The sequence below is a fragment of the Sinohyriopsis cumingii genome, unplaced genomic scaffold (assembly GCF_028554795.1).
Source record: "Sinohyriopsis cumingii isolate HCF-2022 unplaced genomic scaffold, ASM2855479v2 utg000695l, whole genome shotgun sequence".
Taxonomy (NCBI): domain Eukaryota; kingdom Metazoa; phylum Mollusca; class Bivalvia; order Unionida; family Unionidae; genus Sinohyriopsis; species Sinohyriopsis cumingii.
In genome coordinates, this window is record NW_028315924.1 from 5,256,725 (window position 1) to 5,400,903 (window position 144,179).

A 144,179-nucleotide genomic window follows, 5' to 3' on the forward strand; every position below is an offset into this window, starting at 1 on the left:
CATTTCATTGGCTATACTTATTTTCTTACCGCGTTCGCTTCGAATTGACTTGAGTAGCTATTCAGACAGTGACGCGAATGTCCATGCTTTACTGGGTCTATCCTATAGGCGATTTATATAAAAAAATATTTTTAAAAATTAAACTAATGCACGAACAATCGTACCATTGGCGATCCCATGGAAATTGTGTCCGTCTTATTGCAAAATACATCAACATTTAATTTAACCGTGCAGATCGCTAGAACAAACCTCTGATAATATACATTTTGAAAAGTGTTGTGTGACACGGATCGCCATTGTCGCTTGGTGTCTGCTTTCTTGTTCGAAAAGAGATCGTTTCGTCTTGACTATAAAAATCTAATTTGACTAAGTTTTACGTACTACTTGAACTCACACATTTACGTTGTAGGTGTAAGCCGTCGTTCTCAGTTTTCTGGAAGTTCGTTTTTGCGTTTCTCAGATGTGATACTATTTTTTATGGACCGAACGAAATTTCTTTTGGCGTGAATCAGGACTCGTGGTTTTGTGGCATAATTGGAGAGCATTGATTAAAGCTCAGTTATGTCGTCTTCGAAATCGCTGACACGGATTTGAACTAAAACTTCAGGTTTTGTGTGAGGCGATACGGTACATCATTGCTTTCTACTTCCTCAATGAAATCGTTTCATCTTATTGCAAAATTACATTTGACTAGGTTTCATACGCAGCAGGTCCATGTATATAAGGAGAGTGTCTTAGCGTCAGAGTATTCATTCCGCTCTCAAACGATCAAGAAGATGGAAGAGTCAGCACAGATCGACCTGCTGGTCAAATATTTGCTAAAAGTCATACGAAAGCATAATTCACATGCGAAAGTGGCAACAAAACTTACTCTTTTGGTCGTTGATTTGATGAGAGTCATACGAAAGTGTGTAAGTGCTAATGAAGTTTGCTATATCTGCAAAGGTAAATGGGTATTTGTCTCTAGAATACATGCTTTCGTCTAAGAAAGAGAGACAAAAGTCAAGATACCTAATATCGTTGTCAGGAGAAAGGACACTGGAATTCAGAGTGCCCTACGAGAAAAGAGAAGAAACAAAAACAAGACGAAACAGAGAAGAGGGATTCAGAAGAAGAAGAAATTGAAGATGATGAAGAACTTGTGCCAGTAAAAACATGGAAATGGAAAAATTGACAATGTGAGCCGATGCGTTGGCCCTGATGTGAAATTTCATACTACCTTCTAAAAGAGAATAGACCAGAAAGAAAACGTAAGTGTCTCTTGGTCTTGACATTGTATAATAAGGATGGCGTGTTTTGTTTTTACTCACACTTTATGACATTGTGCTCTTTCACCTCTCTCTATCCCTCTGGATCATGTTTTAGTTAGAATTGAAATGGAAGGATGTTTTCCTTCACGCACGCTCTTTAGGCATGCAAGCCCGTAAACAATAGTCAGTCTATTCGTCCATCATTTTGTGTCTTGATGTTTCCTAAATCACACACTGATGCCATAAAATAACGGGTTAAATGGGTTTTGTAGTGTTGGGAGTGGGGGTGGGTGGGGTGTAGGTGTTTGGCAGAGTTGGTCATTGCAGGTGAGGGCTTAGGTGCTTTCAAAAAACTTTTTCTTCTTCACTCTGTGTTGATGGAATATAATGGGTTATTTTCTTCACTCTCTGTTGATAGTATATATATATAAAGGGTTATTTCTTCACTGCGTGTGGATAGTGTATAATGGTTTTCTTCTTCTTCCCTCTGTGGTGTGCGTGTGTGTGTGTGTGTGTGTGTGTGTGTGTGTGTGTTCGCGTACGTTGTGTAGATCGCATATTTGGTTGTTTTTCTTCTTCTTCCTCCCGCGAGTGGATAGTATATTTGCGGTTTGTATGCGTAAGCGACGTTGTGTGGATAGTATATTTGGGGTTTGTATGCGTTCGCGTACGTTTGTGTGGATAGTTTATTTGGGGTTTGTATTATCTCCCTTCTGTGTTGATACTGTATTTGGGGTTTGTATGCGTTCGCGTACGTTTGTGTGGATAGTTTATTTGGGGTTTGTATTATCTCCCTTCTGTGTTGATAGTATATTTGGGGTTTGTTTTTTCCTCTTCCCTCTGTGTGTGTGTGTGTGTGTGTGTGTGTGTGTGTGTGTGTGTGTGTGTGTGTGTGTGTGTTCGCGTACGTTGTGTAGATCGTATATTTGGTTGTTTTTTCTTCTTCCTCCCGAGTGTGGATAGCATATTTGGAGTTTGTATGCGTTAGCGACGTTGTGTGGATAGTATATTTTGGGTTTGTATGCGTTCGCGTACGTTTGTGTGGATAGTTTATTTGGGGTTTGTATTATCTCCTTCTGTGTTGATAGTATATTTGGGGTTTGGATGCGTTCGCGTACGTTTGTGTGGATAGTTTATTTGGGGTTTGTATTATCTCCCTTCTGTGTTGATAGTATGTTTCGGGTTTGTATGCGTTCGCGTACGTTTGTGTGGATAGTTTATTTGGGGTTTGTATTATCTCCCTTCTGTGTTTATAGTATATTTGGGGTTTGTATGCGTTCGCGTACGTTTGTGTGGATAGTTTATTTGGGGTTTGTATCATCTCCCTTCTGTGTTGATAGTATATTTGGGGTTTGTTTTTTCCTCTTCCCTCTGTGTGTGTGTGTGTGTATGTGTGTGTGTTCGCGTACGTTGTGTAGATCGTATATTTGGTTGTTTTTTTTTTTCCTCCCGAGTGTGGATAGTATATTTTGGGGTTTGTTTTTTCCTCTTCCCTCTGTGTGTGTGTGTGTGTGTGTGTGTGTGTGAGTCTGCGCGCGTATGTTGTGTGTGTGTGTGTGTGTGTTTGTTTGTTCGCGTACGTTGTGTAGATCGTATATTTGGTTGTTTTTTTTTTTTCCTCCCGAGTGTCGATAGTATATTTTGGGGTTTGTTTTTTCCTCTTCCCTCTGTTTGTGTGTGTGTGTGTGTGTGTGTGTGTGTGTGTGTGTGTGTGTGTGTGTGAGTCTGCGCGCGTATGTTGTGTGTGTGTGTGTGTGTGTGTGTGTGTGTATTGTTCTCTGTTTGTCCCTATAAAACTCACTTTATCCCTATCAGATACACCCTACCTACCTACCTACAGTAGCGCGTATTCAGGTCAGCCACTTGCAACACTGTTGCCATTTATCCCCTAGTGTTCAGTACAGTGACGTCACTGACGCTGGAAATTTTGAGACTATAAATATCGACTTGGGGATTTCCACATTTTGTAGCTATACATATATACTAGAATTCATAAATAGGAACGTCACTCAAGCTGAGGCTATAAAAAGATAGTGGGATTTTCCAAAGGAAAAACGCACAAGTTGGAGCTATAAATAGATAGTGGGATTTCATAGGAATTTCAGCTGATTATAGATACATAGGCATTTATCCACGATCGTCACACAAGTTGATATTGTAAGTAGTTACTAATTTTATCCATTTTAGTCTAAACCATTGTAACTTAATTTTCGGGGATATATTTATTTTCCTTTAAATTCTGGGACAATTTCGTCATTTTAACGTTACTTTTAGTCACATCCATTTTGTCGTTGAGCATTTCCTTGATTATAGCTATTTATAGCATCATTACAATTATGCAAATTTTTGAACACCCCAGCAAGATTTCAGGTCTTCGTAATGCTTTATATATAAATCCCACGCTTGTACTAGTGTATGTATGCTTCTGTCTCTGTTGTGTTTGACCCTCTACCATCATTGTCCCTAGATAGTCCCACCATGTTCAATTCCCCTTGACGCTATACAGATCCACCATGTTCAATTTCCATATGTTAAATTCCCTTGAGGCTATATCCCCCAGGGGTTTCAGTAATGTTAAATTTCCCATTGTCCCTAGACAGTCCCACGATCTATTCCCCATGTTAAATTCCCATTGTCCCTAGACAGACCCACACTATAGTCCCCTGTTCCATTCCCCTTGTCCCTAGACAAGCCCAAACTCTATTCCTCATGTTAATTTCCCTTGTCCCTATACAAGCCCAAACTCTATGTTAAATTCCCATTGTCCCTAGAGTGACCCACGATTTTTCTCCATGTTAAATTTCCATTGTCCCTAGAGTGACCCAGGGGTGTTTTTAATGCTAAGTCACATTGTCCCTAGGGTGACCCCATTTACTACTATCAAGTCTCAGGGGATAGAAGACCATTATATCAATACCCAAACTTCAAAACGCCCATTAGTGCACTACTATATATAATATAAGTAAATTGCAACCTAAGCGTAAACTCTTTCTCTACATATACCCTCACTGAAAAATCTATTTTATTGTAGGGAAATACGATGTCTGCATGTGTACATTTCAAAAACAGCTATCTCCGACCATATTAAGCTATATTTAGTCTACAGTTTACGATTAGTAACAATCACGGCATCCAATAGATCTGAATGAATGAGCTTCTTACAAAGGATGCAAATTATCATATATCTTACTGGATCAGTTCTTAATTTTCATATAATTCAAGATTTTTTCTCTTCATCCACCCCGTTTGCTTGCGGGGAAATTCCTTCCTTTCACACTTGTGGAAATACAGCTACAACAGTTATTATTGTTGCAAAGACAATTAATATATGTACCGTTTATGAAGAAATATACTGCATATTTGCAATTCTTAGCAAATTCAAGCAGCTGTGAACTGATAGAGGATAAGCCAGCAAAATGTAAACAACGAAATAACTAGTTAATAGTAATATTCCGTACATATCTCAAACCTTTCTTTGCTACTCACTTGACAGGATATAATTGACTTGAAGAAGAACAAAATGGCAACCTCCATTGCATTGTATCGCATTGTCACACTCTGCATATTTTTATGTAAAAGCTAAATGTGCATGCCAAATATAATGCTTTCTGCATCTTGTTTAGTCTTTATGGAAAACAATACTTATAATGCAATATTTTACTTCTATATTAGTGCCATGTAATTTGCAATATGAACTTGCCTATTTTATCTCTTATAAATACCCTTACTGCAAAACAAGTGGTGCCTGTACATTCCATTGACATTTTCTTTAAGTAAACAACATAGTATGCTCCACATATGAGATCGATATGTCCTTTATCCGCGTTAATACTTAGAAAACGTTTGTCAGTGGCTGTGCCAAAGGATATGTATTGTGCGTCTAGTGCAGTAGAGTAGTTGTAGTTTGTGCTTGCACTTTCTGCTTTCACTGATGCAGCTGGCTATCCCCGAACCTCCAGTGTTGAAACGGGGAGCCTAGTGTGTAAGTCTCCACCTGCCAGTACATAGCCTTTCAACCGACAAGACTCACGCAATGCCTCTTTATGGCAACAAACGGTATTTGTGCATCATTCGACTCTAGGCTGAACAGAATGGGATCTCGGCGTAGCAGTGGGCCCAGATCTCTGACATCCAGGACAGCAGAAGAGTGCGGCAGCATCCGGGGTAAACGAACAACCTTTTTTAGGACAACATTGTTCACCCTGGAAAGAACGGGGTCTTGAAAAGGTGACCTAATCATTGCCAGTCCTACGTTGTCTGGTCAGTTTACCACGACTGTCAGATCATCCTCCAATGCGGTCGAAACGCAGAGCCGAACAGTACCAAGAGGCTTCTCATAGAAGCATGGAGTGTCCGTACTCTCATGGATAGAGCCATGGGGGCAAGACCCCAAAGACAAACTTACCTCATTGCCAGAGAACTGGAACGATACAATATCGACTTGGCAGCACTCAGAGGGAACTGAGTTGCTGGGAAAGGATCGCTGACGGAGATAGCAGGTGGGTACACATTTTCCAGGAAAGAAAAAGCAGAAGAAGAGGACAAGATCCATAGAGTGGGACTTGTCACTAAAACAAGCCTACTGAGACACCTCTTGGAACTACCAACTTTAATAAACGAGAGATTCATGAAATTCCGCCTCCCTTTGAGGGCAAACGCTTCCTGACACTCGTAAGTGCCTAACCCCCAACCATTACATGACCTGATGAAACCAAGGAGCAGTTCTATGCCGACTTGGACTCTATCCTCACCTCTGTTTCAGCCAATGACACGCTGGTCCTATGTCATCACTAAGCAAAGGGACATCGGAGATGTGCTCATCACTAGAGCTACGCGCGGAGCAGAATGCTGAACTGACCACAGTCTTGTCAGAATTAGGCTTAACGTACATATCATATATCACCATCACAAGCGTGTCAACAATGGGAGATCTGTTTTCAACAAAAGCATGCTACAGCACCGGAGTACAAGCAGGAGTTCTAAATCAAGCTTGGCAACAAGCTGTCTTCCAAACGCCAACAGACTGGAATCCTAACTGACAAAATGAACCCAGTTCAAAGAGATGGTGATGGAAACAGTTAAGTCAGTCCTGGGTCGTAGGACAAGAGTTTACAAAGACTGGGGGCCTCAAGGTCATGATTGAAGAAAATAACAAAGCATACTCTGAGTGGCAGAAAGGCCATAACCCTATCTCCAAAAGAGACATGTTCAAGCATCGGCAGGCAAAGGCTCAACGGAAACTCCGATAAAATGCAGGATCGATGGCGGGAAAACAAGGCTGAGTAAATCCAACAATATGATGATATGAAGAACTCCAAAACGTTCTTTAGTGCCATTAAAACTGTTTATGATCCATCCAGATCATATCGGAATCCTGCAGAAAAAAAGACATTCGGACGCCCACCAAGAGTACGATCTATAAATCTGTCGGTCACACCTCCCTGCTCTACGGATGTGAAAACTTGACCATATACCGCATGCACGTGAAGACGCTCTAGCAGTTCCACGTGCGTTCACTACGGTCAATGATGTACATTTGATGGCAAGACAGGGTGTCCAGCTTAGAAGTCTTCATTAGGGCCGGTGAAAGCCCAGCTCAGATGGTATAGCCACATCATTCGAATTCACTAGACCAGAATGCAGAGACAGTTCTTCTATGGCGAGCTCAAGCAGGGAAAGCAGAAACGAGGGTGTCTTAGAAAAAAGTACTAAGACAACCTTAAGAGTTTCCTGAAATGGTGTGGAATCCATCCTAGTGAGCCGGAAGCCTCGGGCATGGACTGGTTTAACTGGCGCACGTTCATCGCAAAGGGTCTCGAACAAGTAGAGGAGCCAAGAGATAAAAACGGCACAGCGTCACCGTGGGCTGCACAACTAGCGTCATCATTGGACACTATGGACAACCGTACAAAACGACTTAGAAAACATACCCAAAAAGCTTCATTATACTTCATTTTTCATTATTATCACAGTGAATTATTGAACAATATGTGGTGCATTTGTCAGGGTGAATGATATTAATTTCTGATTAACAGGACTGACAAGGTGCTTGGTATTCTAGGGTGACCTCTAACGTAGGCACTCTGAAGATAACGCCCTTTTAGGAAATAGAGTGACCATCGTTAGTATGATATCTGCTAAAAAAAAAATCAGGAAATATTAAAGCTAAAACATTTAATAACAAATATTCCACAATAAATTCAGACACTTAAGATCATTATATACCTGAGTTATAGTAAATCCATTAAATATTTTTATATCATATTAAATGTTATATTTAAAGTTAAACACAACCATCGTAAACGTTAATTGTATCCCCTTTTCTGAGAAAACACATCTTATGAATTTGAAGGAATTAGAGGGTTCACTACCTGATCTTTATACTACTGATATAATAATCCATACTGAAACAAAACTCAAGAGTTTGACAATACACCCGTAATCCCCCCACCCCCGTTATTTCTTTTTATCAGAAAACAACAGTCATGTCACCAATTCTGCTTGATTCGTTTATACTGTGAAGCAAACTAGACATAGCACCGGGCAGGATTTTATGGTTGACAAGTATAAAAAGGGATTGGAAATGGATATCACACAAATGAGATCTGATTAATCACTTAATTCGCATGAGTAGTATATAGGGGCACTAGAGCGACAATGGGAATTAGCATTACAGACCCCCCCCCCCCCGGGCAAATATAGCGACAATGGAAATTTAACATGAAGAAAAATCGTGGGCCACTCTAGCGACAAGGGGAATTGAACATGGGGGGGGGGGAAATAAAGTGTGGGTCTATCTAGGGACAAGGGGGAATTGAACATGGGATTTTTTTTTTTTTTTAATTTTTTTTTTTAAAAAGGGGTAGGCAATGGAAAGTCATTCTCTTTTCGAGAAATGTGGGTGGCCCTGAAAAGGGCCTTTGGTTTTTCTTCTTCTGCTTCTAATTTCTTCTTTTTCTCCACCAACTTCTTATTTTCTCTCCTACACTCTTTCTCTTCTTTTTTTTCTCCTCCTCTTCTTTCTTCTCCTCCTCTTCTTTCTTCCTCTTCTCATTTTCTTCTTCTTTTTCAATTTTTTCGTTCCATTTTCTTATCCTTATCCTTTCTTCTTCATCCTCCTTCTCCTCCTTTATCTCTTTCATGACACCACTTATTATGTCCTTTACTTTTCTTAAGTTATTAATCTCCATCTTTACTCGATGGGGACTATAGGAATAGTGGTCTTCATTGAGTCTCACTAACATCTGCTCCATCATTCCTAAATTGTCCAAAACGTCTTGTAATTTTTGCATTTTGTCACGGTGGTTCGAAGTCATCTTCTTTGTAGAATGGTTTGAACGACGAATACTGTGGGTTCTTATACGAAAAGCGCGGACGTGAAGGAAAACATCCCCCTAAAACATAAAATTGATCTTACCTAGATCATCACCAAACAACGCGCGGACGTGAAGGAAAACATCCCCTACTTTTCTCATTTCATATGATCTACTATCCACATACGTGAACCATCAATGAACAATCCCCAAATCTAATATTTACACACACAAATCATTAAAATCAAATCCATAATCTACTATCCACACAATCCTACTTGAGCTTTTACAGAACCCTAACTATATTCTCGACATACGCTAAGAAACAATGAACCAACCCATAATCTACTATTCACACAAACATACCTGAGCTCTTACAAACACGAACACACAAACACATACCCTCACACTAAAAAGAGTCAGTGTTTATATTCACACTACTCTACCTTCACACATTGGCAAATTGATTGTCATTTCTTTTCTAGAGTATTGGGTAGCCCTGAAAAGCGTTGTTGGTTTATTTTTTGAACTCCAGATGCACCTATCTAATGATGGCACCTTCCTGGCCTGGCGCCACACACGCATCTTCTTCCCCAGTCTCCTTTTACCTTTCGTCTTGGAAGTGCAGAGGCGGGATATGTGGGTTCAAAATCCCAATTTTCTGTCTCTGGGATTCTGAAATGTCCTCTCTCCTCATCTTTGTTTCTTCTCTCCTCCTCTTCTTTTCTTCTTCTTTCCTCCTCCTCCTCTTTCATTCTTGCTTCTTCGACAATGCCCTCCGCGGCCAGTTCATTTAGTATGCGCCTGGCATATTCCAGGTGCATCTGGAGTTCTAGCAGTTTCACAATTCTGGTATTCAATTTATAGTGAAAGAGCGGACGTGAAGGAAAACATCCCCCCTAAAAACATAAAATTGATCTTACCTAGATCATGACCAAAAAAACAAACAACACGCGGACCTAAAAGAAACACTCACTCACTTTTTTATACTACCCATTCCTATTCTAAAATTTTTTTTCATTAATCACTTCAATAGACTATCCACATACGCAAAGCAATCCAACCCAAATCTACTCTCCCCACACCTCAAACACCAAAAACAAACATCATCTTAATCTACTATCCACACCAACGTACGTTAGCACTTACAAACACACAATCTTATACACAAATACATACCCTCACACTATAAAAAAAAGAGTTAGTGTTTATATTCACACTACTCTACCTACACACATTGGCAAATGGATCGTTATTTCTTTTCTAGAGTATTGGGGTAGCCCTGAAAAGAGCTGTTTTCTTTTTGTTTGCTATGGCAATCTTTTACTTTCTAAGAATGCGATGTCCTCTGAGGAGAGACTTTCTGGCGATAGGTCTGCTTCTTCGGAAAGAGAAGAACTCTTTGGTGTCGATACGACAATCGACAAAGCCTCTGTCAGGTTCAGGTTGCTGCTGCTGCTGTTGTTTTTGTTGTTGTTGCTGCTGTCTCTGAAGTCTGTACTTCTCTGTCCATTCTTCTTTCTCCCTGTTCACTTCTTCTCTGAAGAGCTCTTCTATCAGGTCTTCAGCGAATTTTAGCATTCTCAAATTCTCTGTCTCTTCTGGTTTCGGTATCAGACTGTGTCTGACCCTATGAAAATTCACGTAGGCTTCGTTTAGCTTAGCTAGTTTGGAGCACATCTTCGTAGGAGGATGAGTCGACAATGGATGGTTAGACTGGAAACTTCCCCGGTTCTTAAAGTCAAAGCGCGGACGTGAAGGAAAACATCCCTCTACGGTTTTCGAGCCGCAACGTTCAATGAGTGTCATGAGAGGGATAGTAAGAAGTCAAAGAGCATGAATCAAACATTCTTACAACCAAACAAAAGACAAAGGCCTTTTTTCAAAACACAACATTTTTTATTCAAAATTACTTAACACTAACCAACAACTCTAACATTTTTTTAACACTAATCCAACATTATAACATCAAACATTTTTTTCAAATCACAAACATTTTTTTCAATTCACACTCTACTTTAAACAGGGCTGACAACGTTGTGAATGAAATTGTGATCTCCACTGTTGGAAGTCATTAGGCCATTGATGGACACTACGTTTCCTAGCTTGAGACAAAAGATAAGCATAATGGTCACAAAACCATCGATCTACTTTCACATCGTTTCTTGAAGAAGAACGAGGATCAAAATGAGTCACTAAATGTTCTCAGGAATAACCCAGGCTGCGATGATGCAGAAAATACACACAGTACTGTCCACACACCAAGGAATCTGTGCCTTGTAATTTCACATTATTGAATCGGGTGGTTTGAGCATTTCTTCTCATAAAGTCGATGATATCGTCTTCCAAAGGGGGCAATCCGTACGAATCAAAATATTCCACACATCCTTCTTGAGGAAAGTAAACGGCTACCCAGTGGGTTCCTGGGAGATGACTCTCGTCCGTGTTGATCACATAAGCTTGATGGTCTTGAGGTTTGCGATGAGGGAGTTCATCTTTAGCACAGACGACAGGATTCCAAGAAGCCGTATACGAACCGTGGTTCAAAAGGTAATAAAGTTCCCAGGCAACCATTTGTGTGTGGTTTTTTTCTTCTTCTTCACAGGTAATAATAAGTCATCAATTCGATCCTGACTTTTTGCTTGAAAATGTCTGACGAATAACAGTTTCTTCGTTTCGTCTCCTCACTCTGATTCAGGAGAGCTTCGATACGATGGATCTCCTGAGTGGTTAATGGTGGACAAGAATGTTCACGCAAGTCTTTATACCATTGGTGCAACACGTCTTCGTCCGAGATGAGACTCCAAGCTTCGTCCAGATACTCGTCCAATTTTTCTTCTTGACTCAACATCAGGCATTTATCGTGTTGAATTTGACTGGGATGATCGTTTTGACATCCATAACACTCTTTCTTGATCAATTCCGTCATTTTTTTCCACCAAGTGTTTGGCAAAACAGGAGACTAAATGGGCTTCTTGTTCTGGCCATCTCGACTTCATCATGACAACTTCTTCGTCTTTGTCTTGGGATTTTCCTTCCACGGTCTCCTCACATTCCATCTCCAAAGTTTCTCCACTAGGTAAAGAGGGATAACAGTCTTCCATGGTTTCTAGTAATCTAGAATAACTTCTCTCAAACTGTTGATTTCTATGGTATTATCGAATTCGGCATACAGGATGACGTTCACTGTCTCTGGCAGAGGATTTGCAAACTGAAGTTCCATACGAATCTGGCCGAATTTTATAGGGTGGAAATGTCCCTCGTCGCTGCCTTGGTCTGGAGTGAAATCAAAAGCCCACAAAGCATAACCTCCTGCGTAATCCTCGTACGTAATGCCGTGACTGGTGTTGGTTCCTAACTGTCCCGTGGCTTCGTACAGGGACAAGTACGATCTCAAGTAATTGTTCTGGGCAAAGTTATTTTCGAAAGGTCGGGTACACAAGGTCTTGCCATCGCGACTGACTTCAATCTTGGACACGTTGAAGTGATGAAAGTTGAAAGGATTTTTAGCGATAGCTCCGTTGAAGGCTGTATTCTCGACGATACCAAGGATCAAACGTTTGGGTAACTGTCCTTGGAACAGATGATCTTCGATCATGGATCGCTGTCCCCTAGGAATGGTGAAGGTTTTCACTTCCACGCGTCGGATCGGATACTTGGCGGTCGTTCTGCTCAACGTCTGACTGATGTCGTTACCCACTTTAGGTAACACTTCCACACGGCGTACGTAGAGTCTGGCTTCTTGGATTTTGGTTTTGTAATTATCGTCAGTTAATGCCAATAAATGGAAAGCGGTACTGCTACGATTCAGTCTCAGGCGGACATCCACCCCGTTCAGCAAATACTTTTCTTGCAACCACATGTCCAAATGCAAACGATCCATCAGTTCTAAACTATGACTTTCATCAATTTTCTTTCTTCGTTCTACAAATCCCTCATTGTGGTCTTTCTTTGTATCAGTTTCGAATGTTTCAAACTCGTTAGCATCGTCAGCTTCCCATACCAAACAGGCATTCAGATGAGTGTCCTTGGCGTCTATTCCGTACGTCAAGAGATTTTCCAGGTACGCTCGATAAGGGTAAGTATCCATGCTGCTACTGACTAGTTTGTTATTCAAGTACAAGTCCACTCCACTGAACAAGGAATGCATGAAATTTTTGACGGGAGCTACTGCTTCATCGTCTATATCACCTCCATTCTTATCTACAACTTTGACTTTCAGGTACAAGTAACTGCTATTCAGATCGATGTAATCTTCGGGCTGTCCTTTGATTTCAAACTCGATGGGAGCGGAATCCGTCAAAGAGGAGATGGGATGAAATTCTACCCACTGGGATTCTTGCATGGTCATCATGGTGGGTGGCATGGCAAACAGATGCAGTTCCGACTTGGAACAGGCGCAAGACTCTCGGTGCATCATTTTTTTTCTCTTTCTCAATAATCGATAACGTCTAAGTCTCGAACGGTTCTTCTTTTCTTGGCCTTTCTCGCTTGAAGTCTGGTGAAAGGGTATTTTCTTCGTCGTCTCTTTCTGCCTTGTCCTTGCTGAATGCCTGATTCGGTAGCGTGCAGGGCATTTATAGGTGTGTCTCGTCGGCCCAAAAGGTCTTTGCCCGTTTGCAGCAAGACATTTTTGCCTGCCCTCATGAAGGCTTCTTTAGGGTTTTGTTTGTCGATGATGACATTTTGGAGAAATTCTTTGCCTTGCGTCAGTGCCGCATCTTTCAAGGCGTGCAATCCGCGTGTCACCATCGGTTTCAACACTGGGGCCACCGAACGAAAAGCCGATTTTAACATATCTCTTAAACCGTGTCCTCGCTGTCGTGCAACCCCTCGGTACACTGGATACATGACTTACGAGTCGTGAGAAAACCGTTTTCGAAAATGGAGTTTCACCGTGACTTTTCCTTTGGTGAATGGAATATTTTGTCCCAAATCTCCTTTTATAGCAATGTTGACCGTGTCCAAATAAGACTTACTGACAGGTAAATAGTGAGGATGGACAAATTCGCGGTGAACGTGGTAAGTGTTTCCACCTTCCTCGTCAGCGTTCGTGGCAGAATCCACTTTGAAAGGAATGACACGCAGTAACGGTACAGAGGTGTGTCCCACCACGTTGTACTCCACCACATCGGAGTACACAAACATCAAATTCAGTCCTTGGTTCATTTCTACCGGGGCACGAAATAACTTGCTAAAAGACTCGTTGTCGTAAACGATGGGTAATTCGTTTTTCTTGATCATGGCCATTCTCATGTCCATGTCTCCGCCCAACATGTCAAACAATTCAGAACAAAATAAAATGGACAGGATTTTACTCCCGTCAAATTTCATCAAGAAGCGACGAGCTGTTTTGTGGTATTCCAGGGTGACACTTTTTTGACACTCTCCAAAGCTTTCAGAAAAACGACATCAAACCTGGAGGTAATGGTGCTGACCAAATGTTGACCGCTAAAATAATAGCCTGGGGGAATGAACAAGTGATAGATGGTGCCATGGGTATCCAAGTACTGTTGCATTTGCCCGTCATAAACTTCCACATCAAAAAAAATTTGATTGGGAAGGGCATTCAGGACTTGGGTTGGGTGAATGATTTCCACTAAAGCCACTTCCCAATGGGCTTCGTGATCTAAGGGGATGGCCTGAGGTAATTTGGCCGTGTAACAGCACAACGTGTTGTGGGGAAACACCTCCATGGAACTGTCACTGGGTAAGGTTAAGTAAAATTGGTTTGGGTGACTCATAATTCCAGAGTTCTGTGGCTGTCCGAGGGGTTAGTGGACGTCAGAGGCGCCCAAAATGAGGTTCTGATTGTGGTTGTTGTTGTTGGAGTGGTGACTGGCACTGGCACTGGACACAAGGTTCCCGTGGTTCCCGTTCGAAGAGAATTTCAGGGAGGGATTGGGAAGCAGGTAACCGATGCAACTGCTCAATAAAATGGTCCACAATTGTTTGTCTCCTTGTTGCAAACTCAAATTGGCAATGGCTGCACCGATGACACAATACACCACGAAGATTTGGCAGAAAAAGACGATTTGCGTTTTAGGCACACATTCTCCGCACCACACCCACAAAGGATGTTTTTGTAAATCTTGCACAGAAGAACTAGGTGAAGGAGGAGTGGTCGACGTAGCTGCGTCTGTGTGAAAGGGCATGATGGTAACTTCTTTTTATAGTCGATGACTTGCGAAGCGTCGATCCAAGAATCAAAACTGGGTGGATATCCTTTCCAATGTACTTTGACTTCTTTGACACGTCGTTTGCCCACTTTCCGGGTTCTGCGTTCGAGAATGCTTTCGATGTCGTACACGTCGTCTTCTTTTTTGGTGACACGTTGTAACTCGGGCAAATAAAACGTTCCTTTGAGCACTTCTCCGTTCATGTCTTCTAATTTATAGACGGTAGAATGACGGCCATGCACTCGTCCAGTGACACGAAACAATTCGGTCGTCCAGTTAGGTAAGTAACCTTTGTCGAAAGTGCGTTTGGTTTTGCCAATGCGCACCCAATCTCCTACGGCCAACTCTCCACTTTTCTTGGGGACAGCCCTCGTCGGGGACGTACCAAACAGGCGCTCAAACATGGGCACTTCGTTGTCGGGAGTCACTTCTTGCGGGGCACGTCCGATGCTTCGATGGTAAGATTGGTTGTACGTTTGCACCAGGTGCGGTAAGATGTCGATGTACTTCAGAGTGTGGTGATGCGTAAAATATTTCCACATGCGTTCTTTCAAAGTGCGTTGAAAACGTTCCACGATGCTGGCTTTGGTTTCGGGATTCTCGGTGGTAAAAAAATGAATGTCACGTTTCTTTAATTCTTTTTGGAAAGCTTGGTTCAGAAATTCGGTGCCTTTGTCCGTTTGCCATCGAAGAGGGTGACGACCTCTTTGTTTCAACACCCGTTGCAGGGCTCGCACTAACTCGCTGCTCGATTTGGAAGTCAAGGGCACGACCCAGGCAAATTTGGAAAAGACGTCGATGACACAAAACAAATATTTGTAGCCACGATTGTAGCTGGCCAAATGAGAGACATCGGCTAAATCGGCTTGCCATTGATGATCGATGCCTTCCACTCGGGTGCGACTTCTGGAAAACTTGCGTCGAATGGGTTTGTGTAAAGTGTAGGTAGCTTGTTCTTGTAACCATCGTTGCACTTGAGGTAAACGGAGACTTTTCAGTCGAGTTTTGGCAGCACGATACAATTTTTGAACTCCTGCGTAACCTGCAGGATGCGAGGGATCGTAGTAAATGTTGGCTAAGACTTTTTCCATTTTATTTCTTTTTTGTGTTGGTTGCTTGGTGTGTTAATAAGGCACCCACTCTTGGAGGATGCTACTCTTTTTCTCTTGGGGTACTTTCTTGGATTGCAATGCTTTGCGTGTGCGACCGGCAATAGGTGTTGAAGAGGAGGATGTCTGAGCGGGGGATATCGGTTCTTGTTTCACTTCTGTCTTCACTTCTGTCTTCACTTTCTTTTTCTCTTGTGACGAAGAAGGGGTGGCCATCATCTTTTTAATCCATCCAATTCTGGAGGTAGGTGTTGTTGCTAACTTGCGTACTTTTTCTGGTGGAGTTTGAAACCCTTCTTCTTCTTCTTTTCCTTTTTCTGTCTTGGTCACTGGTACTGTTGGTACTGGTACTGGTACTGGTGATGGTGCTGGACCTTTCATCAAGGTCTTAAAATCTTTCAGAGTGGGTAGACTGTTTCGTCTAAAGCTTTTTTTGAAAGAGTTGCAGTCGTTGCAAAAGTTGACCGTGCTTTTGCGATTTTTCTGTTTCGGACAAATCTTGGCGATCCATCAAGGACTGCAATTCGTGTTGTAACTGGGACATCTCGCTCAAATGGGGATTGGGAGGTAAATGCGGGGTACGTTGTTCTTGCCACCGACGGTATTCCATCCATCGTTTGTAAGGCACTAAAGCTAGTTTTCGTCCTTCCATGGGGTTGTCAGGGGTCGATTCTGAGATCTTGGGACTTCCGAAGGCCTTTTTATCTTGCTCCCACCAGTCCTCCCAACATGGTTCCCAAGACTCCTTTCAGTAAGGGGCCTAACAAGAAGGGTAAAATGCGTCCACGTTGGACTAACATCTTCTTCTTTTGACGAATGGGAATTTTCTTTTGAACCATTTGGCGAAGAACGTGACGATGTTTACCTAAGCATTGTTTCTGGTGTTTGGACAAAGGGATCGTGCCTTTCAAGACGTTCAAACAACATTCGCACACGGTATCGATGACCTCTTTGGAGGCTGATTGAATGAGTTTTTTTCGTAGAGGTGAAGAAGCTTTGGACAGGACAGATAACATGTCCCCATGTTTGACTAAACGAGGAGGCAGTCCTTTCCTTTTCTTTCCTTGGGGTTTTCTAGAGGGTGACATCTTTGAGTCTTCAGGAACACCAAAAAACACTGATACCCTACTTGGTCACACACCTTTTTTATACTGGAACGCGTCGCCACTGATTGTCTTTACGTCGTATCAGTTTGAGGACAGGCATGACACGTCGTGCAGGGGTACGCAACGGACTAAATTGAGCCAGTTCTTGCTTGGACAAATCCAGTAAACTTTGTAACATGCCCGATCTTTCTTGGACTTTGATTTTGGGAGAAGGTACTTTGTGAGCAGCAGCCACTGCCACTAAATTGGAGGGTCCTGCCACTGGGGAAGTTCTTTTTGGGGTCATCAACGGAGAAGTTCTTGGTGTGATCAACGTCTCCAAGTACTCTTCAGTTCTTGGTGTGATCAATGGAGGATGGATGAACGTGAGGCTGCCGGTGACCGTGTCACCGCCGTGGCAGGTCGTGGTTTGCGAGTGTAAAGTTGCGTCCTGGCCGAAGTGCCTCTCTTGCGACTAGTTTTCTTTTGTGCACATTTCTTTTTCTGGGGACTTTTTCTCTGTTTCTTTTTCTGGGGGCTTCTTTTCTTTTTCCGGGGTGGTGTCTGGTCAGAGGAGGGTCCCGCCACTGGAGAAGTTGTTCTTCTTGATGACCTGGTCTTTTTCTTCTTCTTCTTGGAGCTTCGTTTGACTTTTTTCTTGGGGAGAACTTTGGGGGCATTAGGATCCCATCTTAAGAGAGAGCGAATGATGACCCCTCCTAGAGTACCGCTCCCTCCAGGTTTCAAAATGATTTGTTTTTTGGTTTGAGTGTCGATGCGGGGATCGGCCAGTTGGACCAAAGCGACTTTGTTTCGATCGAAAAAGCGTTTGGTTTGATGAGGAATCTGAATGATTCCTTGGAGTAATTGACGTGCCGTCACCGTGAACCATCGTAAGACTTCTTTGAGACTAGCTTCTAAGACACGAGCTCGTATTTGTGGATTTTTTTCTCGACTGATGCCATACAAGGCACGAATCAATTTGACGGGAAGATGCGACTGAAGGGACGTCATGTTCTCACTGTGTGAGACAGACGAAAAGGGTCTGATGTTTTATAGATTTTTTTATGTGGATGAAATTAAGTCGAGGACGGAGACGTGTACAGCACAGGCCCTCCGTCTTGGCACCAGTGGTGAAACAAGTGGGTACGAAATCGCAAATCTTCGGGGGTCGTAGGTTTCAAATCGACGAGTAAATAGGCGTGTGGCGTTTGAGTGGCATCGTCGTACGCCTGAGTCAGCCAAGGCGTCCCTAACTGTTTGGCTAAGACTTGCACTTGCGATTTATCTCGAGGGCTTTTAAACAAGACCACGTAATGCGCATTGAGACTGATGGTGCGATGGGCTTTACTTTGTTGAAACAAATTTTGGGTGATGTAAACGACACTGGCATTACGGTGATGCCCTTTGCGCGTGAACCACAGTTTAATTTTTTCTTCGTCTTCTCCTAACATGTCGTCGAAAATAACCAAATGGGTTTGACGGGAGTCAGAGACGATGCCGTCGTCTTCTTTAGGAATGCCTTCCACAAACACGATGGAATCGCCTTGACTTTCTCGCAAGAGGCTGTACGCCGATTGCCACTCTTTGTAACACCACACGATCCGCTGAGGTGGCCGATCGATCAGATGATGTTTATGTTCGATCAAACGTTTGACGAATTCGGTTTTGCCTGAACCGCTAGGTCCAGCAATGAGCATGGTAAAGGGATGGCGAAGATACAAAGCCTCCCAACTGGCACGATCTAAGTTTGTTCGTCGATGACTTTGACAGTAGAGGAAGAGGGAGCAGAGACAGCAGAGGTAGCCATAGTGTGAGAAATGTCACTTGTGACACGAAAACAAACAAGACGAGAGTTTATATACTTTTTTCAGAACACGTTTATTGAATGTTTCAAACATGAATACGAAAGACAAAAATACATAAAAGCCAAAGGCTTAAGTACAAGAATAAAAGGCACATGATAACCATTAACGTGGAATAAACACAAGTGTCTCTACAACAACATGTTTTGGGTAATGTTCTAACCAGTTCTATAGTAGGGGGTAAGGTCACACAAGTGTCCTCCTGAAAGGGTCTTTCAGGCCTGTCCACGACAGTCCCGTCCTGGGTGACGGGTTCTTCTGGCACCGTCACTAACACGGGTTGAAAAGTAACGTTTTTCCTTGAACAACTCTCGTGCATACTGGGCCAGTTCTTGGGTCCAAGCCTCAAAATCCCATTCTTTCCAGGCACGGACATCTGTCCAATGGGGATGTAAGTCACAAGCTACACACACATCGTCATACACGTCTTGGGTAGCTAAAAGTTGACGAATCTTTTTTTCCCGTAGAGGTCGAGAAGTATCCAGATGAAAACGTAAAGCTTTGAGCAAAAGGAGTTTTTCGTGACCATTTAAGGCCATGGGGGATGTAGTGAGTACTGATCGTAAAGAGTCCACAAAGAATCGGCTGTTAAACGAAATCCCAGAAAACAAGTCACTAAGACACACACCACTTGCCGACCCCAATTGAATGGATACAGTTCTCGTAATAATCGATGGTAATGATCCACGGTTTGAATATGGTCACTGAGTTCCTTCCACGGAATCTGTTGGATTACATGTGATAAAAACCTCGGCATGACAGCCTGTCTTTATATTCTCTTTTTTTCGGATGCAATACACGTACTTTCTAGCCAGACATCTTCGTCCTCCAGTAGGAAATTTAAATGCTCCAAACTGTAACCTAAACTTCAAACTTCGTTTAGGAGTTTCCTCTTCCGTTAAGTAGATTCCACGTAAAATATGTTTGTAATCCTTTAATTTGTCTTCCTCAATGCGTTGCACTAGCTGAATCTCGAAGTAACCAAAATTATGAAAATGTCGATCATTGGCGATCTCAAAATTTTGAACAATGTCTGACCACTGAAACAATTTCTGACGAATCAGTTCTTTTATACCATTCAGGTACCAGTGGTTAAAGATCTGGTGACGTAACGGATGCAATTGTTCTTTACGTTTGACTTGTATTTTGACCAGCTCTCGGTAAATCCTTTCTCTCAACTCCTCAGGCAAGCCCAAAATGTTCTCATGTAAAGTATCCATAAGTATATACACTGTTTTTGGAATCCTTGGGTGGTGGCCAATAGCCTCGTTTACCTTTGTGCCTGATGTAATATCCACTCATAATCAGTCTTCTTATACTTTGAAACAGAGCATAATTTAAAAACGGTTCAATAGCTTTGAGTTTGCGTTTCACTTGTATTTTGATCAGTTCTCGGTAAATGCGTTCTCTCAACTCCACAGGCAAAGCACGAATGTTCTCGTGTAAAGTATCCATGAACAGAGTATGGTAAGTTACTTCAATGTCTCGGTCCCACTAAGGGTAAGTAATGACAATTCGGTGACCATCGAGCATGTTTTACGTAGGCCGAATCTTGCGGTTCCCAGTAATGAAGTGACACACCGCAACTGAAGCACTTGACTTTATCTCCTTCGCCCAAGTAGAAAAATCCGGCTCTGGCTAATTCTTCGGGGGTCGGTCCTCCCAGATACTTAGGCCATTTTCCTTTGAACGATTGAAGACGATTTTCAAAGTCGCAGTATTCCGACAAACGCACAGGAAACGAATATTCGTCTTTCACAGGTTCGTTTCGATGAGGGTTGGGTGACATGAACAGGAGTTTGCTCAGGGCTGGATGACATCCGTAGGGGGGTAGACGTGAAGGTGAACATTCCCCTTTAAAACGAAACCCAGTAAAATGTCCAAGAGGACGAGCGGCATCGCTTTCGCATCCCTCAGGTTGGACACGCACAGCATCCCTTTCCATAATAGGGGTAGTGACACTAAAGTTCCCATGATGCTTTACGGCATCGCTAAGGTCACAACGTACAGCATCGTACCCATCGCAAGGCTCACAATCGCATTCCACTTCAGAAGCCTCACACTTGAATTGTGCCTTTCTAAACAACTTGTTTTGTGTTTCTCTGAAAGTATTCATCTTGTTCGCTCGGTCTTGGTAGTCCCAATGAACTATCGATCTTGACCATAGCACCTTTTTATAGTAGTCGCAATGCAGTTTCCAGCTTGTGCATCTTTACTTTTTTACGTTTTTTATGCCTTGTTTTGGAAGGTATCGTCTCTAAGGTACCGTCATAATTGTACCGTAGTGTGATGGGTGGAAAGGCCATAGAAAGGTAAGGGCAGTGCGGAGACCATCGAGTATGTTCCGGAATAGCTGAATCTTTATAGATACATAGATCCATTCGTAACTTCAGTCCGCAAGCGAAACACTGTACCTCGTATCCCAATCCTGAACCAGGTCCCAAGTAGACAAATCCTGTTCTAGCTAAAACATGCGAAGAAGGTAATCCTTCCCTATCCGTAGGCCATTTCTGAAACGTGTCCAATCGACGGGCACAATCACAATAGTCAGGTAAGAAGACTGGAAAATGGTAGGGTTTGAACTTGGAGTTCTCATCGGGTTTCTCACTCGATTCTTGCTGTGGCGAAGTCATCTTTCTGGTGGGTAACTATCCTCTTACAACCAATGTTTTATACCAACGTGTCCATACGGCAAAGTAAACTGGTTGGGTAGTCGCACTCGCTTCTGGTACACGATTTGATAGACTTTTTCCAAGGGTCGACTGACGATGTGATGAGTGGGTAAACGTACAATCTTGTTCGGTTGATAGGTGGTCACTTTAAAGTTTCCATCCTCTCCCGATTGCAAGGCTTCTTTCAATACCCCAAAGTTGACCACACGACTGGTACGATAATTCATAGTCAGTCCTTTCACTTTGCACGTCGTGTGCACTTCTCCTTGTTTGTCCCGGTATTCGTAGCCGTAATTTTTGGGACCGCCACTGATGAAACTTAGAATCTTGTCGTCGGGATGCTAGTCTGTCCAGGCTCCTAAACGGTCTCCTTCGATGTTAGGGTGCTGTTGACTCAAGTGATGGATGTAAATGCAACTGTCTGTGTCAAAGTACAGGACGCGTTCTCCTAACAGTTCTAAAGCTTCGTACAATTTTCAGCGAGCATGGGCTGTCACGTAAGCCGCAATGATGACATTTCGAAAAGGGTCGTCTTGTACAAAGTCCAGATCTTCTTCGTAATTGACCAAGATCAAATCCTCGCGAACGACGTCCACTTGTTTCATGTATTTGGTTTTGTCGTGAATCATCTGGAAGTAGCGGGAAGGTTCTGTCAAATATTCCGTCTTGGGTAAACACGGTCGTTGTGCCATTTTGCCCCACAAGCAATTTAACATCACTTTGGCAAACGATCGCCTGCCTTCGTTTTTCGATGTGGTCTAAAGAGATGCCTTCTTGTTCATAGTATTTCTCTTTGAATTGTATTTGGTCTTCGGGAGTGTGACACCAGGACGGATAGCCGCTGGCTTCTTGCTTCAGTTTCAAAAAGGCATCCACGTAGTCGGCGAAAATGTCTTTCTGACTGGGGTCACCCTTTTGGTATTGTTGTGTCTTGGGAAAGTGGCAAATTTCGTACACTTCTAACAGTTGGTATCCGATGTCCAGAGCTTTGAACAATTCTACGCTGACCCAGGTTCCCGTCAAGGCACGTTCTTCCTGGATGTGATGGCAAGGCTGGTCTTGGTTGCACGTTTCGGCACAAGTACGGCACAAAGGAAACATCAGTTTGCCTTGGCAATGGTGAGGTAAGACGGGATGGTATAGGTTCGTGGGAGGCAAAACTTTACACTTGATCAAGCCTGCGTATTGTCGAATGTTTTTCAGGTCGATGTGTTCCGTCAGCAATTGTGGGTTCCCTACAGGAAAGCGACAATATTTGCACACGTAGGGATACAGCGAACACACGTCCAAGTATTTGATTTCATCTCCTTTCTCTTCGTCGGCTTGGTACAGCAAACAGGTGGCATTGGTCCTATCTCCGTACAAACTATCCATGAACTGGTAACTTTCCACGAGGCTTTTAAACTCGGGATCGGTTTTCATACGGTGATCGTACTCGTGTTCCCACATTTCCACCACTTGGTATCCTTGCTGTTCCAACTTTAGGCGCCGCTGACATGTGTCCTGGTACAAGTCTTCCATGGTTCGTTGTAAAAACTGATTTTTAGTGCTACGATCAGGGTAACAGACGGGACATCCGTGAAATAAGCAACCGTTAAACTCGTACACGATCTTGGGGTTTTCTAAGTCCCAGCCATCAACCGAATACGTTCCGATGGTCTTTTCACCCCCTCCGTTGCGAGCATGCTGAATCCACTTGTCTTCCTTGTCGCACAAGTAATGTAACCAAGGTAGGGCTTTGACCGAGTATTGACGTTTGACAAAGTTGGTCGTTTGAGGGCTGATGACAGCCACGGTGTTTTCAGGCATGAATCGTTGTCGATACACTAAGGAACACGCTTTGGCAATGGTGCAAGCTTCTTTCAAAGGATCGACCCCTCCGTGTTCCATGAACAGTTCTCGAAATTTTCCACAGCAACGCTGTAAACTGTCCACGTCGGAACGACAATACTTTAGCATTTCTTCCTGAAAGTCGAAAGGGTCCGAGGCGTGAGCCTGGTACCAAGCGTAGAAAGCTTCTCGTTGTTCGGTACTCATTTTGTCGGGGATCGTAATAGTGAGCCTCAGGTAAATGGGGTAGAACGGCGTGTTGATTGGCTTCCGTATTGAAAAAGTGTGGAAAGTACCCTTTAGCCATTTCTGTCATTCCAAACGTTTTAGGCATTCGACTCAAAGGCATGGCCAAGTAACTCATCGAATCTTTAAACTGCACTTGTCTCACTTGCATGAAAATGATTTTGACTCTGTTCAAAGTCACTTTAGGACGTTCGGTGCCATGTTCCGTATAGTACCTTAAAAGAAACTGTCCATCGTATCCGGAGAAATTGTGAGCCATCACTGTGGCATGGCGATGACAATCTCCGTAACGTTCGATGTCCTCTTGGCTCCATGTCTTGTCGATGGGGTCTAAGACCCATTGGGCAAAATCGTCTAGCGTCTTTGGTCCTCGAAAGATTTTTTCACGCCCTCCAGGAATTTTGCTGCAGTGAGGGCAATAACTGAAGATAGGTTCTTGAATACACTTCTCGCACGCTCGACGAGCCACGCAGAAATTAGGAATGTGAATGCCAGTCTCTTGCATGCATTCGAAATGGAAAAAGATGAAATTGCCTTTCTTCTTGTGACCGTCATCTTCCTCTTGTTGGGGTTGGTATTTTTGCACGTAGCATTGATGTTCCAAGTCCACGATGTGGTGACAAATGTGACATTTTTTCTTTCCTGAACATACGTGTGCCTTGGCAGCATTGGTACATATGCCTTGTCCACAGGTAGGGCACAATCTCAGGAGTTGACAAGCACCTTTCTGCTATGAACCTTGCGTCTTCAGATGTTGTTGGTAACAGGTAGGGCTGACAAACGTGCGCAGACAAGTTGAACAAGGCACTGGTCCTTCGCTCAGACAGGGTGAAGAGGCCAAACATCCTGAGCATTTCAATCCACAATGCTTGTGTTGCTCTCGATTATTATAACCATGGTCACATTTGTCACAGTAATAACTGTATCCCAGGAATCCGGTGATACTGGTAATGGTATCGAAATGTTCATCGTGATAATAGACATGAATGTATTTTCCGTCCTTAAAGTCTTGGCCTCGAAACAACAGAGGTCCGCGAACTTCTTGAGGGTGCACTTTCAAGGTGTATCGTGGAGCTAGGGCATCTTGCAATTTTTGCATCTCAGGAATGCCACAGGGTGTGTCTTTGGACAGTCCGGCTTGTTGTAATAGGAGTTCTGCTTCGTTTCGCTGTTTGGCTCGATCGGATCGTTGAATAGTTTTCCAGGCTCGTTTCCATTCTGTCATGTCGTTCTTGTTGGCATAGGTTCGTCCCACCACGATGGCTACAGCTAAACACATCTGGTCTTGAGGATTGTGAATTTGGACAAGGATACGCTTAATGCTACGAATATCGTTCACCAATAACATCTTTTTGCGTCCGGTCCCTTGAGGAGGAGAGACGTGGGTCATGTCCAGTGTGGCTTTTCCATCGGTGATGTCAAACTGGTCATTTGATTGTTGCACGTGTTGAATCTTGTCCATGACTTTGGAAGCGGTCAATTCTGCAGGGGTGCTAAACTCGATCCAAACAGGGGATTTCAAACCGTCGTGTTGTATGGAAAGTCTCAAGCGATCGTCTTCTTTGGGTTGACATTGTCGCTTGAGTGCGGTGAGCAAAGAATCCCACACTCCAGTGATGAACCCTTCTGCTTTCTCTAACGGTACTTCAGCCTTGAAATCTTTAAACTTCACCGTGTATTTGTAAGCCGTGGTTCTAAATTTTCTAGAGGAGTGCTTTTCGGTCTCTCGAATGGAATAGTATTTTTCAGGGTTGGCTAAGGGTGGTGAACTTGGTTTAGAGGGTTCGGATTCTGGTTCACTCATGTCCTCTTCAAAATCACTGGCATGAATTTGTGCCAAGACTTCAGCTCTGGTACGAGGCGATAGATCACGTTTCTGCCTCTTACTTTCTTCTTCTTCTTTCTTCTCGAATGAATAGGATCGTTTCATCTTGAGTGAAAAACGTCAAATGACTCAAGTGTAAACACCATAGACTAATTTATAGTCACGGCAGACCAACGTATATAAAAGGGTGTGTGTCTTGTCCTTTCACTATTCATTTCACTCTCAAGCCGAGCACAACGATGGAAGAGACTAGCCAAATCGAACGTTTCGTCAGAGCTTTGCGAGGGGTCATTAGAAAATTCTCTTCAGACCAGCCCACGGACTACTCTCCTTCCTTTCGAGATAAAAGTCAAGATACTTGCTATATCTGTCAGAAGAAAGGGCATTGGTCTTCAGAGTGTCCAGACCGTCAAAAAAGAAAAAAAAACAGGGGCTAAAAAAGACAAAAGTCAAGATACCTGTTATTATTGTCAAGAAAAAGGACATTGGTCTCCAGATTGCCCAAAAAAGAAACAAGAGGAGTCAGAAGAAAAGAGGAATTCTTCAGAAGAAGAGAGGGATTCTTCGGAAGAAGAGAGGGATTTTTCAGAGGAAGAAAGCAGACAGGTGAAGAAAAAGAAACAGGAGAAGAAAAGAAGAAGGGAAGAAAGTGAGGAGGAAGAAGAGGAAAAGAGTGTGACGGTGAAGAAATTTAAAAAACAGAGACACTAAACAAGGAGACAGAAGAAGTCTATGAACTTTTTATTAAAGTGTTGTGTTGTGAATTGTGAATTGGATTGTAACAATGGATAAAAGAATAAATTAATGATATAAGGTAAGTGTCTTTGAGTTTTGATTTTAAAATAAGAAGCTACACTCACGCACTCATACAAAGACACGTACTATGGGGGTAAAATGAGTTTTTTTTTTTTTAGTTATTGGCAGTTGAAATTGTATTTCTTTTCGAGAAATGTGGGTGGCCCTGAAAAGGGCCTTTTTATTTTGGTGCAGGGGTGAGTTCAAGCAATCAACTTTAACTGCCTTAAGCCTTTGCCACGGCCAAGGCCTACTTCTGGACTGCGTAATGTTGATGATTGGGTTGAAATCACTAAGGGTGGTACGGTAGGCTTAGTCACAGGGTTAACGTGTTTAGCTCTGGAAGGTCGTATTCTCTTCGGTCGTAATAAAGAACTCTGATACATTTGTTTCAGACTTCTTAACTCCGCTAAAATGTCCAACAGTACCGTAACGGTTTGATTTTCACCCTCTTGTTTCTTTGCTGCTACTTCTTCTTGCTGTTGTTGTTGTTGTTTTTTTTCTTACCTCTTCTTCTTGCTGCTGCTGCTGTAGGAGAAAAGCTTGTTCCGCTTCCTTTTGTCGTTGTATAAATTTCTCCAATTCTTCTTTCTGTCTCTGTCTAAAATTCTCCACTTGCGGTAATGAAGAAGGTAACGAAGGTTCCGGAACAAATTCTTGCGAGGTAAGAAAATCCACAAAATCCCAATTCACCTCTTCTGAAAGTAAGTCCGGGTTCCCTTGGGCAATTTCCCCTGCTGGTGCACCCCAATGGATCGTTTTCTGAGTTTCCGTCATGTTGAATCACTGTCGCATAGATTGACTGTACACAAGCGCTAGCGAATCTATGTAGACCACGTGACGTCACAGACTGCTCTCTTCGGATTGGATGCGGGCTGACTGAATTTTGTAACACGTGTTCGGATTGGTGAATGAACTCAATCCGTTTCAATCCTTCCTCTACCTATAAATAAGCTCAGTTCACTGCATTGATTCACCTGTTCTCGTCGCTTCAAGATGTGGACCACAGTCGAATCATCCACCCTTGTTTCTTCAATGATGTTTAGGACGGACATGCTCATGTATGTCAGGTCCAAGTGGACCGTTGTCGACAAGTCAGACACCAGTCTGTGGATACGAAGAGTGTACGTAGAAAGACAAGGTTGCCTCAAGAAGACACTGATTTATGGCCCTCGAGTAAGACGCAGCTTGAGGACAAGAAGATGCCGCAGATGCCCTTTATGTTAATGGATACATTAACATAAACCCAAAGGCCCTTTTCAGGGCCACCCACATTTCTGGAAAAGAGAATGACTTTCCATTGCGTACCCCTTTGTTTAGATTTTTTTTAAAAAGACAAAATGCCATGTTCAATTCCCCCTTGTCCCTAGACAGACCCACACTTTATTTCCCCCCATGTTCAATTCCCTTTGTCGCTAGAGTCGCCCACGATTTTTTTCTCCATGTTAAATTCCCTTGTCGCTATATTTGCCCACGATTTTTCTCCATGTTAAATTTCCATTGTCGCTATATTTGCCCGGGGGGGGGGTCTGTAATGCTAATTCCCATTGTCGCTCTAGTGCCCCTATATACTACTCGCATGCCTTGGAAGCTTTATCGCCGTATTGAGAAAACATCAGAATGTCCAGAAATGAAAGAAAAAAAACTCCTATACAGACATGAAATTAACACAGTGTTAGCTATATAGTTTCTAGATGGATGGGGTGCAGAATAAAAATCGGCATTCCTTTTGTCACAGCTCAAACTATTTGTTTAAATCCTACTTTGTCTAAATTACTGAGTGTTGATCATTTATCTGCCATGGTAACATGTACTGTACGGGCAATAGTTCCAAAGTAATCCAGAAGAAAACATTCTTGATATAACACAATCAAAATTGAATGTGACTCGATCTCCAAGGTCCCCACCCAACTCTTTTTATCTGGAATGCCCTTAATCATTACATATCACAAGACTATAAATGTTGTATGATAATTAAGTTGCAAGTCTGCTTTTATCATAAACAACTTCTTATTATGCAAAAGAATTATTTTATGAATTAACATTTAAAAAAAAAATAGAATGCTGATTATTGCTTTTTAATTTGTATTAATAGTTTCATTTTTTAACTTGACCAATCTAAGAACAGCTATATTATACCCTACCAAATTAATCAAAACCAATGTTTATATGTTGGAATGTTTTCTCAAACCGTAAATGCGAAGTCATCTAGAGATGACAAATGATCGTTCCCGAGCCCGTGTACCAATGTTTGTTGAAACACCTTGAATTTTTTTACGTATGCCGATTATGATTCAAACGCCTTGAAAATGTTTTACATGTGTGCCAACTTTGGTTCAAACATCTTGAAATGCTGAACATGTGTAAAAACTTTGGTTGAAACACCTTGAAGCACTGGACATGTATACCAACTTTAGTTCAAGCACCTTGAAATGTTTGATATGTGTACCAACCTTGCTTCAAACACCTTGAACTATTGACACGTCTACCAACTTTGGTTGAAAGACCTTGAAATGCTTGACATGTGTACTAAGTTTTGTTGAAACGCCTTGAAATGCTGGCCATGTATACCAATTGTGTTTGAAACACCTTGAAATATTGGGCATGTGTACCAACTTTAGTTCAAACACATTGAAATGTTTGACATGTGTTCCAGATTGGGATGAAACAGTTTGAAGTGCTCTACATGTGTGCCATATTTTGTTTGCTCCGAAAATGAAAATGTTTCTCGATGGACATTGTCATTGCTATATCCCCCATGTTACAAAACAAAGGAAATAAAAGTGTTAAAAGCCTACTGCAATTGAAAGCCAAAGTTATGACCTTTGGCCTTAAACCCAAACTTGTAGAGGCTTCATTATCAAATGTAACTAAGATTTTGCAAAAATTGTGTTTTTTTATTTGCTAGTTTTCAAGTATACGCAAACAGTTGGTGTGTGATCCGAACCTAGATAGATGTCTAGTCATTAATCCTGCTTAGAAATAGCCACAATGTACCAGGAGATAAAATTTTAATTGTTAAAGTTGAAACTCAAATTATGTCATAAGGATATGCTGCGTACGAACGCTGACGCGCCTATATACTGAATGGTATACTGAACGTGTGTAACCACCCGGCACTCTTCTGATTGGATGAGAGACTCCCTTCTCTGACTGAATTTTGTAACTCCATTTGAATTGGTGGAACATTTCAATCCGTTTCGATCGCGTCAAAGACTATATATACATGTGCCGTATCCTTTTGTTCTACTATTCTGAACACCAATCAAGATGTATAGAATGTTGGCTAGAGTAGAGGCATCCATACTCGTTTCGGAGATGATATTTAACCCTGAGTATCTGATATATGCCGACTCATCATGGGTCTTTACGAGAATCACATAAACGTCAATAAGGGAGAGAAAAATGTGTGGGGAGAGAAGGTTGTCTCAATAGGGTCTTGCAATATTGACCCCCTATACGAAGTTTAAGAAGAAGGAGAAGACTGACGAGATGCCACTTATGTTAACTCTTTCGGGTTAATACACCCCAACGGCCCTTACCAGGGTTACCTACATCTCTAGGAAAGAGGAACTATTCAAGCATTGTCATTTGTGTTTGTCTATTTTGTGCATGTGTTTGTTTATCTATGTCTATATTGTTGGCAACGACAACTAAAACTTACAACCCCTTATCATTACTATACGTGTTTGTCCCCATAAATATCTTTGTCGCTATGTTAGGCGCCTATATAATATGATATGAACCCAAAAATGTTCTCCGCATGTTCACCTATGGACGCCTATATAGTTATGATATGTCCCCCAAGTACCCCATACAACTACTATCATCATGATAAACATTATCATCCCTTATTCTCTACACTGAATATGCATAGGTATTATGTTGTTGTTGTTGTTGTTGTTGTTGTTGTAGGGTTTAACGCCATTTTTCAGCACTTGATAGGCTATACATGGCGGCCAGTATTAATGGTGGAGGAAGAATCCGGGAAAACACAGGAAAGAACCACCGACCCTCGAGAAGCTACTGGCAAGTTTTCTCACATACCCACATTGGCTGAATCCGAGACTCGAACCTACGCAGACAGAGGTGAGATGGCAGTGATCCGTAACGGAGAGCGCTTTAGACCACTCGGCCACTCGGGGCCCCCATAGGTATTATGTAAGTAATGTTTGAAAGCTTCTGCAAAATAAACAGGGGTTTTTCCCAAGCTAACACTACTTTATAAAACAGTTTTGGCTGAGGTGTATATTGCAATGCTTCGCACACCCCCTCTTTGTTTTACCCCCTACCGAGTTTTAAAAGAAAGGCATATAGAACATACAAAAACTCACAAATCTGAGACATTTTATTCATCAAGTTATAACTTCTAACCTGATTGTCACGAGGGAATCCAGAACACTTTCAAATTGTTAGCGTTTCCAATGAAACTCAAGTTCCCGAAATTACACGGTCGCCATATTTGTATATAACTCACCGTCTTAAATAATCACAATAATTCCTCTAATTTTAGAGCTAATCTCTTTCAATACATGAGCAGCAGATAGGGTGAACAGACCAATGCTCGAAAAACGTCCAAATGTCGAAAATAAGCCTTCTTTCAAATGATCGACAAAAAGAAAAGCGTCGACAGATTTTAAAAAGCGTCGACACTTTGCTGAGAAAATCTCTTCGGAATTTGTCTAATTAATATTACTCCATTGTCGTTGGTGATTTTTTCTAGTTTATTATGTACGCGCTTTACCCAATTACGTCTTAATTGATGTCCCCACCCTCTCTGCTGCTATTAATTTATCCAAATATTTTATCAAGTCCAATACGATATCTTGTTCTAGGATCGTGCAAATTTATTGTTATAAATCCATGCGGAGTAGCTTGCGCTCGTGAAAAGAAATTTCTGAATTTAATTATATCCATGTCACCGCTGCACCAAGTTTGATGAAAATTTCGCAACGTATGTGTATCAACTCCATTAAACACAACTAAAATATTACAGTTATCTCTGATCACTTTTGGTGTTTGTGTATATCGTTGAGTAACATAAATGACATCAGTGTTTTTATGTCTACCTCGAGAAAATATTCTAGCTGGGTTTATTTGTCTATCCAGCATCACATCGTCTTATACAACCAAATTATTAATAAATCCGTCTATGGAATCTACTGATGGTGCTTCATCAATATCGGTTGTAAACTTGATAACATCGTCATCCAGTAATCGCGCGTTTTCATTAAAATCCTTGAGCACATCATAACATCGTTGATCATCAACTGACGGGGTTACCAAATAGAATTTATCCCAGTTTAACCATCACATTATAAGATTAAGTAACAACTATGTCTTTCCACTTCCAGATGGTTCTATTATTACCATTCTGATGGAATTCGGTATCACAGGATGGTTCTGGACAGGTTCTCGTTTTCTTTTCACTGAGAAATCAATTATATCCATGCTGTATAAAATATCTATGGATTTATATTTAGTGAAGTGCAGGACGCGTACCCCGACGGATACACTAACAACTATTACCACAAAAATGATAGATCAGCGGTTACGGGTAAGTGTACGCGGTGTGGTACAAAGAAATTCAAATTTATCTCAAACCAAAACCAAAACCAAAGACAAAACCAAAGCCAAAGTCAAAGCCAAAGTCAAGTATAAAAAAAGCAACGCGGAGGTGATATTGCAGCAAAATTAGGAAAATTACCGGGAACTCCGTGGGCCAAATACCCAGGAGAAAAACATCTATCAGGATATAATTATTGCGGTCCTGGTACTCGACTCGATATCAGGCTTGATAACCAGGATCAACCAAAACCAGGCCTGGAACCAATAAACACTACTGATAAAGCATGTCATGCTCATGATGTTGCGTATAAAAGCAATGATCTACAACATAGGCATATTGCAGATGTGAAATTAATTCATGCGCTAAATTCTATAAAAAATAAAAATATCAAAGAAAAATTAGCTAATTGGTTAGTAAGATCTGCGATGAAAGGTAAATTAGCACTAGGCGTTGGTGATATATAAAATGGAATCGATTTATTATTCCCCAAATGGATACTGGAAAGGTAAAGCAGCAATTAGTAAACTTGCTGATGCAGCAGCGGTTAAACATTCTACTGCTAAAGCGTAGTTATCCAAACAGGCAATATGGCAAATTTACCTACCACCACCTAAGCAAATTGACTTTGCACATTTCGATTTAGTGTTCCTAATGAAGTTCAGCAAGCTGATATTCTGTTTTTACCACATCATACTGTACGTAGAAAAACGTACAAATACGTGGTAACCGTTGTTGATGTTGCAAGTAGATATAAAGATTCAGAACCGCTATCAACGAAAACAGCATCTGAGTTAACCGATGCTTTTAAGAGAATTGATCAACGAGGTGGTCTGCGATGGCCACAGCTACTACAGGTTGATCCTGGCAAGGAATTTCTTGGTCCAGTATCATCGCTGATGAAACAACATATTACCAAATTACGACGAGGACATACTGCAGTTCATCGTGATCATGCATTTGTTGAACGATTTAATCGAACACTCGCTGAGCGGTTATTTGGATATCAATACGCTAAGGAATTTATTCAGGATACGAGATCTCGTGAATGGGTTGCAAGATTGCCAAGTGTGATAGCAGCCTTAAATAATGAGATCACTCGAACGACCAACATGAAACTTGTTAATGCAATTACCAAAAAAAAAAATACACCTACACAACGACGTGATCTTTCAGCACAGCCAGTTTAGGTAATATCACTGTCATGTATTTATATGAGCCCGGTGAGCTTGAAGGTGGTAAAAAATGAGCGACTGATCCTATTTGAAGTGTTACCACACACAATATATCCACCGTGAAAAGTCCTCAGGTAGACCCGCAATCTACAGGCTGGATTCAACTGCTCCTCGACGTGGATTTGTACATGAACAATTACAAGTAATTCCCGAGGGTACACAATTACCACCGCGATCATTTAATTAGCATCAGCACCTCTACGTCGATTACATTCAAGACAGGTCAACATGATATTTTCTCGTGCATGACCAAGATTGTTATTTTTTCTGTCTACGGTAAATTGTCTTGGATCATGTTTCAGATACCGCCATACAATTACAACTTGCACAATGATGATTTTGTTGCTGTTTCAACGTGCTAATATATTCAATATCAAGATCAAAATCGCGATTGTTCTTTTTGTCACATTGTTTATAACCAGCTAATGTTTTTCTTATTATATCATTGTCAATATCATCACTAATCACTGACGAGTCCATGACGATTCGTCTCAGTTGAGATATTTTTCTAACTCGAGACACTGCAAGATAAACTAAGTTCGACCATTCGATGTGATCATCGACGATCCAAACAACTGTATCAGTAATAGTTAATCCCTGAGATGAATGAATCAGCATTGCGTACCCAAGCGTCCACCTGGATTTATCAGCCCGTAGAGCATCTTCAACAATATCAACATCAACTGCGACAATATCATTCAGCACAAGATTCTGTTTCCTTGACTCTGTCAAGTGTCCTGGTATATCAACGTCAATATTTTGCCGTCGTGTATCTGCTGGTCGATAACATAACGGAACTGGCAATGTTGGATATTTTTCTTTATGCAACTGAAACAACTCTCGTTGAAGTGTATCACAAACTATCTTTCTACTTGCAACTATCAGATCATTCGGTCTCCATGAGCGCAAAAAGTCGTTCATGGGTGTTTCGGAAATTATTCCACGCATTACTTCACACTGAATTTTATTCGGTTGTAGTCTGATTAACTTTTTAAACCGTTTTAAATCTGCATCAAGTGCTCTATGATCATCATTCATTTCTTCGTAATAATCGACAAAGTTCTTTAGCCATCCATGTGGAGATGGTCCAACAAACGGTGGTGGTTGACCATGATCGCCGCACATTATTACAGCAGTATTTCTTGTTAACAACCAGTCTAGAAATGTTTTTAATGTTTTAACGGCACCGTGCATATTTCATCCCAAATGATGATCCTTGGAATGTATTTCTCACCCATCCTTAAAGATGTCCATGTATCATCCTTCCATCGGAAGAAGCTGTGATAAGTACATGATTGTACTCCTTGTTGTTTCATTTCTTGCGCGAGTCTATGTGTTGGTGTCAGCACGATCATATCTGATTTCTGAAATAGTTCGATAGCTTGAGTGGTTTTACCAGAATCACCCGGTCCGTTTATGTATATCGTTTTATATCTAGCTATTGGATCATATACAGATGGTAACAACGAAGTTGTCGATGATCTATTTGATCGCTGATTTTTATAATAATCATCTTTGATCGTAACATCTGCTGATTCTGTATAATCAAGTATATTTTCTTTCTTTATTCTCCATGAACCCCACGGTGCATTATCGTCCGTAAAATCATCCAACAACGTTCCATATTTCTTATTGACATAAAACTAATCCGTTGCAACCCTAACATCGGTATGAGGAAATGTATTTATCATATATAGCAAATTTATGCTCACGTAGCCCAACATCGATGATCTTAAATGCGTATACTGAGGCGATTCTCCATCCATATAGCTTACAATCGTACCTAATCGTGTTTCATTTGATAAATAAACATCTTCGTGGTTTATAAATATATTTCTCGCTGCTGCATCAGCAACTATAAAATCATATTCGGTATCATCCAGTATTAATCCTGCATGACGTTGTTGATGATCATATGCTCCACCCTGAGTAAATTTTCCTATGATTTTTCTTCCAAGATCTTTTGTTGTTTTATCGCTATTATTTAGTTTAATCTCGAGGATTCTAGGAGCTTCTTTGATGATATCATCCTTGAAAGCATCAGGTCATTTTTCTCTAAATTCTTTAATGACCTCATCGAGACTGATATTTTGCCTCGCTGGTAACCAAACCTCGGTTTGTTTCTTATCTGATATAATTGCCTCACTAACCACCAACGATAACAATATCGCACAATCAAGCATATATCGTAATAACACTATTGGTGCCCAGCGTTTTTCTCAGAAATGTCTACCAAACCAAACATTACATATCGTATGAAGATCCATAGCAAACTCGAAAGATTCAACACAAGCAAATCCAGTTAGATCAAAATACGGTAAATTCCATTTATCGATACTCGCGTCATTTCATGTGTTGGATGACCGAACCTTGCCAAATACTTAGAACAATCTCCGTATCCGAGAAAACGTCCTGGATAACACGCAACTATATCAATAAATATCATATCGTTGTAATTATATTTGGTATTCCACAATCCGCCGTGGCCATACTCGACACAACTTGATTGTATATCCGAAAGAAATTAATTTCGGGTTGGTTTCCACGATTTTGTTTCTCTAGCAACATCAGCTGCAACAGATGGAACAGTAAAACAATTGCTGAGCAACTCATCAATATTTTCTGAATACTTTTGAGCAAGATTTTTCATTTCTTCATGGAGGGATTCTTTACGATATATTTCACCGTTAGGTCGAACAAATTGATCATATTTATCATCATCTGAGTTCTTAAATAACCACACTGAAACAGGATCGTTTTTACTTATTTTGTTAATAAAATCAAACATGTTATCATCATAAAATTTAACAGTTCGATTTCGTGGAAATTTTGTTACTGCGCTAGTCCATGCATGCGCGTTATGATCAATAATTTCGATCGAAGCTCCTTTTGATTTATATTTTGATTCATACAAAATCTATCCTGTTATCGTCGCTACGGTTATTGGGAATTTTACTTTTTTTTCTAACTCAGTGACATCTTTGATAGACGCCCCGGTATCTTTAACTATTTCTCCCCACGTGTTTATTATTTTACGTCCTTCATCTGTTAAACCATTTCCTCGGGCCGCGTTTGTAAAATGTTCTATTACTCGTTCAGCTACATAGTTTATTTTTGAAAAGTTCATCGGCGCCAGTTTATCAACGCTAGGTTTCTCATTTATCACATATATTCCATAAATAACTGCTGTTACAGGATACGCTCGCTCATAATGCGGTTTGTCAATACCGTTCAATAGACCTGGTTTAGAATTTCTACTTAGTATGACAGTTTTTTTATTACCGTGGACAGGATCATATTTGTCACGGATAATCCAGTTATCTGTTTCTGCAAGTATGACAAATTTTATTCTGAAAGATAACTTCTATCATCGAGCTGTTTAATAAAAGCTGCTGTTCTTTTTTCATTCATCATAGCATCGATGATTCCATCAACACCTTTGGCCTTGACTTTGTCATTGCGAATAATCTTGAACGTTGACCAGACATGAAATGCACCATCTTCGTGAAATTATTTCTTGGCGTCGTGAATTTTATTGATCAAACCTTTATTTTTCCAATCAACCAATATCGTATCGGCACGTCAGGAGATATCCTTTCGAGGTTGAATTTACTTGTTTTCCAAGACTTGATTCGGGATAATCTCTCAAACTCATCCATATTATATTTCAGACAAGTATTTAAATAAAAAATATTATATATACAATGTCTGAACAGAACAAGTGCAAATGGTCGATGATCGGATCATTAACTCGTTGTAATAAATCATAGAGGAAGGCATTCTGCGGGATTCACTTGCAGTCCGTTCGCAGCGGAAGCTTAGGACCAAAACCATGTCTGCGATGTGGTGCTGGAGTACGAGGAAAAAGACAGTCGTGTCCGTGTTATGGTGGTAAACTATACAGAGAGCTTAAAAGATAATATTATAAAAAAAATAATGACCCTGACAGAGTCAATGACAACGCTATAAAATCCGTGGAGATTATCTAACTAATTTTTTAGAAAAATTATGATTTAAACAAATGATATTATTGTGTAATGGAGCAAAATGAATTTGTCCCACATCCTATAATAACAAACTACGAATCAAATATTGATGGCATGATCAGACATTGTCAGAAGAAAATACCAGTTGGTTATATTATTAATACTGGTTATCTGTTGTTTACTGTTGGGAAGAAACCTTATCTCCGTCATCGATTTGTGTATGAATGTCACAAGGGGTTGATCAAAGACGGTCTTGTGTTCAATCATATTGACGGGAATCCTCAAAATAATAATTTATCCAACCTTCAAGCTGTCACCCAGGTTAGGATAATACACATGATAATACTGGGAAATGTAAAACAACCGGAAAGAGGGTTGTAAAATCTACAAACACAGAAACTGGAGAAGAAATTATATTTCAATCAATAAATTCTGCTGCGAAATATTTTAATATTAATCCGCCTTTAGTACAATATATGTCGTGTAAAATATAACCAAATCCACTTTTTCCAGTAAATATAAACAGGAAATCACCTTCCAATATTGTTAATGAGATAAATTATCATCCCTATCAAGTAATTACCTCAAATTATATTTATTAACCATTTATTTAACCATGTATCCCTCTCTGTCAGAAATCCTCACTCTTATACTACTTATTTTTTGACTCAAGCGAAAGGGAGATTACTTCTGTATGTATATATTTATCCGTAGATTTCAGATTCTTATGGTCGTAATTGGTCAATTAACTATCTACGTCGTAATTAATATCAATAATTATACTCGTAGAAGGATATTTATGGTTTTAGCTTGCAAAATGAAAAAATAAACGTATTTCCCATCGTACAATATAGCAATACAATACAATATGTAAAAAGGTTTGATAATGCAGTGGTAGGAGATGTATATATATATATATATATATATATATATATATATATATATATATATATATATATATATATATATAGATAGATAGATAGATAGATATTAAGACTTGATTTTATCAAGGCAGAACACGTTGTCAGTGCAAATATTTACAATCTATTACAAGAAATCTAGGCAGAACACGCTGTTAGTGAAGATATTTACAATCTATTCAGAAACCGCTGTTTTAATACAGAAATATTTACAATCTATTCAGAAACCGCTGTTTTAATGCAGATATATGTATAACTTACAATCTATTCAGAAACCGTAGCTATATAATAATTTCTGAAACGCATATTGTTAGATGATTCGATAGCTCGGTTGATAACGTATCGGACCGTGACACTCGTGGCCCGGCAATCGAATCCCATGGCTGACAACTGTCGGTGGTTTACGCATATTTGTGATTTTCATAATTAATTGGGTGCTCCACTTGAAGCCTCGAAACTCAAAAGATAAAAAGACACCCACCTACCACGTCACTGGTGGTAGATACATGCACATACACGGGCTGATTATTGGGGGTGGGTGTCAAAATCTGTTGAGTGTAGAGAAGGCCCCCCGTATATGTTGTGCCGTCATTCATTGATTGTATATATTTCATGTCATTCATTCATTGTATATGTTTCATGTCATTCATTCATTGTAAATATTTCATGTCATTCATTCATTGTATATGTTGTGCTGTCCTTAATTAAGATTATATGTTGTGTGTATCTTCTAAACTTGCTAAAATAGAGTTGTAAGCTAGGAGTTATGGGGATTTGTGTTTGTCCTTGTAAATATGTAAATACTACTTGTTGTGTTCCGTGTATCCTTTAAACTTGCTAGAATACGGTGGTAAGCTAGGAGTTTAATGGGGATTATATGTTGTGCTGTCTTCGCCAAACGCACCCTCTTGAGCCTCTAGACCGTTGTTTGACGGGTTGGGGCTCTCATAGGGGTAGTGTTTCGTGTGCCCGTTGAACTTGGTAGAATCCGGTGGCAAGCTACGAGTTCTAGGTTGTACTGTCCTTGTAAATATGTAAATACTATATGTTGTTCTGTGTCCCTCCTGAACTTGGTAAAAGACTCATGTGGGGATATATTTTTTCTTTAATATATATATATATATATATATATATATATATATATATATATATATATATATATATATATATATATATATATATATATATATATATATATATATATATATATACATGTCTACCGCGTCTGTGTGATCATTATTATGTCTGAGAATAAACTCCGGTGGTTATTTTTTTCCATGCATCAAGTGTTTTAGGAAAGTTATCGTTGATAAGATCCTTGAGTGATTTTGTCAAGTCGTCGGTGGCAAATCCTGGTAGTATAAAATTTAAAAATCCACTTCATTTATCTTATAATGATCAAGAGAAGTTTGTTTGGTACTTTTGCCCGTCTTAAGCGGAAGAATGCTTTCATTTGTAACATCATTAAAATATCGGTTAACGTATTTAAGATCTAATATAATTTGATTCAGATGTTGTATTGTTTCAATAATTTTTCTTTTTCAGATCGTTATTAGGATACTCCAGGATATAATTTGTAAACAACTGTGTTAATGTTGTTTATGTATTTGTAAACTCAGCTTTAATTTCGTCGGATATAATCCTGACATATTTTTCACCAACATTTGTGGTTGAAGCTGTCACATCAACAACAACAAAATGAGGAAATGGTGTAATAAGTTTTCCACCAGCAGCAGCAACAGAATCTCTCCATGCTGGATATTGACGAGAAAATCGATATCCTGGAACCATTATAAGTTTTGCTTCGTCGGTGAGAAATTCACTTAACTTCGGTTCTGATGATCGATGATACTCTAGCGGAATTTCAGGTCAACCTAGTACGGATCTTATCGTGGACTGATAAATATCAACGGAATAATCAAGTGAATGTATCCCAACCGGAGAAGATAGCGTCGGCTCATGAACGTTAATTGATATTTTTGCTTCTTTTCCGGTTATTGGTTTTATTCTACGCGCAAAATCTTCATTGATTTGTTCAATCTCATAACTACCAGTTGGTATTCCAACAACAACCCTGTCAGGTGTTCCATCGGGTTTATTCTTATTAGCAAATACAAGCGAATTATTTGCTTGTGTACCATTAAATGATTTCGATCTGATATTTGACCAGCTATGGTATACTCGAAATTGCGCTAGTGCAATTTCATTTGCGCGAATCGCAGTTGGAAAATTGATTGTAAATTCAAGATTAATCGAGCTTACCGAGATCATCGGGGTCTTGTGCGAGGTTGTGTTCGTCACGATCTGCTTCAGTAATTCCGTCATTATTAATGCTCGTACCTTTAACAGCATTGTTATATATTTTAATCATCTCTTAAAACTCAAAATCAGATATAATTCCATCATGTAATCGGATAACTTTTCATTCGTGCAAGTACATATATTTTTGCAATGATATTAAGCACACCTGCAATCGTTGTTGTAGCTGAAATACAAATGGTTACAGCTACTGGTGCCATCATTGTCATTGTTGATAATATCACACCGGTTCCAGCAACAACAGCGGATAGTGAATAAACGATCACGTCGACGATAACTAGTCGTCGTCGATATTTCTTTACTTTTACCATGCATTGTTTGACTCATCTTTCAACGTTGCCTGCCATTCACTCGCTTGATTGTGCCTAAATTTTTGAACGTCGATTGAGGTACTCATTATGTTTTATACAGTAACCAATTGACGTGTTTCAGCTACAAATTCTAGACACCACCTGTAAGATGTTGCGGTTAATTTCTTATCAGCTGCTTCCAGAATAAAAATTTCTTCGCTTCCGCTATTTAATACAACAGATACAACCCCGGAAAACTTATCAGTTGAATGACTCCATGGATACGTTGTAAATATTTCAAATTTTGCAGCATTGAACACAGACAACCTGTACACGCCAGTGACTGTTGAGGTATATTTGATAGTTGTATTTTGCTACGACCATGTTGCGAATCCCGATGATACTGTGTATGCTATGTTGGTAATATGCCCGGGAGTAACCCCGCCGGGAATGTTAATCAAACTGGTTTTTTTAACGATCTCTGGAATCCCTGCTACGATGTCTTGCTGTGTTTGCTTGATCGTGTCGATGTTCGTCTTGATATTAACGAGTTTTACGTCAACGACCAACGGATTACCAAAAAATGCCTCTGCGGTTTCATTAATTTTTCTAAAGTTTCTACAGAGATTTGTGAACGCGTTTGCATGAACATCATACTCGGCCTGCAACGTGGATAGTTTACCATCTACGGTGTTGTAGTTGACGTCGACGTATCTTTTTGTTGCTGCGTCTTCGTCGGATGTTGGATCTCTTACAACTACTATCTTATTCCCGTTCATGCTGAGTTCACCCGTCATTGTGTCACCGGTATTTTTCACGCGATTAGCAACACTTGCTGTAATTTGATCTCTAAAGGTTGTAAACGATATACTTGAATCTCTGATTTTTCCGCTGTCAGTAAACACGGGGATATTATCAGTGACCGCACCGACTACTCGTCGAATTATATCATTCCATTTGATATTGCTGGTTTTTAGTTTGCCATATCGATCCTGAAAATTAACAACCTCATCCGGGTCAATTCCAGCCAGGTTCATAATATCAGCGAGTTCATCTTTAGTCGCGTACTTCGACAGATCAGTGTCATCGGACTTTTTCTTAACGCGTGAAGAACATCTTCTTCCGTAAATATCAACCATTATATAAGATCTAAGATCTGTTTAAAACGAATCGATTGCTTGCATAATCATGAACGACTTTATGTGGAGGTTTGGATGATTTTGATATAGCGTTAAGTACATTAATTACTTCACGGCCGTATATTGGCGGATCTATCATTGTTTGTGTGGGTAGCGTTGAATACCAAACTTGCGCGTGAAGTGGTGCAACAGATTTGATAAACTGACGCGGTGGAGCTAACGCGTATGAATCAAAATAAACGATTCCACGTGGATCAACCGCGTATGATACCCAATGAGTACCGGGTCCTGAATTCGAGTCGAGATTAATAATACCTGTTTCGAATTCATTCGGTTGTTTCGGTAATAGATCTCGCATAAAAACACCTCTGAAGTTTTTTTTATTTTTAATCGTTTAGCAGCATCAAGTAAATCATAATTTGATGCTGGAGCATCTAACGATGTGATCCTGGAAGCCCCAGACCTCTTCCCCAAAGAGAAACCGGTAATCTTAGGCCGTGTCCCTTTTTATGCACCCCTTTCCTGTTGCTTTCCTTAGAGCCATTCCGGCAGCTGTTCCAACAGCACCTAATGCAGCTGCTTTTGCTACGGCTGGAGCGGCAGCAGCTATTATCGCTGGAATAGCCGCGAGAAATGGAAAAATACCACCGGTTTTAATTGAGTCCTTAATCGCACCCGCAGAGAGATTAAGTTTGACGCCTGTTTTTGATTGTTTTGCGTCGTTGAAATGTTTAAGTTGACGTTCTGATAATGATAGTTTATTTTGACCACCTGTGATCTGATCTCGATTTAGTGATATTTTCATTCCGCAATTTTTTGCTGAATTTGATTGAAGGTTTTTAATCTGACCAGGAGTCAGACTGACACTAACGTGATGATATGGCATTTTATGATAAATACTTGCCACGCTCCAAAAATGATTAAACATTTTCCACTGGTGCATCAACGACTCTCATTCGACCACTGCCACCTTCAAGCAACATGGCTTTGTCACTAAGTATAACCGCGATCGCCCTATAATTAACACCACCTGTATTTAATGTTGCTTTAAGATGTATATCAACGACAGATTGTTTTGATAGATCAAGATGCTCCAGTGAAAAAAAAAAATCGGATACAAAGTTCTGAAATCATATTGTGATATTTGCAACCCAGTATCTACATTTTGAATGACATGAAACGATGACATACACCTCCTGTATGATTTTGTTCATAATTTAGTTGTAATTTCTCTGTTGGTTCTTGTTGTCCATTTATCAGTAAAGAAATATCTGTGATACCTAGTTTATCAAATATGATATGAGTATGTTGTTGATTACCTAAACGATTGTGGTTCTGAAACGCATTAAAAATATGCCGTGGTGTAGAAACACCTTGTTGTGATGATATATGCCATTTAAACTGACCGTTAAGGTCAGTTTGCATACTATCTGTGCTTGTTGTTAACCATAACAACAAGGATTTACCATCTGTGTCCATGAAAGAAATCAATTTTTGTTCTTCTGCGATCGTTGGAGTCATTACCGGCATCCACAGTGAAAGTTTCGATAATACTACTTTACCAGCATCACCAGCAGTTCTCCATAGAGCATCGTTATCATCACCCTTTCTTACAAGAACAACCGTGTGTCTAGCTCCAAAAATAACTTTTCTAACATTTTTACAAAATCCAAAAATATGCGATAGTGAAATTGTACATGAAAAACGTCTATTGGCTCCTAGCAACATATTTTTACGCGTTGTAAATCCCAAGTTGAAATCTGGATTAGAACCATGAACCACCGGCGCCACATCAGCATCATCGGCAGCGGCAGTGTGTTTTTTCGGTCATCTTATATTATACGGATCGCTTTCAAGGTGACCAGAATTATTTTTCACAAACATCATTGTGGGACCTGCTGATCTTGTATAATCATCAGAATATCTTGCTAGACCAATTATTGTTGTAGCAACGTCGACATTATTCTGAATTGGTTCAATATTTGTTCCATCGATCATATATGTGGCGCTATCAAATAATGCCATGATCCCGTTGTTGACAAAACCAACTTTACTTCATTTGCGTAATTAGCATTGTTTGTTATTATAATTGTACCTTCTACCTCAATAAAAGCCGCAGCGGGTAGAAAATATCTACTTGTGTCATGAACTTGTAGTTCAATTCTTCCTCCACGTTCATCTGGTGTTCGTGCGTCATAAGAATAAAACTGATAATCACGTACTGATCCATTTTTAATGACAAGTGCTTCTATATCAAATGCTTCGTCGGATACGCGCTTGAACATTTTATTATAATTATTTCCGTCTAACACGTTGATTCCACTTCGGGAAGTCCCACTTCGGGAAGTTCCACTTCCTGATATCAAACTTGTAATATTATTCCTTGGTTCACCGATTCCTTGATCTGCTAACGCTGCCAATTTTTGATTTGGAGCTTGATTTATTATTTTACTTACGTCTGCGGACATAATTTCAGTACTTGGTAATTTTACTGGTTGTGATCTTCGTCGCATTAATCATACTAGTCTATCTTTGATCGCCGAGAACACCCTACTAGCAACATTGACAATTGCACCAGGAGTTTTTTCACCAACACTATCAATAGCTTTCATCGATAATTGTTTTGCAACTGGTGCTACTTTTGGAGCTATCCTTGTAAATAATCCCCGTACATCATCACCAAGTCCATCTCTGTAAATAGCTCTGTAGATTGGTAATCGTGAGTTTACCGCTCTGACCTGTACGGATTTAAGATGATTATTGTGTACTATCTTCTTATTTTATTTGCCATTTATCTAACAACTAGTCACTGTGATCATCAACAAGTTCATCGATAAGTTTTCGGTAAACGCCGATATCCATGATATCACCTTGAAATAATCGCCGACAAATATCAGCTGCTTCATTGGTTATTTCTTCGACAAACCCTTTTCTAAATCTTGCAATCAATTCTAAGTTTTCTTCTACTGGTTCGGGTTCAGGTACAAGTTCTTTACTCACGTCGGCGACTTCAATACAAAGTTCTCCAATATTTTCAAGTATTTCTTCATCGACAGGTGGAGGCTGAGCCGCAGCTATATCAGTTGGAATATCTCGTAAACTCTTTTTTGCATGTTTGGTTCTTTTTGCTATTTTTTCAGTATGCGCTGCAGTTTGTTCTAATACTGGAAAAATACCCTTTTCCTCTTCTCATCTTCCTCCGTAATATCTCCCCATATAGTTTTTTTTCAACAACCGCTGCAACTTTGTTAGTAGCTGCAGTGACGAGTTTAAATAGTTTTATGTGTCTTCTTCGTACTCAACTTGTGATTGTAGCTGCGCTTGCAAGTTTTTCTAAATGAGCCTCTGACAGGAAGAAATATTTTGATTGCTTCTCGTGCTATCCTTGCAGTATGAGATTCCGGATGCACCATTATTTTAATATAACATAATGATTTAATTATAGCAGCAGAGAGGGTGGGGACCTCAATTAAGACGTAATTGCGTAAAGCGCGTACATAATAAACTAGAAAAAAATCATCAACGACAATTGAGTAATATAATTAGACAAATTCCGGAGAGATTTTCTCAGTAAAGTGTCGACGCTTTTTTAAATCAGTCGACGCTTTTCTTTTTATTTTGATAATTTGTAGAAAGGCTTATTTTCGACATTTGGACGTTTTTCGACCATTGGTCTGTTCTTCCTCTCTGCTCCTACAATCATACAAGCGTTCCTCCTTTATGTTTATTCAATTTGATTTAGAAGTATTAAAAATAGACAAGACAAAAATTTGGCGCAGACGACACAGTTTCTGCTGAAATTATCTTTCTAAGAAACCAGTAAAGAACAGTGAGTAGTTTGACTGCTTGTTTAGATTGAGAACTCAAGCAGAAGGTGGGGGGTGAGTGAACCGACCTCGTAAAACCAGATCCGAGACTTGTACCCACCGCCATAAAAATGTTGAGATCGTTTTTGGAAACGATTTGTATCCACCGCAGACGCATGTGGGGTGATGTCCACGGTACAAAAATGATGGGGGAGGGGTAGGTGAAGGTGAATGAAAGGGGGCAATCCTCCTCCATGTGTTTTATAAAATAACTTACGTATAATTAATGTGCTGACGCGTGAGATGCATTTATATCATAGTGTTAATACTAGTTATGAGTGATTCTGAGCTAACCATGGAATCTTGTACAGCTAAAGTAGCCCGTCAACAAATAGAGGCAATTAAGAAATATCTCCCCGTCTGTGATTCTGTTAAACAGCAGTTACAACAACGTCAGGAAGCTTAAGTGGAATTTACAGAAGATACAGAGCGGCTATTTAAACCAGTTGCTGAAGCAACCAACACAATTGTTACAGCAACGGATTCAACACAAAACGTTCTTGAGACATTACTTGCTGACATTAGTGTTTGTATTCAACCCACTCAACCACTATTTCATCAACCTCCTCAGTCAATGCCCGAAGTGTATCCACCGTCAGCACCAAAAGTTAAGATTAACATGATAGAAAATTAACTGCAGAAGATGTTGCAATTATGAGGGATAAAGACCATATAATTGATATTGCCGCGTTTGGATACGGTTGTAGAGATAAATATGTAAAACCCGAATATGTTTATTCTCTAAAGTCTGCCGACTGGGTCAGAAATGTATATCGCGTTTCTTTTAATAATCAAAAAATCAGATCTAAGGAAGATATTAATGATTTTGGGACCTGTAAACAAGCAGTAGAAGAATATGATGTAAGGACACGACATGACAAGGGAAAAGCAGGAAGAAATGAAGGGTAAATTTAAAAAAGCAGCAGAAAAAGGAGAAAATGAGGCGTTCAAACTAGATCTGAAATAAGGAAGGAGAAATATGATTCTTCAAGGGCGTTCCAGCACCGCGCTCTGGAACCACATCCACATGCGCATCACGAATCGTCACCTGAAGAAAAGGTAGGAGATGGTCTAACCCGTGATGTGCTTGCACATCGTGGTCGTAAAAAAACAAGGTGGTAATGTAATCCCTAAATCGCAGGAGGTTCACTATAAACTTTGTGCCAATAACGTCCTCGCTGATGTTGATCGATCGAAATTATGATTGGTGGAAGATGAGTCGACAATAATTTCAGCGAAATCATTAATGAAGCAGTTGCGATTTGTCATTGTTTATTTACAGGTGATGTCATGGACAGACGCGTCTATCGGGCACTTATTGGTGAGATTATTAATGATCACTACAGTGATTGACGTCGACACAATTAGGGCGGTGATAACAAAATAATATGATCATACACAATGTCCAACGTGGGCCCGTAATGCCAGGGGGATAAATTCACGATTACCAACATATAAAGTTATCTACGGAGATTGATAATTGTTTTTCAGGGTCTATTCAGAACGGTGGACATAAAATCGATGCCGATGGCAAAACAACTAGGAATGAAAGCCGTCGAAGATGTTCGTGACAAGGCTATTGGTGCTGTTGGTGATGTTGCTAGTAAAGCATTCTCAGCTGTCATGGACAGACTCGCAAGATTAATATGACGACAACCGCAGCCAGTAAAATTGACCAGCACCTAGGTGATGACAGCAAGTGTCAATAAAAAAATAGATTAAGCTGCAAATGAACTACTAAAAGAATTAGCTGGCATGCCGTCGTCCAGTGACCTTCAAATGACAAAACAACAAGCTGATGAGAGAGAAATTGGATATGGAATTGGAGATCAAGTTGGTTTTGTTAACAATGGTGTTATGGTGTTATGGTGTTATTTAACAGAGCCACATACGTGACTGATGGAAAAAAATATTGAATCATGTCTGAAAACATTTGACGTTGCCACGACGATACTGGGTCTGGCAAGTCATTAGAATGATTATTCATGTTCCGCTGACCCGTCAATGATGTTCACCAAAGATGCCACTGATCACCCCGAAACACATAACTTAACAATGAACGCTGCTGGAAATATAGTCGAATCAATGAATATAAATTTCAACCAGGGATTCTCAGCACGTCGATCAGTGGTAAACGACAAAGGATTTTCCCGTGCATTTCCACTACCACATCTTTGGATTTTGCAGAAATTTTAGAAAAGTCATTTTCGGTACCAAACACAAAGCTGTACTTGTTCGAAATGTCACTCACAACAATGCGATCTGCCGTCCCGATACGGTTGACGCTGGTAAAGTAAGGCTGACAAAACTTTCGTTATGGATGCCAACAATGACACTCGCTGACAGAAGAACAACGGCTGCTCTCTTTTATGACAGCGGCGACAAATCATCGTTGTCATGGTTGACGATGACAGATACAGTATTACAAGCAATATTACTGGTTTATTCACATGGCAGATAGCATCAGAGCAGGGTATTTCAGCACCACGAAATATATTCATAGCGCTTCCGGATATCACCCGAGTAAATTCACAAACGTGAAACCAAATGGTGTTTGATACGCTCGGGGTTAGTGAATTTTCTTTGAGTGTCATATGTCTTCGTTAGCAGATGACACGGGTAGCAGTAAAATACACAAACGACACTTCTGTCGTCGAGAAATTGTTGGATAATCGTTTTCCAGTCTCATCTGTAGTTGCTCATTTTGCCCAAAATAATAATTCATGGCGTGCATGGCCAAGGGACTTTCCAGGGGGATATACAGCGTTCATGTATTGAATGTGGACACGATGACCTCTGGGACACAAAATACAATCCCGATGATGTAATTTATGTTGATATGTTAATTTGTTATCCTGCTAGTTTCTTGGAAAGTGCGAATGTTAGCCGTGTTTAAAGCGATTTGGTCATCCGACGCACGAAATGACACTAGTTCAATAAACGGTCCGCTGCCGGTGAATTTCATTGATTTAACTGGATTTGTTGAGATTGGATCCTTTGCGTTATCCAAGAATATTCATCCGGTTATTCCTGATTGGTATGGTCGTCATTTTAATAAATCAAATCCAGAGATAAATCTACTAGACTGCCGCTCACAAAATAAACGCGGTTGGGTTCCAATAGTATTATTGAGATTCATTCTTGACAAGTGGATACTGACATCACTGTCAATGAGTGAAGCAATAAATTCGTATAGACCACAAAAAAGAGTCTGGTTGCCAAAACCAGAAAGCAATGATAAGGAAGATATATCGCTTGCAATGAATATGTGCCGAAAATATCATTGACAAACTTACACACGGAGCCTCATCTGATAACAAGCGACGTTAAGCAAGGTTAATCATGGACTAAGCAGATCCTGATTTTATAATTGCTGATACGGCCAAAAACGGTGTGTTAGCCACCAGGGAAAATACAAACCTACTATATGGAAATAAGATATGTACTATTATCAGTTACCGTGATGTTGGTTCTCCGCAGATGATTCATTTGAGATCTCCGATGCATGTATATGTGTCAGTAGTCCTCTCCTTGATGATCAACCGATTTCCAAGTGATGCCACAGATACATTTTTAATCAGAAAATTATAAATAGTACTTTAAGATAATATTCCGGCAGGAAAAGCTAAATGGGGTTACTGGAGAATACAGAATGAACAAATACTTAATTATTATGAATTTCAGATTATAAACCCCTTCCATAGTATTACTGAGGTGGACTGCAACACAGTCCGTTATCACAGCCGTCATCGGCACCATCAGTTCATGATCCTATTTCGCGACAAAAAACAATTTACCTCAGTGACACTGGTAGTTCTGATGGGAATTCCCTATATAATAGTTTTAATGCCTACGTATAGGCTTTTAGAGAGATAAAAGAGATGTGTATGTCAATGCCAATACTGTTCACAACTTCTGACGATGACATGGTGATAAATGAACTGCAGAGCGAATGGGAGATAAATATATTTCAAAAATCATCATGTGGGACGAAATATGCATTTGCCCCAAGGAAATATTAATAAAGTCTCTATATTGGCTATCGACCAAATCACCGGCGATTATCATCAGTGGAGATCAAGGAAAACCTCCTTCATTTGCAGGACGATCTTCTCACAGCTAGCTAAAAATATGTCGAGTAATGAAAGGAAATGTTTGAAGACCACACGGCCGAGAACGAATCATTAAATCGCTAAAAGTAATGATGAGACTTAAATCCGAGAGGATTCAATGTGAAATAATGTGCAATGTAATTCCAAAAACGTCCATTGGCGATTTCTGGAACTTATGGCGCCATAATGATCTAATAGCTGCATCCAGGAAAATAGTTCGTGATTCACATCAGTCTCAATTATATAAGCGCCATAAGGAAGTATTTCCTAAACGTCAAGTTCCTCTATGTTATCGCCCAGTGGATACTCGTCTTCAGAATATTCTCGTTGATATTCCAGGTTCGGCGTCCCAGCAAAAGCCTGTTTTTAATGATATTGTTTATGTTCCCATTGATGGTTTATAATCAACCTCAGGATGTACCCGGCGTGCCTATTAAAGGGACTTCATTTCGCCGCGTGCCAGTTCGTAGGACTGTAGCCTCCGGCACGGTATGGAAAAAAATGTCTGGCTATCAATAAGATGACAAAAAAATCCAAACATAAAACAAATAAATAAACGCGATTTTGATCTTGATTCTCGATTCATCATGAGTTCAAACAACGACAAATTATCACTGCGCGCTTTGTAGCACAATAATGTATGGTCATATTTTCCTAATAACCCACGACAAGTTAACGGGGACAGAATCGATAGTAGTTTGAATGTAACCGAAGCCGAGGATCTAGTGCCCTTCTGTAGCGAATCCATACTGGAGCAGCAGGGAAGATTAACAGACCATTTTTTCCAAGCAAAATAAACGCTCCTACGAGAACTTTCTCCGTAGAAGCCCCAGAAATCAAAAATAAAGCCTTCCACGAGGATTAATTTTCGCACGATTCAGACTCGATGCATCTGGTGTGTATACCGAATGTGTCATAAAAATATAATACCCAATGCAGGAATAAACGAGGCGGGATATTATTTTGTGTCATTATTTTTTGTTGTCACTAGTGGCTGCTTTTTTCATGAATAAATTTGATCAAGACCGATACGATACCGACTACGTGGATCATGAAGATTTATCGTGATGAAACCATGCGGCGTTGACTGAGCGCGGTTGAACACATTTTTGAATTTATTTATATCCATGTCACCGTTGCACCATGTCTGATGGATATTTCTCAACGTGTGTGTATCTACGCCGTTAAACACAGATAAAATATTGCAATTGTCCCTGATCACCTTTGGAATCTGCGTGTATCTTTGTGTCACGTAAATAACATCGGTATTCTTGTGTCTGCCACGCGAGAATATTCTGGCCGGGTTGGTCTGCTTTTCCAGCATAACATCGTCGAACACAACAAGATTATTAGTATCACCGTCCAAATTATCTACGGATGGAGCTTCGTTGATATCTGTGATGAATTCGATCGTGCCCTCATCGGTATTGTCGCTAAATTCCTTTAAAATTTGATAACAACGCTGATCGTCCACGGATGGTGCAACTAAATATAACTTATCCCATTTCAGCCATCTCATAATCAAATTCAGCAATAATTGCGTTTTACCTGATCCCGATGGACCAATGATTATCATTCTAACCGAATTCGGTAATGCTGCATGATGCTTCACTTGCTGGCGTCGTTTCGTGGCTGAAAAATCAATTACATTCATGTTACTAAAATACATGGATCTATATTGTGTTAAGTGTCGCACGCACACAGCTACGATAAATCCAACCGAAATCGTCACACGCAACAACAGAAACGCAATCGCAGGAGAATGCGAAGTTTGCAAGACACGCAAATTTAGATTTGTAAAAAAAAAAGTAGAACCGGAGGAGATATCGCAGCCTCCATGAAAAATCTACCTGGGTTACCCTGGGCAAAATATCCCGGAGAGAAGCATCTACCTGGATATAATTATTGCGGACCAGGAACAAGGCTCGATATCAGACTCGACAATAATAAACAACCAAAGCAAGGCGAAAATCCGATAAACGCCATCGATGGAGCTTGTTACTACCACGACCTCGCGTATTACAGCGGAGATTTACAGCAAAGGCATCTTGCTGATATTAAGCTAATTCACGCATTAAACGCGATTCCTAATAAAAATTTTAAAGAGAAATTAGCATCCTGGCTGATCAAAGGCACGATGAAAGGCAAATTAGTATTCGGCGCTGGTAAATAATATGGAACAGATATATCATTCTCCGCGAGGATTCTGGCGAGGAAAATCAGCAATTACCAAACTTGCCAAGGCCGCATCGGTAAAAAAATCCATCGCTGAATCGTGGTTATCAAAACAGGCAATTTGGCAAATATATCTCCCTCCGCCTAAAAAAATACCATACGCGAGTTTTACTGTCAGTGTTCCCAATGAGGTCCATCAAGCGGATCTGATGTTTCTTCCTCACGATACCGTCGACGGAGTCACATACAAATACGTCCTGACCATCGTCGATATCGCCAGCAGGTATAAAGAAGCAGAGCCATTATCGAATAAAACAGCAACGGAAATTGCTAAGGCATTTAACGAAATTTATTCCCGATCCCCATTAACATGGCCGAATCTTCTCCAGGTTGATCCAGGTCGAGAATTTCTTGGCGCGGTTACTTCATTAATGAAAAAGAACAACGTCAAAATCCGTCGTGGTATCGTAGGTGTTCATCGCAATCAAGCTATCGTCGAAAGATTCAACAAAACGCTCGCAGAACGATTATTCGGATATCAATACGCGCGTGAATTTATTCAGGATAATCGATCTCACGATTGGGTATCAAGATTGCCTCACGTAATCAGCGCGCTAAATAACGAGACAACTCGAACAATATCAATGAAACCCGCGATTGCAATCACAAAATCGAATATACCACTAAAGCGAGATTCCACAATTCAGCCTGTACTAGGTAGCGTCACAGTCAGGTATTTGTATAAGGAAGGTGAAGCCGAAGGAGGAAGAAAAAGAGCAACCGACCCAACCTGGAGTGTCACAACACACAAAATATCTGCCGTAACAAGATCGTCAGGAAGACCGGCAATTTACATTTTAGATTCACTAGCGCCACAACGCGGATTTACCAAAGAAGAATTACAGATAGTACCCGAAGATACTCAATTACCGCCAGCGTCACTAATGTAGTTTACTCGAATTCGTCCTAGCTGAGATAATTTTCTTACTCTCGACACGGCCAAATATACCAAATTTGACCAGGATATTCTATCATCGACGATCCAAACTTGACCATCTACGGTCAATCCCTGCGATGAATGTATCGTTGTTGCGTAACCTAATTTCCATGGCGATTTTTCTGCATTTAACACATCATTAACAAGATTAATATCAACAAAGATAATATCATTCAGGGCTAGGTTTTTTTCCTCTCCGCATGGTAGAGTAACGCTGATATTTTGTCGTCGAGTATTAGCGGGCCTATAGCACAACGGTACCTGTAATGTTGGAAATTTCTAACAATGTAACTTGAATAACATTTCCTGAATAATATCACGAATAATTTTCCTACCAGCGACAATCAAATGATCAGGACGCCACAAATTTAGAAAATCGTTCATCGGAGTTTCATCGATTATTCTTCTCATGACGTCACATTGAATCTTATTCGGTTGTAATCGAATTAATTTTTTGAATTCGGTCAACAAAATATCCGTCGATCTGTGATCAGCGTCAATTTCCTCATAATAATCAACGAAGCTTCTAAGCCATTCGTGAGGCGATTCACCATCAATCGGATTAGGTTGGCCATGATCGCCGCACATTATTACGGCGGTATTTTTTCCCCCCAGCCAAGCTAATATCGATTTTAATATATCTAAATTCTCTGTACAAATCTCGTCGAAGATTATAATCTTGTTGATATATTTATCTCCCATTCGCACCGAGTCCCATGATCCACCGCTGTACTTGAAATAGCTATGGTATGTGCAAGAATTAACGCCACGTTGCTTTATTTCTCGTGCTAATCTATGTGTCGGAGTTAATACAATCATATCGGAGTTCGCAAATAAATTTATCACTCGCGTTGTTTTACCGCTGCCGCCGGGTCCATTTAGGTAAACGAATTTGCATCGTGAAATTGGATCGAACGCAGATGCGGCTTTGGAAAAATCCTCAAATCTACCTCGGTGGAATTCATCGCAATCTTCAACGTCAGCGTCCTCACAATAATCTAGAAAATCCTCGTTTTTATTCTCCAAGTTCCCCATGAGCTACCGTCGGTAATAAAATTTTCCAACTTGTCCTGATATTTTTTATCGATATAAAACGAATCCGTCGCGACCCTTACTGCGATATCGGAAAATTTGTTTATCATCGAGAGCAAATTTATACTCACATAGGCGAGCATCGATGATCGCAAATGCGTATATTGCGCTGATTCTCCATCAAGATAACTAATCACGGTACCTAACTTTGCTCCATCAATGATAATATTTTCCCTGTTGCAAAATATTCCTCGTGATACCGTATCGGCGATTATAAAATCCATCTCAGCATCGTTGATAAACAATCTAGCGTGTCGATGCTTATGATCAACGGATCCACCTTGAGTAAATTTGCCAATTATTTTTCTTCCTATATCTTTCGCGTTATCACAGTCCGTCGGCAACCACACATCTGTTTGTTTTCTATACGATATAATCGCCTCACTCACTGTCAACGACACTAACATCGACGAATCTAGCATATACCTCAACAACACCATAGGAACCCAACGACGCTGAGAGAAATGCCTGCCAAACCAAATATAACAAATTTTATGCAGATTTTCAGCAAGTTCGAACGACGTAACACAAGCGAATCCGGTCATGATAAAATTAGGCAACGGTCCGTTAATTGCTACCCTTGTCATTTCGCTGGTAGGATGGCCGAATTTAGCAAAATACTCGGCACAATTGCCATATCCAAGAAAACTTCCAGGATAACACGCGCTCATGTCAACGGAGATCATATCTTCGAAATCGTACCTGGTATTCCACAATCCGCCATGGCCATACTCGATACAGCTACGTTGAATATCAGCAAGATATTCGTTTCTTGTAGGCCTCCACGAGTTTTTCTCTCTAGCGGCATGAGCGGCCACAGACGAAATTGTAAAACAATTCGTTAGCAATTGATCGGGATTCGACGAATATTTCACCGCGAGTTTTTTCATTGATTCATGTAATATTTCGTTCCTGTAAATGTCGCCACATGGCAGGATAAATTGATCATATCTTTCCTCGCTCGAAAATAACCATATCGATATTGGATCCGATACACTTAATTTTTTAATAAATCTGAACATGTCATCGGAATTATTATTCTCCGTAGAAAATTCCGCAGAATTCTCCACAGGATAAAATTTGACCACATGATCCCGCGGAAATATCATTACCGAATGCGACCACGCATGAGAATTATGGTCGATAATCTCGATTGGCGCTCCTCGGGATCTATACGGCGACGAGTATAATATTTCTCCCGATAACGTTTTCACCGTGATTGGAAATTTCAGTTTTTTACTCAACGCAGCCACGTCGTCCACCGATGCACCATCAGCGACGGTCTTCGCCCACGCATTAATTTTATCCAGCCTAGATTGAGTTAAACCAGATCCACGTCGAGCGTTTTTCCTGTGTTCGATTACGCGCTCAGCCACGCAATTTATCATCGATGATTCTTTCATCGCAGGTAGGTTTTTTATATCCGGATTGTTATTTAGCCGATAAATACCATAAACAACAGCGCTGGCCGGATACGACCTAGCATAATAAGGGCCATCGATTCCCAATAACAATCCTGGTTTAGAATTTTTATCGAGAATAACGTTTCTCTTGCCGCCAAGCACCGGATCTCGCTTATCACGAATAATCCAAGTATCATCAGGCATTTGTGCGATAAATTTTATTCCAAAAATAAGACGCTATTCGGGGTGTTCGGTTTTTATGTGCTCGATTATTTTCTTAGCTCGCTCCAAGTTCATCGTAGCATCGATGGAATTTGTTTTCCAGGTCGACCAAGTGTGAACCGCTCCATCGTCGAAAAATTCTTTCTTGGCTCGATCAAACTCAGGAATTATATATTCTGCCTCATCAAGATCAAAAGCATCCATGATTATATTTTAGACAAATATCTAAATTAATAATGCATTGCAAATGGCTATTAATCGGTTCAACAAATAACTGTGACAAATCCTGCAGAGGTGATTATTGCGGAGCTCATATACATGCGATTCGGCGTGGTAGTAAAGGACCACAGCGATGCCTGGTTTGTCAAGTTGGCACGCGAGGGAAAACTCGATTGTGTCTGGCGTGTGGAGGGAAAAATTATCGGGAATTGCGGCGATATTATGAAAAAAAAATCCTTGTCCGTGATAACATGCGAAGAAGATTATATTAATCGATTTCAAGCTAATAACGATTTAGACAAAAGGAATATCTTATATGAATCCAAAATCAGCGATTCCAGAATCAATAATTCCAGAGAAAATGATTTCCGAGTTTAAAACTCATCCTACGATTACCGGATACGAGTCGTCACCGGATGGTACCATTAGGAATACTAAAACAAGAAATCAAATCGGCAACGTTGATAAATTTGGTTATCTCAAATTTACGGTCAACAAAAACAAAAAACGAAGATGCGCGGGTTATTTATGTCATAGGTTCGTATACGAGTGTTTTCACGGACCAATAAAAATCGGTCTTGTTATCGACCACATCGACGGAAATAAAGTTAACAACAAACTATCAAATCTTCGGGCGGTAACTCCAAGTGAAAATTCTAAATTTGGTAACGGCGGCGGACGACCAGCCAAGGCAGTTAAATCGATAAATCGAGAAACAAGCGAGGAAATCATATTCACATCGATGAATGCCGCTGCAAGATATTTTAGTATTCATCCAGCATCGGTGCAACGTGCGGCAGAAAAAATGATCAGCGCAGCATTTTCCTACAAATTCGGCGTATGGATCGAATTTTACTATATTCCGATAATTTCAGATTCGGAAATTTAATTAAATACTACAAAATTATTATATGAACGAGGAAAACGTAAACAATATCATCGAAGCCATCGAGGATTTAAAAAATAAAAACGTAAATTTATCTTCGGATTTGGACGCAGATAAAATCCGGTCCGAATTTGAGACGATCGTCCAGGGGAAACTCGAATATAGATACACGCTACCATCCGAATACAAGTTTATAAAGAAAATCCAGATTGCGATGTATCAATCGCTTGCGTCTGTCAGCGATGATCAAATCGAGGATTTCGTTAAATTATCGACGCTGGCAGAAAAAGTAAGGTCGAGTTTATCAGACAAATATGAGTCAAGAAAAATTACTAGCTCACGTGTTAGGCAGCTAAAAAAGCTAGTCGATGAAAGTAAAATTAGAATCGAAGATTCTTAAAAATAACGAAATTGTTCAATTTTATTGATTTTGACTACCAACTACCCCGTCAGAAACAAGAAAAATTGATATTATATTTTACAAAATACAAGAAAAATGTACAATTTTCTTCATTTTGACTACCAACTACCCCGTCAGAAATAAGAAAATTCTAACTTTGTCAAATTATTTTTATTTTTCATAAATAAAATTTATTTCTTAAGAATATTATTTTCACTGAAGATTTATTTTTTTTACTAAATATAACGAAATTGCTCAATTTTATCAATTTTGACTACCAACTACCCCGTCAAAATCAAAGAAAAATACACAAATTACTTGATTTTGACTACCAACTACCCCGTCAAAATTAAGTAATTTGTATATTTTTCTTTGATTTTCACTACCAACTACCCCATCAAAATCAAGTAATTTGTGTATTTTTCTTGATTTTAGTAAAAAAAATAAATCTTCAATAAAAATAATATTCTTAATAAATAAAATTTATTTATAAAAAATAAAAATAATTTGACAAAGTTAGAATTTTCTTTATTTTGACTACCAACTACCCCGTCAAAATCAAGTAATTTGTGTATTTTTCTTGTATTTTGTAAAATAAATATCAATTTTTTCTTATTTTTGACGGGGTAGTTGGTAGTCAAAATCGCGTATTTTGTAAAAAAAATATTATTTTTCCCGGTTTTTATTTATTTTTTTGGTCATTTTTCTCTGGTGGACAGATTTGAAAATCTTGAGAATGAAAATCGAAGATTTTTAAGATTCTAATTTTACGATCTCACAAGTAAATTTATACTAAGTGTTTCTCCGCGTATATCAAGTAAATTTCCATTTTGATCCGTCAGCTTGAAATTTATCTTCGACAATAGTCGATTGTGACATCGCAAGTAAAACGGATTCACGGGCTCTTTTATTATCAAAAATCCCGGAGAGGCGCTAGGTGAAAACGAATATAAGATAAATCCCTGCTGCACCTGTTCTGACGTAGACGCATCTGCGTTGTAGCTACCTTCAACAACGTCCGCGTGAAGATTAATCGCGATAACCTCCGTTATATTGACGGTACCCGGCGAGATATGTCGTCCCTGCCCGGTTGGATCATTATTGTGTTTGAGAATCGTTTCTAATTGTATTTTTTTAGTCCACGCGGCATGTAATTTCGGAAATAACTCATCGATGGTATCAGTAACGGATTTTCTCATTTTATCAACGTCATAATCAGGAAATTTGAAATTTGGTAGCGTTTCCTCGGTTAATCCAAATACGGTCATACATTTTTGTTTTTCTCCTGAATTGTTGATCAACTTGAAGCTGCTAATAGGAAGAACATAACCGGCAATTGATATATCATCAATTATCGCCCGAATGAACATATCGTGATAAGATTCAATATCATACGCGAGTTGATTTAAAATCTTCACATGTTCGATAATTTGGCTGCATGAGCCTGATTCATTTAAGATACACTCATGAAATGATTTTCGTAGTAAATTTAATTGCAATTTATGTTCTTGATTAAATTCGTCGATGGTTCTTTTTATCAAGATGCCGTCTATGGGGGCTATTATTCTGTTAATGTTGGTAGCGTCGAAGATTTCGAAATTTGGGGGAATTTTAGGAAGAGGCAACCACGAGAGAATTCTTTCGTCCCTGAAAGTAAAAGCGAACATTACCAGGTTAAATTTGTAGCTGTTCATGAGATTGATGGCATTGTGGATCAGAGGCTTGTGTCTGATAGTTCCGTACCATCCTTCATCGGTAATAAAATCAGATTTTATTGGCTCCGGTAGCTCTGGAGGAGCTTCTTCGTGCCAACCTGGAATAATAAAATCAGATTTTCTGGTTTTACCGGAGGTGCGATTTCGGGCCAACCTAGGACTGTCCTAATCGATGACTGGTAAATATCGACGACATATGGCGATTTTACTTCGATGATCGATGACAGCGTTGGTTCGTGCGCGGATATTTTTATTCCCGGTTCAGCATCGCCGGTTATATTCGATATTCTACCGGTAAGTTCCTTGTTAATTTGCTCAATTTCGTAACTGCCTGTTGGTATGCCAAGGACGATCCAATCGGGAGTTCCATCGGGACGGTTTTTATTGGCAAAAACAAGCGAATTATTCGATAATAATCTACCGAATGATTTCGATCTAATATTGGGCCAGCTGTTATAGACGCGTAACTGTGACAGCGCAATTTCTTTGATGCTAATTGGTATTGGAAAATCGATACTAAATTCTGGCCTGGTTGAGCTTGCCGATATCAGCGTTGTCATCGCCGGTGTTGTGTTTGTCACGATTTGAGTTAGTTCGGACATTATTGATATTTATTTGTTCAATCTCAGAGTAGATATTTATCATCATGGAAAATTCGAGATCAGATATAACTCCGTCGTTGAGACTCTCAGAAAGCATCGATGATAATTTCGAATACGCCTCGTTGACCTGGGATAATTTACTCGTGTACAGGAATAATTTTTCACTCGTGCATGAGGATATTTTTTTGCGATAATATTGAGAACACCCGCGATTGTTGTTGTCGACGAGATTATTATCGTTGCTATGATCGGCGCGATTGTTGTCACCGCGGATAAGATTATCCCTGCACCGGCGATAATTGCGCTTACCGCGTACACGGCAACATCGATGGTAACTAATCTACCCTGATATTTTTTTATTTTTGTTTGATATTCATCGAGGAGTTTTTTTAACGAATCCTGCCATGAACGCGCCTGATTGTATCGGTAATCCGATGCGGTCATTTATTGATTAGGTTATCTAACCAATTGCGTGTACTCCGGATAAATATTCGAAAATTACAAGATATTCAACTGGTCCCGTCACGGATCTGTCTGGCGGTTCTAGTGTGAATGTTTCCGTGTATTTTTCGTATATCGGAAGAATTAAAAATCCGGGATGAAAATCATGGAAGTCACGAAATCTGGTTTTTACTTTGAATCTTATCCCGGAGATAAAATATATTCGATATACACCAATAATCGGCAAGATAAAGCTAAATGTGTTATTCTCGGGTGTCCATATATCTCTTTGTATTTTTAACACAAATGGTACATGACAACTAATATTTTTTGTTTCTACCTCCGATGGTATAATAATACGCGCTAATTTTTCAAGATTCATTGACGATATTTTTGTGTTAATATCGTTAATTTTTGTAGCTGCGTCGAGAAGTTTCGCACTTAAATCTCGAATTTCTCCGTCGTACAACGATATATCTATCTTTTGACACGCCAAATCACGTATCATGGAAATTTCCTCGTTAATTTTGGTAATATCCTCGTTGATTTTTCTTGTTTTCTCGTCAAGGTAATGGTGCGATGTTTTATCGTTTTTCTGACTCATTACGGTTTTTATTTCGGTAATATCAGCGAAAATGTTAGTAATGTCCTTGCTGATTTTTCCTACCTTTTCGCTGAGATCATCGTGCGATGCTTGATCAGCTTTTTTCTTTGCTAGCTCGTGTGCGGCGGAGGAATTATCGCTGAATGTTTTTATATCATCCTCAAATTGTTTACTAAATTTAGCTAAGGTATCGTCGAGTTTTTTAAGGTCGTTATTTAGCCTGTTAAGTCTTTTTGTCACTCTGTCCTGAAGATCGTCGTGTAATGTTTTATCAGCCTTCAGGTACAACGTTGCTGATAATTCGTTATCTCTGCGTTCCACATCTGCGATATCAGCCTTCAGGGGTAACTTCGCTACAAAATCGGCGATATCAGCGATGGATTTTGATACCGACTCTGATAGGCGAGTAAGTTGATCAATACGATCGTTATATTCGTCCCGCCTGATTATATCGGTTATTTTGACGTTACTTGTTTGTAATCTTCCTTCTTTGTTCTGAAAAATAGCAACTTCGCCAGGATCTACTTCTGACAGCGATAGAAGATTATTAATATCATCCCTTGTGGCGAACTTTGATAGATCGACGTCAGCTACTTCCTTCTTCCTGTAGAGGAATCTTCCGTAAATATCAACCATGATACTTATTTGCGGCATATTCAAATACGATTCTATGATACGGACCGGATGATTTTGAAATTGCATCGAGGACGTTAATTGATTCAGGGCCGCATATCGGTGGATCCATTAACGTCTGCGTCGGAAGTGTAGAATACCAAATTGGAATATTTAACTTTGACACGTAATTGATAAATTCGTTTGGTGGCGCTAGTCCGTACGAGTCAAAATAAACAACTTCACGAGGATTAATCGCGTAGGCAACCCAATGTGTGCCAGGGCCAGTATTTGAATCGAGATTTATTATTCCTGTCTCGGTGGAATTTGGTTTTTCTGGTAGTTGATCCCGCATAAATACGCCTCTGAAAAATTTTATTTTTGTATTCTTTGCTTCGCTGGATAGATCTAAATTTGAGGCTGGTAGGCTAATTTTAGACCTGATCCGTACGGGGGGCGTGCTAATCTCAGGCCGGATCCGTACGGGGGGCGTCTTAGATAAAGGCCGTTCCCCTTTTTTTTACCGTATCGCCCTCCTACTTTTTCTAGTATTTTTTTACCTGCATATCCAGCCGCTGCTGATGCTAGACCGGTTGCTATCGACGGAGCAATTGCGGCTAATAATCCGGGAATAGCAGCTAGTAGAGGGAAAAATCCGCCCGTTTTGACCATATCTTTGATGGCACCTATACTAAGATTTACATGAACGCCGGAATTTGCTGATTTGGCTTTGGTAAAACGTCCATGTTGATTCTTAGTTAGCGATAGTTTGTTAGGCCCGCCCTGAATTTGATCATTTTTCAGGGTTAATTTCACACCGCATCGCTTTGCTATCGCTGACTGGAGTTTTTTCATCTGACCCGGGGTCAGAGTTACGCTGACGTGTTCGTATGGCATATTAATATCGTTTTAATCTAAATTTAGAAAATCTCGATTTTCAACCTTCGATGTTACATTTTCTCGACAGGTGCGTCGATGACTCTCATTCTGCCACTGATGCCTTCCAAAATCATTGTTCTATCGCTGAGAATTACCGCGATCGCTCTTGTTGCTCCACCTGTGTTAATCCTGGCTTTGAAATGGATATCGACGACGGATTGTTTTACCAAATCAAGATGCTCCAGGGAAAAGTAATAGATAGGATAAAGTGTATTAAAATCCAGCTGTGATATTTGAAATCCGGTATCGATATTTTGATCGCGACCCATAAAACTTAGCAAGCGATGATACGCGCGAGCCGTCGAATAGTTGGCAAAATTAATTGATATTTCCTCGGATGGTTCTTGCTGCCCGTTTATCCTCAGTGATACATTTGTTGCATCGAATCTATCGAATATCATGTGACTGTGAGTTTGATCGTATCTGTTTGCGTTTTGAAGAACCACAAAGATGTGTCTGGGCGCCGAGACGCCTTGTTGTGACGCAATTCGCCAGGTAAATATTCCGTTGATATTAACGTCGATAGAGTCGGTTGTTGTTGTTAGCCAAGACATGACAGATTTACCACCTTGATTCATGAATGACAATAATTTTTCTTCCGCAATTATCGATGGAACTATCGCTGGCATCCACAAAGTAAATTTAGTTAGTAACACCTTACCTTGATCAACAACACCAGGGTCTCTCCAGATGGCTCTGTCATTGCCTGTGTCGTCTCGAACGAAGGAAATTGTGTGTTTTGCTCCGTAAATAACTTTCCTGAAATGTCTGCAAAATCCAAAAATGTGAGATAGCGGGATTGCACAGGAGAATCTTCGATCATCGCCAATTAACATTTTTTCCCGCGTAGCAAATCCAAGGTTGTAATTAGGATTTGTATTAATCATCACAGGTGCAGTGTCGGCGTCAGCATTATTAGCGTGATTTCTCGGTCTACCGATGTTATACTGGATATGATCAGCGTTATTAGAATTATCTTTGGCGAACATCATGCTAGGGCCAGCCGATCTGATAAAATCATCCGAGTATCTGGCTAGACCTATTATCGTCGTTGCAACATCAGCGTTACCCGTGATTGATTCAATTTCTCTTCCATCGATCATGTAAGTGACGCTCTTGAATAACGCCATAATACCGTTATTGACAAATCCGACTTTAGTATTTGCTGCATAAGCGGTATTATTTTGTCTTAAAAGTTCGCCAGTAAATTCGATATATGCCTCAGATGGAAGAAAATATCTTGTTGTATCGTGAACTTGAATTTCAACGCGATTAGGTGCATTTGGTATCACTGCGTCGTACGAGTAATACTGGAAATCACGCACGGAGGTGTCCTTGCCTACAGGTTCGTCCATGTCGAATACCTCATTTGACACTTGTGCGAACATTATTATTAAGAATTATCATCTAAAACGAAGACTACTACCCGATATGAAACTTGTATTTGCAACTTCCTGTGCTAGATCATTTATTTTTTTATTTGCTGCGTCGTTTATAGCTTTACTGACATCAGCGGGCATTTCGCTGGTGCTAGGTAATTTGACAGGCTGATTTTTTTTACGAATTAAGTTTGATATTTTGCTTTTGACAACATCGAAACCTTTACTGGCCAAATTACCAACGCCAGAAATAACAGTCTCGCCGATCTTTCCTATTGCTTTTGACGCCATTTGCTTAGCTGTGGGTCCAATTTTAGGTACCACTCTTGTGACGAAACTTTTAACGATGTCGCCTAATCCGTTGCCGTGGATGTATTTTTTATACTGGCAATCGAGAATTAACCACGCGGACCTGTCTAGGCCTGCGTTGATGCTTGTGAACGATCATGTTATCTAAATGTGATTGTTTTAATCGATGAGTTCATCGACGAGCTCTTTGTAAATGTAGGAATTAATAACACCGCCGCGAAATAATCGCTGACAGATATCGGAGGCTTCGTTGATTATTTCGGAGGAATTGATTCCGGCTCACTTTCCTCCTATTAATAATTCGAGGCGAGATACGTCGTTGACAACGCTGTCAGGACAAATGGTATATCCGCTTCCTGTTTTAGGTTCTGGCGATGAATCACCAAACAACGATGTCAATACGTCTTCCTCCTCTTCCTCTTCTTCTGGTTCTTTTATTTTTTCTAGAAAATTTTTGTAACCCGGATCATCAAGATTGACGGTTTTTTTCTTTGAAGCAAAATATACCGCAGGGATCCAATCATCTTCGGTATATTTACCAAGGCTTCTCGGAGCTAAATATCTATCTCTTTCTTCGAAACCAGATTTGGCAACGTAGATTAGATTATCCTCGTTTTTAAAATTACGTATAGCATCATCGGTAAAATGTATATAAGGCATAGTTCCTTCGATGTTTTTCCCTTTCTTGGGAGAAAAATACGAAGATGTATCGATAGATTTTATTTTTGGTATTGCCCCTAATTCCAGAGGTTGAATTTCTTTTCGTTGTTTCTTCGACGATTTTGTTAAAGATGCTTCCCTAATATACGAATGTCTTGCGCGTGCAATTTCCAAGAATTTAGAATAAATAGGATCAGATTTCTTCGCCTGGGATAAATTAAATCTAGCTCGGAATTACATATTATACAAACTTCTCGTGATCTATTTTTTTGTAATCCTTCGGATGTTAAATAAACTTGCTTGCTGTTAAAAGAATCTTCCGCGAACATACCAAACATATAAATATCATCACTACCAAAGTTCACAAAATCGTCAAATTGTTTTTTCATCGCATTCCAACCGCTAATGGTAAAATTTTCCATTAATTTCTCGCGAGGACTTTTCTTCTTACTTTCTTCTTCTTCTTCTTCTTCTACTTCTTCTTCTTCTTCTTCTTCTTCTTCTTCTTCTACTTCTTCTACTTGCTGTGGTTGTCCTTGCTGCGCTTGTATTAGCCGGTCTGGTAATATTCGAGTTTGTTCCTCAATATCTCTCAACACAGGGAGAATTCCGCGTTTTCTGATATCCGGATCTTTCACGTCACCAAGTAAGACTCGCTCGGTTGATTCGGTAACTGGTTCAATAATTTCGACGATAATTCAGTAAATCCCTGCTCTGCGTCTTCGTGTTCACGAACTTTTTTCTTGAATAATTCTTTCGTGGGAATAAGTTTTTTTATTGCCGCTAATTGTTCTCGCGCTATTCTAGCAGAATGCGGTTCTCCAATTACGCTGGTTCTCGGACTCATATTATTTTTAATTATATCATTTTAATGTGACGTAACATGAACCAAAGCATCCCAACCATGCAACAAAAAATAATAACACAAAATAATTATTCCGCCTCGTTTATTTTCTGCCTCGGATATTATATTTTATGACACATTCGGTATACCCACCAGATGCACCGAGTCTGAAATGCGCGAAAATTAGCTCTCGTGGAAGGCTTTATTTTTGAATTCCGAGGCTTCTACGGAGAAAGTTCGCGTAGGAGCGTTTATTTTGCTTGGAAAAAATGGTCTGTTCATCTTCCCTGCTGCTATACTGGTGATAATTCAGTATTTCATGAATTATATGTAATCGTTCACGGACAAATCCACATTGAGGAGCCTTCTCTATCCTGTAGATTGCAAGCCTACGCGTAGATCTTATAACGATTGAACGTTTATTTGTGGTTTCACACAAGATATGATAAGTTGGTCTTTTTTACCACCCTTAAGTTCCCCAGATTCATATAAATACCTATCTGTCACGTTGATACTCAACAATGGTTTCTTCAAGTAACTTGCCTGCGAGTCGCGTCGCTTAGTATTAATGTGTTTCTTTGCGATTGCATCGATGGGTTTCGTAGCAATTCAGCGCACGACTTCGTTGTTTAACGAGACTAATACGCTTGGCATCCTCGCAAACCATTCACGAGATCTTACTGAAATCTTATATATCCACTGGCCATGATTTGTAATTAAATCGTTGTTGTAATAATTATAATGAGTGATTCTGGGCTTACTATGGAATCGCATGCGTTTAAACTAGCTCAACAACTACTAGAGGCAATTAAGAAATATATTCCAATCCGTGATTTTGTCAAACAGCAGCTACAACAACGTCAGAAAGCTCATGTGGTATTCTCAGAAGGTACGGGACAGTTATTTAAACCAATTGTCAAACCAACCTAAATTTTGTCACAGCAACTCAGGCAACACAACAGGATCTTGAGACATTACCTGCTGATATTGCTGGTCATCTTCACCCCCCCCCCGCCCCATCAACCCAGCAGCCACAATCTGAAGTTCAAAACACCTCACCAACCATTTGAAATACCACCAAAAGTTAGAACTAATATAATAAATAAATTTACTGCGGAATGTATTGTCACTATCAGGCATCCAAAGAAACTATTTGATATTGCCACGTTTGGATATAGTCGTAGAGATTAATATGTAAAACCCGATTATATTTACAGTCGAAAATCAAAGCAGTATATCGCGTTACTCAGCAAGTCAGAAGAGACGACAACGACTTTGAAATCTTTAATCGACAGTAGAGGAATATGTTGCAAGATTAGAAGAAGAAAGGGAATGAAAACGTGAAGAAATAAGCGTCAACTTGAAAAATTGAAAGAAGAAATCCGAAAAACGGGTACAAAAAACTAGAGCTGAAAAAAAGGAAAAAGGAAAAGGTACGTCGAAGGCGTCCAACAGAGCAAAGAATAACCAGTGAGGGGCTAACCAGTTGTGTGCAAACACATCGTGGTCGTAAAAAACAAGGTGTTAATGTGATCGCTGAATCGCCGGTGATTCGTGATAAACTTTGTCCAAATAACGTCCTCGCTGATGTTGATGGTTAACACATTTTGATTGGTGGAAGACGAGCTGATAAGAATTCCCACGAAATCATCAAAGAAGCAGCTGCTATATGTCAACGTTTATTTACCGATGACGTCATGGACATTAATGTCTATCGGGCACTACTCAATGAAATTACCCTCGATCACTAAAGCGATATATCATATCAATCGGTGAGAACAAAATAACAAGATTATACACAATGCCCTACGTGGACTTGGAAACCTCGCGGTGATAAATTTACGATTACCAGTATATAAAATTATCTAAAGGATGGGATTGGTGATGTTGTTCACGGTTTATTTAGTAGGACAGCCCACAAAGCGATCTCGATTGCAAAAAATTAGGTATGAAAGCTATCGAAGTTGTTCTTGATAAAGGAATTGGCACAATTGGAGATGTTGCTTGTAAAGCATTCTCACCTGTCAAGGTCAGACTCGCAGGATTAGTACGACGAAAAGCGCAGCTAGTATAACTAGTTGGCGTTCCGTCACTGTCAAAACATCAAGCCTCCAAGAGAGAAAAAGTATAACCGCAAGCTTGATAGCGGGACGTGGTTTCACTTGGACGTCGTTTTAAGCATCAACTAATATATAATACGTTCAAGCTTGTATCTGATCCTGTATTTGATAGGGACTCGCCAGTCCTCAAAGATGAATCAGTGCATGATTATGAGTATTATTCTTATGAAGCGCGTGTACCTGACGCACGTGGACGAATCGAGGTACAAGTACAAGATACAAGTATATATTTCCTGCCCGCTGCAGCATTCTTTGGGGTCGAAGGAAAACTTCTGAAAGTAGATGATGGAGCATATGGAAAACGAAATCTAGTTTGTTTTGTTAACAACGGTGTTTTGTCGTTGTTTAACAGTGCCAAGTACAATATTAATGGAAAGAACATTGAATCATGTTTCAAAAATGTTGACATTGCCACGAAGATACTGGGTTTGGCAAGACATTTTGATGGTTATGCACGGTCTGCTGGTCCGTCAGTGATATTTGGCAAATATACCACTGATCACCCCAAGAACCGAATCATAACAAAGAACTCCCTAATGATGCAGTCGGATGGATGAATGAAACTTTCAACCAGGGATTCGTAGCACATCGATCAATGTTAAACGGCGACGAAGAATTTTCATGTGTAATTCCACTATCACATTTTTGGATTTAGCAGGAATGTCAGACCGGTTATCTTTGATGCAAAGCACACAGTTGTACTAGTTGGAAAAGTCATCTACAACGATTCGATATGGTACCCAGACAGGGTTGATGATGGTAAAGTGAGACTGACAAAACCATCGTCTTGGTTGCCAACAATGACACCTTCACCTGTTTACATATATTCATAGCTTTTCAGGAAAACGCCCGAGTAGATTCACAACAACGAAACCCAATTGTATTTGATACTGTCGGGGTTAGTGAAGTTTCTCTTGGAATAAATGCATATCTAGAACCATCCTAAGAAGTGTTACTGAATTTTAAAAACAATCATGTTGCACATGCCTACCATCCGTTGATGACATTCATGGGGCGTGATCAGAATGTTGATTCTAGTTTGCAGAAATCCCAGCGACATTACACATCATTACATCTGATCTATTATTTCTCACTGGAACACTTGGACTTGTGAGACAATCATTCGTCGACATACACTTTAGAGCTCGTGTAGTGCGACCAGCTGGTGGCTACAGAACAATCGCTATTGTACTCTCAGACAAAACAATGTTGCTCGAAGGTGTTGGTTGCCGAATGAGAGTCATTGATGCACCAGCGGAAAATATGTAATTAAATCATTCATGATAATATAATGTCATATCATCACGTCAATGTTACTCTGACACATGGTTAGATTAAAAACCTGCAATCAACATTAAAAAGAATAATTATCGAGCAAAAATATCTCTGAAGTCAAGAGCATTGCAAGGCCCAAATGAATTATCGTTGACTGAAAGTTATCTCAAACAGTACAATGACGCAAAGAAATCGAAGACTGGCGTGTGACTTGTCCAATTTTGATTTACTTGATGCTTCTCGGCGATTAAACATCAACAACTACAGAGGTGTTTTCATGCGTGAGCAGTTATCTAGCAACCAATAATTAATCTAGTTTGGCATTCTTGTCCAGGTACTCGCTGGGTTACATAAGTAGTTGATCGACGTGGTGTTGTTTATTTTGACTCGTAGGGATTGGCGCTACCGAGAGAAGTTTTAAAATAAAGTATATTAGTCGGTGATATACCAGTTTGGTAGTCGACATTACCAACATAAATATTCACGGATCCATCTACATGCGGTTCAGAAGTGCTTGCTGTTCCTAATGATGTGTCATCAGCGCCCCAGCATAAAGTCGTGCATGGGTACACAAGTAGTCGATTTAAACAGGTTCATAATTTGTAATGATAGATACACGTAAGTGCGCCCCGGCGACATTGATTTATCCGCGTACGTGGCACGAGATGAACTTGTTGATCTTATGAGTCTAACAGGGGTTGACAGGGATGAGGTTGTTGTTTTTCAGGATCAGCAAGGACGGTGAAAGACGAACAATATCAAGTGGGCTGATATTATCCTGCAAGTTTCGGGTTCGGCCACGGAAAACAGCATGGTATTTACTGATGGCGGACGAATCAAAGACAAGTTGGACAGTCAGATCGATTCACATTGAAATCAATAAACATTTTGCTAAAATCAGCGATTCAATGATCGGTTTACTCATCGTGATTGGAAATATAATTTCTGGTTTTGGAGAATCGAAATTAGCGGATGACGCTGCAACGAAGAAATACGTGGACGACATATTAGTCAGCGTTAAAACTTCAATCGAAACTATTAACAAACGCCAGCAGAAATATCAAGATCAGTTAATGGATTCGATGAGAAGATAAGCAAGTTAGAAACAGAACCAAATAATATACAGATCAGTTTTAACAATATTGATCAAGAGCTCAGTAGAGTATCAGCAGTAGCTATTGGACTTAGAAGGAGACTGGACACTATGAGTCGTGATGAAACGATGAAGGACATAAGATAATTAGTCTGGATACTAAAATAAATGAAGTAAAAGAAAAGACTACATTTATACCAATTTATACATCTTTACTAAAGGTTCCAATTTTGAGACTTACCATAATAGCAAAGTGGAATTAACCAAGAGTTATTAAAGAATATCATTCGCATATATTTGTTATGAAAAGGCTGAACATTATGATAAAATATTTAAAAATAATCAGGGTATGCCAGGATTTCAAGTATATTTCATGTTTAATGGTTATGGGGTGACAATACGATCCCTACACAACTCTCTCCTTTTCAGATTAGATAAGAAAACAATTCGATAAGATGTTGTATAGGACAGCAGCATGTTTCACAACGACATATGAGAAAGTTTATTGTTTTTGTGGAGATAATTTCATAATAAACTTGATCGAGCCACACCAGGTCGCGCACAAGTAAACCAGTGGGCAGTCATTTTAAACAGGTTGATATTTTATAATATTAAATATTTACAAAAGATATTTAACCGCAAGGGTCCTAGTGATATTTTTTGACCTCGTATGTGACACGAGATGAAGTTGCTGGTCTTTCGCGTCTCGCCGGGGTTGACCAGGATGAGGTTGTTGTTGTTATCAGGATCGGCATGGGCAGCTAAAGGCGAGCAATATTACGTGAGTTGATATTATCCTGCAAGTTTCAGGTGCGTCAAACGATAACATCGTGGCATTTACTGATGATGGAAAAATCAAGGACTGAGTCGTATCAATCGGAGCGACCATAAGAGTGATCTTTAAACGTATTGCTAAAACCGACAATATAATGACCGGTGAACTCAGCATGAACGAAAATAGAATTGCTAATTTGAGATAACCAGAATCGGACTATGACGCTGCTACGAATAAATACACGGACAACAGCGATATCGTGATAAGGACCTCGTTAATAAGAGTCAGTGCTGGATTAGCCAGGTTCTGATCTGAGTATGATAATCATATAGCCGCGTTTGGGGATTTTCGCCGAAACATAAATAGACTCGCCGCTAATTTCTTTGGAAATCCAAGAGTCGTCAACATAAAGCTCCTGACATCGCCGACAAAATTAAAAAGATTGAAGCAGGTGTAATTAATTCATCATTATTCAGCAACACGCAATGCACTGTGGGGTTTTGATCAGCAACATGGTCACAACAAAATAACACCATTAAACATACCGCTGCGGTCACCGGGATGTACAGGCTCTCTGTGTTTAGCGCAGCAAAATTTAGGATATTTACAACATATTCAAGGCGTCTTTCCACCGACAGATTTTCTTGAACCTCGTCAGTTTGTTGCTGTAGAGTTTGACGCCATTTTCAGCACAAGATAGACCACACATGGCGGTCAGTATAAATGGTGGAGGACGAACCCTAGAAATCTCCGGAAATAACCACCGACCCACGAGAAGCTAATGGCTAGCTTTTTCACATACCCACATTGGCCGAACACGAGACTAGAACCACCGAAGACAGGTGAGATGGAAATGATCCGTAACGGTGAATTTTTAGACCACTCGGCCACTCCGAACCGCGCCAGTCGTATAAAATCAAAATACTGAGGAAATATTCATACTGGATCCGGAAGATTAAAAGTTAAGCTCAGTGACATACTGGTGGCATCTGAAATTCGTCACGTGAACATTTGTTTACTTAGTCGCACGACAATAAATTCCACACAATCTTACAGATATAATCAAGCATGTGCGCGGCAGGCATCGCTGGAAAAAACCTACGAAAATATAACCAAAAATAAAACAAATACCGCAGACTTATCATCGTCATCGACAATGTTGTATATGTGGTGTCCTCACTGGTCTCTGGAATAACGACGTTAATCGGCACATTATCAGCGAAGTGCGTGAATGGAATAACTGTCACTGTTGCTGTTAATATTATCTACATGTTAAAAAAATGCATCAACACGCATAAATAGTGCACTAGGCGACGCATCCATGTATAAATATACCATCAATAACGTCAACGGGGTTAAACGACGGTGCAATATCAGACAGTAAATTGACTGCCATTGGAGATATTTATTAGCAGTTTCACGCGACAATGTCGCCAACGCCACATTTAGAAACCAAAATGTTATAATGATGACGTAGAAATAACTACACGTGAGATGTTGGTAACTCTGAAACAAATTATCTCTAATATAACGCCGCCGACGACCACAATGACATCAGCGACGTCAAAGCAGTTGAAATTCGATATTAGTTTCCCAACTCCGATTAAAGAAGCCTAATGATAGGCAATTTGAGATCGTACTGGCACTATTACGACTTTATTATAGTTGGCCAAATACCAGAGAAAAATCATTTGGCAAATTATCCGTCAACAACTCACCTGTATTATCGTATAAAACCAAGTTGGAAGGTCGCCAGCTAGTCCCAGTCTGGAAAGACGTTGGTTTTTCAACAGTATCAAATGAAATCGATCAAATCAATGATGAACTTCAGCGGAGAATCAAATCAATCATGGGAAAATAATCAAACATTTTGCGCTGGATTAATTTGATATATCTATATTTTGCCGCTAGTGTATATCTACCCTCTTCTCGTCGCTGCTGTATCATTTCAAAGTCGTCGTGGATTTTTTCAACATCAAGTCTAACGGCGAGTCCATCTTGTTGTAACTGCTCAATCTTTGAGATAATCGAGTTAATATATGCTTGGTTCATTATACAGTAAATGTATTTCTTTAATAAAAAGATACCCCACCACCTCGTGCTAAACCAAAGATTTTATCCAGACAAGTTTGATATCGCGCTGTTGGCTCGTATAAAATAATTATAATGAATCCATGTTGAGTTATCTGAGTACGTGCAATGTCGCCGAGACAACACGTCTGATGGATATTTCGAAGTGTATGTGCATCAATACCGTCGAAGATAACCAAAAACTTACAGTTATCTCTAATCACTTTGGTGATCTGAGTGTACCGCTGTGTAAAGTAAAATATATCTTTGCTTTATGTCTGCCTCGTGACAGTATTATGGCTGGGCTTGTTTGTTTGTCAAGCATGACATCATCGTAAACCACAAGATTATTGACGTCGCCATCAAGATCTTCGACGGTCGGTGCATCATTGATGTCAGTGATAAATTTGAGAACGTCTCCGTCGCCGTCGTTGTTGTTTTCTAAACCTTTTGCTGTTTCATTGAATTCCTTAATAACATTATAGCACGGATGGCGATATTAAATAAATGTGTCCCATTTGAGCCATCTCATTATCAGGTTGAGCAACAAATGAGGTTTACCAGACCCAGAAGACCAATGACAATGGCACGAATAGAATTTGGTAACGCTGGATCATGCTTGACCTGTGCTTGTTCGCGTATCGCTGAAAGGTCAATCACGTTCATATTGTATAAATATAGTATTATTTATAATCATGAGTTTATACTGTGTTCGATGTAAGACGTGCATGGATACAACTACGCTGAGAGCATTAACGACGAAAAATAACAGGCGAGCACTTGCAGGTAAGTGTGCAAAGTGCGGCAGAAGAAAACATAAGTTTGTGAGTGCCAACGAACGACCAATGGTGGCCAAGGTTGCTGACGGTGACATTGCTGCTGCACTCATATAATTACCTGGAACCCGATAGGAAATGTAACCAGGGGGAAAACATTTTCCAGGATATAATTATTGTGGTCCTGGAACCCGACTTTATTTAGACTTGAGGGAAAAAAAATCATCCAAAACCAGACGAATGTTCAGTAAATGCAATTGATCAGGCGTGCTATAAACATGATATCGCATATGAAAATAAAGATCTGCAGCAACGACATATCGAGGACTTATAGTTGATTCACACGCTGAAGTCGATACAAAAATCATACGAGAATCACTTGCTAACTGGTTGATAAGATCGGCAATGAGCGGTAAACTAGTGGTGGGAGCAGGCAATTATCGGGCATTTATAATAATGGGGTCGATTTATTATAGTCCAAGAGGATACTGGAAGTGTACAACAGTAATTAGCAAACTAGCCGGTGCAACAGATGTATCCCGTCGTGTTGCCGCAGACTGGTTGGCCCGAAAAGCAATACGACAAATTTATCTCCAACGTCCTAAAACGATTCAGCATGGATAGTTTCATGACTGCACTCTCAACGAAGTTCATCAGGCAGATATCTGGTTTTACCACATGACGTCACTGGCACATCCCGTAAACAGCGTACAAACAAATATGCGCTGACGGTCGTCGACGATGGAAGCAGATATAAAGAAGCGGAACTGCTATCAACTAAAACAGCAACTGACGTCGCAGTCGCGTTTGAACTAATTTATTCGCGTGGCTTGCTGTGAAGGCCAAAGTTGTTACAGGTTGATTCTGGCAAAGAATTTCTCGGTGCTGTAACATTGCTGATGCAACAAGATAACGTTGAAATCAGACATGGACATATTGAGTTACATCATGATTAGGATAATCATATTGCCTTTCATCACAAGACATTTTAGGGTGTCAAGTTAGTCCTAATTGAAAATTTTGCTGATTTTATGCCCAATAATATCTCTGCTATAGTGGTCATATTGAAATCCTTGTTATCACTACATTTCCTGAACAGATGGTCATTGCAGTGGGATTTCCACCAGAATTTTGAGGATGTCCCTTTAGTCCTAAAGTGGAAAAAAGAGTGGTCATCTTTCATTACAACTATATCTTCAGAATGCATTGTCACATAAACATCAGGTTGTCATAAACAAAATACTGATTATGATGTCTAGTTCATCCCAAATTAAAAGGTGCTGATCTATTGTCCAGTATGCCTACCATAGTTGATCTAATTTTATTCTTCTTGCACATGAGATGACTAAAACTGTTGTCCAAAATTGAAGAGTAGCTATCTGCAAAGAGGTCAATTGCGATTGGTGCATAATTAGAGTCTTCAAAAGCAGTATCTTTCTTTAATATAAGTGAATCTCAATTTTAAAAGGTTGTATGTTGTTGACATTGTTCAGCTAGTAAGAAGTACATGGAACAAGAATGTTTTTCAAGATGTCAACTGTGGCCTTCTTAGGGCAAGATATTAAAAGTGCCTTTTGAAAATGTAGTGAATCAATATAATGGTTTGTTTGGAAAGTCTTTCTTCCGTACTTATGAATGTTATGCATATTTAATTGATATTGTGTGCTTGACTTTAGTCCATGATTGTGGATATATTTCTATGTGTACCTGACTTTTGTCATGTTTGAAAGTTATAAATAAGTTGTTTACTGATATCTGAGTTCATAGTCTGGCCTTAGTTACAAACTTAGAATGTTCTGACAGTGAAAACAATATCCTGGGTATTTTATTATGTCTTAGATCAAATGAAATTAGTAAAGAAGAATGAAGTAAACACAATTATTCATTCTTCTTTGATATTCAGTCTGTGGAATCATTTGCTAATGTGATTGGATACAGTTTGAGAGGAATCATTTATTTAAATTATTCATTGAAAGTACAAAGTTCTCATTGACGTTTTGGGTGAAAACACAACTCTAAAATTATTGTGAATTTATTCAAAGACATTCTGGATTATATCACTGTTATGTATATTAAATTTGTATTGCTTATTGGCTTTCTTAATAATTATATGTTATGTAGATCTATATTTTTTACCTGACCATGTCCAAAAGCAATGTTCATGGTTTACATGACCAGTGTAATTAATTTTGTAAACAACAGTATACATAGCTAAATATTACTCTATGATTGTTGATTATATATTCAGATTATTATTAATGGCAAAGATATTTACCTAAATTTGAGTTAAAGATACAGTCTTATTTCAGACATTAGAAACTTCTAGAATTTATGTTTCCATGAAGCTGACAGAGTATTTTCAGAAAATGGTAGTTGCATATATGCCAGCCATTATGCCTTTCATGTAATCATTACACTTTTTCACCTAATTATGTTTTATGCTTGCCTGTATATTGATTATGCTTTTCCAATAGAACTAAAAAAAATAAATAAAGCAATAAATATGTGCTTCACTTTTATTGTCATCTCTTTAATTGCGGTTAGTATATAAATATGAGAATAGTCTAAAATGAAAAACCGTTGAGTAAGAATATTGTAAGAGTCAATTTATCCATCCTAGACTGACATGTACTTTCCAATTTTCTATGTATGCTACAAATCATAAATTAAAAACATATTCTTCTGAAAGTAAGCTAGAAGAAACAGAATAGACTTTGATCAGTAAAGCACCAGTTCCATTATTTGAAAAGAGTGTTATAGATAGCAGTGATATATAACCCATCATATATTTGATAGTGTACTCATTTATTGTGTTGAATATGTGAATATGTCATGCCACAGAGTGAAGAATTGTCATTAGACATGGTCCACTTGTGCACATTGCATTCCCATGCACAGAACAGTCATGTTTTTCAAGGATGCCATGTTAATAGATGTGTCAAATTTGTGGCCAGAGAAAAATTGCTTTTTGCTAGTGCTTCACTTCATTGTGGTCTTCCTTCAACAGATATGACTTTTCCATTATACTTTTGTCTTCTCTCTATTCATTTTCCATGCTAATAAGGCCAATTCCCTTTCAGAAAGTACTCTTAAAGGGATCTCTTAAGTCATCATATTGTACCCAACCCCTTAGGGTTTTGAGTTACAAGTGGCCATGGATAAGTCTTTTGTGTTAAGGAAGAAGCTATACCATAATATAGCAGGACATACATATTTTTTAATTTATTGCCTAAACACCAGTTGTGTTTTTTTTATTTTGTGTACTGATAATGGCTATGAGACTTGCATATATTCATTATTGTGTGTGCTTGCAATTGCTTCTTAATAAAGGATTAACAATTAAAGATCTTTACTATATACCGAAAAGACATGTAAGTTTTCGTTGTTTACAAACTGAGGTCTATATAGCGCACAATATAAACAACAGAACAAGTGAGTTTTATGTGATGTATTTTAACATGCTGTCATTATTCATTGTTTTGTTTTTTAATCGATTAAATTTTATTTCAATAAATAGATGTTGAGACAGTCTATAGAGATGTGTGACCACAAAGGGCTCTTGGAGAGAGGTCAGGCCTTTTATGAATGAAGGACTCAGTACTTGAGGAGTGCATTGCTTCCTCCTTCTCAGAAAGGAAAAACTGAGCACATCTCAAAATCAGGTAGCACGTTCCTCCCCCTTGCAGTGGAGAAGGACCAAATGCCACACATCATGGGTAGCATGTCACATCCTCCTATGAGGGAGGATCTGTACATCATGCAGCACTTCTGGTATGGTGTGTTGCACCCTCACAAATGGAAGGAGTAGCACCGCACCCATGTGATGAATGGGACAAACAAGATCATGACATACCTATGATGTCTGATCAGATGCTGATCAGTGACCAGACAATTCAAGGAGAAAAGTCAATGTCTTGTGACTAATCACTTATCGGGTCATCCTGTTGACCAGTTAGATTGTACCAGTTATTGGTTACTTGCCACTGATTAACTTGAATTGGTCATCAATTATTAGCCATCTGATCAAGTTCCCCTATCTTTTCTATCTACCATCACATCCGATGTAGGAATGGAGTCTACCTACAGAGTTCAAACTAAGGAAGTGGATGGAAGGGTTAAGGTGTCGCCCCTTCCTTCTTATCCCTATGAATCCTTATGGGATGTGGGGCCCTCCATTTCAAGAGAATTGGTCCTTTTTCCCTCCATGGAATACAGCACCCTGGACCCAGAGTAGAGCTGATCCTGTGGCTCATGTGCCACGATCACCTCCTCAACAGGTGCCATTAGTCAAGGAGGCTCTAGACATAGCATAATCTGCACCATCCAGGAAAGATGAGCAGTCTTGTCTTACCATTGAAACTTCACGTGCAGCCAGAGTCTTACTCAAAATGATGGGATATGGGCAGTGTTAATCTGCCCCCTCCCCCAAAGTAACACAGGACTACCTAGCCACTCTTGTGTTTGGAATGTGCTAAACAATGATGATGCCCTGTCTCTTCTTGTCAGCTGCAGTAAAATCAGTCTAGAAGCAGCTCCACTCATGCCTAATAGAAGTACCACCAAGTTTTCTCAGTTGAAAAAAGTGGATGTGATCTTGTCCTTGGATAAGATGGCAAATGATAGTATGGTATGGAGGGTTTAATGTCATTATCAGCACACTATTAGCTATATTTTCTGGGCAGCACACTTTGTGGAGGAAGAACCTGAGAAGGCTCCAGGAAGATCACCAATCCACATGAAGTTACTGCAGAGAATTCTCACGTGCCCACGTTGGTTGAACCAAGACTTGAACATATACACAGACAGAGGTGGTAAGTATGAGTGTTCTCCAAAGGCTTTAGAGCAATGTGCCATCAAGGGCACTACAAATAAAGATATCATTGTCGGCTTGCTGTTATATATCCCTCTTGGGAAACTTGACTGTCGTCAGACTGGCTTCCCGCAGGGTATCTCCTTTTGCGTCTTCTCCAGTTTCTTTTTCTTGCAAGGTGGAAACTACACAGATTGTTTTTGAGATTTGATTTGTGTCACCACTTGCATTAATGAATGAATGGAGCCCCATACATGTACCCAACTCTCACTCCTATTTGTTTCCCAATGTGTCCAATTCCAGAAGGTTGAATTCTCTACGGTCATTGGACTCTGTCAACAAATTGTCCCACCACATCAGCAATCTAGAAAATGTATGAAGGCCAAATTTCTGGCTTTGCAATGAGCATCAGCAGAGTAAGGGGTCAGTGTGTTAAGTTCTTGTGCAAGAATATGTCTGTCATAGCATATCTCCAGTATCAAGGAGGCACACTTGCTGTTTCATTTTACATGGAGGTCTGGAACCGTCTCCACCTGGCAACCTCAGAGAACATCAACTTCTCAGTTTGCCACCTTCCGGACAAGAAGAATGTACTTGCAATGGGTTATATATTGCTGTTATTAAAATGTAGTTTTTGGAGGTGAGTCAGACTTATTTTAATTATGCAATACTTACATATTACTATTACAGATTTATGAAAAACAGGTTTGTTCTGGTCATGGGCATGTAAGGTGCACAAGTGGACTATGTGTAATGGACATTTTCTCCACTCTGTGGGAGATATATTCACATCAAATAGATGTGCTTTTCTTGGTATGAGAAAGAGTAAGCTACACAGTAGTGATGGCTAAGTATTACATAATTAATATTAGTTCTAACCCCTCACCTACTTCCACAAAAATAGCTATATTTGTGTATAGTCCCCCAAGTAGAAGTCCTTAATACATTTACTACTCAAGCTTAAAAATAGCATGCATAAATAGTTACTTTAGCATGATGCATTTGTAAAAATATAGCTGTAACACTATTAATTTATGTTATACACCGAGCAATCTATTATCTTTATATAAGTCATTTTGCTAGATTGTTGCACTCTCCATGTAAAATTTTGTTCCTAGATGTTTCTTTCTTTGAATCAAACGTGAAAAACAAATTTATGGTTGTTGCTGTTTCCATCCAGATTTAATTTTCATATGTTGTCTTGTTGGCTGCCACACATATCTTGATTAAGACCTGTTTGGCTGTTGTCTACAACTATTAAATACTTTTAAGATTTGGTAGGTATCATGTACGGAATTTTGAGCCAATACAACATTTAAAAGGATGACGTAAAGAGTCTGTAAATGAGGACGATTGCCCCACCATGGTTTTTTAATCAGCATTAATATTTATGTTTACAGGATACATTGTAAATATTCCATAAATCAATTAGTTTGCAGTACTCTATGTCTAGTATGTTGCAGGTATGTTATTTGTATCATTTGCTATAAGTTTGTTTTCTTTTGTTTTCTTCTCAGTTGCTGTGTCCTGGATCATTCTGGATGGTTCAACAGGTGGAACGATTTTGTTCAACGAAGGATATCCTCAAACACTGAAGTGCATCAGCAGTCCTTCAACGCCATGCCAATAATCATATGGTGGTCGCTAGGCAACAAACCAGTGACATATACTATTACCAACAGTGACATCATAGACACAAATGGACTGCATATTTTGACCAGTGAGATTACACTTGCACTAACGAGGAACAATTCAAATCATAAAGTATACTGTGAGGGGTCGATTAGTGGTCAGGGAAACTTAGCAATGTCCACTCAGGTCAGTGTGGATGTCAGGTGTAAGTTGTATACTTTCTTCAATTATTTACAAATATTTTAAAGGAACACCTATAGATTTGTTACGATTTTGCTATAAAAGGGTCACGTATTTTAGTGCATATACTCACAGAAAGGGTTTATTCTGAAGTAACTTGCAATTTTGTCATTTTCTTTCTGCAGTATTATCATACCACATAGGATTGCTGTAACAGAAATTTTTGTGTTTTGACCACGTTTACATGTCTGGAACTGTTACTCTGACATCAAAAGTCCTTGTTTTAAAAAGAAATGAAAATAAAAAGTTCATAATTAACATATTTATTTTAGAGTTGCGAACTCATGTCAGGACTTTTTATTTTAAAAAATGTGGAAAATACAGTAGATTTGCTTTCCTGTTAATAATTGCTTCATTGTTATATATATATATGTATATATATATATATATATATATATATATATATATATATATATATATATATATATATATATATATATATATATATATATATATATATATATCTATATATATTAATATATATATATATATATATATATATATATATATATATATATATATATATATATATATATATATATATATATATATATATATATATATATATATATATATATATATATATATATATGTCTTGTAAATAGATTTTAATGTTGGGGACAGTATAAAATGTACTACCACTAAGTGGCAGCAATAATAATTGGATTAACACTCTGATAATGCTCTAGCATTCATAGCATGTAATTATATGTTTGAATTAAATGACTAATGGGGGAGGAAGAAGGAATGAGACAGGAAAATGCAATTATACAAATGCAAACATAAAACTAGTCAATTCAGTGAGAGAAAAAGCCACATACAGGAAAACCACTAGACTATTTAAATCAAAGAATAAGAGATCAAGTTTGGTTGCACAGTACTTATAAAAAAAATGGCTGAAGGTTTTTCCCCTATATTCATCTAGTAGTCCAGCTGCAACTATATATTAACGTAAGAAACATAAGCTTGATGATTTTTTTACCTGCCTTCTGACAACCAGACAACTTGCATGTGCATTCAAACATTTGTGGATGGTCACCATTATGAAGTGGTTACCTGGTCTCAACAACAATCTAATTTATTCCTGGCAAATGGCCGATATAAATATAATGGTAACCTGGTTTCAATGGTCAGTGGTCTGGTGTTTCCTCATCAAATAATGGTTTCTCACTGCTTGAAGTGGTCACTGGAACATATCTAAATTTACCACTCAGTGTTTGCAAACTAAACATTTGCTTCAGGCATTGTTTAGATAAACGATCTTGCTTGTACTTAATATGCTTAAATCCCATTCTCAGTACAACTCAAATGATATCAGTATGTCAAGCTTTTATCGGTAGGGTCGAGGGTAGAAGCAATTAATTTGCTGGATGATGAAACAAATAATTCTGTGCACAAATGAAACTAAAATCAATGATTATTTTAAGAGTCAGTGATGATTTAGTTTGTTAGCTTAAACTGAGCAGGACACAGTAAAAATATATGGATTTTTTTTAATAGAACAAAATAAATATGTATTAAATATCAATAATAATGACCAGTTGCTGTAAAATTGTTTTTACATAGGTTAGTATTTTATGGATGGAAAGCACAATAGACCATATGATGAGAATTCACCCTCCCTCAGGATGACTTTTGAGAGAGAGATCTGGTCCAATTACCCAATTGGCCGATCCTCAATGTTACTTATATTGAATTTGTATTTCTTGGCTTTTCTCCATGAATATGTTATGTATATCTATATGCTGTAATTGACCATGATTAGTAATCAAGACATTATTGAATTCAACTTGGGACCAGGAATCAGCATATAGATGCCAGTTTAAGAAATGGGATCAGATTGCCCCACTGTCCTGTAATCTTACTTAGTTTCAATGGTATGTGGGACCTTCCAGCACAGGGAAGTAATTGGCCTTTCCCCTGCATGCTGCCATAGCCTTCAAGGCCATAGATCCATGGTAGAGAGGTTGATGTTGAAGTCTGTTGACATTTCCCTCGTATAACATGGTGTGAAGGAAAAAGAACTAAGATGGCAGACCTTCCCTCAGCATTTCAGGAGGTTTGAAAGTCTTCCTCTCCCTCTTGCCATGCCTGCTTCTTTGTTACTTTGGATAGTTCCTTGAAGTTATGAGATTATTGCAGGTCGACATCCACTTACCCTAAAGATTCCTCTGCAACAGAGCGACATTTTGTCACATAGTCCTCTCCCAGGAGCAGAGCAGGGTGGTACCTCTTTCCTTGGAGTTCAGCTCGCTCCCAACCATTGGTCAAGATGGCAGCAATGGACATATGAGGCTTCTTTTAATGACATGTTTAATGAGATGTACATATTGTTGTCTGTTTAATCTGTGTCACAAGCCTTTAGGCACCAAGTACACTAAAAATGATCTCCATGTTGAAGAAGCACTCTTGGGACACCTCTCAATCTGCTCTCCTACTACTCCCTCACTCTGCAATATTTAAGGAACTTTGCCAAAAGGTTTATTAAGAGCCCTGATATCAGCATGGATCAAGTGGGTATTTCCATGACAGCCTCAGCATGCCTCTAGTTAAAACACTGGAGACCTTATAACTTGTGGCTAGGTCATTAGAAACCATAGCTTTGCTTGCCATCCTCTTTTCAGCAACTATATTTTGATGGATAAATCTGTTGACAGCTGCTCTCAATATTAGTTGGAAGCAATGGTCAAGATAACTCTGCTTGCCCTGTCCATGTCTGATTGACCTTTGTCCATAATTGATGTTAGGAGTTTATGCCTACTTGACTGATGTATTTTTTGTCAGAAACAACACAGTATGCAGTTAGATTTTGTCTATGATTGTATATTATTTATTACGATTATTATTATTATTATTATTATTATTATTATTATTATTATTATTATTATTATTATTATTATTATTATTTGTAGGTAAATATGTTTACCTTGATTTGAGGTTATGACATTGGGTTTCAAGCAGCAGAGAGGGCGAACAACCTCTAATTGTTTCACTCGTTATTAGCAAAAATAAGCCTTCCTGGAAATCGTAAAAAAGGGATTGCAAACTGAGTGCCAAGTATGAAGCTTCACCCTCTCTGCTGCTATTAATTAATTTTTTTTATATCAAATAATGGTTCATCTGGAATCTTATACTGCTCGGTTAGCTCGAGAGCGATGGGAAGTAATTAAGAAATGTCTCTCTGTGAGAGATTCTTTCAGAGAAAACCTACAAGCGAGACAGCAAGCACAAGTTGAATATGCAGAAGGTGCAGAACAGTTATTTAAACCTTTCACAAAAGTTACTGAAAGAGTTGCAACAGCTACTGAAGGTCTTCTTCCACTTTCCAAACAAACCGCTGAGCAAACTGAAAAAATAGAGAGAACTAAGAAAACAAAAAAGGTTTTACGAGAACTCCCAACTGAAATAGCTGCAGCTCAGCCTCCACCTGTCGATGAAGAAATACTTGAAGGTATTGGCAAAATTCGTACTGAAGTCGCCGACGTGAGAAAATAACTTTAGCCTAAACCTAAACCAATAAAAGAAAATATTGAACTGATTGCAAAATGTAATGAAGGCGTTATTAAGCAGCATAAAGAAATTGAAGAAAATTATTTACCTGCTATGACACTGAAAAGTATAGCTCAAAAAGACAAAATTTTAAAACCAAAGTATGCTAACGTAAATGATGACACTTTCATCAGATAGATATATCGTGTGTATTTCAAGAAAAAAACAAGGCAGAAATGATGATTCAAAATTTACGAGTTTTGCAAAGGAAATGCAAAGGCTTTATAATGAAGAAGTAAAACAATACAAATTGCAACAACCACCGCCTCCCTATTTGCCACCTGTGCAAGAGCCTTCTTATCAACTTCATCCACCTCTGCAACAAATAGAACAACAAAACTCACAGTCCGAACCTCAACCTAAGTCTTCCATATTACCGTTGCAACCTGCAGTAATGTTTACCAATGAAGCTCTTAATACTTTTGCTGACCGGGACAAATTAATCAACACGATTCTAGAGCAAATTATTTAAAACCTGAATTTGCTAAAAAAAAGTAGAATCTAAAAATTATATTTTGCCTCCCTAAATTCGTGTGTTAATATAAAAGATCCAGGGTATATGAAATTTAGACAAGATGTAATCAAAGCAAGGAAACACCAAACTACTCGACCACAATCACCAGAAGAAGAGTTTCACGATGCGCCTGGTGCTACTGGTAATGGTTTGTGAAGTGGTTTTGCTTGTCCTAGCAATATTCTTTCCGACATATCACGATTAGAAGTTCTCGTGGGTGGAGCGCGGGCTGGAAATAACTCACCAGAAATAATTAATGAAGCAGCTGATATTTGTCATCAATTATTTCAAGGTGGTATCATGAATATTGGCGTTTACCGAGAACTCATTGATGAACTCGTTGATGACTATCACAGTGATTAGATGTATAGATAACAAATAATATGATCATGCACCAAGGACATCGTGGACCTGTAACGGTCAAAGCAGTGAATTCACGATTGCCTATTCATTAAGCAACTTACGGTGATGGTCTTGGTAACGTTATTCAAGGGTCATTTGCAAGAATGGCCTCAAAAATAGCTCCGATTGCAAAACAAATATCAATGAAAGCTATTAGTGCTATTGGTGATAAAGCTTCTGGTGCTATTGGTAAAGTTGCTAGTAAGGCCTTTACTGCGATCTAAGATAGACTTGCACGATTAATACGCAGACCACAAGTGGTCCGACCACCACCAGTAAAGTTACCCAGTACGGAAATCATGCCTGCTGATGTTAGTAAAGTAATAAATGAAGCCGCAAATAAGAAAATATGAATGGATCAAGGATCCGATGAAGTACAAAAAATATTACTGCAAATGTAATAGCAGGAAGTGGACTTCGTATTCCCATGATAAAGTCAACGCGGCGTTGATTTGAACCGAATGTATATAATAAAAAGTTTAGACGCATATCCGACCCAGCACTTTACATTAATGTGCCGGTCCTCAAAGATGAATCAAAACGTGATTATCAATTTTATTCCTATGTCGCAAGACAACCAAATAAACGCGGCCGCATCGAACTTCAAGTTCAGGATACAGGTGGATATTTCTTGCCCGCTGAAGCGTTTATTGAAGTAGAAGGTGAACTTGTAACGAATGTTGCGGCTAATACGGCATATGATGCCAATTTGCGAGTTGGTTTTGTCAACAATGGGGTCATGGCATTATTTGATAGCGATAAATATATGATTGATGGAAACAATATTGAATCAGTTCAGAAGGATGTCGATGTAGCTACAACAATAATTGGTCTAGCGAGATATTCTGATTATTATACAAGATCAGCCGGTCCATCAATGATGTTTGCTAAGGATGTTATCGACCAGGCTGATCATATTCAATATATTAAGTTACACACGCCACGAGGTACTGCAGCTGATCCACAACCAGCTGACCCTGGATACGAAGATAGACCAGCTGGTGCATTTGATATTATAAAAGTTATTAATGGTAATTACAACTTAGGATATGCAACACGTGCAGGAATGTTGTCAGGAGATAATAAATGTTTTTCATGTGCAATTCCGCTGTCTCACATCTTTAGATTTTGCAGAGATGTTAGAAAAGTCATCTTTGGAGCTAAACACACAGTTCTACTCGTAAGAAAAGGTGATGATAATGATGCAATCTGGCGAGGTGCTGGTGTTGCTGATAGTAAAGTAAACATAACAAAACTCTCATTGTGGATGCCTGTAATAGTTCTATCACTCGCAAAAGAACAGGAATTATTGTCATTTATGGATCAGGGCGGTAAATCATTGGTATCATGGTTAACAGTAACCACAGATTCTACTCAAAGTACTATTCGAGATATATTTACTTGGCATACAGCATCACAACAAGGTGTTTCTGCGCCACAACATACTTTTATTGTGCTGCAGCGTTCTAATCAGACAAATAGTCAAGAACGTTCTCATATGATATTTGATAAATTTGGGGTTACCGAGGTTTCGTTGAGAATAAACGGATAACAAGAACCATCCGAAGCTATATTATTAAGTTATACACACAATCGTGTAGCAAGTGCATATTACCGTTTGATGACATTTATGGGACGTGATCAAAACATAGATACTGGTTTGCAAATATCACAGTTAGATTTTACAAGATTATATCCAATATATTACTTTTCGCTGGAGCATCTTGATTTATCAAAACAATCTGTCGTTGACATAGATTTCAGAGCTCGCGTTGATGCCCCGCCAGGTGGTGGTGCCGCCTACAGAGCAATCGTGGTCATACTCAGCGACAAATCAATGTTACTTGAAGGTGGTAGTGGATGAATGAGAGTTGTTAAAGCACCAGTGGAAAATCTTTAATCCACGTTATTTAGAAACACGAGTATTTTATAAAAATGTCTTACCATCACGTCGGTGTCAGTTTGACTCCTGGTCAGATCAAGAAGCTACAATCCGCGTCAGCAAAATAATGTGGGATCACAATAACGCTAAAGCACAATCAAATCAGAGGCGGTGAAGATAAACTGTCATTGGCAGCGCGCCAACATAACCACCACAATGACGCTAAACAATCCAAGACTGGAATACGATTTAAACTTTCTGCTGGTGCTATTAACAACATGGTTAAAACGGGAGGAATATTCCCACTTCTCGCAGCAATACCAGCATTGATAGCTGCTGCTGTCCAAGCTGTTGCAAAAGCTGATGTGTCAGGTGCTGTTGGAACCGCTGCTGAAATGGCATTAAAAAAAGCAACGGGAAAGGCCTAAGAGTACCAGGGAGTCGTTTCACATACGGGAGAGTCCCAAGATTACCAGGAAGTCGTTTCACGTAAGGGCACTTAAGACTTCCAGAGATAGTTTAATAACACTGATGACAAATTTTGATTTACTGGATACCATCACCTGATGATGATAGCGCCGCAAAAGATCTCGGTAGAAGAATAATTGGCAAGTTTACTCAAGGTGGAGCATATGATCACCAACGGCATTATGCACGATTAATTCTAGATGATGCTGAATATGATTTTGTAATCACTGATGCAACAGTGAGAAATATGTTTGTAAGTTGAGAAAATGCTTATTTTTCTGATGGAACACGGTTGGGTACTATTGTTGGTTATATGAATGGCGAATTGCCTCAGGATACTCATTTAAGATCTTCATTGCTTGCTTATGTGTCTATAAATTTATTATCGATGATAAATATATTCCCTGACCCTGCAGTCAGAGTTGCAACGAATTCGTTTGATATCGATACAAAATGTACATCATTGGTAACTCGTTTTACAAACAATGATGCATCATGGGGTTCGTGGAGAATAAAACAAGAAATGTTATGTAATTATACTGAATCCGCAGATGTTACGATTAAACATATTTATCGCAGCAATCAGGTATTAGAATTATCGGCTGTGGCATCCGTGTGTGATCCAGCATCCAGACAAAAGACTGTTTATCTAAACAGGCCTGGCGGTTCTGGTAAGAAGACTCGGATGATCAAATTATTTTGAGAAAATTGCAATGACATGATTGTGCTAACACCAACACACATACTCGCTAGAGAGCTGAAACAACGAGGAGTACAATCATGTACTTATCACAGCTTTTCAGATACAACGGAGATACACGAACTCTTGACCGAATGGGAGAGAAATATATTCAAATATTATTATTGGGGATGAAATATGCACAGTATCTAACGATATATTAAAAATGTTTCTCGATTGGTTGTTATTGAAAAATACAGCTGTGATAATGTGCAGTGATCATGGTCAACCATCGCCGTTTGTTGGGCCATCTCCACATGATAAGCTAAAGAATTTTTGTAGATTATTACTCGGAGATAACTGATGATATCAGATCTCTTGATGCAGAATTAAATGAGTTCCAGAAATTAATGAGACTACAACCGAATAAAATTCTATGAACGATTTTCTGCAAATGTGGAGACCAAATGGTTTAATAGTGGCAAGTAGAAAGATAGTTCATGATACACTTCGACAGCGGTTATTTATGTTACACAAAGAAAAATTTCCGTAATTACCAGTGCCACTGTGTTATCGACCAGCAGATACGCGACGGCAAAATATTGACGTTGATATACCAGGACCGAGAAACAAAATCTTGTATTAAATATATTGTTTTAGTTAATGTCAATATTGTTGAAGATGCGACACAAATAAACAAATCTCCGTGAACGCTAGGATATGCAATGACAATTCAATCATCTCAGGGATTAACAATCTCTGATACTCGAGTGAGGATTGTAGATGATCGTGTCGAATGGTCAAACTTAGTTTATATCGCAGTGTCTCGAGTCAGACGAATATCTCAGCTGTGGAGAATTGTTACAGACGCTACAGAAATTAATGATGATGTAACCGACGATAGCACAATAATAAAAAAATATCTAGTTATAAACAAAGTGATAAAAAAATAATCGAGAATTTGATATCGATGCCTAATTTATCATGACACTGAAGCATCAGCAGAATAATCACTGTGCGAGATGTAATTGTGTAATGTTGTGGAAGAATTCGGAGAAACATCCAAAACAATTTACCATAGATAAAAAAAGATAACCGTTGTGGTCATACACGTGAAAATGTGATGTTGACCTGTCTTGAGTGTAATCGACGTCGAGGTGCTAGTTAAGTGATCGCGGTGGTAATTGCGTGTCTTCGGGAATTACTTGTAATTGTTCACTTGTAAATCCACGTTGAGGAGCAGTTTAATCTACTCTGTAGATTGCGGGTCTACCCGTGGATCTTGTTATACTAGATATCTTGTGCGTCGTAATACTCCAAATAGGATCAGTCGCTCTTTTTTTCCCACCTTCAAGTTCGCCAGGTTCATATAAATATCTTACAGTCACATTACCTAATCACGTCGTTGTAATGGTATATGTTTTATTTTTTGGAATTACATTAATAGGCTTCATGTTGGTTGTTCGAGTAATTTCATTATTTAACGCAGTTATCACACTTGGTAATCTTGCAACCCATTCGTGAGATCTTTTGTCTTGAATGAATTCCTTCGCATATTGATATCCAAATAACCGCTCAGCAAGTGTTAAATTAAATCGTTCAACGATCGCCTAATCGCGGTGAATTGCGGTATGTCCTCGTCGAATTTTGACGTTGTGTTGTTTCATCAGCGATGATACTGCACCCTGAAATTCTTTGCCAGGATCAACCTGTGACAGCTGTGGCCATCGTAGACTACATCTTTGATAAATTCGTTTAAACGCAGAAGCTACTTCAGCAGCTGTCTTTGTTGATAACGGCTCTGCTTCCTTGTATCTACTTTCAACATCAACGACAGTTAACGTGTATTTGTATGTTTTACACGTCTAGTGTCATGTGGTAGAAATAAAATATCAGCCCGATAAACTTCATTCATGATGCTGACATCAAATTGCGCGTACTGTATTGTTTTAGGCGGTGGTTGATAAATTTGCCATATTGCCTGTCGGGCTATCCATTTTTCAGCAGTAGAACGTCCGACACCTGCTGCTTCAGCGAGTTTACTAATCTCCGCTCTTCCTTCCAATATCCTCTTGGGGAATAATAAAATGACTTCATTATTTAAATAATCGGACAATTAATTACCGTTTCCCAATACAAGCTTACCTTTCACCGCAGATCTCACCAACCAATTAGCTAATGATTCTTTGAAAGATTTATTTTTTATGGAATTTTGCGCGTGAATTAATTTAACATCTGCGATATGCCTATCTTTGCTGATCTTTACTTTTATTAGAATTTATTGGAAACTCACCTGATTTTAGTTGACCTTGGCTGTCAAGTCTGATATCAAGTAGAGTTCCAGGTCCCCAGTAATTGTATCATAGAAGATGTTTTTCTCCTGTGTATTTTGCCCACGGAGTTCCTGGTAGTATGGCTAACTGGAGGGCAATATCACCTCCTCTTTTTTTAATGCTGACTTGTCAGCGGGAACAAACTTAAAATATTTGTGCCGCATCGTTCACACTTGCCTGTAACTGCTGACCTGTTATTTTTTGTTGTGATGGTTGTCAGTGTACTTGTGGGAGTACGCATCCTGCATTTCACACAATGTAAATCCATATTATTTATTATATTTCTATAACATGGAGGTCATTGACATTTTGGCGGTAAGAAAACGAGAACCGGTCAAGCATCATGCTGCGCAACCAAATTCTATTTGAATGATTATCATACGTCCTTCTGGATCTGGTAAAATGCAATTGTTACTGAATTTAATAATGAAGTGGATGACTTGGAACAAGTTGTATTTGGTAGCTCCATCTGTAGATGATCCACGTTGCTATGATGAACTTAAATACTTTAATGATGAAAAAGCAAAATTATTAAATGAAACCGGTGATAATGTTGTTGAATTCATTTTGATTTCGATGAAGCGCCATCTGTAGATGTGATGTTGGATAAGCAATCAAATCCAGCTAGAATATTTTCCCGAGGCATGCATAAAAACACAGATGCGATTTATGTAACCCACGGTATACACAGATACCAAAAGTGATTAGAGATAAATGTAATATTCTTGCTGTGTTCAACAGAATTGACATGTATACATTGCAAATTATTCATTGGACTTAGTGCAACGGTGACATGGATTGTAATGTTTTTAAAAGTGTATTTAGTCAGTCTCAGTCAACCCGGCATGGATTTATAACGATAAACTTGCATGACCCACGGTCACGATATCAAATCGGTCTTGATACAAATTTTAATTGATAGCAGCAGAGAGGGTGAAGCCTCATACTTGGCACTCAGTTTACAATCCCATTTTTACGATTTCCAGGAAGGCTTATTTTTGCGAATAACGAGTGAGTCAATTAGAGGTTTGTCACCCTGTCTGTCATGGTGTACCTGATGTTTGCCATGTTCTATATTAAACATTTAGTAATAGACCTGATCTTTATAACTTAAAATGATCTGGAAATGACTTTCTACCCTCATTCCGGTCCTCATATTGTTTCAGTTTTTATATTAACGATGTTTATGTCAGAATTATTTATTCCTATCTTAACATCTGAGGTGGAATTAGTGTTTTAGCTGTGTTCAGATTTAATTTTAGAGGATTTTTTTATTTAAATTATTCATTGGAATTTTGTTTAAAGTGCTTAGTAATGCTTTGGACTGAATCACTATTTTTGGATTATTGTGAGCTCTTTTAGAAACGTTTTGGATTATATTTTTATGTTACATCAAGGCTGTCATTACATCAACACTATTTTAGGTTATTGGTTCATGAGCACATTTAATATTGGAAGTTATCTTGAACACTGGAATTCATTTGGAATATTCTCTACTTTTCGACTTCCGATAGAACTTGAAGTTTATTTCGGATTTTAATTTACAATACTGTCAGCTCTTTTTAAATTTTCATTTTGTATTCTAGAGAAATAACATATTTTGTTGAATTTTACTAAAAGTATTGGTGTTCCCTCATTTCTGTTACTTGTTTAAGACTCTGGAGTTGTAACCAGTGAGCTATATGCCATTCTACAGAGAAGGCTTTCTAAACTTTAATGGAAATTTAAAATCAGTTTCTCTTCATTGTCAACGAGGTGAGATCCTAGTCTCAGTCATTTCTGTTTAGGGGATCATCTAGATAAGCTGTTATGCCCATATAGGGTTTTTCATGTTTATTTGGCAGCTTCTAAGGGAGAAGAAAGTATAGAAAGCATCCTTTCCTCCTTCAACATTGCCAAGTGGATTACAGTAACCAACAAGAGAGCTTAAAGAAGCAAATGTTCAAAAGTTTTACTTGTATTTGATCTAAAAGATTGTAAATTGCATTTAAAGATGGTCAAACTTTGATGTACATTGGGCTCTTCTTGTCTAACATTAGAGCTTGTCAACACATAATTTGATCATGTGACAAATGTGTAATCTAAGGCACAAATAACATGAGTGGATGTTTATATTTTTAGAATAATTTATGTGATAAGAAAAGAGTATCTTCTGTTGCTGGTCATGGAATGAAATTGGTTATATTCATAGTAATGTATTCTGGAACTAAAGCAGTTTTGATATGCAGGTTTAGAGCAGTCGATAAAGAAGTCAATTTCTCTTGTAATTCAACGTGGAGGTCATCTCAAAGTATGACTGATTGAAAGGAAATAGGTCAGTGTCTTTGCTTGTTTTTTACCTTATCCTTGGGTAGGAGAATATAACAGAATATACAAGACACTAACAAGTCTAGATATTTAGTAGGCTAAAGTTGTATGAAAATACCTGTATTGGTTCAAAGGTTATGCTTCTGCATGGATACAGATCATTAATTTATGTATTCCCTGGTTGTGACCTTAAGTTTGAGACTGAAGTCATGGCTATGGTATCTCTAACTATAATATACAACTGGATTAAGTTTCATTAAAATATGTTCAGCAGTTTAAAAGCTATCCTCAAGATCATGCACAAAATAAAAAAAGTAAAAAGTTACATTTTCCCTTGTTATTGATGTGTGTGGCTATTGCAATTTAAACCTTGCTGAGTCATACCAGTTGCCCCATGTTCTCTCCCTGTCTATCATGGCCTATTAATCAGAATATCTTAATATATAAGGGTTACTCATACATTTGTTTTTCAATATAATAATTTCTGTTTTAAATTCAGTGGCATTAGCTAGTATTTAAGTTTTCAATTTTGATTATTGATAATATTATAATAAATCATATCATGAAACATTTTGTTGGCAGTATTTTCCATCAATGTAATTTAGAATATACAGATATGTAATTGACAGTCATCACTAAAACTTGATTGTGAGATTTTCAGAACCTTTGAATCAAATAAGAATATACAGACTTGACAAAGCCAAATCAACATATTTTGTCAAATTGGATCTTAAAGAAGATGAATAAGCTTGATATATTTGTCAAATATGGATGCCTTAATCAAAAGCATAAAATAGCAAGATTTGTATTACTTCAGTAATTTGTAGTTATATGTGCTTATGGGAATTTAGCTTGAATGAAATTTTATATTCTTTATATATAATGTCTCTGTTGCCTTGCACAAGTTTTCTCTTTCAAACCACACCCACAGCTGTATGAATGTGTGAGAATAATGTTTCTCTGAAACTTTATAAGAACATTTGCTTTAATCTGCAACATTTATCCTCCGAGACATAATGCTTGTACTATCAGTATTTTACCCAAACTTAAAGTGCAGTTCCTACAATTTATTTAATACCATAATACCGTAAAGCCTGTCTTGAGTCTACCACTTCTGCCAACAAAAGGTGGTCTGTCATGACAAGTGGTCTGTCTCATCAGGTTTGTGTAAAATGATAAGGCGGAACCAGGTGGTCGAGTAGTCAAAGTCATTCACCTTAAAGTTTACAGATCACTGAGATATCACCATGTAATGGTTGTTCTTCCAGGTTTTGTTTGGTTTCCCCCTCTTCCAAATATACTGTCAACAATGTATAGTCTATCAAGTGGTGAAAAATGGCATTAAGCTAACAACAAAAGAATAAGATAACCAGTTTTATCAGTTAAAACTCAACATGATTTAAGAATGACAAATACTTTGAATTATTTTGTGTGCGCGTTGCTTTTTTACTCACATTTGTTGTTAATATATTGCATTCATTTCATCTCAAATTAATTCTGCATATCAGTAATGATTTATATCTATCATAACTTAGTCACGTTTATATTTGAAGATACCACATTTTTTTTAAAGGAGGCATTTTTAAAAAGTTCATCTATCTTCATTCTGCCAGTATTTAACTCCAAATGTATTATTATCACCATAAATTAGTATTATTTATTGAAATTATTTCTCACAGAAATATTATTTACGTTTTGCAAGAAAGTATTTCCATGTTGATCCAGACAGGAGACTACAAACTGTTGTGATTGATGGAATGTCTCAATCGATCTTTATTTTTAGCTTAGTACTATTCTGTCAGTGCCTCTAATAATGATTCCCATATATCCATAATGAAACCCACAACTTTTTTATGATGGCACATGAATTATGAAATCATTACATGTAACAATGTATATATAAGTTATTTTTAATATTTGGAAGTCACTTTTCAGGTCTTTAGAATGTCCAAATATGCTTCAAGAGCTTCCAAATGACATATTTTGGCTGCTGTCTTGATGTGACAAAAAGCTATCATAATCTCTTGAATTCTGATTTTTCCTCAGCAAGGTGTGATTATTTCATCTTGATTCAAAATTTGATTTGAATAGGGTAGACAATCTCCCCCTTTAATAGATTCTAGTATTTTAGGCAGTTCAATAGATTCAGGATCGATTATGATGATTAGTGATTTGAGCATCACCACATATGGTTGAACCAAAGACCAGTTTCTTGGGCTAATTATTTTTATTTTCTTCAAATTATTTGGATTCTACTGGTTTTGGAGCAAAACATTTTTGGAATTCAGAAATTATGAATGATCTGGACCAGAAACTTTCCCATTTGCAACAAGAAAGGAATGAACATAAACAGTTATTATTTGAATATGAGCACTTATTTCCAGATGTTCTTACAAGAACAAACAAAATTTTCCATAACATTGAAATTGTAAATTCCACACCTGTGAAGCAAAAACCCTATATGATGAACCCTCTCAAATAGGAATGCTTGACAAAAGAAATTCAGTATTTGCTGAAAAATGATTTCATAGAGCCCAGTAAAAGTGACTGGAGTTCACCGTATATAAGAGCAGATAAAGCTTTCCATATATGCATCCGATTATAGGAAGGTGAATAGTCTGACAAAAACTGATTCATTTCCATTACCAAGAATTGATGACTGCATTGGTAAAGTCGGAAATGCTACATATGTCACCTCATTTGACCTTCTGAAAGGATTTTGTCAAAATTACACTGACAGAAAGAGCAAAGGAAATTACAGCATTTGTGATTCCAGATGAACTTTACCAATATAAAGTGATGCTGTTTGGGATGAAGAGTTTGCTAAGTACTTTTCAATGTTTAAATTAATATGATTACCTCTGGTCTGGATAACTGTGATGCTTACATTGATGATGTCATCATCAATGACACTTGGAAAGAACATTTAGCGACAACTTGAAAATTCTATGACAGACTCACTGATCCAAGTTTGACAATTAATTTATCCCAAAAGTGAGTTCTGCTATGTTAGTGTAACATTTCTAGGACATATCATGGGACATGACAAGTTAAAGCTATAGATGCTAAGGACAAGGTTGTCTCTGAATTCCCAATGTCTGTTAGTAAAATGCAACTAATGCAATTTTTAGGTATGGCTGGATACTATCGGAAATGTTGTTCCAATTTTTCCATAATTGCTGAACCCTAATACATTTATAGAACAAGAAAGACAAGTTTCTTTGCACTGAAAATGTCAGGAGGCTTTTGATAAGTTAAAAGCCATACTTAAAAGTGTGCCAGCTCTTACAGCTCCAAATTTCAGACAATTATTTAAACTGTATGTTGATGCAAGTGATGTTGTTGTAAGATCAGTATTGATTCAAGAAGACGAAAATGGCCGTGATCACCCAATATGCTATTTTTCTATGAAATTAAATAAGTACTAAAGAAATTATTCTACAATTGAGATGGAATGTTTGACTTTGATATTGGCATTACAACATTTTGAAGTTTACATTTGTTCAGCTCCTTCTTCGATTAATGTTTAGTGATCACAACCCCTTACTGTCATCAGCAGGATGAAACATAAAAATCAAAGACTACTAAGGTAAAGTTTGTTGTTACAGGAATATAATAATGACGTCAGGCACATCAAGGGAAAAGATAATTTAATAGCAGATGCACTTTCCCGATGTATAGAAATATTATTTCATGTACACTATGTATAATTCCTAACTTCTTATGTTTTTATTTAAACCTTGTGTATAATTGATTAATCTATGGTAAAAAGAAAGCTTTATTATACAAGTCTTTGATTTTCGTTATGGGTTATGTATATTTAATTTATTTTAAATTTGATATTACTTAATTGTTTTAACTTTTTTATTCCATTACATGCTATTGTAATGTAACTTTATTTACTGGATTTGATATTGTCCAGAAATTCAGTTCAGTTCTGTTTGACCTGACCTTTTTTGTAAACAACTAATAATAGAAAATTTGTATCTAATGCTGACCTAGTTCCTGACCTTGATTCAGAATCAGTAAGAGCTCAAGTAAACAACATTTTTATGTATATATTTTTTAAAATTCGTTATCAAAGTAAGATTCATTAAGTAAAATCAAGGCCATACTTGGAGTACATGACAAACAACATGTATCAATTAGGTTTTTCCAGTGGACTGACCCACATCTGGGCATCTGTTTTGCATTATAGCTAGATTTATTATTGATGTTTTGAGAAAGAATAGTCATTACTTGCCTTTTACTTGAGAAGTTAAAGTGTTTTATGTTGTGACCAATTATTTTGGGCTAATTATTTTTATTTTTTAAAAATTATTTGGATTCCAAAAGATTGTTTTTCCTGGAAATACTTGTGCTCTAAATTAATTCTTGAACAGGGACAGTTATCAAAATGTACACAGAATTAAAAAACTGGAATATTATTTTCTGTGATTCAACAAAGAACTGTTGACACATCAGTATGACGCTGACCACAGCATACGTCATCGCCTTCCATTTTGGATTTCATTTTGATTCAAACTCAGTTTCATTAGGAATTTTTATTACTAGGACTTCAATTTTTTAATTCTTTGATTATTCTTGGATTATTTTTGGATTTGATTCATAAAACCATAAGTTCTTTTCTCATTTTTACCTTGTTCTTCTAGGGAAATAAATTATTTGTTAAATTTTATAAAGCTTGTTGTCTTCACTCTTTTTGTTTGCTTTTTGTAAGAGCCTAAATGTAAAATACTAACCATTGATCCATAACTAATTTGATGTGAAAATGAAGCATTTAAAATTTGGAGTATTTGTCCCACATCATTGGCTGAAACCATTAGGGTTGACATTTTTATACCAAATTTATGCCAATCTATTAAACACATGGCATACTGTGCAAATATAAAACTTTTCAAGCCATGTGAGCAATATCAGGCTTGCTCAAAGAGTCAGATGTGCCCTAAAAGCAGGATTTATTGTCCATATATCAAATGTTTAAAGTATAATGAATTGTGTGTTTTCTTCAGATATATTTGACCCACTATTGCTGAAAACAACATTTTTTTAACAATTGTTTGAGCTGTTTTTAAGAAGAAAAAAAAAACAATGTGTCACTGTCAGCCTGTTATGTACATGTATAATGATATTGTTTGTTTCAGTTTTGTCCATGATTATATATCGTAAGGGTCACTTGTAAACATATTACATGTAGGTAACTTTTTCTTTGACTGTGTATTGTATTTATGATAATATAAACATATTGACATGACCTTTTGACCTTAGAAGGGTCTTGAAGGCTACCTGCTTTTTATTGTGTTAGTACATTATAGATAAGTTATTTTTTTATATTTCAGCTGAGTCTAGCCTTAGAATGTTCTAGAAAAGAACTTGATGGGAACAGGACCCACAACCTAGTCATCTTATTATGTCTTGGGTTTTCATATATCTTTGAAGTAAACATAATTATTTCATTCCTACTTTAAGTTCCATCTCTAATATTATTGTTGTGTTTAGATAAAAGTTGAGAGGAATCATTCTACACAAAAATTATTCATTGGAATGACAGTGCTTATTGATGTTTTGGACTAAATCACTATTTTTTGATCATTGTGAATTCATGTAAGGAAATTATGGATTATATCATTGTGAAACACCATTGGCACACCAGCACAGTCTATAATGAAATTCATTCAAAACACTCATGATGTTTGGGCTTGTGATTGAATATTATTGAAAGTGTGGATTTAATTCACAATACTTAAGTTCATTATTAATTTTCACTTAGTGTTCTTGGGAAATAATTTTTTTGTTGAATTTTACAAAGCTTGATTCTGCTATTTATGTTATTTAGTTTAAAACCAAAGAGTCGTAACAGTCATGTGAACAGTTTACAGTCCACTTAGTATTTTTGCTAGCACTTTTCTTATGAAGTCACCTCCAGTTTTCATGATATTTTCCCCTTTAATTTCAGGACTTCCAGTTATCGGTGAAACACAGTCAACATGTATTGGAGAGACTAACAACTCAGCAAGTATAGAGATCCCTTTTTACAGTTATGTTTCTATAAAGACAATAAAGTTTACTAATGAACCTGATTCATTTGAAATTTTGAATACATCATATGTCTCCGTTTATACCTTATCTTCGAAGATCCATATGATGTTCTACAAGATCAATGTGTCCATACCTTGACATGTGGCAGTACTTCATTTCAGAAATCTGAAAGACACAGATTTTGGCAACTACACTCTTGACGTTTCCAATCAGCAGGGTACCATGCATATGCAGTTTGATTTGATTGCCTCAGGTATTTTATTGTTCTAGTTTTCTTTCTATCTAAGTAGATATAAATCCATCCATCTATCCATATCCCAAAGACATTATCTGAGTAGCACCAACCAGGACAAATTCAGTATGGTACTATGGTAAATCATTAGATGCCTGGTCAGTAATGATTCTTAAAATTATTTTGTCTAGAATAGGTTAGTTAATCTTGGAAATAATCTTGTAAAATCTTGATGTTAAAGAAAATATTTCAAATGAAACTACAAATTGTATTTCTTTGTTATGCATCAACACATTAGTGGTAGCAGGATATCTTATTATCCTTTCTAAATTCCTTATAGTTTTCTTAAGTACCGAATGGAGGAGAAGCTGTCTTTCACCATTTGACAGATGTGCACCTTTATCACATAGTTAATACAATGTTCAAAAGATTTTGAATACGAAGGTTTATCTTCAAATTGCTGGTTTCATCCATTAAATGTCCTTGAATTTGCTCAAAATGTCTAAAGTATTTTTATATATATATCCAAAAATAATTATTAAATAAATAAATAAAATGGAATAAAATCAGAGGGATCAAAAAAATGTCAAAAAACATGAGTAGCTACCTGATGGAAATGTGTCCATTTGCTGTTATATTGTAATCATTGTTTTCTTCGTTTCCACCTATCTTTGCAGTAATAAACCAAAGTAACATATGTACAAATTCAATGTCAATAAAATACAATACTCATTCAAGATGGGAAATCCTTATAAATGTCTTGAACAATCATTGAGGGACAACTGTACAGACCATGTATCATATAATCTAATCATGTTACATACACAAGATTTTCTTCCTGTTTAATATTTTGCAGCTCCACCATCAATGCCAAAGAAAATTTTTTTCAGCCACATTGAAGGCTCCTTTTTGTTGTTTAGGATAGAAAAGGAATTTAATGGAGGCCATGAACAAACATTTATTGTTGAATATCAGCCATTTGGAATGCCTGAAATAGCCTGGTCCATCGTATTCAAGATTAATGAAAATGACTTGGATGACCCATTCTCTAATGGAACGTATTACATTAAGATTCCAAAAATACACGATGGCCAGTACATATTTAGAGTCAATGCTGAAAATAAAAAAGGAATCACTTCCATCGCAGGTGCTGTGCATGTTGTGATAACAACAGGTTGGCATAGTGTTTAGATCATATTATTTTTGATTGAATATTTGATTGACCAGTAGAGCTCATGGGATTGACTTTTCATCATCTATCCATTGAGTAGCAGTAATTGTATGTGGGTACTGTGGGACAAGTGTAACACTTGGAAATTCATGTTAAACTGGTCCATAGGTTTCAAATGGGAATGAATTTATAGGGACAAATGTATGTATAGGGACAAGCGATGACAGTGTTACAATGGCTGACCTCAACAATTGTGACGTAGTAACAGTGTTGAGTTGACTTCAGTAGGCAGGATGTACGTTCTGTCCCTATAAACCCTTCTTCCCCCATAAACTCTTTTGTCCCTATAAACATTTTTGACCTGAGCTAGACACCTAGAGTTTTAACATGGGAGTGACACTTGGGGGTCAGGTCATAACGGTGTTAAAAGTGGCTGACGTCAGTTGTAGTGACATGGAAACATGGCTGACTTCAGATGGCACACATACTAACTGGCACTCCTGTGTATACTCGGTACCTGTTGCATAATGACTATATTCTTGTATCCAAGCTTTATAACTAAATCATTACCAAGACCTCAAATTATGCTGGCTGTGTTATTCAGTTTGCATCATTGTAATTGTAAATAGCTATAAACGAGGAAACCAACTCATAAAAAAGTCAAAATAGATATAACTAAAAAATTACAAAATTGCCCCAGAATTTAATGGACACTGAAAAATATCCCCGAACATTGAAATAAATTGGCTTAGAATTAAAGTAGCACTAAAATTCTGACATGAAACCAAAATTTAATGGAAACTGAAAATGATCCATATTTGTTTTTCTTTTTATAAATTGGCTAAGATGTAGCACTAACTTTCAAATCTATTTAAGACTTTAAAAAATATGTAATTTGTTTAAAAAATTTAGCCAAGGCTTAAAGTAGTAAAAAATTCCTAAACTCAAATTAGTATTAGCTGTTACTAAAATAGTTTCCATATTTTTTTAAAATAAGGTGGAGACAAAAAGTTAAACTACAGTTTTAATTCAGCACACTACATATGCAAGCCATCACCCGTTTGTTTTATGACTATCCAAGCTCACCACATACACCATCCAACACCAGCATTTTGAATAAAATCTAGCACCAATATTTTGATTACCATCCAAAATATCATATATACTATCCAGCATGAACTTTATGACTACTATCCAAACACTTATTGGTGTCAACATGAATTGAATCAGGGAATAGGTATCAACCATCCAGTACCCCATATACACTATCCAAAATGCCTTGTGTAGCATCCCCATACTTATTATCGGAAGAAAGGTATAGGGCTTAACGAAAAGAGATTAAATCACACAAACATACATTGATGAATCTAGCGATATTTATGCCTCTTTTCCTTTGTTGGTGCTAAATGACCTAATCAGTTTGCTGCAAGTCCCACTGAATTTTCGTCATTGATGCATGTGCATTAATATATTGCACATTATACATTACAGAAAGCATAAAGTTTCAAATGTGATCAGAACCAGGTCATACTAATACTTTGCTGCATGCAAAGAGGTTATTGAATGCCAAGTAGCCTGTGAGAATGCATTTTTTAAAATTTGTTGACATGCCCACGTTTTGTGCTTTTTACTTAGTTGTGAAATTGTATTAATATCTTGAGCATGCTATGTCAACAGAGAGTTTTCCTGACCTTATCCTTTGCTTTGGGAATAGAGACAACCACATTCCTTGTTAAAGATAATTTAAAATATGAGGTCACATACCATTCAGTTAATTAGGAAAGGGAGAAATAATGGACAGCTAAATGATATAACCTTCAAGAGGAGAAATTGAGAAAATATAATTATCACTGGAGAGTGTTCACAGGAAAATGAAAAGAATCAGAAGCTGTTCTGGCGATTGGTGTTTCCACTAGTTGTGAACCACAAAATGAAATAAAAATTTTACCATGTGTTCCAGCAAAAATGGATGCAACTTATCCGTGTTTGAAGATGACCAAATATAGAATAATATGTGACATCTGTTGTTGTCATTGACATTTGTTCAGTGTTCAAATTATAATGTCATGCTAGATTCTACGTAAACATTGTGTATTTTTAGCTTGATAAAAATCTTGTTACATTTGCAATTCAAATTCATTTTGTATTTTGCAGAAAACAAAAACCATACATTATTACACATAACTGACGGAAGTTACAAAAGTGCTCTGATAACATTCTTGCATAGAGACATTCACTGGAACTTATAGTGAATTCAAATCTGGAATTATATTATGGTGATTCAACAAAAGACTGTTGATACATCATCACTCTATAAGCTATCCCATGCACATCATTGTTTTCAGTTTGGATTTCAATGGGACTTTTACTGAATTTTATTCAGGACTTTAAACTACCAGGACTTGGTGCTGTAATTATTGAATTATCTTGGGGTTTTAATTCAAAATACATTAAGTTCTTTTTTCTCATTTTCACTTTGTATTCTACGGGAAAATAGTATTTGTTAAATTTTACAAAACTTGTTGTCTTTCACTCTTTTCTCTACTTGTTTTAAGACCATAGACTCATAACACATCAGATTCATTTAATCTTTGTTATGACAATCTAAGCTTTAATTATGATCATTTCAACCTAATTAACTGCAGTATTTAATGCATCACTGCAATATCCATTATTCCAGTTACTTTATTTAATTCACTTTTCAATTTATGTTGGTCTCTTTATATTTCAAAATCTATAGATTCTCACACTTAACTTTAGCAATACAAATTTTCAGTCATATCGCTACGATGTCTGCAATGTGGCAGTTTATAGTGATGTCTAGCACTGGGGCATCATGCCGCAGACATGTAGCATGATGTCCCACCCAGTCACATTATCCTGACACCAGGCTGACCAGTCCTAACACTAACCTCTTAATGCTTAGCGCCTAGCGAGGCAGCTGTTAGTATAATTTGGTATGACTCAGCCGGGGATCGAACCTGCAACCTCCCGCATCCAAGGCAGATGATCTAACCACTAGGCCACCGGAGAAGTATGCCAATAATGTATTACTAATCCTGACATTACTATTTATAATGCCGAGTTTAGTTGAATGGTTGCTTTTTCATTAAAAAGTACATTGAGGATAGTAGAATGGGTGGCATTGTTTGTGTTTTTATTATTTACATTGTGTAATTGATGAATTTGTAAAGAAAACATTTATATTGTGTGAGCCAGTTAGCACATTAATTTCCTTTAGTAAAAAAGTGAAGAAAAGGAATTGTGGGTGTGTGGCTCAACACATAGGTTTTATATAGGGTTAGGGTTAACCTTCTAAATTCTAAAGGTAGGATTCCAATCAGATTTGGTTATTTCATGATAAGCTTATAATATCATTATCATTATAGACAGGTTCAAGTGAAATCCATGCATAGTAATGACATCTTATTGTAACTGATCTGCTGAACGCGATCTGGAGACCATAATTGCACAGCCGTTTTCTTTAAGCTTAATAAATTGGGATTCAGTTTATATAGATTGCTTTCTTAAAATAGTACTAAGCAAACTTAGTGAAATGGCCAGCTCCTGAGTTAAATGTAAATCTGGTAAGTAATATGAGGCCCATTTAGGCCTTTTTATGACGGTAAATTTGTTTCACTTACTAGAATCCAATAGAACAAATTATATCATTGTTTTTCTTTCATGAGACAATTACGATACTGCAATTACTGGTATTACATTGCACCTGCTGGTAGGCTCCAAGATGTAGAACATGTCTGATGTCATATGAGGCAGCTAATGGAGGCAGCCTTTTGATTTGGGGTATGCCCTGTATTGTTGTTTATGCTGAAAAGGTCTTGGAGTTTTTAGGAGAGTTAGGTTTATATAAAAAATTATTTAATTTTGTATTTCATGAATTTTACATCAGTTTTCCTTTATTTTTGTGGTATAGGCCATTAAAATCACATACATACATACATACATACATACATACATACATACATACATACATACATACATACATACATACATACATACATGCATACAAACATACATACATACATACATACATACATGCATACATACATACATACATACATACAATTCAGAGTGAAAAATGCACAAAAGAACAGATAAATTCACTGATTTCTTAATATATTTACTGATTACACAATTGATTGATTTTCAGAGCAGCTTTCTGGTGGAAATTGGCCAGTTGCAGCTGTTACAGGGGGTATTATTGGACCAGCTATAATAGTGATTGCCATTGTTGTTGTAGCTATTATTGCAAAAAGACGGGTATAAAAGCCTAAAATGAAAGGTAGGTGTCTTCTTTGGAGTCATTTGCACTGTAATGTTGTTGTTGTTGTGGGGTTTAACGCCATTTGTCAGCACATGATAGGCTTTACATGACGGCCAGTATTATTGGTGGAGGAAGAACCCGGGGAAAACCCCGGAAAGAACCACCGACCCTCGAGAAGCTACTGGCTACTGGCAAGCTGTCTCACAACCCACATTGGCTGAATCTTAGACTCGAACCTCCGCAGACAGAGGTGAGATGGCAGTGATCCGTAACGAAGAGAGCTTTAGACAACTCGGCTACTCGGGGCCCCTGCACTGTAATGAATTGATGGGGTTATGAAGACTGAACATCAGTAGCATCCAACTGAAAAGTCTGTAACAATAAAACCATCCACTCCCCATTCAAAAAATGTTTGTTAATTTTCAAACAAGAAAAACATTACCAATTGTAATTCCACTTCTCAAAAGATTTACATAGCAGTCCATGAGGATTTATCAATTTGCCACTTATTGTTCCGAGGAAGTACCTTTTTAATGGTACAAACATTTAGGAAGCCATTGGTTTACTAATATGGAAAGGAAACAAGTTACATATATCTGATTAGACATTGCCAAGGTCAAGGTCACAGTAACCTTAATATAAACCAGTTTATTTCTTGATCATTGCTAGCCAGAGTTAGCTAAGCCCGCTAATACCTACACACAGGACTTTGCTGATGCAAGTAATATGATCCTTCCACTGTGTACAAAGGTTACTGTGGAATATATGTGATAAAAAGGACTGGTCAGATCAGGACAAAGCAGGAGATTTTTTAAAATTCGGTCAGGAGATTAGACCTCAAAAGAGGGAGGATTTTCATCAACCCTAATTAAGCAGTGAAATGTACAAAAATTATAAGTATTGACTGCTTCCAAGCTTTATAGATAATTCCTTCCCATGGTCTAATGGGAACCTCAGTATACAGTATAGTGACAACATTTGTCTTGAAATCTTTTATTGATGCTGCTATTGAATGGATGGATGATCATATTGATATGTGCTTTTCACAAAACGACTTCTTATGTTTAGTTGGTCGAAAGGAAAATTGTGCATCTGATATACAATATCGCAGCCACTATGGCTATCATGCAAATTTTTTATTGTAATACCTTCTAAACAGATGATTATATTGAAATGGGGGTTTTCACTACAATTTTTATGTTGTCTACATGGTTCTAAATTAAAATGGTGTCCTTCAGAAAATCCAATATGTTCTCCAAGGTGTACATGTTGAAAATCTTGTCATCACTAATCCTACTGAATGGATAGTTGTATCTGCTTTGGGTTTTTGGTAAAATGATTTTTGTATTCCTTTGAAATTCCTTTAATTGTATAGGTCGGCTTCAAAACTCTATGAAACATGAAAATGAATGTTGTATTTATCCTTAGAAAGTCCTTAAATTTATTAAATAACTCCTTACAAGTTTTGTCTGAACCCCTTCAGTTTATAAGAGGAGATACATAATGTAAAAACTGAATAAGATATAACATGTCAATGAAAAACCGATATTATAAATTTATTGCTACAGTAATAATTTCAATATCAAATGCTCCAAGGAAAAAGATGAGGACCAGGCATTGATACAAATGCTGTTTAGAAATTATCTGTCTCAGTTTACTTTAAACTGTGGTATGTATCTAAATATATGTATTGGAATTTTGAGACGAAACACAGTGACATAATTCCATTGCAAGAAATGCATGGGCCAGATATATGCTTCAAGCTCGGGTGAAATGTTTGGTGGAATGATGATAATGATAATGCTGATATCACAGTGGGAAACTTGCAAACAATATTATCACTACTTCGGAACAGAAAGTCATATCATCATGGGGTTGATACAAGACTACTTCTGATGACATCTAGTTAGATCTAAATAAAAATGGTGATGATCTGATCTGCAAATATGGCTGCCATCATGGCCATTTTAAAAATCTTGTTATTGCTATTCCTAATGGATGGTCATGGTGTTTCACAAAAAGACATTTAATGATGTCTTGTTAGTCTATGGTAAAATGTTTGCCTATCTTACATCAAATAGGATTGCCATATTGACTAATTTTACAATCTTTTTATTGCTGAGAAATTTCAGGCATAGTTTCAACACTCAGCAGTTAAGCAATAGTGCATAAATTCCTTCATGGAACTATTGTTACCATCAGCCTTTCTTATTGTGAGTCCTGTGACCAAGTACAATTTGTAGCTTGAGTGGTCCCTTGTACAGGGATCTCGAGACCAAACCACTGTAGATTTTCATTCCAAAGAAGACACATGCATATCCTGCAAAGGCATATGAAAGTCATATCTGGGTCATTCCATCCAGCCAATGAGGTTTAGCTGTCAGGTTTAACTGGGTCATTTGAACAACTAATAAAGGTTAGCTATCAGGTTTACAAAAGTAGTTAGTGCATATTTTTCCTTTCATTTTTCTTCTTCTAGCTATTTGCAGTTTCTTTGTCATCTTGATTAATTAAGTTTGTGATGGTTCAGAACATTTGGAATCATTTATTTTGTTTCATTGCAGAACTTGGTGTGCATACATAACTATTATATTTATATTGTTGCAATCAGTATTTCTTCAATCCCTTCATGGGACTAGTGTTACAATCCATATAATAGGTCTATTGTCAGACTTTCTTATTGTATTTTTATATTTTGTATGAGCCTTTAAAATTTGTAAGTAAATCTGCAAGTTCTTATTTCATAGTTTCAAAAGATGCATTTTATACCTGGGAATTTTTAATGTTTAATATAAATCATATATTTTGTATGAGACTATTTTTAATTATTATTAGACATAAACAGTTTTAGCTTTTCTTGCTTTCTATATTCTTACACATTTTCTGTCTTCTGTTGTTTTCATCATCTTCAGCCTAATCCCACATTCCAGTATTCAATGAAATTGTTATATCATATGCTGCTTATCATACAGTTATTCAGTAGATTTAAAGAAACATAACAACCCCTTTGTCTCAACTACAGTTTCTGGTAATTTAATTATTTTTGTACTATACAGATGTTGAAGTTTATACACTTTCAGGCAAGTGGATATCTATCCTGGTTTCAGTGATATTAACTTGTGTTCAAGTTAAAAGATTTCACTTCAGATTGGTATAGGTTAGTCGACACAAAAAATTATATCGATTTTGTATTCATCAGCTCCAAGATCAGTGTAACTGTTGCTAAAATAGAATTAGCCTGTACATTTAATTTTTGGACAATACACTAGTAGACGTAGGTACTTATGGGCAATCTTTAGAAGCAATTTAAACAGTTTTTCCTACCAATACTTTTGAGTGTGGGCAGGATTGGTAAATCTCCATCAAAATGGTGACTCCTTTGGGTTATAAACTCAGTTCACTGGAAGTTTATTAAAATCAAACATCTTTGGAGATCTTCTTTAAACTAAAATGTGTGATGTGTTGCAAGAGTTCTTCTATAGTATATGTCACATGGGTCATGTATGCACATTTACTCATTTTAAATGTAACCAAAGTATATTCAATGCTGATTATTGAATGCTCAGCACCTTAACTGTCACAAAGAAACTTCCAGATGAATATTATCTATTGTTATAGACTTTTATAATGGTGGCTATGTAATAAACTTGGGTCAGAAAAAGAGCACATTGAGTGGAATCATCACAATCGAGAGTAGTACGAATATTTGTATCAATATGCGTAGCTTTCATTGTGACACAACATTTTGCATGATTCAATACGGATTGTATTGGATGATACATTTACGTTCATTTCGTGCAAAATTGTCCACATACTTAAAAGTGATTTTGCATTATGCACCTCTCAGAACATCTAAATAATGACCTTATAAATTCAGATGAAGTGAATACATGCCACTTAAAGGTATGAAGAATCTAATTCTAAAAAATGACACCCATTACTGAAATAGTGTTGAATGCCTACATGACCCATGTGACTTATACTATAAACATTACATGCGATGACTTTGGAAGATAAACTTTATGCTTACTAAACGTGCCCTAAGTAAGTGTTTTATAGTTAATATTTTTCTGGTGGGCTGAGCAAAATCGTTATACATGTTGAGAAGATGGAAAGGCTGTAAATCGAGCTAATTGAAGGCATGTCCACAACATAAGTGTGGTAAAATCATACCTGTATTTGGAAAGTAACTGATCCATCATATTTTCAGTAGTTCTAACCCTGATATATTATCTTGTGGTTCTGAATGTTCATAAAAATACTTGTGGATTTTATAAAACATGTTTGTAATGTTTTAGATTTAAAATATGTATATCTCTATTAATGTACCATCCGATAATAGGAGAGTAAATGCAAACAACTATTTAGCAGTTTTATAAAACTTTATCCACACATCAACCTTGAGACCTTAAGTGTCTTGGAAATCATATTTAACTATTGGGAGGATTCTCAAAACAAAACATATACATATTCAAACTGAAGTCCAGTTATTCTTTATTTTTAATACTTATTTATTACTTTGTGTAATTAAATATTTACAGTGTATCAAATATGACTTAATCATAGAGAATAAATAAAAATGATGTCATGTATGCAAATTTATATTTTCATTACAGAAAACATGAGGATGGTGGTGAGTATTATGCATTCATTATCTTATTTCATCAAAATCAAGTTTGTTGACAGTTTTTCATAAACCCATTTTCCTGTGAGATTAGTAAATTACTGTAATTTTGTATGATGTGTTTTATAAGCATTAACCAATCATATTAATAATGAGAAAATGTTCCTCAAAATATCATGTAACACCCAACATTCTTAAACCATAACTCAGTTCATCAAACGTATTGGAATATTCATCCAGTGAAATAAAAATAACATGTACTAAGTCGATACTGTATGTTCTCATAGCATGCCATTAGTCACCTGTTGACCATAGTGGATTTGGGTTTGTTAGGTGTCACAAATCTATGGTCTTAAAAAAAGTAACAGAAAAGATTGAAAAGCAACAAGCTTTGTAAAATGTAACAAATAATCTTTTTTCTCTGGAATACAAAGTTAAAATGAAAATGAAAGAACATTTTTTAATTGTGAATTAAATATCAAAATAATCATAGAATGGCAGACACAAGTCCTAATAATTTAAAGTTCTGAATAAAATTTAGTTGAAATCCAAATTAAGTCCAACAATAAACGTTTTGATGAGCCTGTGATAGCTTATAAGGTGTTGATGTGTCATTAACATAATTCTTGTTTTGAATTGACTGTATATCCTAATGAATGTCTCTGTCCAAGAATATTATTTTTTATGTGTACTCTGCAGTTCCACAAGAAAAAAATCACTGAACTAAATAATTCGAAGAAATAAATTGCAGCTCAAATAAACTTCTTGATACAACAATAATAGAACTGATTCTTTTAGCTCTTACAACATGAATGAATATTTTTTTCAAAGAACAAGATTATTTAGTCTTCTACTTTACTTCAGGTCACAATTAGCATTTTCTAAGCAAACTCATTAGCTAATGGAAAATAACCATCTAGAAGTTTCATAGTTATATTTAGAAATCTATTACTAAATTATAATATATAACCTGGAATATGTCAGGTACGCCATGTAAATTATGAGAGAATTTAAATAACGTAGACCCAGATGCAAACAATCACGTTTGTATATATTAATAATGATCCTGCTATCAAATGCATACACATGTAGAATATTTTAGCTGTGTATTGGTTGTTTACAGAATATATAAAAAATCAATAATTCAGGTAATGTAGTAAATAAGCATAATTTTGGATAAGTTTAAGTCCAACATAAAATGTTACACTACATTAGCTTACAATGAGATCAAAAAAGTAAAAAGACTACAAAAAATATTAAATATACATAAGATAGGAAAATATTAAGAATCCATACAACAAAGCTTAAGGATGCAGTAACAAAGTGACAACTTCAATTCTGACTACAAAAATTGACTGAAGTGAAAGGAGGTAATTTAAAAGTAATATATTTTATCAACTTGTGTTATGTATGATATTTAGTTCCTCTAGTTTGGAGCGACTTTGCTGAGTAAGTTTCTCTTAAGGATTAGTGTAACTCATTGTGAGGTTGGGCACATTATTGTTATATTGCTAAACTCTGTGTTCATAATTATAACCAAGTTCAACAAAGTTTTTGGAGTATTCACAGGTTTTAATTTATAATGACCTAAAACGTGTTTACCAATTGAAATTAATTTTAGAAAAACAGAAACTCAGGTATGGCTTGTAATATAAAAGGAATTAAAAAGAAATGAAGAAAAACAACTAACACTAAATCATTCTGAGTGATGGCATTTTTCCAAACTGTTACCTTTGGTATGAATATTAGCTGCCTAGAAGTGAATTATCACAAACTGGGTTGAAAGATCTTTGAAATGTTGATAAGGATTCTTTTTTATATTAAATATTTTAGGTTCAACATTGTAAACATTACTTTAAATAAACTGACTTAAAAATTTACAAATATGGATTATCATCTAATTATCAAAAACCACTAGGATATACTTGTGCAAATAACAAAACCCACTAGGATATACTTGTGCAAATAACAAAACCCACTAGGAGATACTTGTGCAAATAACAAAACCCGCTAGGATATACTTGTGCAAATAACAAAAACCACTAAGATATACTTGTGCAAATAACAAAATCCATTAGGATATACTTGTGCAAATAACTAAAAACCACTTGGATATAATTGTGCAAATAACTAAAAACCACTAGAATATATTTGTGCAAATAACTAAAACCACTAGGATATACTTGTTCAAATAACAGTTTGCTTATGTCAAGCAATGTAGATCATCATTTAAAAAATATTGGTGTGGTTAGCTCTCCGTGGAACATGAGCAATGTGGGACACAATAGCCTCTTGGGAATTTAAAATTTACAAATCCTAATTTAAAAAACGGGTTCTTCTGTCCCACATTGATAAAGTTCCACTGAGAAACTAAGCACACCCATAAAAAAATAAATCCATTCACATACAAAACTATAGTTTCCTCAGTAATGTTAAATTCTGATTTGGGGCAATAGTGTCCCAAAATGTTGAGGTTCTATTGAAGGCTTTACCAGCCATCACAAATACTGAATGGCTTTTACACAGACGAATATTTTAACTGCAGTAAATTTTATTTAATTTAATTAGTTTGATATCTTGACTTCGGTAAGGTGAGTCAACCCAGTTAATGCATAAAATTTAAATCAAATATGTTAATTCTCACCTTTGTTATGAGCTATCTAATGGTACAAAAATCACCCATACAACATGCTTGATAAAGTGTCTTTAACATCAACAAAGTGGAAATCCATTAATTGCTGGATATTTTTAATTTATTTTTCGCAATTTGCAATGTTTCAAACATATGTACGATTTCAGATGGATCTCAAATTTTGTAAATTACTAAAATTTTACCAGATCTTGAAGATGTACTGTACATTTAACCAATATTTGTATATTTATGCACATCAAATACTTAATTCATTTCTTCTTCAAGCACATGATTTGTTCTTTATTTATATGCACAATTTATACCTTCTTCAAATGCATGATTTGTTTCTTATATGCACAAATTATGCCTTCAAATACACAATATATTTCGTCTTAAAATGTATGATGTATTCTTTCTTCAAATACAGGATTATTCATTTTTCGTTCCAACTGTTGTATTGCTATTGTGATCAATATTTATGATGCTTAACTGTGTATTATCATCACTGAATGTAATCAGAAGAAATGAAAAAATATCCCGATTTTCTGAATCACTGCACAATATCTTTTATGTGCTTGCACATAATTTTAAATTTTATTCCATTGAATGTTATTTTGTAACAAAAATAACTTTCAATATTGCTTTGTCTCATCCAAATGTGTAAACTAAATTACTATCTCTTGTCAATGAGATTGTTGCTTCTGTGTTAAACCACCGATGAAGTACCATAATGTGGCTTTGTGTCATTATTTATTTTTTTTTTGTATTATTTTATGGTGTCATTAGCAACATTTGTTGGAGTGGTCAGGGGGCTCAATCTGATTTTAGTCTACTCATTAATATGGAAAACACTCACCCATTGAATTAATTAGTTTTTAATAGAGTGGTTGAGAAATGCAAACCCGAAATGGTAAAGAAACTCACTTTATATGTACTTTCATCACTGAATATAATACAAGTTTAATTGGATCAGCTAGAAAAGGCATACCATCAAATTTATTAATAATTTTTAGGAGAGCAAGAAAAGACACTTTTTTTAGTTTCATTTGATTAAGCCAGAAAAAAACAGTAACAAGTGAGCCAATACAAGCCTTACCTTTTTACTGAGGATATGTTCATATTCAACCTTGTTATATTTTTAATTTATTATTGGCAATGATTTCCAAAAGTTTTGTCTTTTATTTATTTTGGCCCTTGACAAGAATGACCATGAGTATGTCAACACTGCCTTCAGGAATGATATCAACGCCACTGAATATGAAACTCTGCAATCCAATGGAACAGGGGCAAGTCAGTACGAATCACTTAATGGTAATGCCTTTTCTAACTATTACATTAACATAACTGCGGAGAGTCATATTTGCCATGACCGCTCAAGTGGCCTAATTGTTTAAAGTATCCACCTTGGATGACGGAGGTTGTGGGTTCGAATTCCAGCTGAGTCATTCCAAAGACTTAAAAAAATAGTACTAGCAACTGTCTCGCTTGGCACTCAGCATTAAGATGTTAGTGTTAGCACTAGTCTGCCTGGTGTCAGGATAATGTGACTGAGTTGGACATGATGCTACTTGTCTGTAGCATAATGCTGCAGTGCAGACATCACTATAAACTGCCACACAGCGGACATCAAAGCGATGTGACTAAAAAATTGTTAAAACTACACTAAAAAACCAGATCACACACTCACATATATTTGCCTTAGTGGGTTCTATTATCATATTAACATAACTGTGTCGGGTCATGTTTGACTTAAGCATCTTTATTATTACATTAAAATGACTGCACATGGTCATATTAGACTTAGTGTCTTTGATTATTGAGTTATTATGACCTTAGAGTGACATAATTTTGGCCTGGTGTCTTTACTCTTATAACTTTTCCCCAAAAGGCCTCCATATATCGTTTACATTTTTGTATACATTTGAGAACATCGTAGGAATCAATGTTACTGTAATATGTTTAAATAATAATCATCATATTTATAATGTTTTCTTACTCAATTCCATACCGTTACTAACCAAAATCATTATTGAGCTAAATTTTAAAATAATTATGTAATTAAACAATCTGTTATACCATAATTTATTATACATATGTCCAGAGAAAAACATATCTGAATATCATGCAATATTTCACATTAATAATTAAATGACAAGTATGTATATCTTATCCTGCAATGTCTGTATTTATTCAGGTGTGATCATTGTAATGATACAATAGAACATAGAATAAAGCAAATTCAGGACAGAAAATAACATTTAAAACTCTAATAAAATTAAAGCATCTACATTTTCTCACAGTTGAATTCCAAGTCTTTTTCAGATGTGAACTCTACTGATGGCAGGTGAATAGTCACAATCATATCTATCTATCTATCTATCTATCTATCTATCTATCTATCTATCTATCTATCTATCTATCTATCTATCTATCTATCTATCTATCTATCTATCTATCTATCTGTCTGTCTGTCTGTCTGTCTGTCTGTCAGTCTATCTATCTATCTATCTATCTATCTATCTATCATAAAGTTGTCATATATCTCGGAATGACTATGACACATTGTTATGTACATTTAATTAAATTGTTTTTATTCTGTCAGTTTTATATTTTGTTATTTCGTTACACGTAATGTAATATTGTTTACTGGACATGACCATGTCCAAAATTGAGTTCATTTCTGCTTGACCTGATTGACTTTTGTAAAAATAATTTATTTTATTTATGTAAACAACTAAGAATAGCTTCATGAAAAATGATGTTAAACCTTATAGCAACAACAAGAGAAAGAGAGCTATTTAATAGGTGGTGCTTTTTCAAGAATGTTGTCCAAGATTACAAGACTCTCAGACAACTCATTGTCATTCAAGTGTTCAAGAATTGTGCCCATAGTAACAGTAAGATTACCTTGATGAACTTTAGAAAATACTCCTTGTACAGCTGATTAGTATGCTCATAAAATTTATTTTCCAATCAGCAGTAGTCTGGTAAAATAATATTTCAGTCTAAATTTCAAACCGGCCAAACTTTCAGAAATCAGGTTTTTCATAAGATAGGTCTGAAGTTCTTATTTCTTCCTACATGTGACTGTTGCAAAAAGAAAGGGTACATTATTTCTGATTGCTATAAATTGAAAAATTAGCATCAGAATCAAGACAGACATATTCTAGATGCTCTTATTTCTAAGAGGTGAAGGTCATGGTCATGTATTGAAAGCAATACATTTTTGGAGTCAAACAAACTCCAGTTTGACTATATTATTTGAGAATCATGAATTATTCATGTCGATGGGTTCTATATCACTTGTGGGTGATTCTGCCAATCCTATCCCTATTACTATTTTAAGGAACACAGAAGCTACTCAGAGTCTTTTATTATCAGGTACTTTGCCTTTTTCTGAGAAGTCTTCTTCAAATTTAATTATTCTTATTCCGGGGGTAGAGTGCAAATTAGTTAATGTTCCTCTCCATTGTGTAAATTTGTCATCAGACTTAGTTTCAGGAACTGTGACAGTTGGAACAGTGTCATCTTTACCAATCAAGGGTATTCATTTATTGCTAGGCAATGGCCTAGCTGGATATAAGATAGTGGTTAATCCACTTGTAAATAACAAGCCTTGTTTGGATGAAAAAGGAATCTCTGATTTATACCTCACTTATACAGCTACTAGAACTATGGCAAAGAAAGATGTTAATGAGAAAGTATTCCTTTAGCTGACACATGTATTATTTGATGAGGATACTTTTCATCAGCACATTAACACAAAGTGACAGAGCTTGTAAACTGCACACACCCAAACCATTCCATATATGGTAGCTTAACCCAGCTGCATGTTCATCATATAGGATACATTCCAGATGTGTTCCATGTGTATAATGAGGTACTTTACTCATCATTTAACAGCCACCTTTACATGAAGTTTCTACATTGAACTGTATCTTGTCTATTTTGGTCTATTTCAAAGCTACATTAACGGTGTCAGAAAGTGAAATATGTTACAATGATTTATCATTGGTAGTTATTGCTTGTTCTGGTCCAGGTTAAATAATAACCACCAATCAGGAATTAGTGTAACTTATTCCCTGCATGTGAAACAGGAGGTACTGACAAAGCAACTGAGAAACTTTGCGCAAAAATCATCAATAATGATATTTAAAGTACTGAAACAGAGATGCTCTCAGTGTATGTATTGCATGAACCATGCAAAATTTGTAAGAATTCGCACACTTGGAGAACAGTGATGCATGAGAACTGCAAGTTGAAAGACCCACATATCAAATGTACCCAGCAAAGCATACAATTTTTATTTAACCTTGTCACAACATCTGTTTTTCAGGTAGGCAACTGTTTACACATCTGGGTCCTTCAAGCATGATATTAATTGTTGTTTAACTAAATTTATCTGGCACACTGTACCCTGGAATAAATACTATGACGTGGTTTAAACCATCCAAGAGGGAAGTTTTACAAATGCGTGTTTAAAATACTGGCTACCTGGAAAACACAAAATGTGTAATTCCTATCATGGTTTATTAAGTTTTCATTCGGCAAATACTGACTGATGATGGTAATGATGATAATAACTTTTAAAGTTATGAAGTATATCGAATTACTGGAGGTGGGACATTGTAAATTGATACCAGTGAGTGATTTTGAGCCCAAAAATGGTATTAAATACGAAGCAGATTTATATGTTAGATAGACAAAAATAGATGACACAATCGTCATTTCGAAATTAAATGTATATAGGGTAGAATAATGAGCCTAAATAAAATGCAAACAATTTGAAAGTAGAATGCATATGTCATTTTGTTTTATCAGGCAATTTAGCCCTGTGGATCATATGCTACAAAACCATCTATCCATATTAAGTTAAGATAACTGAATAAACAAGAATAAGAAATGAAATTAACGGTAAGAAGTAAGGATATTTGTTTGAATACCTCTGTCTGCACAAGCAGACTATGTCATTGGTTGACTAAAAACCCTAATACAGCATTACAGATAAGAAATCTGACATAGTAGTTGGTAAACTACTGATTCAAGAAATTATGTTTATCTTAGTGAACATTTTTATTTTGAAGCAGATGTATCCAGAAAGATAATACATGTTAACTCTTGTAAATTGTACATAACAGCCACAAAGATGAGTTTCATACATTTTCAAGCTAACAAAGCTAACTACTCATATGGCCCTTTAGAACAATAATCATACTTAAATAAGGAACAGAGTATACTCAGAAACAATTAAAAGAGTAATGCTTATACAACCAGATGTGGCACCTTTAAAGAGTTTGATTCCATTACAGTTCTAAGAAAGTGGAGCAGGAAGAAAGAGATATTGAAGTGTTAGGCAAATATTGAATTATGAACATTTCCTCCCCCACTTCCTTCTTTTCTACTCACCACTTCTTTATTGCAGTGACAAAGGGTGAAGTCCCCCTTAAAATAAAATCATGGTGGTATCTCTCCTTAAATAGTACATGGGGAACAAATTTGGAATTTCTCTTCTTATGCAGAGGTATTTGACTAGTGATTCAAGGTGCCAATGGAATAAATAAAATTAGCACATAATCAGTAAAGGGGCAAATTTCAAACGACTTTAGTTTATCACCTTGTGTAAATTTTAAAAAAGAAATCATAGAATAGGACTAGGAATTGTCAATAGTTTTCCTTCTTCACTGACAAATACAAGTACCTGTAGCGAAAGCTGTCTTTTGAATCTGCAAGGAAGAATAGCACGTTAGATTTTGTCAGTACTCATCCTCATTCCCATGCCTGGATTTGCTCTAGATGAGATTTTCTTTGCACAAGGAATTTGATTTATTTCTTCTGTTTTGAAGATAAGATCATAATGTCTTCCAAGTTTAAATGAGACCTGAAATTGGTAATAAGATGTTTTCAAAGCATACATCATGTGCAAAACAGAGAGCTCTGTGGCTATAATGGAGCCACCAATAAATGGCCTAACACATTGAATAAAACTCAATGACATCCAAGAAGTAGTCTGTTTTAAAAGTGTTTTTGTTATCTTGTCATTAATGAGAATTGCATATAAATTTATGATAACTATATTTCAATCTGTAATCTGCATACTGGAAATACAACCAGGATGTCTGCTTGCATAAACGGGCAACACCCACCTTCCAAATATGGAAAGACCATCAAGTTCATATGTGTATTGTTATGGATCATATCGCAGGTTGTATATCGCGAATCATATTGATACATGGCACAGGTTTATTATTTCACCCGTACTACTCAGTCAAATGAGTTTCTATGCATACTTACTAAATGTGCCTTAAGGAGGTGTTTTAGGTCATATTGTTAATATCTTTCTGGTGGGTGGAGCAACATCGTTATACTTGTTGAGAAGATGGAAAAGCTGTAAATCAAGCTAATTGAAGGCATGTCCATAGCATAAATGTGGCGAAATTATACCTATATTGGGAAATTAGCTGATCCTGGTCCTGCATATATAAAATTGTTCTAACACAGACATAGTATTTTAGGGTTTTGAATGTTTATAAAAATACTTGCGGATTTTATAAAACATGTTTGTAATGTTTTAGATTTCAAGTATGTATATCTCTATAGACGTACCATCCGATAATAGGAAAGTAAATGCAAACAACTGTTTAGCAGTTTTATAAAACTTTATCCACACATCAACCATGAGACCTTAAGTGTCTTGGAAATCATGTCTAACTATTGGGAGGATTCTCAAAACAAAATATGTACATATTAAACCTGAAATCCAGTTATTCTTTATTTTTAATTCTTATTTATTACTTTGTGTAATTAAATTTTTACGGTTTAACAGATAAGACCTAATCATAGAGAACAAATAAAAAAAGATTTCATGTATGCAAATTTATATTTTCATTACAGAAAACATGAGGATGGTGGTGAGTATTATGCATTCATTATCTTATTCATCAAAATCAAGTTTGTTGACAGATTTTCATAAACCCATTTTCCTGTGATAATAGTAAATTATTGTAATTTTGTATCATGTATTTTATAAGGCATTAACCAATCATATTAATAATGAGAAAATGCTCCCCAAAATATCATGTAACACCCAACATTTTAAAATCATGACTCAGTTCATCAAACGTGTTGGAATATTCATCCAGTGAAATGGAAATAACGTGTACTAATATGATACTGCATATTATCATAGCATGCCATTAGTCATCTCTTGACCAAAGTGGATTTGGGTTTGCTAGGTGTTACAAGTTTATGCTCTTACAAAATATTGAAAAGCAACAAGCTTTGTAAAATGTAACAAATAATCTTTTTCTCTAGAATACAAAGTTAAAATGAAAATGAAAGAACATTTTTTAATTGTGAATTAAATATCAAAATAATCATAGAATGGCAGACACAAGTCCTAATAATTTAAGTTCTGAATAAAATTTAGTTGAAATCCAAATTAAGTCCAACAATAAAAGTTTTGATGAGCCTGTGATAGCTCATAAGGTGTTGATGTGTCATTAATATAATTCTTGTTTTGGATTGACTGTATATCCTAATGAATGTCTCTGTCCAAGAATATTATTTTTTCTGTGTACTCTGCATTTCCACAAGAACAAAATCACTGGACTAAATAATTCGAAGAAATAAATTGCAGCTCAAATAAACTTCTTGATACAACAATAATAGAACTGATTCTTTTAGCTCTTATAGTAAGAATGAATATTTTTTCAAAGAACAAGATTATTTAGTCTTCTGCTTTACCTCAGTTCACAATTAGCATTTTCTAAGCAAACTCATTAGCTAATGGAAAATAACCATCTAGAAGTTTCATAGTTATATTTACAAATCTATTACTAAATTTTAATATATAACCTGGAATATGTCAGGTACGCCATGTAAATTGTAATAGAATTTCAATAACGTAGACCCAGACGCAAATAAGCACGTTTGTATATATTAATAATGATCCTGCTATCAAATGCATACACATGTAGAATATTTTAGCTGTGTATTAGTTGTTTACAGAATATATAAAAAATTAATAATTCGGGTAAAGTAGAAAATAAACTTAATTTTGGAGAAGGTTAAGTCCGACATAAAATGTTGCACTACAGTAGCTTATAATGACATCAAAAAAATAAAAAGACTACAAAAAGAATATTAAAGGTACATAAGATAGGAAAATATTAAGAATCCAGACAACACAGATTTAGGATGCAGAAACAAAGTGACAACTTGAATTCTGACCACAAAAAATTGACTGAAGTTAAAGGAGGTAATTTAGAAGTAATATATTTTACCAACTTGTGCTATGTATGATATTTAGTTCCTCTAGTTTGGAGCGACTTTGCTGAATGAGGTTCTCTTAAGGATTAGTGTTACTCAGTGTGAGGTTGGATACATTATTGTTATATTGCATTTTTGATATGCTAATCTCTGTGTTCATAATTATGACCAAGTGCAACAAAGTTTTTGGAGTGTTCACAGCTTTTAATTTATAATGACCTAAAAAGTGTTTACAAATTGAAATTAATTTTAGAAAAACAGAAACTCGGGTATGGCTTGTAATATAAAAGGAATTAAAAAGAAACGGAGAAAAACAACTAACACTAAACCATTCTTAGTGACGGCATTATTCCAAACTGTTACCTTTGGTATGAATATTAGCTGCCTAGAAGTGAATTATCACAAATTGGGTTGAAAGATCTTTGAAATGTTGATAAGGATTCTTTTTAATATTAAATATTTTAGGTTCAACATTGTAAACATTACTTAAAATAAACTGACTTAAAATTTACAAATATGGATTATCATCTAATCATCAAAAACCAATCGGATATACTTGTGCAAATAACAAAACCCACTAGGATATACTTGTGCAAATGACAAAACCCACTAGGAGATACTTGTGCAAATAACAAAACCCGCTAGGAGATACTTGTGCAAATAACAAAACCCACTAGGATATACTTGTGCAAATAACAAAAGCCACTAGGATATACTTGTGCAAATAACAAAACCCATTAGGATATACTTGTGCAAATAACAAAACACACTAGGATATACTTGTGCAAATAACTAAAACCACTAGGATATACTTGTGCAAATAACAAAACCCATTAGGATATACTTGTGCAAATAACAAAAACCACTAAGATATACTTGTGCAAATAACAGTTTGCTTATGTCAGGCAATGTAGATCATCAGTTAAAAAATATTGGTGTGGTTAGCTCTCCGTGGAACATGAGCAATATAGGACACAAGTGGCTTTTGGGAATTTAAAATTTACAAATCCTAATTTAAAAATAGGGGTTCTTCTGTCCCACATTGATAACGTTCCACAGAGAAACTAAGCACACCCATAAAAAACAAATCCATTCACATACACAACTATATTGACCTCAGTAATGTCAAATTCTGATTTGGGACAATAGTGTCCCAAAATGTTTAGGTTCTATTGAAGGCTTTACCAGCCATCGCAAATACTGAATGGCTTTTACACAGACGAATATTTTCACTGCAGCAAACTTTATCTAATTTAATTAGCTTGATATATTGATTTCATTAAGGTGAGTCAACCCAGTTAATGCATAAAATTTAAATCAAATATGTTAATTCTCACCTTTGCTATAAGCTAACAAATGGCATACAAATCACACATACAACATGCTTCATAAAGTGTCTTTAACATCAACAAAGTGGAAATCCATTAAGTGCTGGATATTTTTAATTTATTTTTCGCAATTTGCAATGTTTCTTTAATACTTTCAAACATATGTACGATTTCAGATGGATCTCAAACTTTGTAAATTACTAAAATTTTACCAGATCTTGAAGATGTACTGTACATTTAACCAATATTTGTATATTTATGCACATCAAATACTTAATTCATTTCTTCTTCAAGCACATGATTTGTTCTTTATTTATATGCACAATTTATACCTTCTTCAAATGCATGATTTGTTTCTTATATGCACAAATTATGCCTTCAAATACACAATATATTTCGTCTTAAAATGTATGATGTATTCTTTCTTCAAATACAGGATTATTCATTTTTCGTTCCAACTGTTGTATTGCTATTGTGATCAATATTGATGATGCTTAACTGTGTATTATCATCACTGAATGTAATCAGAAGAAATGAAAAAATATCCCGATTTTCTGAATCACTGCACAATATCTTTTATGTGCTTGCACATAATTTTAAATTTTATTCCATTGAATGTTATTTTGTAACAAAAATAACTTTCAATATTGCTTTGTCTCATCCAAATGTGTAAACTAAATTACTATCTCTTGTCACTGAGGTTGATGCTTCTGTGTTAAACTTGTGAAGGATTTATATCATCTGTCAGACCACTGATGAAGTACCATAATGTGGCCTTGTGTCATTATTTATTTTTTAATCATGTTGTGGTTTAATCATGTTGTGGTGTCATTAGCAATATTTGTTGGAGTGGTCAAAGGGCTCAATTTGATTTTAGTCTACTCATTAATATGGAAAACACTCACCCATTGAATTAATTAGTTTTTAATAGAGTGGTTGAGAAATGCAAACCCGACATGGTAGAGAAACTCACTTTCTATGTACTTTCATCACTGAATATAATACGTTTTATTGGACGAGTTAGAAATGTCATACCATCAAATTTATTAATATTTTTTAGGCGAGCCAGAAAAGACATAACCATCAAACTTGTTTAGTTTCATTTGATTACGCCAGAAAAAAACAGTAACAAGTGAGCCAATACCAGCCTTACCTTTTTACTGAAGATATGTTCATATTCAACCTTGTTATATTGTTAATTTATTGTTAGCATTGAATTGTATGAATCTTTCCAAAGTTTTGTCTTCTATTTATTTAGCCCCTTGACAAAAATGGCCATGAGTATGTCAACACTGCCTTCAGGAATGATATCATCGCCACTGAATATGAAACTCTGGAATCCAATCGAACAGGGTCACGTCAGTACGAATCACTTAATGGTAACGCCTTTTTTAATTATTGCATTAACATGACTGCAGAGAGTCATATTTGCCATGACCGCTCAAGTGGCCTAATTGTTAAGAGTATCCACCTTGGATGACGGAGGTTGTGGGTTCGAATTCCAGCTGAGTCATTTCAAAGACTTATAAAAATGGTACTAGCAACTGTCTCGCTTGGCACTCAGCATTAAGATTTTAGTGTTAGGACTGGTCTGCCTGGTGTCAGGATAATGTGCCTGAGTTGGGCATGATACTACCTGTCTGCGGCATAAAGCTGCAGTGCCAGACATCACTATAAACTGCCACACAGCGGATATCAAAGCGATGTGACTAAACAATTTTTAAAACTACACTAAAAAACCAAATCACACACTCACATATATTTGCCTTAGTGGGTTATATTATTATATTAACATAACTGTGTCGGGTCATGTTTGACTTAAGCTTCTTTATTATTACATTAAAATGACTGCACATGTTCATATTTAACTTAGTGTTTTGATTATTGAGTTATTATGACCTTAGAGTGTTATAATTTTGGCCTGTTGTCTTTACTCTTATAAGTTTTCCCTCAAAAGGCCTCCATGATATCATTTCCATTTTTGTATATATTTGAGAACATCGTAGAAACCAATGCTACTGTACCATGTTTAAATAATAATCATCATATTTATAATGTTTTCTTACTGAATTCCATACCATTACTAACCAAAATCATTACTGAGCCAATTTTTAAATAATTATGTAACGAAACAATCTGCTATACCATAATTTATTATACATATGTCCAGAAAAAAACATATCAGAATATCATGCAATATTTCAACAAGAGACTGGTGACACATCAGCACTCCACAGGATATAACAGACACATGATCGCCTTCAATTTTGTATCTGTTCTATCTGTGAACTTGGTTTTATTTGGGACTTTGTATTATTAGGACTTTCAATTCCTAAAATATTTGTTAATTTAATTTGCACTACTGTAAGTTCTTTTTGCTCATTTTTCACTTTTGTATTCAAGGGAATTAAATTATTTGTTAAATTTTACAAAGCTGGTAGTCTTTCCTTTTTTCTGTTACTTATTTTAAGAGCATAGACTCATAACACACATTAAAATCCATCCATCCTTACATACATACCTACATACATACATACATACATACATACATACATACATACATACATACATACATACATACATACATACATACATGCATGCATGCATGCATGCATGCATACATGCATACATACATACATACATACATACATACATACATACATACATACATGTATGCATGCATGCATTCATGCATACATACATACACACACACATACATACATGCATGCATGAATGCATGCACACAAACTTATGTCTGTAGAGAAACAAATAAAACTGAAACTTGTCTTTCTGAAACATATTTAAGATTTTTATCTGTTTCAGAATTTCGTCAGATCCAGGACCATCTAGTGGTGCGATATACTACAATCAAGTCCATATGCACGTCAATCTGAGTTCATCAAGATGATGATGGTAAAACCGAATTAATTCTTTGAATTATATTCGGCAGTTCTAGTATTTTTTATTTATTTCGTGAGTTCTAATTTGAACTGTTGTGACTATAATTTATTTTATAAGTGAGTGAAAGAAAGCGAAATAAGTAATGTAAGTTAAACCAGCAAGCAATATATTTCCCTACAAATCGAAATGAAAATTCAACTGACACCGTATTGTAAATTAAATCCTAAATGTCCTGTCACAAGTCCACAAATGGAGAATGTTCAAAATGAAATCCATTAGTGTTGAATATCTGATATTACATAGTGATGCAATGCAGAATGTCTGATATAACACTGTGATGCAATGCAGAATGTCTGATATAACAAAGTGATTCTATCCAGAATGTCTGATATAACACAGTGATTCTATCCAGAATGTCTTTGAATGAGTTCACAAAGATCCAAAGTAACGAGTTAATCCAAATATGAATAAACACTTTAGTAATTTCAATGATTTTTTTTTTTTAAATTCCTGTCGAATTATATCAGATTTCAGCAACAAAAGAACTTGAAACTATGGTCACACTTAAATTCTTAAGATTGCCTAATGTATAAATGAAGTATTTTTTTTTATCAGGTCCTTATTTATACACATTTTCACATGGCCTACATCATAATAGAATGTGTGACCTACATATGAAGAATGTGAATATTTCCAATAGAAAAACATAGTCTGGCTGTAAAAAAGGCAGGCCTTTAATTCAAATACTACATGAACACTGTTAATTACAACAATGGACAAAAGTTAGACACATAAACCAAATATCCTAAAGAAAACTTTATCAAAATCCAGAACATGTTAGGTGCTTCGAATTAAAAGTCAAGCAAAAGAATTGATTTATTGTGATTCTTGAGAAATGCAGGTAAACCAACGAAATTGCACTATTTCACCACACCATGTGATTAGTTAGAATTTAACTATTCAGTTTGATATTGAAGGTATGCTTTGTTGGAGTTTTAAGGCAGGTACTTTATGAATTAAGAATTCTGTCAATCACACGTACATAATGATGCTATATTTTCTTCCCAGTTTTAAAAATGAATCATGAAATTTTCTTCCTAGTATATAGCAATAAATAAATAAGCTTTCTTTTCTGGCATGGCTTGATTAATATAATAACTTGAGAACTGGGCTGAGTGGAAGAGCCTGGAAAATACAACTTCACAGCAAGACCCATTGATACAGATACACACACTCAAACACATGCACACACACATGTATAAAATATGCACATACAATTTAGAAATACTTGCATTAATTATGAAAGTTTATAGGAATGAAAGATAAAAATTGGAAAACACCAAACAATCTACACCCTTAATTTATAGTTATAATACTGCATGAAAAGGACAAAATTCAGAGTTTGGTGTTTAAATGAGTTTTACAATTTAGTAGAATGTTTCAATGTATGTTTTTTTTGTTTGTAATTAACTCATATGACAGGAAATGTATTATGCATAGCATATTTCTTTTTTGCAAGTCAACACAGAACCTATGAAAATACTGTAACAGGCAACTAAATGAATTAATGAAAAACACATGGAACCAGCTTGTAGACACAGGTTAATATATATATTTAGAGAGAGAGAAAGTTTATTACATTTATTACTGAATATCTAAATCTTAGATATTTAGAATATTTAGGTATTGTTGTTTTATTGACTGTTTTATAGTTCATATAATGGATAGCTTGCTGTATTCTGTAACATTTCTAATTGTTGTATTGCCAGCCTGTCTTCCGTTGACATGTTGCATAACTTATTTTTCTCAGATCATGACATTAACTTGATGGCATATGAATTGAGGGCGAAGTAGAAGTAGTAAAGCATATTAGGGTTAATGATGTGAAATTGACTGCATACATACATATTCCATACTTACCCAAGCCAGCTATGAAATTCCTTTGTTAAGTAACTGAAAGAAAGGTATGGAAATGTGACCTTATGGTGTAACTAAATAACCGGGCGGGATTTCAGATTTAAAACAACACTTTTGATGGTGCAATATTTAATGACCAATGAATTTGAAGAGAAAAGAATTATGATTAAAACGTGTGCATAATATCCAAATATTGGATCAATTAACATAATCCGAGAGAGCTAAATAATGAAAATACAAATACATGACCTTACACAGTACAAAGACAAGAGATAAATGATTCACAGTGATTTCACAACGAAAGAATGTATTTTACTTAAATAGTAAAACTGTGGTATTTTACTCAAATAGTAAAAATGTATTCACTCAAATAGTGAAAATGATGAGAACAAAGGGACAGATGTATAAAATATATTTACACACTGGATATTACAAACCCCAAGGATTAGCCCATGGCTGAAAGATTAGATATATGGAGCTACACACTCCGTCACCAGCACACTCGGCTACCAGTCACACTGGTCAATCAAGCAGTCAGTATTCCAGGTTGGTTAATCAAGCAACCAGTGCCCGCCAATCTCTGTCAGCTATGCCCAATTACCTGATACTTGATCAGCAACACTGTTTACACAGCTGTATGGCTGCTATGGTTCAGCTTCACAGCTGTTATGGCTAACTTATGTGGTAAGCTCTACAGCTGGTACCAGGTCGACTGCGATCACTCCGATTACTCTGATCACTCTGGTCAGCTGTAAAGCTGCAACTCTGATCACTCTGGTCAGCTTTACAGCTGTGACTCCAATCACTCTGGTCAGCTCTACAGGCGAAGATGTGTAAGTCCTTAAAGTAGACCTCTCACTGACAAGACAAACAAGCAAATCCAGCAAGGATATTCTCTCGTGGACGCCATAAAATACAGACGTTATTTATGTAACTCAGCGGTAAACACTGATACCAAAAGTTATCAGGGATAATTGTAATATTTTAGCGGTATTTAACGGCGTTGACACGCATACACTTAGAAATATTCATCAAACTTGGTGCAACGGTGACATGGATATTGTTACGTTTAAAAATCTATTTAGCCGTGCTCAGTTAACTCCACATGGATTCATAACGATAAATTTGCATGATCCACGATCACGATATCGGATCGGTCTTGATCAAATATTTTTAAAAAATAATTCATGTACAGCAGCAGGGAGGGCGAATACCTATGGGATGTCCTATAGGTGCGCTCTATCAAAAATAACACCCCGTAGCAGCCTTTGGAATTGAAAATAAAGGTTTCTACGGAGAATTATTTCGTAGGAGCCTTCATTTGTGGAAATAAACTTGGTCTTTTCGCCATCCCTGCTGCTATCATCAAATAAAATTTGTCCTTAAATTCATTTTTTGCAACATTATGACTTTATTTAACTTTTGATATATAGCATTAATATTGGATAATTTTATTTCCAGTTGTTTACTTGTAGCATATAATTCATCATGTAAATTTGTTTTATCCTTCAATTTATTTCTTGCGGCATTAGTATCCTCATTAAGCATTTGATTTTCTCCATACCTTTGGTTGTTCCAGCGCTACCGGCGGGAAACCTTTTATATTTATATGATCTTTCCTAAATCTTATACAGACGATTTAAACCAATATGATACATTTTGGCAAAATTTGTTGGTAATTCATTTCCAAGTAAACATATTTTTTTTTTCATCATTCATAGACAAATATGAAGGAGCTCGAGGCATATATTTATCGAAAAAATAAATATGAATAAATATGGAAAAATAAATATTGAAAAATAAATATGGAACGGTAAAAGTATGTGAAAATATGGATGGTAAAAGTGGAAAAAAATGAAGAAAGCACTGAACAATTACCTAATTGAGGCTTCTATGAAGAATACAAATATAAGATAATTTATATTATTACCGTCAATTATTACTGTTCAATTTTTACTTTTATATAGTTAGTTTTCACTTTTACTTTCTATTTTACCATTCCACTTTTATTTTTCCATATTTTGCTGAAATTTCATTAAGATTTCACACACAGATTTATGTTCTAAATTTACTTCACAAATGAAGTAAATTTCCGACTAGGTCAGTAAGCTTGAAATGCATCCGTGATAATAACAGATTATGAAATCGCAGATAAACTGGATTAATGGATGTAGAGAAATTCACAAGAGGAAAGTGAAAAAGGTCAAGAAACCCGTCAAATTTCTTTGAATCAAGTTTGCGTTCATCCGATTATTCCGCTTTAGACCGTTTACTTTAGAAAATATTATTGATATTCTTGACCTTTACCCTGAATGACAGTGGTCAGAAATTACTCACTATGTCCATTAATTTCGCTCTAGGAGAATAATTTAAATAAAATAATACTGACTGACATGATCATGGATACTTTACAAGAGAACATTCGTGGTTTGCCTGTGGAGTGGAGAGAACGCATTTACCGAGAGCTGGTCAAAGTACAAGTGAAACGCAAAGAACAACTGCAACCGTCACGTCACCGATGTTTAATCCACTGGTACCTGAATGCTATAAGAGGACTGATTCATTTGAAAACGTTCCAATGGTCCGACATTGTTCAACTGGACGAGGACCAGAAGGCTTTGGTGTCTACTCATCCTACTTGTTGCATGTTGACCATACTACAACGAGTACCAGAGGGAGAGGTAGTGGATTACCAAAATCGTTTACGTTATCGAATTGTGTCTCTAGAGAAAAATTCTATGCGATGTGTAATGTGTGAACTAGTGACTAAACAATTTGGTTTGGCTACTGGAGTACAATCAGTTTTGTGCAGAAAGTACACTTATTACCTCCGACAAAAGAGGGTAAATAACGGTCTACCATGCCACGACCTTTATCAGATGTGACACAACAGGTTGCATGGAAGGAAACGAATTACACTATTCAAACAGTGGATGATTACCAACACTTATCACAAAAATTGTGTCCATTGAATTGGGGTCAACATGTGATGTTTGTCTTAGTGACTTGCTTTCTGGGATTTCGTTACCAGCCGATTCCTTGTGGATTATTTACGAACAGTACTTGCCACCAAATAAAACATGGTAGTGGTCCCTTTAAATGAGCACGAGAGACTCATTTTGTTCAAAGCCTTGCGTTTGCATCTGGATACTTCTCGACCTCTGCGGGAAAAAAAGATTCGTCAACTTTTAGGTAACGAAGATGTGTATGACGATGTGTGTGTAGCTTGTGACTTACACCCTCATTGGACAGATGTACGTGACTGGAAAAATTGGGGTTTTGAGGCTTAGACCAAAGAAGTGACCCATTATGCTCAATAGTTGTGATCCTCAATTTGAACGTCCAAGGAAAAAGTCACTTATAAACCTGTGTTAGTGACAGTGCTAGAAGAACCCATCACCGAGGAAACCACTCCCTTTAGGACAGGACTGTCATGGACATTCCCGAAAGACCTTTCTGAGAGGACTCCTGTGTGACATTACCCCATGTAGAGACCGTAAGAACATTGCACACTGTCCCTAGGACACATTGGTTTACTGAATCGTGTTGTACAGAGACTGGTTTATATTACACTTTGATCGTTTTGATGTGTTACTTACTGCTGTACTTAACCATTTGGCTTTTATGTATTTTTGTCTTTCGTGTTGTTCCATTTTAACTTGCAATCAACGTGGCCTGAAAAAAGTATAAAACTCTTGTCTTGTTTGTCTTCGTGTCAAAAGTGACATTCTTTGCACTATGGCTACTGCTGCTGTCTCTGCTCCCTCTTCTTCCACTTTCAAAGTCATCGACGAACACTTAAATCGTGCCAGTTGGAGGACTTTTATCTTTGTCATCACTTTAACATGTTAATTGCCGGACCTAGTGGTTCAGGCAAAACCGAATTTGTCAAACGTTTGATCGAACATAAACATCATTTGATCTATCGTCCACCTCAACGGATCGTGTGGTGATACAAAGAGTTGCAATCGGCATACAGCCTCTTGCGAGAAAGTCAAAGCGATTCCATCGTATTTGTGGAAAGCATTCCTGGCGAAGAAGACAGGATCGTATCTGATGCAAGTGAAACCAATTTGGTCATTTTCGACATGTTAGGAGAGGACGAAGAAGAAATTAAGCTGTGGTTTACGTGCAAAGAGTATCATTGTACTGCCGGTGTCATTTACATCACTCAAAATTTGTTTCAACAAAGTAAAGCCCATAGCACCATCAGTCTCAATACCCATTACGTGGTCTTGTTTAAAAGCTCTAGAGATAAATCGTAAGTGCAAGTCTTAGCCAAACAGGAACGCCTTGGCTGACTCATGCGTACGATGATGACACTCAAACCCCATACGCCTATTTACTCGTGAATTTAAAATCCACTATCCCTGATTATCTACCATTTCGTACCCATCTATTCCACCACTGGTGCCAAGACGTGTACACGTCCCATTCGTCGACTTAACAAAAATATATATAAACCTCGGTAACTTTGGGTCTGTCTAATGCAGCGTCAAATTGATTCGTGCCTTGTACGGCATCAGTCACGGAAAAAAATCCACAAATACATGCTCGTGTCTTAGAAGCCAGTCTCAAAAAAGTCTTACGATGGTTTACGGTGACAGCACGTCAATTACTGCAAGGCATCATTCACATACCTCATCAAACCAAACGCTCATTTGACAGAAACAAAGCAGCCTTGACGCAACTGGCTGATCGCCGCAGCGACAATCAGTCCAAAAAGCAAATCATTTTGAAACCTGGTGGTAGCATTCTCTAGGAGGTGTCATCATTCGCTTCCTCTTAAAATGGGATCCTAATGCCCATAAAGTTCTCCCAAAGAAAACAGCTACTCGCAAAAATGCCCAACGAGCCAAAAAGAAGAAAAAGTTCAACGGTGTCAAGACAAGGTCTCAATCCCAGAAAACGAACAGCCCACAGAAAAAGAAAAACAAAAGTCCCCAGTAAAAGAAAAGCCACAGAAAACAGCTTTAATTTACAAGATAGACACTTCAGCCAGGACGCAACCTTACATTCGCAAACCACGACATGCAGAGATGGTGAACCACGTCTCCAGTAACCTCAGGTTATTCCACTTCTCCCTTGCCGGTGATGCCAGCTCAACCCAATTTGACACCCGTTCTTCCTCATTTGATGAAACGTTGGAAATCCGCGTTACCAAAAACTTCTCCTCCAGCTGTGAGACTTTCCTCCTCTTTAGCTGCATTAGCAGCTGCTCACAAACTACCTGCTCCCAAAATCAAAGTTCAAGAGAGGTCGGGCATGTTACAGAGTTTACTGGATTTTTCCAATCAAGAACTGTCCCGATTTAGTCAGCTGCGAACCCATTCACGATGTGAGATGCCTGTCATCAGTTCGATACGACGTAAAGACTATCAGTGGCGACGCGTTCCAGTATAAAAAAGACCTGAGGCAAAGAATGGGAATCAGTGTTGATGTGCTCATGAACACCCAAAGATGTCACCCTCCAGAAGCCATCCCTCTTCTAACACCAAAAGAAAGAAAAGGAAAGGTCTTCCTCCTCGTTTAGTCAAACATGGGGACATGTTGTCCGTCCTGTCAAAAGCTACTCCAACCATGCGAAGAAAGCCTCAAAATACGTCATGAATACCTTGTGAGAATATTGTTTGAACGTCTTGAACGGCGCGATAACTTTGTCTAAACACCAGCAAAAATACTTAGCCAAACATCGTCACGTTCTTCGCCATATGGTTCAAAAGAAAATGCCCATTTGTCAAAAGAAAAAGATGTTGTTTCAACCCTAAGGAATTTTCCCCATGTTGTTAGGACTCTTGCTGAAGAAGTATTGGGAACAATGCTAAGGAAACTCATGGGAGCAAGAAAAAATGGACCAAGAAGATAAAAGGGACTTTTTGGGTCCAAAAATCTCAGACGTGACCATTGAAATCCGATGGAAGGACGCAAACTGGCTTTAGTGCCTTACAAACGATGGATGGAATACCATCATTGGGAAGAATAAAGGACCTCCCAATCCTCATCTGACCTAGATGTCCCAGTTACAACAAGAATTGCAGTCGTTGGTTGATCGCAATGATTTGTCGGGAACAGAAAAAGCACAAAAGTACAGTCAGCTATTGCAACGACTACACCTCTTTCACCAGAAAGCTTTAGACTAAACAGCTCTTCCAACTCTGAAAGATTTTAAAACCCTGATGAAAAGTCCATCACCACAACCTGACCCAGCGGTCAAGACAAACGTAGCGCCACGAATGCCTGAGGAAGAAGAGGTACGAGAAGTCTTTCAAACACTGTCAGCAGCTCCCATTCATCGTAAGATTGCAGCCTCCTTGTTGACCCATTTTCCTTGCTCCCCACCGAGAAGAACTTAAAGACTGATTAAAAAGATGTTGTTCACTTTTCCTTCGACAGATGTCAAAACGAAAGAAGGGAAACCAGAAGTGAAAAAAGAAGTGAAAAAAGAAAAGAAGACGAAAGCCATCCCATTACCACCTCCACCACCGTCATTACCCTCGACTTCAACTCCAGTGGCAAATCTGGCAAGTAAAGCCGTTTCCAAACCACCATCGCGCATCGTCCAAAGCAGCATCAGCGAAGAGTGGGTGAATTATTAAAAATGGAGGTGTTAGCCAGCACTTACTACAATCCATCGCATCCTGCAGGGTATGGAGTTCAGAAATTGTATCGTGCTGCCAAAACTCGACTGAAAAGTCTCCGTTTACCTCAAGTAGAACGACGATCACATGAACAAGCCACGCACACCTTACACAAACCCATTCGACGAAAATGTTCCAGAAGTCGCACACGAGTGGGGGGCATCGATCATCAATGGCAAGCCGATTCAGCTGATGTCTCTCATTTGGCCATCTAAATCGTGGCTACAAATATTTGTTTTGTGTCTTTGACGTCTTTACCAGATTTGCCTGGGTCGTGCCGTTGACTTTCAAATCAAGCAGTGAATTAGTGCGAGTCCTCAAAATGGTGTTGAAACAAAGCGGTCTTCACCCTCTTCAATGGCAAACCGACAAAGGAACCGAATTTCGGAACCAAGCTTTCCAAAAAGAATTAAAGAAACGTGACATTCATTTTTTCACCACCGAGAATCCCGAAATCAAAACCAGCATCGTGGAACATTTTCAACGCACCTTTAATGAACGCATGTTTTGCGCATCAACACATGGACGTCTTACTGCACTTAGTTCAAGCGTACAACCAATCTTACCATCGAATCATCGGACGTGCACCTCCCACCCCCCCCAAGAAGTGACTCCCGACAACGAAGTGATCATTTTTGACCGCCTGTTTGGTACGTCCCTGACGGTGACCGTCCCACAAAATAGTGGAGTGTTGGCAGCAGGAGACTGGGTGAGCCGTTGGCAAAAGCAAACACACTTTCGATAAAGGTTACTTATCCAACTGGACTACCGAATTGTTTCGTGTCACTGAACTAGTGAGTGGCTGTCATCCTGAAGTCTATGAATTGGAAGACATGAACTGGGAAGTGTTAAAAGGAACATTTTACTTGCCAGAGTTACAACGCGTGACCAAAATAGTTGACGAAGTGTACGACATCGAAAGCATTCTTGAACGAAGAACCCGTACAGTGGGGAAAGGCCGTGTCAAAGAAATCAAAGTGCGTTGGAAAGGATATCCTCCCAGTTTTGATTCTTGGATCGACGCTTCGCAAGTCATCGCCTATAAAGAGAAGTGACCATCAATCCCTTCCACACAGCTTCAGCTACCGTTACCATCACAGTGACCACTCCTTCACCGAGTTCCTCTTTGCAAGATCTACAAAGCAGCCCTTGTGGGTGTGGTGTGGTGTGGTGTGGTGTGGTGTGGAGAACGTATGCCTAAGACGCAAACCGCATTGTTCTGCCAACTCTTTGTGGTGTATTGTGTCATCGGTGCTGCCTTTGCCAATTTGAGTTTGCAACAAGGATACAAACAATTGTGGACCATTTTACTGAGCAGTTTCATGGGTTACCTTCTTCCCAATCCTTCCATGAAATGCTCCTCGAACGGCAACTTCGGGAGCCTTGTGCCCAATGTCAGTCACCACTCCAACAATAACTCTTTCCTGTTACTTATTTTAAGAGCATATACTTGCAACATAAAATTGGGCACATCTCCTTGGGGTGAAGATTTCTCTAAAACATGTCAGAAATCTTTATTTTTTAAATTTAAATTCACCTTGATTTGGATATTTCTAAGTGCCAGGAATTTTTTCACATTTTAGAAATCTTCAGTATAACCAACAAGCTTTTACGATGTCATCTAAAGTGGAGATCTTTATTTGAAATCCTACCCAGGAACAGTTAAACTCCTTGAAAAAGGATGAATTACTCCAGCTTGCCAAAAAATATTATCTTTCTAAGGCAAAAGCGTCTTTAACTAAACAAGAAATACAAAATAGTTTGGTACAGTATTTGATGGAAAATAATTTTTGGGATAAAAGTGCTTTGGATTTGGTTAGTAAGTCTCCATCTGACTTGAACTTACAAGTTACAAGTTATGGAATTTAAATTAAAATACAAGAATGAAATACAGTTAAGAAAGCTTGATCAAGTGAAATGCAATTAGTTAAAGAGGAAACAGAGTAAACTTCAGTTCTAGAGAGAGAGAGAAAGTTTATTACATTTATTACTGAATATCTAAATATTAGATATTTAGAATATTTAGGTATTGTTGTTTTATTGACATTTTTATATTTCATATAGTGGATAGCTTTCTGTATTCTATAACATTTCTAGTTGTATTGCCAGTCTGTCTTCCGTTGACATGTTGCATAACTTATTTTTCTCACATCATGACATTAACTTGATAGCATATGAATTGAGGTTGAAGTAGAAGTAGTACAGCATATTAGAGTTAATGATGTGAACATGACTGCATACATATATGCATATTCCATACTTACCCAAGCCAGGTATGAAATTCCTTTGTTAAGTAACTGAAAGATGTGTATGGAAATGTAACATTATGGGGTAACTAAATAACCGGGCGGGATTTCAGATTTACAACAGAACACTTTTGATGGTGCAATATTTAATGACTAATGAATTTGATGAGAAAATAATTATAATTAATACATGCGTATGATATCCAAATATTGGATCAATTAACATAATCTGCATGAACTAAATAATGAAAATACAAATAAATGACCTTACACAGTACAAAGACAAGAGATAAATGATTCACAGTGATTTTACAATGAAAGAATGTGTTTTACTCAAATAGTAAAACTGTGGTATTTTACTCAAATAGTAAAAATGTATTCACTCAAATAGTGAAAATGATGAAAACAAAGGGACAGATGTATAAAATATATTTGCAGTCCCCAGAACACACTGGATATTACAAACCCCAAAGATTAGCCCATGGCTAAAAGAATAGATGTATGGAGCTACACACTCCGTCACCAGCACACTCAGCTACCAGTCACACTGGTCAATCAAGCAATCAGTATTCCAGGTTGGTTAATCAAGCAATCAGTGCCCTCCAATCTCTGTTAGCAACGCCCAATCACCTGATACTCGATCAGCAACACTGTTTACACAGCTATATGGCTGCTATGGTTCAGCTTCACAGCTGTTATGGTTAACTTCTGTGGTAAGCTCTACAGCTGGTACTACGTCGACTCCGATCACTCCGATAAATCAGATTACTCCAATCACTCTGGTCAGCTCTACAGGTGAAGATGTGCAAATCTTTAAAGTAGACCTCTCACTGACAAGATGTTCTGTAATGTAAAGGTTTTGACCTATGGTGAGGTATTTATACACAGACGATGCCGCAACACATTGTCTTTGTGCTGGAAGTATTTGGTTCTTCCCATCGATTGCACTTTGCACGTGCGCATAGGATGAACCAAACTCATTATTTTGAACTTTTTGTAAAATATACATAAATAACCGTCGAGTATCGTTGTACACGAAAAACGTACATGTATTTAATAAATAAAAAGGATTTATACAATTCCATGACATATCGATCGACTGGAAAACTTAATATTGCTTTAGTTCATTTTGCATTTCAAATATATGCAAAATAATATTTCAATCCTAAAGTAATTGTTTTATAATAGGATTGAACATCTTGCTTTATAAATTATTTTTGGAAGAAGTGAATGCAATGCTTGAAAAGCAGTAAGAATAAATAATAAAATGCATATCAGCAATTATGTTTCCTCTCTGAAGCCATGTTGAATTTGACCCTTAAAACTGGTCATATTGTACAAAACATGTTATCTCTTTCTAGAATCAAGCTCTGAATTTGTGCATTGTCCAGGAGCGTGTTGTTATCGATATGTTAATGGATTTCATACATTCCAGAATATCACTATGGTTTTGGCAGTATGTGCCAATAATGAAAAAGATTTATCAAACAATGACAGAAAATAAAAGAATGAAATAATTAATGGAAAACATGACTCTATGGAGAAGTACGTGAACAAATATATTGAGGTTAATAGTCTATTTCTTAAGTAAAAAAGGAAGGGAGCAAACAGAGCATCACAAGTTACAACAGGCTGTTAAACTAAATATGCCTTGATTTTGTCTAAATTTATCTTGAAAGTGGCAACAAAAACAGAATCAGAAGCACCAATGAGAAAAATAAGTGTTGATCCATGAGCAGCAGAGATGGTGAACAGACCAATGAACCCTAAAAATAAGCCTTCCTACGAACGATCGAAAAATAAAAAGCGTCAACAGATTTTAAAAAAGCGTCGACATTTTACTGAGAAATTCTCATCGGAATTTGTCTAATTAATATTCTCCATTGTCGTTGGTGATCTTTTCTATTTTATTATGCACGCGTTTTACGCAAATTACGTCCTCGCCGAGGCCCCACTCACCTTCTCTGCTGCTATAATTAAATCATTATGTTATATTAAAATAATGGTACATCCGGAATCTCATACTGCAAGGATAGCTCGAGAACGATTAGAAGCAATCACAAAATTTCTTCCTGTCAGAGACTCATTTAGAGAAAACTTGCAAGTGCAGCAACAATCACAAGTTGAGTACGAAGAGGACACTAACAAACTGTTTAAACCCGTCACTGCAGCTACTAAGAAAGCTGCAGCGGTTGTTGAAAAAGCTATATGGGGAGATATTGCGGAGGAAGGTGAGAAGAGGAAAAAGGATATTTTTCCGGTATTAGAAAAAACTGCAGCGCAGACTGAAAAAAATAGCAAGAAGAACTAAACAGACAAAGAAGATTTTACCAGATGTTCCAAATGATATAGCTGCGGCTCAACCTACACCCGTTGGTGACGAAATACTTGAAGATATTGGAAAACTTCGTACTGAAGTCGCCGACGTGAGAAAAGAACATACACCTGAACGCGAACCAATAGAAGAAAACTTAGAATTGATTGCAAGATTTATGGAAGGGTTTGTCGAAGATATTAGAAATACTAAAAGAAAAAGTTACCCGAAACAATATTATTTGGTATATTTAATAAATCTAATATTTTAAAACCCCGTCATGAAAAAGTAATTGATGATAATCTTATTAAATGGATATATCGCGTATATAGAAACAAAAGACAAGCTAGAGATGATGATTTAGAATATAGAAATTTTTATGAAGAAGTAAAAAGACTTTCTAGAGAGAAAATAAAACAACTAGAACAAGAACAACTCTTTCAGCAGAAACCTTCATATCAACTTCCTCCACCTCTGCAACAAATAGAACAACAACAATCTTCTTCACCGCAAAAAGACATGATGTTGAAACCATCTAGAGAGAAAAGGAAACAGATGGCAAAAGAAATGAAGAGAAAAACAGAAGAAGAATGGAAACAAAGAGAAGAAATATTCAGAGATATAGAAACTAAACAACGGGAGAAATTACGTTCACTGCGTAAAGAAAGAGATCCTGGCGATGATTCTTTTGACGCTACTGGAAGTGGTCTTTCTTCCCTGAATACAGTGGGAAATAATATTATTTGTCCCGATAATATCCTCAATGATGTGTCACGGTTAGAAGTTCTCAAAGAAGGAAAACGTAATAGGGAATAATTCACCAGAAATAACCAATGAAGCAGTTGATATTTGTCCGAGATTATTTCAAGGTGGTATCATGGATATCGGCGTATACCGAGAACTTATCGATGAACTTGTTGATGATTACAGTGGCTAGTTATTAGATAAATGGTAAATAAAATAAGATGATAGTACACAATAATCATCGTAAATCCGTACAGGTCAGAGCGGTAAACGCACGATTACCAATCTACAGAGCTATTTACGGAGATAGACTTGGTGATGTTGTACGGGGATTATTCACAAGGATAGCTCCAAAAGTATCACCTGTTGCAAAACAATTATTGATATTGTTCGTGAAAAAGCTCCTGGTGCAATTGTCAATGTTGCTGGAAGGCGTTCTCGGCGATCAAAGATAGACTAGCACGATTAATGCGACGAAGATCACAACCAGTAAAATTACCAAGTACTGAAATTATTCCCGCAGACGTAAGTAAAATAACAAATCGAGCTGCAAATCAAAACCTGGCAGCGTTAGCAGATCAAGGACTTGGTGAACCAAGGAATAATGTTTCAAGTTTGATATCAGGAAGTGAAACTTCCCGAAGTGGAACTTTCCGAACGCGGTAATCAACGTGTTAAATGGAAATAATTATAATAAAATGTACAAGCGTGTATCCGACGAAGCATTTGATATGGAAGCACCTGTCATTAAAGATGAATCGGTACGTGATTATCAGTTTTATTCTTATGAAGCACGAACACCAGATCAACGTGGAGGAAGAATTGAACTTCAAGTTCATGACAGAAGTAGATACTTTTTACCCGCTGAGGATTTTCTTGAGGTAGAAGATACAATTGTAAAAACGGATAATACTAATTATGGAGATGCAGTTAAAGTTGGTTTTGTCAACAATGGGATCATGGCATTATTTGATGGCGCCACATACATGATCGATGGAAAAAATATTGAATCAATTCAGAATAATGTCGACCTTGCTACAACAATAATAGGATTAGCATGATATTCTGATGATTATACAAGATCAGCAGATCCCACAATGATGTTTGTAAAAGATAATTCTAATCACCCTGAAAGCGATCAGTATAATATGAGACGACCAAGAAATTTTGCCGATAACGTTGATGCTGATGTGTGGCCGGTGGTTCATGGTTCTAATGAAAATTTCAACTTGGGATTTGCAGTGCGTAGAAATATGTTCCTAGAAGCCAATAAATTTTCATGTACAATTCCACTATCGCATATTTTTGGATTTTGTAGAAATGTTAGAAAGGTTATTTTTGGAGCTAGACACACGGTTGTTCTTGTAAAAAAAGGTTGATGATAGCGATGCTCTGTGGAGACCTCTTGGTGATGCTGGTAAAGTAGCATTATCGAAACCTTCACTGTGGATGCCGGTAATGACTCCAACGATCGCAGAAGAACAAAAATTGATTTCTTTCATGGACACTGGTGGGAAATCCTTGTTGTCATGGTTAACAACAAGACGGATAGTATGCAAACTAACGTTAACGGTCAGTTTACATGGCATATAGCATCACAACAAGGTGTTTCTGCACCACGGCATATTTTTTTTTTGAATTTCAGCGCCATGATCGATTAGGCTCACAAGTTCACTCTCATATGATATTTGATAAACTAGGTATCACATATTTCTTTACGAATAAAGGGACAACAAGAACCAACAGAGAATATACAACTAAATTATGAACAAAATAGTATAGGACGTGTATATCATCGTTTAATGTCATTCATGGGACGTGATCAAAATGTAGATACTGGGTTGCAAATATCACAACATGATTTCAGAACTTTGTATCCGATTTATTATTTTTCACTGGAGCATCTTGTTCTATCAAAACAATCTGTCGTTGATATACATCTTAAAGCAACATTAAATACAGGTGGTGTTGATTATAGAGCAATCGCGGTTATACTCAACGATAAAGCCATGTTACTTGAAGGTGATAGTGGTCGAATGAGAGTCGTTGATGCACCAGTGGAAAATCTTTAATCATCTTATTTAAAAACACGTGTATTATCATAAAATGCCATATCATCACGTTAGTGTCAGTTTGACTCCTGGTCAGATTAAAAACCATCAATCAAATTCAACAAAAAACTGTGGAATGAAAATATCACTAAAGCGAGATCAGATCACGGGTGGTCAAAATAAACTATCATTATCAGAACGTCAACTTAAACATTTCAACGACGCTAAACAATCAAAAACAGGCGTCAAACTTAATCTCTCTGCGGGTGCGATTAAGGACTCAATTAAAATCGGTGGTATTTTTCCACTTCTCGCGCGTATTCCAGCGTTAATAGTTGCTCCCGCTCCAGCAGTAGCAAAAGCAGCAGCATTAGGTGCTGTTGGAACAGCTGCTGGAATGACTCTAAAAAAAGCAACAGGAAAGGGATACAAAAAAAGGGACGCGGCCTAAGATTACCGGGATCTCTTTGGGGAAGAGGTCTGAGGCTTCCAGGATCACTTCGTTAGATGTTTCAGCATCAAATTTTGATATACTTGATGCTGCTAAACGATTAAAAATAAAAAACTTCAGAGGTGTTTTTATGCGAGATCAATTACCGAAAAACCAAACAGTGTTGAAACAGGTATTATTAATCTCGACTCGAATTCAGGACCCGGTACTCATTGGGTATCATACGCGGTTGATCCACGTGGAATCGTTTATTTTGATTCCTACTGGTTAGCTCCACCCGTTGAATTTATCAAATATGTTGCATCACTTCACGCGCAAGTTTGGTATTCAACGCTACCCACACAAGCAATGACAGATCCGCCAATATGCGGCCGTGAGGCAATTAATGTACTTACCGCTATTTCAAAATCATCCAAACCGCCACATAAAGCCGTGCATGATTAGACAAGCAACCGATTCGTTTTAAAGAGATCTTAGATCTTAAAATATAATGGTTGATATTTACGGAATAAGATCTTCACTCGTTAAGAAAAAGTCCGGTGACGTTCATCTGACAAAGTATGCGACTAAAGATGAACTCGCTGATATCATGAATCTTTCTGGAGTTGACCCAGGTGAGGTTGTTATTTTTCAGGATTGATATGGTAAACTAAAAACGAGCAACATCAGATGGAATGATATAATTTGACGAGTACTCAGTGCAGTTACGGATAATATCCCTGTGTTTGCTGACAGCGGAAAAAGCAGGGATTCAAGTATATCGTTTACAACCATCAGAGATGAAATTGCAAAAAGTGTTGCTAATCGCGTGAAAAACACCGGCGACACAATGACGGGTGAACTCAGTATTAACGGAAATAAGATAGTAGTTTTAAGAGATCCAACATCCGACGAAGACGCAGCAACAAAAAAGTACATTGACGTGAACTACAACACCGTAAATGGTAAATTAGCCACGTTGCGGGCCGAATATTATGTGCACCTAGGCGCGTTTGGAAGATTTCGAAGCAATTCTCAAAACACAGATGAATAAATAGATAAATTCTTCGGCACTCCGCACGCCGTTGACATAAAACCTTCTGATATCAAGACGAACATCGGCACGATCAAACACAGCAAGAGATCGTAGCGGGGTTTCCCGAGATCGTTAAAAAACCAATTTGATTAAAATTCCAGCCGGAATAACACCCGGGCATATTACAAACATCGTATACACAGTATCATCGGGATTTGCAACCTGGTCGCAGCAAAATAAAACTATCAAATATACCGCAACAGTCACTGGCGTGTACAGGCTGTCTGTGTTCAGTGCTGCAAAATTTGAAATATTTATAACGTATCCATGGAGTCATTCAATTGATAAGTTTTCAGGGGTTGTATCTGTTACATTAAATAGCGGAAGCGAAGAAATTTTTATTCTGGAAGCAGCTGATAAGAAATTAACCGTAACATCTTACTGGTGGTGTTTGGGATTTGTAGCTGAAACACCTCAATTATTTACTGCATAAAATATAATGAGTACCTCAGTCGACGGTCCATCTCAATACAGGTACAGTCAAGCGCGTGAATGGCAGGCAGCATTAAAAGAATGAGTGGAACAATACACGGTAAAAGTAAAAACAAATATTGACGACGACTAGTTATCGTCGACGTAATCGTTTATACACTGTTGTCAAGTGAACCGGTGTGATATTATCAACAATGGCAATGATGACACCAGTAGCTGTAACTATTTGTATTTCAGCTACAACAACGATTGCAGGTGTACTCAATATCATTGCAAAAAAAATATGTACTTCCACAAATTAAAAATTATCCAATTACATGATAAGGTTACATAAAGCGACGGTCGCATACTCGAAGTTATCGTCGTTGTTATCAGGGAGTCTCAGTGATGGAATTATATCTGATTTTTCAGAAATGATTAAAATATATAACAGTGCTGTGAAAGGTACAAGTATTAATAATGACGGAATTACTGCAGCAGATCGTGACAAACACAACTCCGCACAAGACCACGATGATCTCGGTAAGCTCGATTAATCCTGAACTTAGTATCAATTTTCCTACTGCGATTCGCGCAAATGAAATTGCACTAGCGCAATTACGAGTATACCATAGTTGACCAAACATCAGATCGAAATCATTTAATGGTACACAAGCAAATAATTCACTTGTGTTTGCTAATAAGAATAAACCCGATGGAACACCTGACTGGATTGTTGTTGGAATACCAACTGGTAGTTATGAGATTGAAGAAATCAATGGAATTTCAACGTAGAATAAAATCAATAACCGGAAAAGAAGCAAAAATATCAATTAACGTTCATGAACCGACGTTTTCTTCACGGTTGAGATACATTCTGCTAATTACGTCGTTGATATTTATCAGTCCACGATAAGATCCTTACTAGGTTCCCCGGATGTTCCCCCAGTGCATGAAGGACCACCAGAACCAACGAGGGGTGATTTTACGTCGAAGAATAGTTTTTGTCATAATATTAAAATGAATTCAGATTGGTCAGATTATATAGAAGTAAAACCAGAGGTGATAAGGGGAGAACTTTATTATGATTCTGCATCTATTTTTATAATCTTAATAGACGTGTTATTGCTTTAAATATTGATTCTATATTTTCTTCAATAAACTCAGACCATAAAATACAGTTAAATAGTTTACGTGATAGTTTTCAGGAATATTTATTTGATTTGATATCTGCGCGCGATAATATCATTAGGTACATAGAAGTTTTAAATTGTATAGTTGATTCTTCTGAAATTATCTATAATAGAATTATAGATATGGTTCTTAAGTCATCAAGCGATTATAAAAAATCCTTCGCAGCCAAATACAAAATACCCGAAGCTGATGTTGCAACGTTTAAGTACCCTGATTAAAGTCCAGATAAATTATGAAAATCTCTTAATGATGTCATTGATGAGAACTTTTCTAAAATACTCGATGCATGGAGAAAAATAGCCCCACCTTCGCTTGTTCTCAGACATAATAATGATCCACACGGCGGTGGTAGACACGTCTTTCCGGGAATCATTAATATAACTTCAACGGTCGCGGTTAAACTAGTTTGTGACGTAATCGATAGTACCTATCAAATAGATCTCGGAAAATCAAATCAGGCAAGGATACATTTTATACACGTTCACACCATAAGTTCCCCCTGGGGATTTGATCGTGCAAGTACCAACCAATCCTGTTTATCTACGTACACATAATCAGTATTTGTCACGAATAAATTTCAAACTTACAGACCACATAGGACGATTAATTGATTTGTGTGGAGAGGAACTGATTGTCAATCTGTATGTGAAATCTTAAAATTTATGTCGTAAGACTTTTATCGTAGATTTATCAGAAATATTGTATTTATTCTGAAATATTTTATTTTATCAGAAATGTTTTGATTTTTTAAGAAATATTTTATTTTATCAAAAATATCGTATTTATTCTGAAATATTTCATTTTATCAGAAATATTTTATTTTATCAGAAATATTTTATTTATTCTGAAATATTTTATTTTATGAGAAATATTTTATTTTATCAAAAAATATTGCATTTATTCTGAAATTGACATGGTGGTTGATACTCAAAATTGTGCAAATCGATCAGTTTGTTAATTCTGATGGGTATTTAGGTACTCAAAATCATGCAAATCTATCAGTTTTGCAAAAAATACTACAAAAAATATCCTATTATTGTGAAATATTTTTTTATTCTAAAATTTGATATGGTGATTGGTACTCAAAATTAAAAAAATCAATCAGTTTTGCATAAAATACTACAAAAAATATATTATTGTGAAATATTTTTTATCAGAAATTGATATGGTGATTGGTACTCAAAATCATGCAAATCAATCAGTTTGTTAATTTTGACTAGTAAATGGGTACTCAAAGTCATGCAAATCAATCAGTTTGTTATTTTTGACCGGTAAATGGGTACTCAAAATCGTGCAAATCAATCAGTTTTGCAAAAAATACTACAAAAATTATTTTTATTTTTTCTGATATATTTTTATTTATTCTGAAATATTTTTTTATTTTATCAGAAATATTTTGTTTTATCAGAAATATCTTAAATTGGTATGGTAGTTTAGAACTCAAAACCATGCATATCAATCAGTTTGTTAATTTTGACTAGTAAATGGGTATTCAAAATCATGCAAATCACTCAGTTTGTTAATTTTGACTAGTAAATGGGTACTCAAAATCATGCAAATCAATCAGTTTGTTATTTTTGACTGGTAAATGGGTACTCAAAATTAACAAAATCGATCAGATTTATGAAAAAA